The following is a 119,908-nucleotide window of genomic DNA, read 5'->3' as shown; positions in this document are numbered from 1 at the left end:
ATTCAATTATGCTGCAATCATGGAAAAATAAAACCTTTCATCGCGTTCGAAATTTTAATCAAAGAGCACCATATTAGTACGTACGTATATATGATTCGACATTTGAATATCCGTAAAGAATATAAAAGAACAAAAGTCTTTCGATAAATTAAAAGCCAAAACAAATTCTAACGAGTTATTCATTCTTACTATTACTAGAGTGACGAAAAAAGTTCAGTCATTCGCTTTAAGCAATAACGCCGAGGAAAGCTAGTTAACTTAGACACGAGATAATAAATAAATTTAAAAAAAAAATCGAGACGGAGAAGAAATTTCTTTTTCTCAATCCGCTTTCCTTTTTTTTTCGTGCTTTTATGTTTTTGCTATTTGCATCATCGTAATTAGAGTTTCCGTTCACTTGCTGAGTGCATCACATTGCTAACAATGACATTGCTAACAGCTCTTAGTTAAAAATCCACAAGATTGTTGATAATACAAGCAAGTAAAACCACATAGTCAAAATTAATAGTTGAAATAACTTTTCAAATATCATCTAATTTAAGCGTTTTGATTATTAAATGTTACTTATCCGGTGCTGATAGCTATTTTTAGGTAAAATTTATGCATGATAGGAATAGCAAATGTATATAACGGCTAACTGAAGAATCAACGTAGCTTTGAAACAATTTTAAATATGTTCGAAAGCCTTAAAAGCTACACTATGATCAAATGCATGTACTTACGCGAAACTTTGAAGAGTAAATCGCAGAAACTTATAAGTTTTAATCCAATTTCGTACTTCATTCAATGGGAAAGTGCATGTGCGTAGTTATTCTTGCGTCCGCCATTGATTGTGGTTGAATGATGTCAGAGCGGAGAGCGCATGCGCCAGCGTTTCACCCATGCATTTAGGAGGTCCGTTTTCACATTTATTAGCGTCATTCACCTTGATCACACTTCCTAGCCTCTACTGCACCCTGAGGCCCGGTGTTTTCACCCCAGGGAGCCAAATAGTTAGTCAAAGGCACCCGTAGTTTTGACAGTGTAAGCAGATCATTACGTCAATAAATAAATAATAAATAAAATAAATATAGATAAATAAATAAATAAATAAATATAATTTATCCTATCACAAAATTACAAAATATTCAATCGTAATAATTTAAAAATTTCGCGATGCCCACTTTATATTTTACACATTACACATGAGAAATGGCTGTATTTGCGTTAAAAAATATCTGCTTGCACGCAAAAATTTCATTCAGATGGTTAAAGACAAAACGCGAATGGGGGGACGGCGAGGGGGGGGGGAGGTCATAATGAAAATGAATATGAAACAATTTTCCGATTTTTATTTAGTCATACTGTTTTCTGAAATATTTAATACGGAAATCCAGCTCTCCTACATTTTTATTGAGACGGAGGTAAACAAGTTCAATTTCTTACTAGTATTTATGTCAGCTTTCTTTTCATTTCTAAAATTAATGTATGCCCCAATAAAAATTATAATGGACTAAAATGCTATTGAAAAAAGTTATTGTAAAGATTATTGTTATGCTGAATTGAAAATATATTGCATTCACATTTTCTGCGACACCTTTTCCTAAATCTATCAATAATATTATGAGAATAAATTTAAATAATAAAAACTCAAATCAAGGAAAAGCAATCTCTCGTAGACTTAAAACTGACACAAGTCAGATAAATGTGACTGAATTGAAATGAAATAAATTATCAAAGCGCAAACGTTTTTACTGTGAAATAATGATTTTTGATACGATATGTTTCTCGTTTCTATTCTAAAGTTTTAATTAATTTATTTTATTTTTGGTAACGGAAAATAGAAGGAAATTCACACTGCTTTATTTTTTAACAGGAAGAAAGAGCTGCAAACAATTTTATTTTTTAAATGGAAATTAATTATTTAAGAAAGCTTTTTATTTACTTATTTTCTTCTTCTTTTTCAACTAGCACTTTGAGGTATGTGCTACGCTCTTGTTAAGTGACTTTACCTCTAATAATCCGGCCTTACTTATTCTTTTATTTTAAAAAGTTTATTCATTTATTTGTTCTTTTTTTTTATTATTTATTTTTTTAAAACGTTTTTGACAACAGAGGAAAAGTAAAATCAGAAGCGCTTCATTTTTACCTAAAAGGTGCTGCAAACATTTTATTTATTTATTTTTTTTTAAATACTTTGATGCGTTTTTTATTTCTAACACTTTCTCTCTCTCTCTCTTTTATTTTTTTTTTAAAAAATTAAAAAGAATTTTTTGGGGGGACAGACATTAACTGCTTTTGCATTGCTTAAAGGTGCTGCTACTTCGCTTGTTCCTTTATAATTTTGTTGCGTATTTTATATCGTTAGGTTTTTTTTTTTTTCAAATTAACTTGATTTGTTTTTAGAAACCAACTTTAAATGTTGAAAATGTATACTTGACATAATATTCAATTTTAGCTAATTAAGAGCATATTGGTTAGATACGAGAAAGCCGATGTTGGTTGATAGGGAACTAGGTTCGTTTAGTTTTGAAGGGAACTTCTTGGTAAGTTTTACGAATCAAGAAGTATTTTTTCGTAAGAAAGAACTAGACTTAAATCAACGTGATATTCGGATTTCGTGTCCCGTCGTTTCTGTCACGAATATCAAGTCGTTACGAATAGAGTATTAGTTCTTAAAGTCATACAGGCTACAGGCCTGCACCCTGAAGGTTTAAATGCCTATGCCTTGGGTTTGAGAAAAGCGATGCGTTTAAATATGAAAGGTGAATATTTTGCTGTTTTTTAATACATATTTAAAGAAATTTATAATACGTTTTAATATATATTTCATACCACCTGAAAAAATTAAGAAATGATGATAGTGAAGTTGCACCATGCTGAAAGCTTCATTTTTATTTGAAATAAACACAAAGCGAAATAGACCTAAAAATTCGCTCAAATGTAAGACTACGTTCTTCATTTTCACGCCATCATCCCTGTTATTTTCACTAATGAGCACTGAAAACATGCTGTTTTAGTTTATTGTTTTAAATATGCATACTGTTACCAGAAATTAGATGTCCCGTTTTGGGGAAGGGAATAAATGGGCTCATTAGTTATGAATAAACAAAAAAAACAAAAAAACAAAAAAAAAAAAAATGGGTGAAAATGCAAGGAGTATTCTATCAAGTCTCCACTTTTCGGAAAATGATTAGTGAATGGAATGTATACACACAGATATTTAAAACCATAAGAATGTAAGTAGATACTGGATATGTATTTACGGTACTACATAATTACCTGAACTTAGACTTTCTGGTGTAGAACTTGAGATTTTTAATCGCTCTGTCTTAGGTTTTGCGAAAAATCTCACTGGCAGCCTTGGTTATAAATGAAATATTATTCCAGATTACTCAGATTCTATTTAAAAAAAGTGCTCAGTAGTAGGCCAGGACTACAACACCTGGTATTTTTCGAAAATAACATTTTATTTACGTTAAAATGCAGAGTTGGTAAGCATAGTGGTTGAAATTAATACGACGTATATTTGAGATTTTAGTAACGCAAATTTAGGTGCTTAGTTGAGATAAGTTTTCAACCCGAAAATTTACTTGAATGTGAAACAAATACAGTTGGTTCTCTATTTAACGACTTTCTCTATTTAACGACGGCTTTCACGGTCCCAGATGGTCCACTATAGTGTTAAAAACATTTTATTTAAGGACGATTTTTTGTGGTCCCTTGAAAGTCGTTAAACAGAGAGCCAACTGTAGATCACGAATTTTTGCTTACTGGATGTTTGTTAGGTTTTGCTTTGTTTTGTTGATTTAGTTCAATCAATGAACAACGACGAAGTTCAGGAATGTAAAATAGCCATAATTAGGCTTTCCAGACGCCCCAGTTTGACCGGGTCCCGGATTTCAGACAAAACTCCGGTGTCCCGGCCGGTTTACTTTATGTCTCGGAAAATAATAAATTTGATAAAATATGACCAAAAAAGTCTAAAAATAAGAAACTGAAGGACTATTTAGGATAGTTAATTTGTCATTTGTAACATTAACATAAAAATTAATATTGGATTAGCTTGTGAAGACTTTTACAGCAAGATTAAAAACGGAAAAAGTTCTGTCCAATTAAATTATATGAAAATAATAATCTACATGAACAAATTTGTATTCCTCATTCAAATATTTTCTACTTAAGTAAGAAATAAAAAAAAAAATTACATTTATTTGTTCGTTGCATAAGTTTTGTTTCACCTCTGGTTTTGATTCATAGTAAGTAATTATTTATTCATACACTGTAAAAAAAATCAGTAAAATTTACGGTTTTTTACCGGCAGCTGGGTTGGTTGTGCAAAACCGTAAAAGTTGCGGAGAAAACCAGTCAACACAACGGTCTTTTACCATGCAAGGACAAATTTACGGTTTTAAACCGTTCATTGCTGAAGCGTAGAACGGGAAAAAAACCGTTTTTCAACGAAACGGGTTTAAACCGTCAAATCTACGGGAAAAACCAGTTGAAATTACGGGTATTTTTTACAGTGTAGCATTGAGAAGAAACTACCCACTAAAATAATAATCTAAAAACCAACCAAGAAAGTGCACTCTTCTAAATACTTGCAGCACGGGGGGGGGGGGGGGGTCCCACTTCTAATGTCCCGGTTGAACATTTCAGAAATCTGGCAAGTCTAGCTATAATATACTATATCAGTATATTAGTGTTAAAAAAAAAGAAAAACATTCTGTACCTGCAATTTAATCTCAGCAAATAAAAGCTTGACCACACAAAAATGTTTTTGGTGAAATACCAATAATAATTTTCAAGAAATAGGAAGTAGTCACTGATGGCAAACTCGTGAATAACACTTCAGGGTACATTTATTATTTGTTTAGTTATCACAGTTCAAAATATAATGCAAAAATGAAATTTTACATGCTTAGAGTCATAGCGTGAATGACTTTGCATAAAATGTTATTATTTATATACTTAGAATGCATAGGCTGTAATGTATATGATCAGTGGTGATGGGGGATGTGTTAACCACCAGAACCTTTAGTTGAACACATATTTCTAATCCTAATGCGGTAGTTCACATATATGTGAGTATTTATTAAGAATGTAAATCCTGGCTGCGCTAGAGTGCATGATATTCATCATGTTTGAATCGAAAAATAAAACATTCGAAAGATTTCATTTGAATGATAAAAAAAAATTTGTTTGTATCAAGTATTTTTAAAAATTTCATTACAACTTGTGTTTGAATTATCAAGCTACATTTTAATTATAAAATATGTTATTTTGAAAACATAAATGTGATGAAACTTAGTTTACTTTGAATAAATGTTCGGTCATGGCAGCTGTATTAGAAGTTTAAATGTAATAATGTATCCTCCTTACTAAGGCAGCCATAATTAACCTTTTTTGGGCAGGCGGGGAGGGGGGTGTTGTAATATATGTAAACTACCAAACTGGGATTGGCAGTACAGTATAACCCAGATTTAATGATTGTTAAGGGACTGGAAAATGTTACCGTCAAATCAAGGATATCGTTAAATCGAGTAGCATAGACATTCAATGCAGTCAAATCTGGACCAGTGAAATGTATCATTAAATTGAGGGAATCGTTAAATCGAGTAGCATAAACATTAAATGCAGTCAAATCTGGACCAGTGAAATGTATCATTAAATTGAGGCAATCGTTAAATTGAAGTTATACTTTATATGTTAAAACCAAATGCTCGGTTAGTGTTGAGTCCAAAATTAATATAATGTTCTGATAGTGATTAATCCTTCCACGCTGAGCGATACATCCTTCCTAAATTTCGGTATTTTGTTGCACGTAATTATTAGACATACTAACTACTTTTACAAAGAAAAAATAAAGACAATGCTCACCACTTACTTTATATTTGAGTTAAAAGCTCCATATTTCAAGCACTAAGCACTGTTTTGTAGTAATTCAGCGGGGGGAGGGGGGAAACCCTTTGCTTTCAAATTAAGCGCCATTCGTCTTCTCGAGCCTCGGGCGCCGGAATTCTTTTCATCTGCTCTCGATCATCCTCTCCGACACCGCCAACCCGTGCCAAACGCGAAGCGATAGCTCGCCAACGGTGTTAACGAGGTTCTTTTTTACCTGTTGGCTACGATCCAATCGGCCGAAGAAAAACCTTGGAGGCATTAGTGACGCACCGGATCGCTCGCAGGTGGTTTTTCAGTCCGGGCCCCATCCGAGACACTCCGCGAAGATGGTTCCGCTAGGCCTAATCTGAATGGAGCAGCGCTGGACTCGACAAGACTAAGCCCCGAGGGGCCCCCACATCGGTTTGTTGTGGTGCTGTTCCTTTTTCCTTTGCCGGCGTGTTTTTGTTTGGTCTGTGGCAGAAGTCATTCCCCCACCGGCGGGAAATTCGATTCTTTTTCTCCATCTTCCACGCGGGGGGACAGCCAGCGGTGCCGATATTCCTCTCATCATTATTATTTTTTATGAGTGATATTTGGTCTTCCCTCGTCGTCTGTTTCCGATGATGGCTCAAATGAGCCCACTGCCGGCTCACGACAGCCCGGCGGGCCCCAAAAGAAAGGGGACCCCCGACGATGATGTGTCCTCGGTGGAAGTAAGCGGACAATTGTCTCCAGCCCATTCGGTGAAAAACGCAGATATTCAATCGGCCTTTGCACTCATCGATACGGGAGAGGTTAGTTGAATGATTTTTACTTCTTTGCTCGACATTTGATGTCCTTGATCTTCTTTCAACAAGTTTGACATCTCTAGAAATAACAACTACTAGTACATAGTAGAACGTCCAAAAATCCGAACTAATTGGATCTATAGAAAGTTCGGATTTTCGAAATAATCAAGAAAATGCCGTTTGGGAAAATAATATACCATTTAATCCAAGTGTTACAAACAATATGTATGTGCAAAGCATACAGCACAGTACAAAATGCGACTATATGCAATTACATTTTTTAACAAAAGTTAATTATCATTGTTTTAATGAACATAAAGGAAAACTTCATGAGCGTGCGCTGAGATTTTTGAGGTTTTGGATTTTTAACCCATCGGATTTTTGACATTCTACTGTACATTAGGGTGGTTCAAAAAACCTTTTTTTTAGTTAGAGTTCAGGACACACCCTACTTTTTTAAACCTTTCTAATAGTATAATGCTGTAAAAGTTTTAGCTTCTTACTCAAATTTTAAGACGGTGCTCAATGACTCCTTAGTTTAACATTATCCGTTTCATAGAAAATGCCACAAATTGGGAAATATTTAATTTCCCCAGCTGTTTTTTTTTTTTAAATAATTATTTTATTGCAATTTATATGCATATTTCTAGTGTATATTATAATATGTAGCATTGTTTTTTCAGTTCGAAGTATTTTTTTAACCCCCCTTCCCATACTGATGAAGTTTGAGGGAGGGAGGTTGACACTCTCTGTCAGTTGAAATAGGAAACTAAAATTCTTCCAGTACATTGCTATCCACAAGCCTAAAAATATTGAGGGGAGTCCCGGTATTTAGGAGAAACTTAAAACTAAGAGAAACTTTTTTACCACAAATAAACAAATTAAATGCTTATTAAAAAAAAGGTTGGATATTTCCCGCTATTTCTCGGCACAAAAGTATTTATTTATGGTATAATGGATTAATAGAGAAATTTTACGGGTGTATAGAGGTAGGAGGGGGATGTAAATTGTAGGGCATACGTGTTTTTTGAATAAATTGTACTATAATTATTATTAATTTATATTTTTTATGTCATCAATTAAGAATCATCAGAAAGTGAATCTTTTAAAATGGTGTTGACTTAGGAAACTCCTTACGCTTAATTTTAACTTATTAATTATAATTGTACATTATTTCAATTTCGAGTTCACTTACTGATTTGAAACTTTGCAAATGCTTTCTTTTAGTTTTCAGGAATAAAAATAAACTCATATGTGTAATTTCCATTTCAAGTTTAATTTTTACTACATTTTAGTTTGTCAATTTACGATTGGAGCTATAATGTATCACTTAAATGAGTACAGTAGAACTTCGTTTATCCAGCCTCTGTTTATCTATATCTCTAGTTTATCCGGATCAAATTTGTTGAACTATCCGGATTGCTTTTGGTTCCAGATAGTCTGGATAACAAGATTGTAGAGTAAATTATTTTTTCAATATTTTACTGTAATGCCTCATGTTGATTTTACCTATGTTTAGAAATCAAAGAGGATCTGAAAATATATATTTTTACTTATATGATGACAGTTTTTGTTACAAACAAAACTAAATTTTTTGCTTTTATCGATCTCGATCATCATCGAGACTTACTCCAGTCAGTGTACTTTCATGTATCAATTTTAAAAAACAATAGTTTTTTTCCTTTGTCTCTCACTGGAAATGAATAATGTTCTTTTCGTAAAATATAGATATTATGCCTTTTAAAATAGTCATCTTTAATACTTTAAGTTTTTTCTACTTAATCTTCGCTTTCTATGCATTTCCCGTATTTTACGTCTTTTCAACCCAGTCCCTAAAGAAACGTAAAATCGAGGCATGGGCGCCCATATACAAAATCGCAAGGGGGAGGGGGCTCAAATATTTTGACATTGGTTTTGCAGAATCTTTTCCCCACGGAAACCGATTTCAGAACAGATTAGAGTCGCTAAAATTTGATATTTTTAATAACTTATTCATTAATGGCTTGAGAAGAAATGTTTTTACATTTTTCAAAAAGTACTAAAAGCAAAGAAGTTCAATTTTCTAAAAAAAAAAGGGGGGGGGGCTCAGGCTCCCACTTGCCCCCCCCCCCCCATATATGGGCGCTCTTGAATCGAGGTTTCACTAATAAAAATTATTTTGTTGGTATCTTGACCCAAACACTTCGTAATACAGACGGTTATGCTTGACTGCTCAAAATTTCCTTAGCAGTTTATTGCAACTCACTGTTGTATTCCATGTGCAGTCTCGCGACATGGCTATCATTTATTTATGTCTTGTTCAAGAAAATATGGGCACGAGTCTTCTCTGAAGATTTTCAGGGGTAGGGGTAGGGGGGGAACCCCCAGATGGAGATCCTCAACTATCAAATAATAGTTTTTCTCGGCCTCTTTTGATCAGCTGATCGATTAAAAAAACTTGTGAAAGAATTTCATGGATTGATGTTTCTTCTTTCTTTTTCTTTAACTTACGAAAAAGTATTAATGCATTTTAAAAAACTGCAAATGTAATATTTTCTCATAATATACTTACAATATTTAAATGTAAAAGCAAGTAATGATATTAATTTTTATTCATAAAATGATAAAAAAAGCTTTGCGAAAATTCAGAGAAAATTATGAAATGTAACAGGAAATAACCAACGTTTTTCAGCACAAACATACAAATTACTTCAGACACGCTTTTCGGCTTTTCAAGAAACCCCTTTTTCGATCAAAATAGTGAGACTTTGGAAGTTAAGACAAACGGATGTATAGAGATCCTGCAGTAATATGTATACAGTATAACTTCGATTTAAAGATACCTGATCTAACAATTTCCTGAATTTAATGATGTAAATTTCACTGGTCCGAATTTGACTGCATTGGTTATCTATGCTCCTCGATCCAACGATAAGTTTTTCCAGTCCCTTGACAATCGTTAAATCGGCGTTATATTGCATTTGTTCAAAAGAACGTTGGTTATTTCTTGTTACTTCTCGGCACAAAGGCACATATATATTTATTTTTTGTGAAATGTAATTAGAAAATTAAAGTAAAAATTGTCGACCAAGATAATATTTTTGAATAACAAAAAAAAAAAAAAAAAAAAAAATAATAATTTGAATTTTGACATCTTGAATTCAAATTATGTTTTTCGCAATCACGAGTGTGTGTATGTAGGCATGTGTGTTTATGTGTGTAGGGGGTATGTGTGTGTGTAGGCATGTGTGTTTGTGTCTGTGTGCATGCATGAATATGTGGATAGTTGCGTGTATGCGTGTGTGTATGTAGGTGTCTGTATGTATGCGTGCGTGTATGTGTTTGTGTGTAGGTGTATGTGCGTATGTATGCGCGTGTGTGTAGGATATAGACGCAACCTGGAGACGGTTTTCGCTAGAGGAGCAGCATCGTGAGGAGCCGGTCGCCGGTGATGCTACAGAGGGTGCTGGCGGGAAAATAAAATGATAGCACAGCAAAACAGTCAAATAAAAGTAATCGTGATTGCTCAAAAAAAAAAAAAGAGAAGAAAACTTTTAACCCGAGCGGGTAAAAATTTCCGCAGACCTATACAATTTTTTCACTGACCAGCTGTTGAAGAATACTTTTTTAACCCTTTTTCTCCTTTTTTACGATAAAAAGTATATTTTTTTCCTTATCTTAAATATATTATTCTTTAAAAAAATGTTTCATTCTTATTATCAATTCAATGCTTAGTTATCAATTAACTTTTTATGCAGAAATATTTCTTTTTATTGAGCTAAAATGCCCATAAAAAGAAAGAAGAAAGAAAGTTTCAACTTATTTTACTAATATAATTAGCCACCTTACGCACAGTACTGACTGTGGTCTAAAATCACTTCGGAAAACCATAATAACATACTTTGACACACCTGGTAGTTAAGTAAATAAAATTAAACAATATTAATGTACGCATGAGTGCGAGTCAGGCAATTTAAATCATTTGCGGATTCATAATTGGTAAATTCAAATGATACAGTCAGCGCAGTTTCTGGAAACTATATCGTCAGCTTTAATGATAAGAAACGAAGTTATTTTTATGAACCTTTAATGAAAGTTTCGGAAAGTGAAAGATTACAGGGTAGTCAACGTCATTATAGTTTGATACTATTTTCTATATGCATAGGTTGCTGAAATCAAAACTCGATTACGTCATAAAAGTCCTTGAATATAATTGGCATAAAATAATTAAACAATTCTACTCTATAAGTACCGGATTGATTGCTTTCAAATAAATAAACACTTAAACTGTATTTTTCTGTGTGAAAGCAGTCAATTCGTGATTAAATTGGAAATAAATGCTTATTTTGGGGCCAGGACTAGGGTTGAAAAATAATGCAACCCAGTAGGCAATAAATATTTTATCGCATTACACACTTTAATGCTTCCTTGAATCACAGTCAGTGACTGAAGACTTAAAGGTAACTGGTAGGTAAAAATTAACAATTGAAACTCATTAAAAACTTTAATCGTTACTTTGAATGCATTTCAAGAAAAAGTAAGTTACAATTGCCAATTAGTTTCTTTGAAAAGTGCGCTTTCAATCATTGAAAGGGTGTGTCGCGATGGATTTATCTAAAGACTAATTAGAATTTTTTAAAAACTTATAATTGCTGTAGTTAAATGTGTTTTGCTTCAATTTCTGTGAAAGTGTCCATTTAATTAGCTGCTTGTGCCTGTGCGGAGAATTCGCACCGTACATATTGTCGGAAACACCGAACGCAATTACGAACTAATTGAGTCATGACTTAAAAATGTATAATCTTCCATAGTTCTGTGTGCTTAATAGGCGTATGATGTTTCAAGTAGTTAATTATGCTCTTTAAAGATTTATTCAATAGTTCGTTTTCGTTAGTTAACTTCCAAGTAAGAAAATTCTAATGCGAAAGGGTTATTAATCGAGTAAAAATTGAGCAAGTAAGATGCGAACACGAAAAGCAAAATATTGACTAGAAGTATTTTTATTTTGAAAATTGAGACTTTCCCGCCGCGAAATTACTTTCACCATTATTTGCCATTATTATGGAGGCACAGATTTTTATTTATTTATTTATTTTTTCTTTTGAGTAAAAGTTTTAGTTATTAATTTTAATATTTTATTAGTTCTGGTTCGATATATTTGGATAACTCATGCGACAACGTTAGAATTGAATAAGCATTGACAATTCAAACTTTTCTGTATTGTTATTCGATTCTTTAACTTTACGAGGCTCTGCTCAAAAATTATGTTTCCAGCTTAAACCGATTTCGGGTTAGTACAGGTTTCTATGTTCGAACCTTAGAGCAGGAATTAAAATAGAGGGAGTTAGTCCAATCATTGGCTTAGCAAAAGCTGACCCAAAGACCCCCAAGTCACATGACTCAATAACGACGAATGGGTGGTATGTTTTGCCTGAAACAAACGAAAGAAACCTGATTTCTTCCAATGCTTTGCTTTAAACTCTATCACGTGACTTGGAATATTGGCTTCACAAATGTAAGTCTTCACTCCTTCCATTTTATCTCTTCTCAATGGTTCGAACTAGTCTTTCCAAAACTTCTTCTTCCCTGTCTCCATGGGATGAATACTTTGTAGCAAAGAGGTGCGGAATAAACACAGGTTCGACTTTCATCAAATGACGCTCCTCTTTTCTCGAGTTATTCCATCTTGTCATTAATGTCTTGGAATAATTTCGAACCGCTGAATCGTAACCTCCGAGAAGAAATCTCAACCCTCTCTGCATGCCTGGCTGTAGATCTTCTGCGACGTTAAAAAAGTCATAATTTCTGGTTGGTTAGTTTAGTGGCTTCGGTTGAATGGAATATGCTTTATGACTCCCTTGGCTAAAAACAGTTCCTGGAATTTTAGAACGGGTCTAATGAGATATTTTATGGGATTTGTATTTTGATGTGGATTACGTCGAAGTCAAAGATTGATGAAGAAATAAAATTCTGTTGTTTGTTTTTGGGGGGAATTCTTTTGAATATGTTCAGTTAATCCGAGTGATAATACTGCGTTATAACACACATACATTCTTTGCATATTTGGAATGCAAAAATAATTTTTTAACCGGGGTCTTAATTTATTAAAGTAGAATTCTGATTATCAGAACTCCGATGATCCGAATCGCTGGTTATCCAGACCACTATCCAGGGCCCGACTAACTAAATGCGAGGCCCAAGGCCCACAATTCTTTGGAGCCCCCCCTCTCTATTCTATCACCTTAAATCAATGCAAAATAATGTTTAACAATATTTTAGAGATATGTTTTCAATTAATAAATCATTAATTTTCATTATTTTCACAAAAATGCATGACTTTTTAATGCTATGCATAAGTTATTAAAAAATCGGGGCCCCTGAGAAAGATGGAGCCCCAGGCCCAGGCCTAGTTGGCCTGTGCGATAATCAGGCCCTGCCACTATCAGAATTTCGGGAAAAAATAAAAAATAAGGGGGGAACAATTCTCAAAATGATTGTCTACGCTGTTTGTTAAACCCTCTACGAAGCTAGTGTAGGCTCTAGTGTAGCCCATTTATCCTCCTGAACCATTAAACTCATCAAAAATCACTAACAAGATCATTTATGCGGCTATGGGTGTAAATGCTTCCCTATTTGATTCCAACATAATTTTTTTTCATGCAATCGTCAAGCTTCAAATAATTGCGAATTCATTTTCGCGTCACGTGACCCATGACGCCCAACGAATTGACCAATTAGAGCCCCCTATTGTTCACATGTGCATGAAATAAACTAATCCAGATTCATCGTTAGTGTAGCTTTAGCTAGAGCTGATAAAATCGCTACTAAAATGCTTTCATTCCCACAAGTTTATTGTCATAGTTTATACTTTTATATATCGCGATAAAAAGATGGCTAGACTTACTAAATGTTTGGGTACATTTTGAAATGTAATTGAATAGCTATGGGGTTTATTATGCAAAATGAGAGCAAAGGTTAAAATTAACTTTCAAAGTGGAGAAAGTGGAGGAGTTTTAGAGCTGTGATGTGCCCTGGGGGGAGGGGGGAACCTCCAAAATGAATTGAACAACTTTTTGTTGTAAAATATTTCAATTTGATTATTTAAAAACTAATGAAATACTACCGCCCGAAATAATTAAATTGGTTTATATTTGAGAGCTTTTCTTTTGAAAAAAAAATGAAATAAATAAAAATGGAGGGGCAGTTATTTTAAAGTAACAGTTTAAAAATGCATTTATTTTGCCAATTTTTGATGCTGCATTTACTGAAGAGTCCAGTTCATAAATAATTTTAGCAATTTTGTGCTCGTTTCAAAAGTTGCAGGGGTTTTGAATTTAGTTCCTGATTACTGATAATGGGGCTCGGGAAGCTTGAGCCCCGTTCCGCGCACGGTTTTTAGAGGGTGCATAAATGATTTAAAAACTTTGCTTAAAAATTTCAATTTATTTATTTATTTATTTTTTATAAGAAAGATACGATACAAGGAAAAAGAAAACAGTTTGAATTTTAAGATCTTGAATTCTAAATATTCCTTTCGCAATCACGAATTGCGATTGGACCCTACTCGTTTGTTTTCTTGTTTCTACTAATGGCTTTTATCGCTACCATAATTTGAGTTCAAGCGGTCAAAATTCAAATGAATGTCGGCGGTTGGATGTTGTGTGCTGGATACTGTTTTCGCGTAAAAAGGATTGTGTTGAGTCAAGAAGGTCGTTTATAAATAATTTGATTCCGAGTCACATGGACGCCTGCATTATAAGCACAGAAAAATAAAAATCATAATAAGTTCAAGTGAAAACAATAAGCCATTCGTAATTGCTCGAAAAATAAAAAATAAAATAGCAATAACAATCTTAAAAAAATTGCTTAATAATTTGCTCTCATTAAAAATTTTGCTCCTGTCCAGTCATATGATTCAGTAGCCTAAAGTAGAATTGCAATGCAACCACACATAAGGTATACGAAATTTCTGTGTCAGTGGGGGAAAGGGGAGAAAAAAAAAAACTTGAATCTGAATCCCACTTTTCTCCGCATCACCCCACCTCTTAGTGTTTCTCCAGTGAATGTAGAATAAAATTAAGAAAAAAAAAATTATATTAATTTGAATTTTTGGCATCTTGATGCTTTTCGCAATCACGAGCGTGTGTGTGTATGAATGCGCGTGTGTTTGTGTAGGCGCATGTATGTGGGTGCGTGTATATGTGTGTATGTATGCGTGTGCGTGTTGTGTATGCATTGCTGTGTGTGTAGGCGTTCGTGTGTGTGTATGTAGGCATATGTGTTTGTGTCTGTGTGTGTTGGGGTGTGTGTGTTTGTCTGTGCGCAGGCATGAGTGTATGTGTGTGTTGGGGTGTGTGTGTGTGTCTGTGCGCAGGTATGAGTGTGTGTATGCGTGTGTGTAGGATATGGACGCAACCTGGAGACTATTTTCGCAAGAGGAGCAGCATCGTGAGGCCGGTCGACGCGACGTTGGTGCTGGCAGAGGGTGCTGGATTGAAAATAAAATCAGCGTAACATCAAAAACAGTCAAGTGAGAACAATAAGCAATCGTGATTGCTCAAAAAATCCAAGGAAAAGAGTGGTGGCCCCAGCCCGAAATGAGACTGAGCCCTTTCAGAGATGGATCGGCCTCTGTTTAAATGTATTTACTCCAGATTGCATTTCATTGCATAAATCTGCGTACACACACACACACAAGCAAAACTTTAAAATTTAATAATCGAACCAAACGATAGGTTTGAAAATTGCTCAAAAGTCAAGGACAAGCTCGAGTTCTGCATTTTGCAGCGCGCGAAGCTCGCAGCCACTTTGCTAACGAGGAATTATGAAGCTATCCAAAGAGACGGCGGCAGTTCAACCTGCCCGGGGCTGTTTTCAAAAAGGCTCTCTCGCAGAACGAAGTGTACTTCCCCAAGGTCTCTATTAATTGCCTTTCTTTTCAACTTTTCTACCTTCTCAACTGTCATGGCGGCTGCCCCGGAGCATTGTGGGATAGCCCTCCATTTGTAAATAGACTTGGGAGTTTCCGTCTTTTTTATTCTTATGCTATTTATTTATTTTATTTTTATTCCGTTTTCTTAGTCTTGCAATGTTTGTAAACATTTTTTTTTAGAATTCCATCCGAGACTAGGCTTGTTTGTTTTGCAGTTTTAAAAATATTGTTTGTTCTTAAAGGTTATGTTCTGATGTATTTTGGAAGAATTACATGAAATAAATATTGATTTGATGAAAGAGTTTTAAAAGTAAAGTGTTTTTGAAAATTATGCTATTTCTATTAAGGGGAAAAAAAAACAATGGACAGTTGCAAAATAAGAGTAATGAAAAGGCATTTGTTTCACACAGTTTTAATAGTTACATCAATACCACTAACCGAGTTATTTTTTTAAACAGTATAGATTGCTACAATGCACCGAAATTAGAAATTTGTTATTATATTTAACATGTTTTTAAAATTTTCTACTAATATTATTTTTATTTCGCTTTGTAGCTTGAAAAAAATAAAATCAACGTCTTAATGAATTATAAGAAATATTACTAAGCATGTAAAAGTTTTAAAAAATAAATAAATACTTTTTATGTCATTCTTTCTTTTTGCTTAATCAAAATTTTTTGAGGGATTTGTTTGCTGTTTTTCCATTCTATGATTTTTTTCTTTAACAATTATGCGTTAAAGGTCGGACGAATAGTATCGGCTGCAAAGGGTGAAACAGGATTTATGGAAAAAGTTCCTGACGCTAAATGTCTGTAAAGTAGTTTTCATGTTAGTGTCGGCTGCGATGGGTGAAATGGTATTTAGGGAAACTGTCCCTTAACTTATTACAATGTGTTGAAGTCTATCAAGTAGTTTTCATGTTAGTGTTGGCTGCAAAGGGAGAAATGGTGTTTAGGAAAAATTACCCTTAACCGTGTATCAGGAGCGAGGTACGATGCACAGGCAATGTGAAACTATTTTAATGTAGTTAATTTATTAAGTTGAGGAATTTCATTTTGGGGTGAGGATGTTGGGATTACAGCTGCACGCATCTAAGGCAATAAAATTGCAACCTATTATAATATTGGCAAAATTAGTTTTTGTTGATTGTCTATCTATTATAATTACTACTATCATTGTTATTTTTGTAATTATTGTTGTTGATGTTATTGATGTTAGTTGTAATAGTAGAAATAAATATTGGTAAACAAAAATGATTTAGGATAGTATTAAAAAAAGGTTTGGATCAAAAATATATTAATGCGAATGATTAGTAAATAAATATTAGCATCAACCGATATATAAATATAAGTATTGACTAATATATGAATATTAGTCAATATAAACGTGAATATTGTAAGCTAAAAGAAAGATAGATGTTCCTTTCTCACACGCTACTGAAAATAGAGCTCATTCAACAATAATATGATTATTATTTAATAATAAATATTATCGAAATATATTTATCATTAGAAATAACCCCAACATAGCTTTATAATCAAATGTACATAGACATTGCTCTGCTTACAGCTATCGTTGTTTAGTAGCTCTCTCTGCTCACTGAAATAGTGCTCTAAATTTTGATTGAATAAATATAAAATAACAGTTGAAATAAAAAAATGTTGTATAGTGTGCATAGTAGCACTAGTGCAGCCAGAAATTCCTTCTGGAGGGTTTTTTTTAATCAAAAATATCTTCTGGAGTTTGTTTTGTGATTAAAAATTACTTCAGAAGGAGATTTTTTGATCAAAAATACCTTTTGGAGGGTTTTTTCAAAATCAAAAATACCTTCTGAAGGGTTTTTTTTTTAAATAAAAACAGTCCTTTCATATGCATAAATTACTGTATTAGAATTTGTATTTATGTTAAAAACCAATGACTCTGGGGGGTGTTTTCTCCCCTCCCCGTCACTGCGCCACTGCTTAGTAGTAGTATGCTATAAATATTCCTCAACCGTATATAAATATTATTGAATGCACACATACATAAATATGTGTGTACGATGCAATAAAATAAAATTGAAATCTTAATCATATGTTGTAATATTAGTAGTAACAAAAATATTACTCACGCTTAGTTATTAACAGAAATATTGCTCCAAAGTGATGCAGTTATTCTTCAGCTACATTGTGCAATAAGGAAGATTAACAATTGTTATGTAATATCATGTCTCGATTAGAAATATTCACCATCAATTTTAATACTTCCCAATTATATTGCAATTTTTACTCAATAAGAAGATAAGCAAAAATGAAAATGTTTTACCATAATAGTAATACAATTTTTTTTTAAATTCATATTTCGCTTTTTGAGAGATTTCTCTTCAGACCGTAACATTGTTCTGAAGACGCAAATGGAAAAAAAAGTAAAAAAAATAAAAAATAAATAAAAATATTGAAGACTTGAAGTGCCTCTAAAGAGAATGGGCCTTTTAAATAAAAAATATGAGTCAATAAAAAAGCAGTTCTCTTTCCAGACCTTTCATATTTACGATCTCGTGCAAAGTCGCGTGAGATATTTCCTTCCTCGGGCCGAAGAAATGTGTACAAAGTCGCAATTTCCCCCTTTTGTTGCTTCCCAGAGTCTCTCCGTTTGATTCGCGCTGCGCTTTTGATGAAATTCACGCTTCAATGCCGGTGTAACTCGCGGAAAACCATTACCATATTCTCACGAGGGAGTGAAGAAGAATAGGAATGGAAAATGGAAAGAGAAAGAAACGTTATAAAGGATTGTGGCCTAAAGAAAACAACGAAACGCCTATATTTTGAATGGATGAAAAGCGGTTTGCTTGCCTTTGTATAGAAGTGTTCTGTGGAATAGTGGTTCATCATGAGATGATGGTCAGTATGGGGATGGAGGGAGAAGGGGTGTTAGATGGAATCTTTTAAAAGTGGAAAGCAGAAAATTGTGTTGAGTGTTGCCACTCCTTAGTTTTATTAGTCGTCGAAGATTGTAAAACAAAAATGATTGTTTATACTCTAAGTACTATCTTACGCTTTCACCATAAGATATATAAGCAATATCTTATCTGTCCGGATGTTTAGGTAGGTTTTTAGCAGTTTTGTTTCTATATATATATGTATATATATATATATATATATATATATATATATATATATATATATATATATATATATATATATATATATATATATATATACATATAAGATTATTTATTTTAATGTTTTTTTTCCTTTGGTAGAGGGAGACGGACTGAAACTGAGCGTTACCATACATTAGTTTTATTAGTCCTCAAAGACTGTTAAACAAAGGTCAAGGTTTATACGCCAAATATAGGGGGTGCCATTTCCGAAAAGTTGTAGGTGATGGGGTAGAGCGGAGTTCATATTTTGATTCTAAAGTTAATTTTATATTAGAACCAGCTGGGATAGTATACCTAAGTATTGCTTACGACCAAAAGATTTTTTAACAATATTGTTCAACTTCATTGCTTACGTAAGTCAACTTACTTTTTCTTTCGAATTTCCTTAATTAAAAGATTATGTCGCGCGTCGCCTCAGAGCAACAGTAAGATAGCTTAGTGTTATTTCTGGGATTAGATATCTTACTGTTGCTCTGAGGCGACGGTATATAGAAAGAAAAAGGTTTTTTTTTTTTTTTTTTTGTAGGACTTATAAAATTTAGGCTGCGTGCAGAATACCTAAATATTTTATAAATTTGAATAAGTCACCTTAAAATCTTGAATTTCCAAAAAAAGGTTGTTTCAATACACGTTATTGTCCGCATTTAATCCTATCGTTTACATAGCTTGACTGGATTTTATGAGATGACACAGGTTGTGCCTTGTGAGTTCAGTGTTGGTGGTGGGCATACAATTTTGTTTCAGTTTTCAAAACTGCTGCTCCAGGAGCGTTCCTATAGGTGGTCCTCGCGGTGTCCTCCAAAATATGTTCTTATTTGGCAAATTTGGAGACAATATTACAGCACATACCCCCCCCCCCCCTTATTTAAGTTTTTAATGATGCTTAATGTTTCTTATAATTAGATGTTTGCAGTGATGTTCTCCTCAATTTTTCTGAGGGTATACTTCCAGTAATCTATTAAGCACAATATGTGTATGTGATCATATACATAGTATGTCATAATATGAAAATTTATTAAGCTTGAGGGTATACGCTATATGTGCAAAAAATGTTTGAGAGTATATGGAGTATATACCCTATGGGAACACCACTGGATGTTTGTTATATGTGTCTGATATCTCTTCATGCTCGTACTTTATCACTCGGTAAAAATGAAATTTCATTCGGAAAATTGAGATTGCTCCCTTTTCTTAAAGTTTTTGTTCGCAGCTCTCCTGATCTGCTCGTTTATCCGTGCTTTTCGATTTTCCGTGAAAATCTGTCATTAACTGCCATGCAGAGCCCGATTAAGCTTGCTGGGGGCCCTAGGCCAAACGATTTTCGGAGCCCTTTTGTAGTTAAACCACACGATTTTTGTCATTATCTGAAACAGTTTTAGGCATCTGGGAGGCCCTAAAAACTGGGGGCCCTAGGCCACGGCCTAGTCGACCTATTCAGTAATCAGGCCCTGCTGACATGGATGTTCGAAAATTCAGTGTAATTTTCTCAATATACTTTTCATTGAAAACGGTGTCCTCAGTCCGTCCTGTTGCCCCCCAAGCACAACCGGACTTTCGCGAGAAGGCGCGGATTGCGAGTTCAAAGTTGCCGGGGTGGACTTGTGCCGCTTTGCCTCTGAATTTTCGCGGGAGCGTGGGCGTCCCGCGGAATCTTTCCTCCAAGTGACCGAAGCCGGAAGAAAATGAATATGTAAAACACTTTTAAGTTTTCACTGGTCGCTGGAGAGCCATGCATAACTAAGCAGACGGGTCCCGAAAAAGAGGTGTGCCCCTCGTCTTTCTCTCTCCAGCGAGATGAAGGTGTCTGACCTTCTGGGCAGAGCCGACACTTTCCCACAGTCTGAGACCGGGCAACCCCCTCTTTCGCATCCATCGTCTGCCAAGAGTGGCTCGAAGGGGGGTCACTTGGTACAGCACGAGTTTTTCGAGAAGTTGTTGTCGAAATTGAAATATTGTGGTTTTGTGTAATCTTTTCGGTTGAGTGTTTGATTGACGAAGTGATACTCCCGCGAAGACTTCGTAAGTTGACCACGAAACTGAGTAATTTGTTTTTCGGGGAATTTTTCTGGACGAGTGCCACAAACTTACGTTACCTTTTCAGATTCGAGGCAAGTAGCAGATTACTTAGACTTTCGACTCAGAGAATTTTTTTAAATAAAAAAGTCAGTTGAAAGACTTCAGAAATTAACTGAGAAAAAAACCAAAAACAATTTGTCAAAACTTATGCACTTCCATGGTTTATCCGGTTGGATAAGAGCCTGAAAACAGCTCTGTTTTATTTTTTAAATCCGGACCAGAAACCGAGCAATCTCTGGTTGGGAATGGGAACTTGGAGGACTCTGTGATCACGACATAGTTTAGCGTGTTCCAGTCACCATTAATGAACACGGAGGATCTTCGACTGGTTGACATCAAACGCGAGTCCTTCCGATTACCATTCCTACGCCTGACCGCTCAAGTCACCGCGGCCTTATCAAAACATACTGCCAACGTTCTAATTGCGAACTGCCCCATATCCGGCAGTTTCATACATCGGTAATACACCGTTGCTATACCTCTAAAAGTTCTTCAGATTTGAAAAAGTTGAAGCAAAAATATACAGGTGTAATAAAATAATCTAATAACAATAGTTTTGTCTCTGTTAGATGTTTTCTGTGTAGTACAGTTTCAATGTCCACCTCCGGGCTTAATAAATGGATTTTTGAGCAGGTCACAAATACAGTAATATTATTTTTAGTTTAAAAAAAAGTAATTCTAGATTTTTTCACGTGACTTAGCAAGTCAAAATAGTGAAGTTTTCATCTACTAAAGAATCATTAATTAAAAATTATGATCGTCCTATGAATTTTATGTATTTTTTTTTTTTTTTTAAATTTTGTACGTAACAGGGAAAAGAAGATCAAGATATGTTCGTGATAGTTTTGAGAAAAATAGTTTTTAATTTAAAGCTCATTAAAATTACAAAATGGTTTATATGATGACTGATCAGATAATGGAAAATATTAAAATCTTTTATACGAAACATTTTTATCTGTACAAGGAAGTAAAAACAGTGCAGGGGAAGTAAAAATTGTAGTGTGTAATACAAATAATCTTCTTGCATTTCATACTATTCACACAAAAAGTTATGTTTTTATGTTTTACGCAGCATAAATCTTTTCTTTTTCTCGTTTTCTATTCGCACACGGTTTATGAAATTTGTTGCGTTTATTGCCTCAAGGCACGAAAACCAATTTTGACATTTTACTAGATTTCAAACAGTATAGCACATTTTTTGCTGAGCTAGAAAACTGTCGAGTAAGAATTAATCGTAAGACATTATGAATCTTTCAATGTAAAAAGAAAGAGCAAAAACACTCTTTCAAAGATGAAAATCTGAATGTCAGTAAAAAATAACAAAAAGTCACATATTTTTGATAAAAGCATGCCATAATTTTGTGTTTTTTTAAAAAAATCTTTCGAAAGCTTATTTCCGCTCTTTGAGATCTACAGACTTTTGTAAATCAAAATTCTTTGGTCAAAAAGATGTTCAACATCAACGGGTCGAGTATTTGCGTAGGTTGATTAAATTCGTGACTGCAATTCTGATGTCATTTTCGGCCTTGATGCTTCATAATTCAAGATTAAGTTCTTTTATTTTTTTATATTTACTTATATTCGTTAGAGTTACAATGAAAGAATGATGGCGCGTAAAAGCTTTTTTATTGTTTAATAAAAGGGTAACCTTGCTTAGAAATTCAGAAATATGATGTAAAAGATGTGGAAGTTGTAAACTGAACACATAAAGGATTAGTTATGATACTGACAAATGAAAATTATCGTTCATGGAATTTTACAGAGAAAAGCGGAATCACTATAGAGTATGTTTTTAAAGTAGATTATCAAATATCCATGAACAAGGGAATTAATTAGTTGATGTGTCAAGTTTAAACTTATGCGAGTAACAAAAATTCATGTATTTGATGTTTTAATGTTGAAAGTTAAGTACTGTCCGACACCAGTATGTCTTAAATTTATCGTAAAAATTTTCTAAGTCTCAAGATAAATTGAGACCTTTTCTAAAACATTCTTACCCCTCAATAAAAGAATAACACGAATAAATGAATGTATTATTTGGTATATTTTACAAGAATTTAAAACTTGTTTTTGAGCGATGAATCCCATTTAAATAAAAAGTTTTCCCTCTTTAAATTGAATTTAAAAAATTTTAAGCTATCGCTATTAAAACGCATTCGGTTGTGTTTTAGAGAAACACATGATAATGTTTTCTTGTCTTTTAAAGAATGAATTTAACTTCACTACTTATCACATTGAAACATTGAGTTTTTCGAAAGTATAGACCTAATAATTTTGTGAACCTTTTATGTCTGTTGAACATATTTAGTTACACTTTTAGTCTATTTATTCTTTTACGGGGAATATTCTAATTATGTACTTACGTACACACACACACACACACACATATATATATATATATATATTTATTTATTATACATATTAGCATACCGGATTGACAATGTGGATTATATATAATCAAGTATTCTAGGCTGTTAACTCTCAAAACTTTGCAGTGCACTTCCTGTATCCTACAATCTGTTGAACTTGGTAAGAACTTGATACTATAAATTGGTAGTTCGGGTAAAAAAATATTGTATCAATAAACTTTCTTATGTTGATACATGAAAGTTCTTGCAAAGCTTTGACAATTAGTTTTTCTCTTGCAGGATCGTCGAGAGCTGGTGGTCAGCCACGGTGGCAACCTTACCTCCATTGCCAGTATTGTTCCTGCTGGCAGCACCTTTACGACGGGTGGCCGCCTTAGCCACACGCCTAACGAATTCCAGCCACCTTATTTCCCTCCACCTTACAGTTTGACTCAGCCACAGTTGGACTTCCAATCCGATCCTTACACACACCTCAGCAATACTCTCAATGCCACCACGCCGCAGCAGTACCACCACCAGTTGCACACGAATCCTCGGAATCTCTTCAAGAGAGAAGAGGAAGCCGCCCTGCACTTGCAGGCCAACATGCTGCCCGTTTCGTACGCCGATACGACCCGCAGGTCGGATGTCACGTCTTACGCTCGGCGGCCGGACATTTTGGTGCACTCACACACTATCACAGATCAAGACCTCATTAACTTGCACAACGCAGGAGCTTTGCCCGTGCTGGATGATGGACAAGTAAGTCATGTTCTTATTATTTTTATTTTGATAGAGTGGAATGATTTGTTGAACCAATGTAATGTGAGGGGATGTAGTGAACTTTTAAAAGTTTTGAGTTAAACGCTTGCAAAGTTCAAACCTTTTTCTTTGGAAAGTTTCTCCAAATGATGCTTTATAGCAGTACCTACCAGGGCTCTCTCCCAAAAAGTATGAGACTTACGTCTACCATTTTGACTAAGTATATCCATTTTTTAAATTTTAGTACTTCTACCTTTTAACTTCTAGGTATTTCACATTTAGACTCATATTTGCTGTTTAATATAATCGAGGCGCACATTGACTGCACTATAATTTCGCATAATTGACAGAAAAACTGCATTTGCAGCCAAAATGTTGCAATTTAAAGGTAACAAAAACTAGCATGGCGCACTCAAATGGAGGATCAGGGGGTCCGGACCCCTCCTATGGCCCTTGAGTTTTTTTAATCGACTATAATCTTATGTATGTAGAGCGTGAAATAATTCCAAGAAAAGGCAGCAATAATTTCAGATTTATTAAATGTGAAAAATATAAATTATTTTTTTCTTTCTTCCCCTACAAAATTGAAGTGTATGTAAACATAAATTGTTAGAATGATGATTTTGAGTCGCCGTTTTTATTTTTAACTATGAGAAAAGAAAATATATTCATTCTTGTGCTTTCTGATATTTTAATTATATGTTACTCATAAATTTATTTTATTAACTGATGCAAAGAATTATTCAATATTTTTTTTAAAAATGATTTTGTTCCCCCGCAATCGATAAAATCAAAAGAATATGTTCGAATGCGTGTTGGCGTGTGATACGAGAATGGTAGACCTTCAATCCTGGACCCCCCCCCCCCTGTGAGAAATTCCTGTGCAAACTAGTGGCTTATAAGTAAATCTCAGATTTGTGCTGACTGCCGATTCTCTTGATTTGACGGAAGAATCATAAAGTTCTGAAAATACGGATTCCATTTATTCTCCTAGAGTGGAACAAGTGCAAAATTAAATTTTATTAGACTTTCTTAATAAATTCTTCTCAATTTTATCTGCTACCAAATGCTTAAATGTGAAAGACACTGAAGGGAAAAAATCACATAAAATATGATTCATCAAAAAATGATTAACATTCCGTCGTAATTTTTACAACTAAACACACTTGCAATGCAAAAAAAAGACTAAGAATGTTTCGTTATTATTTTTAACAATGAGAGAGGGTGGATGGGATTAATTTTTCAGTGCTTCAACGAATTGACTGCCCAAGTCTTCTCTCTCTCTCTTTTTTTTGCCTTACTTTTCAACATAATTGCTGCTAATAATTATACCCATAAATTGCAGGTAAATAATGTCTTTTACAACCGAGCCCATTTTTTTTTCCCTCAGTTCGCCCACCCGCTTTTTAATATGCTGAGTGCATGGGAAAAGAGCAACATTGTATCAGCATTTCCTGAACCAACTTCTGACTTCGCCTCTGGCCCTCCGAGCATTTATTTATTCCAACAGGGCACAAATTTCGTGTGCGATAGAGAGAAAACACGAAGACAGAGAGATGCTTGCGCAATAATGTGCCTCTCGATAACTGAACGGACGGCCCTTTTTGATTGACCTCCATCAATTTTACCCTTCTTTTTCCCCTTCACTTACTTACAAGTTGAGTCGGCTAGTGTTGGAAGATTTCCTTCCTTCCCCCTCCTCGTCCGAATTATCCCTCCCATCCCTGCTCAGTTACTCCTCTGCATCCCAGACGAGTTTTAAGGAGGGATTCTCCGACTGAGAGAGGTTACAATTGGCGAATTATCGCTGCTTCGGTCATCGGTTTCGTGTTATTGATGTGGATTACTGTCAAGTTATATAGAGAGGATCTTGGGATTGAACTGTTATATGTACCGTGGATTAGAGTACTGTTGATTCAGGGAATCGAAATGACTTTCCCTTACATGTGGGTAATCTATCGCTCTTTAATGTAACGCATTCTCAGCTTTAAAGATAGCCTTATTTTGGATTTTATATTAAAACTACTAAAAGGGACTTGTTCTGTAGATTTTTTTTTTATTTGCCCTTTGAGAACCATGAGGCATATGTGTCACCTAACTTTAAAATTTATTATATAAATTATTGAGTGCAAAGAATGTGTAAATCATATTTTTTATGTTATTGACTTTGACAAAAAAAAAAGTTAAAAAAAAAACATATTATAATTTCTTTTGAAAACTCAGAAATGCATCAAATCAAGTACATCTGCATTCATATTGCCAGGCTTCTATTCCCATTCAGAATTACCTTTTAACAAGATTATGGGTAATTATCGAAATATTTTTGAGTTGAATAATAAATTAATCAAATGGGCCATATAGACACGTATATCCCATCCAATTTACACAACATCTACGAAACCTATTTTCACAAAATTTTTGCATATATGTAATTCAGGTTACCATTTGCGAGTTTATAGTTTTATGTATATTTTGTAATAGTTTCATGTCTAAAAAAATTTTACTCTTCCCCAAAGCTTATGGTTTTCAAAGAGTTAAAATAATGCTTCAAATGCCAGCATCAACTTTTAGTAGATTATACAAATGCAACGGCTATCATGTTACAAAAAAAAAAAAATGTCTTCGACTTGAGGGCAGATAAATGATTGCTCCTTGTTGAGCGATTTCAAATGTCATCAAATCCTTATATATAAAAAGGCGAATGATCGAGCAACGCTAATGACGTCACCAACAATGAAACTCGCTCCACGGCATGATAATTTGATAATATTTTTTATTAATGTTTGACATGCAGATAAATTCTTTATTTTGACAGTCTGAACAGGATAACTAAACTCTTTTACTGATTGCTTCAATTGCTTTGCTCAAATGTAGAAGCAATTTTTACCCGTCATGCCTTGACGGGCGATTTTCTAGAGGAGTAATAAGAATCAACGAATGAAAGCAATGGGACGTTAATCTTGTGGTTAAATGCAGAAAAATGTCTCAAAGTAAACGAAGAGTCTGGGAAAACCCCTCTAGCCCTTTTTCGTAGAGCTGAACTAATTATTCTGTTAAATAATTTATGAGAACAAATTTGGACAATTGCATGGCCCCTTATAAGGGGGGGGGGCAGGGTGTGGAACATCAATTGGGAACACAAAAGGGGTCCGGGATGAAAAAGTGAGATTGAACTGATTTTGTTTGTATTCAAAGTTTAGCAAAACGGCAAGGTGGACCTGTAAAAAATGGGGGAGGGGGGGGGCATAGATGATTATTTTGAGCACAACTGCATTTTACTATTTTCTATACAAAAAAATCAGTATGCATTAATCAGTAAAAACGAAAATAATTTCTTTGAAATGATTTCGTGAAATGCGAACTTAAAATTGCTGTTCTCTCCAAATTTTTATTATTATTATTATTTTTTTGAACTCAAGTAATTTCCGTCCTGAATGCGTCAGACACAATCCTAGTGTTTCTAATCCGAAATCTGTTTAAAATGCACTTTTAATGCTATTTCTTTATACCTTACTGATATTCATTAATGTTGGTCAAGCAATGTGAACTAGGATTTCATTTTTACAGCGAGTTGACTGAGAAAGTTGGGATAAAACATAAAATTTTGGAGAAAATTGGGATGAAACTCCAAAAAAATCTTTGTGGTGAAGTCGTGGTTATTAAGTGCTAGGACACGAGGATGCCAAAGTGAAAATTATTGAATATTTTCAGAAATATTTTAAGTTTTAAAATTGTTGGAAATCAAGACTACCGAATAGCTCTGTGTAGAAAGAAGTTACGACTGCTGTCAATTCATTTTGAAGCTTTATAATAAACTTTTTTTTTAAGTGCTTTTTCTTTCACTAGTCACCAATCCACTCTATATTGGTAAAAGTTTGAGCTGGAGAGGAGTTCAGTTACTTCGTAGAAGACTTTCTACCTCTAAGATTTGGCAAGAGGAGGGAACAAGTTTCACGGAATTGATTCATCAGATATGATGCCAGGATTCCATTAACAATAATTATGTAAAACGTGTTTTTAATTATAGAATAAATCATATCCAAATAGCTTGTAATTAATGATAATGAAGAATATTATGTAGTATAAATTTAATCTGTCGTATTCATCCAAATATTTTATTGATCGTGCATTTATCTTCAAGAGAAAATTAGATTTAGTTGAGAGTCTATTCAGTGAAATTACTTTTGTTGATGAGAGGAGGGGCTGAACTGAAGAAATTCTGAACTTGAAGGTTCCACATTTTTCATTTGTATTGATATCTCGAAATTCCTGTTCTGAGTTGCCTATTAATTTCAGAACAATTATCACCGTATTTCTAGTTGATGATTTAATCAACTGCCTATTAAATTAACGAAGATTTATTCAAAAAATCCCAGAGGATACTCGTAGAATGTTTAGTATGTAATTTGAGAGAACTGTTTACATTAAGATAAATAAATACCTTTGTGCTGAACACACAGTAAAGTAAGACAAAACAACGTTAGAAGAAGCACAAATTTGCAAATTACAGCAGACACGTGTTTCGGTGTTACAGGGAACGCCTTTTTCAATGCAAAAAATAATGAGCTTATGGATGAAAAGACATCCGACAATGTCTTTTCATCCAGCGTTCCCTGTAACGCCGTCTGCTGTAATTTGCAAATTTGTGCTTCATCTAACGTTGTTTTGTCTTACTTTAACTGTTTACATTGTTTCTGGATGGCGACTTCCCTCTCAATATACTATTAATGAAACAGAAGGCATTCATTCACGTACAGTGCATATTAAATTTTGGTTTTCAATTGCTGTTTCCCTCAAAAGTTAAACGTTACATGATTTTTATCTTGGTCTCCTCCCAGTTTTCCGCGTATTAATGTTCTGATCACAAAATAACAATAACTGTATATAATAATATTTTTCATAATTTACTTGCCGCACAGTTATTTTTTTGAATGTATATACAATTCATATCAAAATATAAATCAAACTCGATGTTGGACAGTATAAAGCAGAAATAACGGTATGTAACCCATATGAATTAATGAACAAGTGGTGAAAAAAATCTTCTTGATTGCTCGACAAAGTAGCTAAAAGACGTAACCATAGCAACTAAACAAAGCTTTAATTTTAGGTGCGAACGATGTATTGAGCTTTAATGCTTGATTTTATTCTCGAGCTCAATCAATAAGAATCGCATGGCTTAAGGTCAGCCTCGGATTCGAGTTTTCTAAACACAATACTTGCAGCTATCCTAAGACTCATAGAAACTTCGAACAAATTCCACTTTATGCAGAATATTCCAAACTTTTTAATGACTTAAAACGAATAACCTGAACATTTTTCGTTCCCATACAAATTCATGTGAAAATTGAGCTTAAAATTGGAATAAAAACAACAAAATCGAATTTTAGAAAACACGCTTCAAGTGAACACACCCATGCTACAAACACTATTTTTTATTTCTAATGCCAAATTATGAACAGGTACAGCAAAAAAACAAAAAAATGTTAAAAAACACAGCTAGGTTAATGGCATGCTACAAACTATCTCTACCTATTTAGTAATTCACCGCAATAGCGAGAAATTAGGTAGAGATACATGAAATACACCGCCAGCTCAGTCAATTCCAGCCGAGGACTGCAGTTTCGTGCTTATTGGCACTCATCATTCCGGCAGAGGAAAGTGACTGAGCTGGAGGTGGAAAACCTCTGTAATAGCTACCAGTTTGTTTGGCATTCTTGGCTTCATTAAGAGGTTTTAGTTCTTTAGTTTTCATTAAGAGGTTTAAGGCGTTATTGGAAATGCTTAGCTTTTTAATAATTTTCTTTTGATTGATTGGGTTTTTTCACTTCATCCATAAAATAACGAAAGAAAACCTACTGTTTCTAAAATTTAGCACGCTTTATTCTCTACAAATGTTTTTTCATGCATAATTTCTAACTAGTATGTTGTGGCCATCACGAAACTTTCTTCTACATTTTTCTTTTTTTTCTGATCCCTCCCCATGCTTGACAAGGAAGCAATATTCCCAACAAAAACAAAATTACACATGCAAAAACTTGACGACTATCCCAATGTCTGAATTATTGCAAAAGCAAAGCAAAGAGCGAAAACTGAAAGTTATTTTAAAAGCCTTGCTTGAATTAATTACGAATATTTTATTTGTTAACAAACATAAGATGGCAACAGTTAAAATTTTTAATTCATTGAGATAATATTTCCTATCATTTCCATACAATTAAAATCACGAGAAATACGCAGACGACAATCTATTACGATTTATCTTTCTTATTGTTGCATTAATAAAGCTATTTTTGTTCGCAAAAAAAAAAAAAAAAAAAAAAATCAACACCTCTTGGAGCGATTGGCGTCAAAATTGAACCAAAGCCTGTTTACGTATGGTTCACATATATTCCAAATTTCAACCAGAACGTAGCATTACTTCTTGAGATAGCGCACTCAAAATGGAAAAAAAGAACGGGTGATTGCGCTACCCTTTTCTTTTTAGCTGTTGACACAAAAATAAAATCAGTTCTTATACCCACTAAGGGCTACTTGCCGATAAATTTTTCTTTCATTCCGTTCATTATTTCTTGAGATACAGCAGTCACAATTGACGACAAAAAAACGTTCTATAGCTCAACCCCCGTTTGAGTTATTGACACCAAAATTGAATCAGCACCTGTTCCTGTTAATGGCAACATATGGACCAAATTTTGTTTGATTCCGCCAGTTACTTCCTGAGGAATAGCAAGCACGCGTAACTCGAAAAACGTCCCATTGCTCCACCCCCCTTATAGGAATTCGCGCCAAAAACTAATGGGCACAAGTTCACATACGGGCACATATGTGTACCAAATTTCGTTCGATTTCATGCGGTAGTTTTTGCTGTAGAGCGGCCACAAAAAACTGGTCACACACAGACGTGAGACACATACATACACACACACATACATACATACACACACACACACACAGACAGACAGACATTTTCCAAAAATAGTCGAAATGGACTCAGCACACCTCAAAACGTTCGAATCCGTCAAAATTCGAAATTCGAAAATTTGCACGAATCCAATACTTTCTTCTATATATTAGATATAGAAGAAAGTAAAAATCTAGAGATAAAAGCGATGATACTACACTGAAACAAATTTAGAGCTATAACCTAACTTCCAATCAAGTTGAAAATGATAGGTAAAGGCACAATTTGCACCAAGATTGCAAATACAAATTGTAAAAAATTTTAGAAATATAACTCACGTTCAAAAGCCAAGGGAGGCATAAAAATTTGTAAATTTAACTTTCATTTATGCATCACTGATTCAGAGGTATCTCTCAGTTACGCTTGAGTAAAATGTTCACACTGTTCGTTCTTTTCTCCTACTCCTAAAATTTCTGCTTTTCAAAAATAACTTTCCGCAAATTATGACTAAACCTTCTTCAACTCATGCTTTTTGAATGACATTAAAGAAGTTATTTTTGATAGTTTGTTAATAAAACAGTTTTCACTTTTGAAATACTGAATGGTTTTTTCCTTCTAATATTTGTTTACTTTAAACTGCGTTTATCGATTCCAAAGAAAATTAAGCGAATTTCAGTGAAATGTCTGTCTTGTCTATGCGTTTTACCTTAACTCTGTAGGTGTCAATAACCAAAAAAAAAAAAAAAAACTCACTGAAGATGCTATTAAATCAATTTTTAAACTTCTAAATGCACCAGTCTGGTGGAAAGTAAAAATAATCTTTTTTTTTTTTTTTAAATTTAGTGCACTTAAAAAGGCCTATTTCTTTTAATTCTATGACGAATACATTTTACTACTATACTTAAATAGTAAGGCATTTTGACAATTTTTATCCATGTTTTGGGACACTTGATGGTAAATTATTTGGCGTTTTTTCTTTTAAAGGCAAGTGGTCGTTTAACCATAAACCTTCCTTAAATTAAACTTTTGTGATTTTTTTAAGTAATTTTCTAATTTCTTGAAGAGAAGTTTAAAGCCAAAGAGCATATTTTAAACTGTTTTTTTTTTAAATTTTCTTTTTTTAAACCATGCATAGGATTAATAAATAATAAATGCGTATAAAACAAAACCTAGATTCAATAAAAATTGATTCAATTAACAATTAGAAAAACTCCCGATTCAAATGAAGCATGGCTAAGTCACTAAAAAATTAGTTAATTAACACAATCTATAAAATAGTAAAGAGCCTAAATCAAAAATAAGGTCATTCGTTTTTTGGCTACAATGACACAGACAGACACAGATGCACAAAAACTTATAATCCTCCTCTTTTGCGTCGGCGGTTAAAAGGAACATGTTTACAAAGTTAAAGGGGTGGCCCAAAGAGTCATATTCGTTTTCAGCCATATTGCCAACTCTGGTATGAGTGGGGCTGCTCATAAATACTGTTACACCTTTTTTTTCAACAAATGTCCCGCCTTTGTGACAAAGTATCACACTTCACCTTATCCCTTTTTTTACATGTCATGCTATATTTCATAGACATATTGTAATAAAAAAAATCAGCCAAAATGTGTGACATCACACTACTGGTTACCTTCTCCCCCCCCCCTTGGTACAAATTGCCACAATTTCCCCCTCAAATCGTGACATCATTTATGAGCAGCCCCTATATTAATATCTATGCAAGCAACACAGGATATAAAATCTAACAAAAAAAAATTACATAAGCCCTATGTTCCTCAGAACGTATTTTCATATGTACATGGATGAATCCACGGTCACGTTGGGATAACTTATACTAAATTTTTCTACTAATTTCAAATGGATACAAATCATAGTCTATGTAACGAGAATGGGCGTGTGAAGGCCAAATAACTTTCCCACTCTCCATTAAGTTCCCCTTCTGGTTGTCATGGTTACGGGCCCATAAACGTTTTCTCCATTTCGATTCTACAACGCCAATTTTCGTTATATCGACTACATGGATTATAATAAGGTTGGAAATTAAAAGTTTGTTGATCTAGTGAAAGCACTTGAGTCTTGTGATTTGTTAAGCATTTTTTTTTCTTTTTACTTCCTTTTGCTAAAAAGGAAGTATTCGCGAAAAAAAATTTTTTTCACTCAAAAATCGACCTTAATTTCCATTTTGCTCACCCCCGAATGAATGTTGATTTTTTTTCGACTCGACCACACTTGGATAAGTGCCTAAGAACGTATAGACACGTGAAATATCCATTTTGACGATTCCTGAGTTAGTTACAACGAGTTTTCTCGTGACGTCTGTATGTAGGTATGTATGTCGCATAACTCAAGAACGGTATGTCCTAGAAAGTTGAAATTTGGTACATAGACTCCTAGCGGGGTCTAGTTGTACACCTCCCCTTTTGGTTGCATTCAGGTGCTTCTAAGAGAGTCTTTTGCTCCTTTTTGGGGAGAAATCTTTGTTAATTTCGATGTAAACTCAAGTAATGCTACAATTTGGCGGACATTTTGCGATATAACGCTAGTCTTTGGTCACCAAGTTTTTTTCGCCAACTTGGTGACAAATTTGGCGATTTAAAAAAAAATCTTTTTTCAATTTGGCCACTGTTGGTGATATTTAGAGAGTAAACTATTGAATCACATTAAAATTACTAATAATCGGAAAATGACATTAAATGGGAGTAAAAGGAAGTTATGTGAAGCACACATCAGCTCGTTTAATGTTTATTTACTTATTTATTATGAAGTTTAACTGTCGACACTTTTGGACATCAGTGATTTCCACGTCCATGTTAATTAAAAAATAACGTATTCCGCTATTTCATCGTTCAAATGTCAGTAATGCATTTTCTGAAGTATTTACACTGATCGCTCGTCCATTTTGCGAGCCACATACTACTTTCAAATTTAATTAAAAGAGGGTTTCACCAAGTTTGTCGTTCAAAATATTGTGGTGGAACCGTGATAAAACTTGAATTTTGGGTAAATAATGTGAAATAAAACTTTTAATTGAACTTTGATGTAAAGCTTACCACACTAAGCGTTATGCTTCAAGTAATTTGTGGAAATCTGGTACATTTTTTTAAAAATTAAATCTAGTACATATTGTGACCCGACATTCTTCTACAAAGTGTGTGAAAGATGCCTTCCATGACTCATCGAAAATCACTAAATTTGGCGACTTTTTATAAAATTAACTTTAAGACCTTATATTTTGATAGCGGGGACACAAGGGTAAATAATTCATTAGTCTAGGAGCATGATTTAATATACTTTTTTGATAAGCGACGTATTTATTTATTTATTTTTTCATTATTACGTTATTCGAGTAGTTTGTTGCTCAAAAAAAAAAAAAAAAAAAGGCTGCAGTAGTGATGCTTATTATTCTAATATTTTCTAATATTGATGAAGCGGAAGTTCTACAGCCTTCTACTTTACTTTACGCAATGAGTTAGGCCATTGAACAGGAACTCGAACGCCATTCCTTCTTTCAACTAGCAGCGCGTAATTTCTTGCACTTTTCATGCAGAAAGTGAGAAATTTGTTTTTCGAAACAACTTGATGCGCTTTCTATGAAGCTGTCAGCCGAAATTTCCGTTCCGTCACCTTTTTCTTCTTCTTCCTGAATTAACGTTGCTCTAACAATTACGAACGGCTTAAAGTGAATTCATTCAGTTTTCTGGATTTCTTTCGCAGCTTGCGATGAACTTTGCTCTCCGTCTTCTTTTAATGCTGAATTATATATTTTAAGTGAGATTTTAATTTGAGAAATGTTTCTCATTGTTTCGTGCGTGGATGGTTTCTTTCAAGTTTGACCAGTGAACTTCTTTTGGAGGCATTAACAATTTCTGCTAAATTATTTGACCTTTCAAGTTCAATGGTAGTTATGTTCTGCAACAGTCCAGTGCTTTTTTATTTTCGCAGATTTAAACTAATTTAATTAAACAATAATCCAATATTCTACTGCTATGTATAAATATTTGTTTTTCCTAATCCCCAGAAGCAAAATTGAAATTTTTGTACTAGAGTGGGAGGGGGGAGTAATATATAAATAAATGAACAAAAAAACCAAAAATTTGACTTATTTTTTTCCATTAATCTTTTATTTACTGCAATTTCTCATAAGTAAGATTTTTTTTTCCTTTGACTTTTTTTTTGGGGGGGGGGGGGAGAGATTTAAAATTTCAGACGTCTGTTATTTGGTATTTGCTGTATTTTTATACTGAAATGATTTTAGGTTGCTGTATTTAGCTACCTTGCAAATAAGTAAAGATTTGTTTTATTTATTTTTTTTAATTTTTGAGAGTGCGTAAATATAGAGTACATTTCTTTCCCAGACATTTTTTCGGGGAGGGGGGGGATATTGTACCCATTGATCCCTCTGTTTAAGTGGATCCCCATACTTAGTTCTGCTTCGTATTTGTAGTATTGAAAAAAATGTTATTACAACTTTTCGCCAGTCGAAAAATAAAGGGCTAAAATGTTACTAATGAGGAAATTATCGAGACTGTCCTCTGCACTTTAAATTATTTTAAAAGGAATCCTCCGAGACGGAGAGAATACTTTTTGTTCGAAAGTTCATCATAAATAATAGTAAATCTCTATAAGAAATACTTTCGCACAGAGAAGTGAAAGGAAATATTGGAAGGTTAAATCGCACAAATTTTCAGAGGACAACAGAAACGTGTTTCGGGGTTACAGGATTACCGCTTTTTAATACATAAGAAGTGAGCTGATGCATAAAATTTTGGTCCCCCGAAAGATTTGTTTTTTGCAGAAACACATCGCCAGCTCAGTCATTTCCAGCCGAGTACTGCAGTTTCGTGCTTATTAGCACTCATCAACCCGGCATAGGAAAGTTACTGAGCTGGAGATGGAAAACCTCTTAAGGAAGCCAAGAGGGGCCCAACAAACTGGTAGCTAAAATAGAATTAGCACAGACCAGACGAGTGACCGAAGATTGTGGCAAGGAAGAAGTGACCGGTTCAACTCGAAGATTGTTGGCAAGGCATGGTGTATTCAGTAAATTACCGCCCATTAGCCAGGGCTAGAGCTTTTCTGCTCTAGCTCTAGCCCTGGCTAATGGGCGGTAATTCACTGAATTTGCTTTTTATTGTAAAAATTAATGCACATAGAATGTAAATTGGTTTCAAGCCACCTTTTGGTGAATCCTTCTAAACCTTAAAACAAGGACCTCTCGCCCCTTCGCCATTTTTTTTACAAATTACATCACTGCTTGGAACCATAAAATACGTGTCTGCAGTAAACTACAAATTTGTGAGATTTTACGGCGTAACATTTTCTTTAATTCTCTATAGTTCAATTGAGTAGTTTTTTTTTAATTTTTGATCAAACATTAGTTTTTATTATCAATTAAAAACAGTCCCCCCCCCCCCCCCCAAAGCGACCTTTACGCTGATGCTGTATAACTAACGATTGAATTGGCGAAATTGTTTCTGACCACTAGTGCAGCCAGAATCTTCGCCTTTGAACCGGGAGGGGGGGGGGGGGGGTTGGTCACAGCAAGCCCGAGATTTTTTTTCCTGTTGGAGTGGTCTTCCTCATACAGACGTGACATGCAGTATCTAAGCAATGTGGTTCTACAAGGGTTTGAGGGCGGGAGTTAATGCCAAACACTTAGCCCCCTGTCAGCGCACCTGACTTTTTACACATGTTAGCGGGGAAAAAAAATCACTGATGCAAATCAATAACTAATTATAAATAAAAATAATACTGTAATAAAAAAAAAATAATGTAATAAATAAATAAATAATGTAATTAATAAATAAATAACAATGTTGTCAAACATTACTACACGCTACTTTTCAACAGTGTAATAATGTTTATCATTGTCTACTGGCAAAATTTCACTCTAAAATAAGAACAACGTTACGATTTTTTCATGTACGAGAAAGGAAAAAAAAATCCATGCTTTGAATGAACAGTGAAGAAAATTAGAGACAATCTTCCCCAACACATCCGCATGCAAAATAAAATCCATTGATTTAACATGTGAGAAAAACAATATGGAATTCGAACATTCGTAAGCCCAAAAATGAGCAAATCAATTTTTTATACTGTAAAACCATTATGATGTAAAACATCAGTTTTGTGTTATGTTTTCATTTTTCTCACTTCTGATGACTGATAACTTTATCTACTAAAAAATTAATTGAAGTACCTTGCTTTGAAATATCTTAAATAGCAAAAATAAACATGAATAGAAAACTGAAGAATGTCTCGGTGAAATCTCGAGACTGGCGAGTTTTTACGGGAAAGTTGGCTTGTTGAGTTCTGGGCGAACTCCTGACTTAACAAAGTGCAATTTTAGTTTTTCTAATTCTTTCGTAACAAAAGACGCATTAAGTCATTTTTAAAGACTGTTTCACCATATTTGATGAAATTTTTGAAAAATTACTTAGAAAGAAAGAATGAATTATTAATAACTTTTGACCACACCTTATTTACAAAATGGAGAAATAACAAATTATAATTTGTTTAAAAAATAAATTTAATTGTATAATAATAATAATTATTATTACGATTTTAAATTTTTATAAATGTGGTGGAAGTGATTTTCAAGAGTGCCAATATTTCTACTTTTATTATTTTTCTTACTCATTTTCTTTCTTTTTTCTTTTTGCAATCACATCGTCTTCGCCAATCGGATTTTGTTGATTGATTGCCAGCAATAAAAAAAAAAGTACCTCAAAATATTTCTGAGTTTTAAACTCTTTTTTTTATTTCTGTCGCTACCGTCTGGGTATTCCAGCTATTTTCAGCACCGATGGATAATTATCATAATTTTAAAGCCGCAGTCTCACAGAGGGATGCTTGGCGATAAAGCCTTGGCATTGCTGATGCTACTCGGCAACCTTCAAGATTCCAGAGCCGCAAGTTTTCCTTCAGGGTTGTTGACCCTTTCTCCTCAGGTATACCTGCCTGACTTTTTCCAACATTCCACCGCCGGCAACACACCTGACTTTTTAGGAAGACCACTCCGTTCCCCCCACCTTTGCCGATGCCCTTTCGTGATGAATCTCTCTGACTTGTGTGTATGATCATTAGAATGTGTAAAATACATGCGTAATTCAAAATTCACTCACTCAATTCGCAACCCCTTTAGCCCCCTCTTTCAATCACCTCCATTCAATTTGCACCACTATAAAAATTATTTGCCCCACTATAAAATTATTTTAGGAAGACCAGACCGTTTCCTCCATCTTCGCTGATGCCCTTTCGTGATGAATCTTTCTGACTTGTGTTTATGTTCATTATTTGTGTAAAATGCATGCGTAATTCAAAATTCACTCACTCAATTCGCAACCCTTTTAGCCCCCTCCTTCAATGACATCCATTCAATTTGCGCCACTGTAAAAATTATCGAGCTTAAGACAAAACTCGGAAGGCTCTTCTCAGACTTATTATTCGGCACTTTAAAATCCGAGTTTCTCTGGTAAACAGAAATTATATCTGATGGGAGATATAGTTCCTGATTTATGAATGAATCGGAAATAGGATTTGCATTTCGTGATGAATCTCTCTGACTTATGTATGTGTTCGTTAGAATGTGTAAAATATATGCGTAATTCGAAACTCAAAATTGACTCACTCCGCAACCCCTTTAATTCCTTCCTTCAATCACCTCCATTCAATTCGCGCCACCATAAAAATGATCGAAGTCGAGCTTGGGACAAAACTCGGAAGACTATTATCAGACTTATTATTCAGAATTTTGAAATCCGAGTTGGTCGGGAAATCAGAAATTATTCCTGTTGTAGAATTCAATTTCAATTTTATGGCTGAATCTGATCTGGGATCCGCCTTTCGTGATTTACTTCCTTCAATATTCCTCCACCCATTCTTTCTATTACCTCCATTCAATTCGCGCCTCCAAAAAAATTATCGAAGCCGATCTTGAGATAAAACTTATTATATGGCACTCCGAAATCCGAGTTGGTTTGTAAACCAGAAATTTATCTGCTATGGGGGAGGGGGAGGGGGAACGCTTAAAGTAGATGAGTTGAAATCTGTTGTTTAATCGTTGAGTACTTTCTTTCAAAAAGTTGTTGAAGAGAAAACTTATGACGCACGAAACGCGCGCGCGCATCCATATACTAAGATTAAAAGTAGAGAATTGTGTCCGGAAAAACTATGAGCACATGAATTCCTGCAAATAAATTCAAAAGCAAAATTAATTTCAATAAAATGAGTTTTATTTTAGATTTATTAAATTTATTTCAATAAATTATTTTTTCATTAGTTTGTGAGTAAACTACATTCACAAACTCAATTAACTGCGAAAACATTGGCACCTCCAAATTCAAAAGAAAGACTAGATTAAGAATTTTTAAAACAATGTTTCGTATCTAGCTGTACGCTAATAACTTTGCGAGGTAACAATGCAACACAGAGCATTTCACGAGAAATGAATTTAACTTTTAACTTGTTGATTTTTTTCTTTAAGGCGTAGAAAAATACAAGGCGTAGTATATTTAAGTTAGATGTGTTTTCCTCTAAATTTTGTTGAGAATCATTTAATAAATATTTTGTATTTCGGAATCAGTATTATGGTTCGTATTATTTCAGGATAAAAACATATTTTCATAATGGAACTTAATAATGTACTGGTTTTAAATACGAAAATATCTTTCTTGCGAGTTTTTTTTTTGTCAGTAGTACAATACGAATATTTGTTGAGGATTTTACGTATGAAACTGAACTCTAATAAAAAAATTTAAATAACTGTTATTACGTCCCCCCCCCATTGTTACAACTTCGTTACTTACATAGTGACACAGCTTTAACCGTAGAATGGTAAAATGAAATTTTGATTTGGGTTTAAAGGTTCATTATTACAGCTAAAAGGAAAAAAGTATTCCCCCCCCCCCCCCGAAAATAAAGAAGGAAGCACCAAGAGGAAAAAAAAAACATTTTCCCTCCTGACTCTTATTGTTCCTCATAATGTAATACACGAATCCAAAGCTTGTAAATTTTGCAGTAATATTGCTGTGTTATTTAGGATGTAACTCATCAAATGAAACTTGAAATTTTTTTTTTTTCAAATCTGCTGATAGTTTGCCTAAAACTGTGTTTTTAAAACTTTAATTTCGAAAAACCTTCGGGGGATGGCCCCCGAACCCCCTATCCCTTCCTTCGCGTCAATAAAAACGCGTCTTCTTTCTTTCATGTATTTAGTTAAATTTCTTCACTATGGTTCAACACAGATATTGAGATGATAAAGAAGTAACATCCGTAATAAACATCAACATTTTATTATAAAAAACTAGTGGTACCCTCACGGCTTTGCCCGTAATAGAAATTTAAAAGATCTTTTGGTTCGCCTGCATATTTACAAGTAATGTATGGTGAATTTTCTCGCCAATTGACTTGTGCCCATGTTAGGGTTCCACGTTATGATAATTTCGTAATTTACTCGTCCATCTTATAATAATTTTGTTCTTAAAATTGGAATGGAAAAAGAACCACATCAAATTTTCGAAAAATTGCTTCGAGGGGCACACCCCCATGCTACAAACTAACTTTGTGCCAAATTTCATGAAAATCGGCAGAACGGTCTAGGCGCTATGCGCGTCACAGAGATCCTGACAGACAGAGATCGGGACAGAGACTTTCAGCTTTAATATTAGTAAAGAAGATAACGTAGTAAAAAAAATTATATTAAAAGAAACTATAAAAGTAGTATGATGTTTAAAAATACAAAACATTTGTGTTTTTTTTTTCTTCTGCAAAAATTTTATCTAACAATCCTACACGTATATCCATGGTGAAATAAATTTCTTGACTATTCTGACTACTTGAGCTTAATAGACAACTGAAGACCACTTCTCCCCCGAATGGTAACAAGACCTTTTCGGTTTTTCGCGGGAGATGTGGAGTAACTTTCCAACGCCATCCAACTAAGAAACCCCGAACAGCAGCTGACTTGATTGAAATTTTGACAAAACACAGTAACAATATCAAAATCAACATTTTGTGTACATAATTAAGGTTGATTGCAATTTGAAGAAAAATACATAAATGATTTTTTTTAAGTACAATTTTAATGATGTTACTTTCAAAAACATAAATGATAAGGAGAATTCATTACAAAATGATTAAAAGTTATTTAACATCTTAGAAACAACATATTTTCAAAAAGTCTTGATTAAAGATAAGGATGATTAAAATTATACTGGTGCAGTAACAAAGTCGTGATCAGTAGAATGTCACAATTAGTAGGTAATATGATCATAATCAACATTTTGTGAACATAATTAACGTTCTTGAGCTTACTAAAGTAAAACTTTATAAGATACAGGATAACGTTAGTAACGCATAAATATCGGACACGTGTTTTGATGCCCTTTTCAATGAAGGCGGATAAAAAAAAAAGGGCTTATGGTTAAAAAAGACATTTGACAGAAGAATTCGACTTTTTTCGGTAGTCTACATCTGTAAACTCTTGTCTTCTTTTCTTTTTCTTTTTTACATTGAAAATGATTTTCTTGCAACTTTGAAACAAATGCCTGCAATTCTGATCTTTGAATGGTATTCTAACCATGTTATTTGTTTTCGCTTTTTGCGCGAAGGTAAACGTTTTATTTGCACTTATTAAGGTGCAACATGAAAGAATTCCGATATTAGTTCCTGTTTTTGTATAGTAAGCAGTTTGTTACTTCAAAGCAAAATCCCTTTCTAATGAGCCAAAATAAAATGAAAATTCAGTTAATATAAAGATACAGAAATGAAATAATTAACCTGTGAAATATGTAACTCAGAATAAACATTGGCAAATGTGTTCAGGCGCAATGTGTAGATTTTCATTTTTTAAAATGTTTTAGTGCTACTACATTTCTGACATTAATTATTGCAAAAACGCCAGTGTGAGCTTCGTTATTTATACAACAACAGATGTCTTCGACTATGAGCTTATTAAAATTAAAGAAAAAAAAGTTTAATAGCAGGATGTAAAATATAACGATAGGCATGCATTAAATGATGGAACGTTCATGAAAACAATATAAGGTACTTTAAAAAATAGTAATAGTATTTAAGATTATGCTCTCAAGTCATTGAGAAATTTTGTTGAGGTGAAAATTATTATTGTATGCCTTGTTATCACATTATTCTTTCGCCTGCACATTTCGTTTTTATAAGTGTGAATTTCAGAACTTTTGACATTACTCAGTAAATAAAAATCAGCTTTAGAAACAACAGCATTAAATTACACATTAATTTTCAGGGAACTGCAGACATTTTCATTTTCTACTACGGGCAAAGCCGTGCGGTTACCACTAGTTTATAAATAAAATGCTAGCCAGAGCATTAATGTATTTTTGTAGGCTTGTCTTATGCATGTGACTCTTCGCGCAAAGGTACCGCCTCGCCGATGACGTCGAATGGCGTCAAAAGCAGCAAAAAGAAAAACATCAGTTGCCGATATTACAGTGAACTACTGTTACACCGGACGCCAATACAACGAAAAATCCGTTTTAGCGACATATATTTTCAGTCTCGATTTATTTGCCATTATGTTACTTGAATTCCATAACAACAAAAGTCCCGTTACAACGAACAAAATTTGCGCTCCCTTGAAGTTTGTTGTGACGAGAGTTCACTGTTATTTTGAACAGTTTATTTCTCTCTCTTTCATATATCCTTAATTATATAACAACAAAAGTCCGGTTACAACGAACAAAATTTGCGCTCCCTTGAAGTTCGTTGTAACGAGAGTTTACTGTATTTTGAACAGTTTATTTCCCCCTCTTTCACATATCCTTAACAATAAAGTTATATATTTTTCTTTTTCTAAACTCTGAAATACATTTCGAAGTTAGCAAAAAAGAGGGAGATATATAAATGAACGCAACATTTACATTTCTATTTTTCCCCTTTCCTTTTTACGGCTCTCACAGACAACAACTCAAAACTTTCTCTATCATCATCGTATTTATGCCATCAAAAAATTTTTATCTCTGCCGATTCTACAACTCCTTACTTAAAAAAAAAAAAAAAAAAGACTCAGATAGAAAAAGCCAATCAAATCACTTCAAGATACAACACTCCCTACGAAACGATTAAATGGTTTCTCTGAATTGGCTAATTATGAAGTGATAATTGGCTTTACGCATAACGAAAAAAGAAACATTTCTTTGCTCCTCTTCTTCCTATTGTAGCTGTTGCTTTTAAATTATCTACCGAATTACAATAGTGTGTCAGTCATTCAGCGCCGCCTACATTTAAAAGCTTCCTCATCTTTTCTTTCACCGTTCGGTAACATGTTTAATAATCTTTGTTCTTCTTTTTCGAGTATTTTTCTTTTCAATTAAACTTACTTTTGTTCTCTTTAGTTGTGTTTTTGACGTACGTTTGGATCATGGTAATTATTTAAAATAAGTAGATGATTCTGTTTCTTTCTCTCTTTCTTTCGTTTTTCAATTACATCTTTCTTACTTTCACATTTTCTTTTTACAATTTCACGTTAATCTTAGAAAAAAGAGAATGAAGGAGAAAACGTAAAATAAGTAATGTCGGAATTGTGTTTTAAATTATCTTCTTTGTAAAAAGCGAATCTTTTTAAAAATGGTACAGCAAACAATTTGTGAAGATTTTTTTTTTACGATTTAATTACTGATTATTCATAAGACTTAAATATGTAGACTGTATTTTAAGCAATTTTTTATTACCTTTACAAATAGAAAGTGGCGCAGCAAGGGGGGGGGGTTAAATCACTCCCCAGAGGCATGGGGGTTTGAACAAAAATGCGTATTCAATACAGTACTTTAAACTTATGAGATGGACTGGTTTGAGCAAGAGCCCCCCCCTCCCATCCCCCAGATGGTATTTTTGATCAAAAATTCCCTTCCAGAAAATTTTCATAAAAAAAAAACTCCTGAAGGTATTTATGATTTAAAAAAAGAAAAATCCACCCAGACGGTTTTTCTGGCCGAGCTACAGCAAATAGGCATTCACATATTTCTCATAGCCATTCGCTTTCATTGTCAAACATAAAAGAATAGTTTTGATAATGTATTAAAACTTGTGGAATAAAATAAAAAGTATCTCCAATTATCATTTTCGCTTTGAATTTACTTTATTTTTGTTTATTGATTTCACTTTGGGGACAAAGCCTGAATTTCTTAAATTTATTATCTTTCTTACTGGTGGATAGTGGCATGTATTAAGACAGTATTTTTTTTTTTTTTTTTGCTTGTTTCATTTATTTCTACAGACGATAAAGATTTCTGCATTTGATTCTTTTTGTTCATTAATTTTTTAATTCGTGCTTATTAATTAATCAACTAATTTTTTTCCGCAATTTCTTAAGGATTGGACATTTTTAGTACATCAATGTTTCATTATTTATCTAGAAACACTTAGAAATAGTTATTATGAATGGTTATTCGTTGAATCTTAACAAACTTCGGAATTTTTTACGCCAAGAATATTTAAATGAATTCATTTATAATGCGTTTTTTTATTTTCATTCTTTTAAAACAATATACATTTAAAAAATATTACAATATCTGTTATTTATTATTACCACTGTGTCTTATTGCATTCATAACTTATTTTTTTGGTGATTGCACCATGAAAAATGATTATAATTTTTAAAAGTATTATGAGTCAATCGTTTTCTTACGTCATTATTGGTATCAATAAAAAATCAGAAAAAATAGACATCTTAAGCTTAAGGTTATTAATCATTTATGAAGAACAATTTATGCAAAAGTATGACTTTTCGATGCTAATGTTGAAAATCTTTGAACTGTTCAAAATATGTCTGCGTATATTTTAAACTTTCTCGTTGTCTCTAAGGTTCTTTTATTTTATTTAATTATAACAGTCAAAATTTGAACGAAAAGTTGTTCAACTCATGAAGGGCAAATAAGTCTTCCTGGCCGATATCTTTCAAAAAAAAAAAAAAAAAAAAAGGAAAAACGATCGATTCCGATTACAACTTCAAAAGTTAGTCGTGAAAGAAGACAAACCCGCAGTTACCCGAAATTAAAAACTTAAAAATCTCCATTCCCTTTCCCGAGAGTAGGCTGCAATAAATTAGAATTAAAGGCAAAACACTTTTTTTTAGCAATCACAAAGCTTATTGTTCTCATTTGACTGTTTTGAATTCCTATGATTTTATTCACCCCCCCCCCGCCTCCCTCTGCAGCACAACTCTAGCGAAAACAGTCTCCAGGTTGCGTCCATATCCTACACACACACGCATGCATACACAAACGCATACACATATACCCACACACTCATGCCGACACACACACACTTGCACACACACACACACACACATATACCCACACACACTCATGCCTGCGCACAGACACACACACACTTGCACAAACACATACCTGTACACAGACACAAACACACACGCCTACATACACACACTCGTGATTACGAAAAACATAATTTCAATTCAAAATGTCAAAATTCAAATATTTTTTTTTTACTTTTCTTTCTTCTTTAAGAACTGAATAAATGAAAATTTCCCCCTTTTCACTACCCGCCTGTGAATTTAAAAAAGGGAAATAACTCGATTCCCAACGTATATCAAATTTCCCTCTCAGGGTCCTTTTTTTTTCGGTCTGAGCATTTCATCCCAGAAGGTAGTGTTTAGTTCGGAAGATGCTCCGAGCGATCCAGCCTTCACGCCTTATTGAGTGTCAAAGTGCGTGTCTCGGCGCGTGCACGGAGGCCACTTTGTTTAAATGCGGAGCAGACGGGTGCTCAGGCGATGCTCCACTGACTTTTATGCAGCGGTCATTTTGCTTTTAGCCATGGCTGGACGCCTGCTTTTATCTTTTATGTGTGCTTCCATTGTGAGCGGCAGTTGTGGATGAATTATTCAAGACTGATATCGGTGGCTTTTCGTCCTAACAGTTATGCTTTCAATGTCAATAGACTGAAACTAAACTTTTATTAACCGTTCTTGATTTTTTTTTCTAATCAGGAAATCATATGAGGCAGTGAGAAGCAAAGCATGTAAGTGCCAAAATTGAAAATTTGGAGATAACCAGTATAAATGGTCGGCAGGGGCGGATCCAGAACTTCATTTTAGGGGGGGGGGGTCCATGTTCAAAGACGTAGTCTTACATACAAAAGTTTTCTTCCGCGAACAACCCCTCCCCGCTCCCTCCCCTCCAAAAAAAAGAATTTGAAATCTATTTACTGTTTCTTATTATAGTTTCGGTCCGCCTTTTTTTTCTCAAGCAGTCATTTTTACTACTGAAATGCAATGAACCTTAAAACAGATTACAAAGTATTGTCGCAGATTTTGATGGGGGGAGGGGTCATGACCTGCACGATCCCCCCCCCCCCCCCACACATCCATTTTGTGCGGTTTCGATCAAGTTTTTCAATTTTTTCGAGCAAACATTCAAATACTGTTGCGGGTTTGGGGGGGGGGGGGGGTCATGACTCCCATGATCACCTCTCTTGTATCCGTCACTTATGATAGGTGAACCTCTCCTCTGTCTTGGGACAAGACATGGTACTAGTCGACCCGTCTTCTATGCAACATGATTTTAGAAAAACTTTTCAATGAAAGCCTACCTAGGACCGGAACTTATAACGCGTTTTACTCAAAACTTGACAACGTCCTCTTACATTCCTTTGCTGCTCACTGCCACAGTGATAGTATAATTATTAAAAATATCTAAATAAATAGAAATCAATAGAGCACAGTAAAAAAAACAGGACTTATAAATTATTTGCCATTGCGTCCCTGTTATCGAAATATGCGGTCTCGAAATCTACCGAAATTTTTGGAGAAGTAGCCAAGTTTAGCGAGTTTTGGTGAGTAATGGAAGATATCTTTCACACGTTTTTCCGGTGGATGTCTTGTGTCACACGCAGACGGTGAAATCGCGAGGTACCTGCATTTTCTCGCCAAGTCTGTAAGTTTGGCGCTTTTCTAAAATTTTGTCTAGAATTTAAGACTTTTTAACTAGATAATGGGGCACGAGGGCAAATGATATTTGCCCTCACACGAGGGCAAATGATATTCGAGGGCAAATGATATTTGCCCTCGTGTGCTGCCCTCTTACTTGTGTCGAAAAATGTGTCAATATGCTCTTTCGATTGCTGCCTATAGTCTTTTCATTATTACACATTTCCTGTACTATCCTGGTATGCACACGAAATAGCTGATTATCGAGACACCGATAAACCGGACATCCAATTAAATTACTCGGTCAAGGACAATGCTTTTCCTTGCTTTCTATTTTTTTTTTTTTTTTTGCGCTCATCCACAAATGTCAAACTTTGAGGGGGTGTTCGTGAAATAGTGACAGTTTGCGTAGGGGAGGGTGGCTGCAACAAGAAGTATGACATCACGCATGTTTTTAACAGTGTACTTGAGTAATACATCACATGACAGTCCAGCATCCCCTTGAGTAATACAGCATGTCATGTGACAAGGAAAGGGGAGGCGTATCTTAAAGACCTAAGAACATGTAAATTGTATCTTTATTCGATTATTTCATAGATGACTTGTAGTTAAAACAGTTTTGCATTCAATTACAAAATAACTACTGACAGCACCGTACAATATGGAGAATACGTAGGAAACAAGAAATATTGTTATTAACAGTTTTTTCCCCCCAAAAAAACTCTGGCTACGCTAGTGAGTACATCTAACCTTTCTTGTTCATTAGCTTTCAATGCGCATTATAATCTCAAAGGGTTGATAGAATAGAGATTTTCCAAAGTTTACGAAGTCAAAAATTTTTTTTTTTATCTTTCGTTGCTCCACTCGCTTTTTAAAATGTTTTCCTAAAATAAGCTTGTATGCATTGCGTTGATTTAAGTTGATGTACATCTGTTGGATGCTGCATTTTAAAAATATTAATAAAAATGCATTTTCTGATAAGCTGCAGAAGTAGCATAAACTTTATTTTATACTCAATTTTTGCGTTATGAGCTTTGATGCTTTTCACCATTTTTTAACTTGTTAGCAATGAATTATCGTGAACGTTTTGTTTTCCCTTCATTTATCATGAATACGTAAACTTGTTTTAAACCTGCTTATTTTAATCCCCCCCCCCCCTTTATTTTTTCAATTCTCTAAAATAGCCGACATTCTTTAAAGAAAAACAACAACACATAAAAAATCCCAGATGTAAATGCAAACAGATCGTAACGAACTGATGATTTTTTTTTTTAATCATTAGTGCTGAAGTGGACAAACAAATTTTATGAATGAGCGGAGTAAATTCGCCGGAGGGTGATATCGCGCCAAATGATCGCTACCTTGGCGCTCGTAAAAGAGATTGGAAACCGCACACCTGAACGCAGGAACCAGTGTCGAGCGCAAGAATTTGACCTTGCAACTCATGATAAGGAGGGAAGAAGGGGGGACAAGGAATTAAAAAAAACGAAGGAAAAAAAAATCTTCACTCGACCCAACACGTGATCATCACTAACGATAAAAATCGCGGGGTCAAGCCCGTAAAGATCTAGGGCCGCTGATTGGTCAGTCCGATTAACTTGACGGATCTTCTGTTGTTTCGTCGCCAAAGTAGCCAAATGGTATCATTAGTATTCAGGAGGTTGATTTCTCGGAAACACACCTACCTTTATTTTCTAACCCCCCAACCAGTTCCTCTCTCCCTGCCTGGTTGAAACAATTAAATCAAACATACTTGGGAAGTTTTCATCTTCTTTTGATTAGGGTTGTAGGTTTTTATTTTTTGTTTAATAAGCCCCATCGCGTTGAACGCTCTTTTTTCTTTTCCTTTTTTCAACCTGATAATATGCAGTTATTTTTTCAACAATACCGAAGAGTTTTCACTCAACATAAAATTATTTGCATGTTAGTAAAGATTTTTTACGTAAAGTTAAAAATACCTCTGTGTTTATGCTCCGCAAATACGACTAAAAAAAACCGACTTTAAAAGTTTTATTTAAAATATGATTTCAAAGGAAAAAAATTGCGTCAGTACATATAAAAAAATATTTCAAATCTTTAGTATGAAGTACTTATGTTTAAAAGAAATATGTTTTAATTACAAATGCATTACAAAAGTAGAAACTTATCAAATACATTCGCTTTAGCTGTAGACAATGTTGTGCACGCTTGTATATTACGTTTATGCAATGGCAGAAATTTGGATCAATCTTTTGATGTGGTAGTGAAAATATGTTTTACTAAATTGAAGAGATTTAAATAAGAAATAAATGCATTTAAATTTGGAGTTCCGTAAGTGAATATTACTTGTGTTGCTCTATGCTTTTGATCCATGGTCAAATTTGTGTTGAAATACTAAAGCACAAAGTGAAAAACTGGTGAAAATTTAACAAGGTTTCTTTAAAGAAAAGGAAAGCTAAATAATAGCAAGTGAAAAATCATAATTCAATAATATGTGCCTGCTGTATAATAGTACTCAAAAAATACCAACATTTCTTTATCTTTTTTCCATTCAATTTGAGAGTCTTGCTGATGTTTAAAAAATTTTTTTGATATTGTTGAATAAATTGAGAACTGTGAAGTCACAAACGATGTACATTTCAAATTGACAGATTTATCATTGATAAATTTTAAACTTGTTTTTCATATTAACGTTTTCAATGCTAAATAAATAGGAGCCATTGTCCCATTGTGATAAAATAAATTGAGAACTACACTGGAGTTTTTCAAGGTTATGTGTATGTATGATAAATTAAGATTATAAATTTAATTTTAGAGCAACGCATTAAGCAGTAAAAAAATAGAAATTATTGTCATAAAATGAATTGATAACTAAACTAAAACGTTAGAAGCTTACGTATGTTGAATTGACAGATTTATCGATGATAATTTTCAATCTCCTCTTTTAGAATAACACATTTAGTTTAAGTCAATAAAAATCATTGTTATTAAATAAATAGGAAACTGAACTAAAACGATAGAAACTTATGTACGCGGATTTGTCCGATTTATGAAAGACAAGCTTCAAAATTTTGTTTTAGTATAGCACAATGCTTTTAGTTAAGGCCAACAGAAATCTTGGTTATTAAATAAATAGAAAATTCAAGTAAAACGGTAGAAGCTTCATATATGGTATGTGGAACTGTCAGATTTATAGATAGTGAATTTCAAACTTCTTTTTTAGAACAATACATTTATTTTAACCCAACAGAAATCATTGACAGACTATATTGAGAGCTGAAATAAAACTCATCATGTATGTAGAACTGACATATTTATTGATGAAAAATGTAAAGGTTTTTTTTTTTTTTTTTTCAAAAATAACTTTAATAACAAGTGAGCGAAATGGGGGCAATTCCGCGCAAAAACGACCATCTTGTCCCGCACGTGACAGCTATATTTAATCAAAACTAATAATCTTAAAAGGTAACGAATGAAGTTTTACTGCTGAAGAAATCACAAACATATATTTGAGTTGAAAATTTTGATCATTACCGTTTAAAATTATAACTTTTTTGGTGAAATATATTAATTGTAAAGTGCAGAACAAAACGGCGGTTTTTCTTTCTAATAGTCCAAAGCAGCATACAGCGTCTGTTTAGAAAAGAAACTGATTTATAAATGTAAATATTTATTTGTGATCAACAAATCAGATATAAACGTGATGAAAATGGTTTATACAAAGCAAACGAGCTGATGAGTGCCTCACATGACTTCCTTTTACTCCAATTTAATGTCATTTTCCCATTACTGGCAATTTTAATGTGATTCAATAGCTTACTCTCGAAATATCACCAACAGTGGCCAAATTAAAACAAATTAAAAAAAATGATCGCCTAATTTGCCGCCAAGTTGGCGACAAAACTTGGCGACCAAAAAACTGACGATCTATCGCCAAGTGTCCGCCAAATTATAACACCGCTTGAGTTTACATCGAAATTAACAATGATTTCCCCCCAAAAAGGGGTAAAAGACCTTTTTAGAAACACCCGAATGCAACTAAAAGGAGAGGTGCACAACTAGACCCCACTAGAAGTCTACGTACCAAATTTCAACTTTCTAGGACATACCGTTCTTGAGTTATGCGACATACATCCGCACATATATACGTACATCCAGACGTCACGAGAAAATTCGTTGTAGTTAACTCTGGAATCATCATTATGGATATTTCGCGTGTGTATACGTTCTTAGGCACTTATCCACGTGTGGTCGAGTCGGGAAAAAAAATAAATATTAATTTGAATTTTTGGCATATTGAATTCAAATTATGTTTTTCGCAATCACGAGCGTGTGTGTGTATGAATGCGCGTGTGTGTTTGTGTAGGCGCATGTGTGTGGGTGCGTGTGTGTGTGTATGTATGCATGTGTGTGCGTGTAGGCGTTCGTGTGTGTGTGTAGGCATATGTGTTTGTGTCTGTGTGCAGGCATGAGTGTGTGTGTGTAGGAGTGTGCGTTTGTGTCTGTGCGCAGGCATGAGTGTGTGTATGTGTGTATACGTGTGTGTGTAGGATATCTACGCAACCTGGAGACGGTGTTCGCTAGAGGAGCAGCACCGTGAGGCCGGTCAACGCGACGGTGATGCTGGCAGAGGGTGCTGGTGGGAAAATAAAATGATAGGAATTGAAAACAGTCAAATGAGAACAATAAACAATCGTGATTGCTCAAAAACTCAATATTCATTCGGGGGTGAGTCAAAATGGAAATTAATGTCGATTTTTTTCGCGAATACAATACTTCCTTTTTTGTTAAAGGAAGTAAAAAACAGTATAATAAAGCTATCGGTAAAGCCGAATCATGTTCAAGCAAATAATACATAGTTCCGAATAACAAATCTTTAAATGCTGTTAAGTAAACTATTAGGAAAGCGGATAAACTGCCCACATTTATCACCTTTAGCATCGCTGCGAAAAAGTTCTCTCCCAAAACCAAACACCTTCATCTCTCGACTGCCTGTTGCGCAGCGCCTTAGGGGAAGGGGGTTGCCTTGACTTTCGCTTTTTACTCGACTCGAACAGAAACCGAAAGCATGAATGGAGCGAGCGTGGTTCTCGAAAAGGCGCTTCTGCAGGAGACGGCGAATGAATGAATGAATGAATGAACTCTTCACTGGCTCTCTGGGCAATCTCGAGGTTGATAAAGCCAATTTCCAGGATTAATCTGATATTTTCACATCACATTAATAATCATTTTTGAAGGGAGAGAAGGATTGATGTTAATAATATTGTTTTTAAAGGGGTTGTTTCTTTCAGTCAAAAGTACTACTTACAGTCACTGAAATTGAAAGAATAAGTAAAAAAAAATAACATGGACCCAGAGAATACTTTAATTTTCCCAAAAGTTATTTAAGGGAGAGAAGGATTGATGTTAATGATATTGTTTTTAAAGGGGTTGTTTCTTTCAGTCAAAAGTACTACTTACAGTCACTGAAATTGAAAGAATAAGTAAAAAAAAAAAATAACATGGACCTAGAGAATACTTTAATTTTCCCAACAGTTATTTAAGGGAGAGAAGGATTGATGTTAATGATATTGTTTTTAAAGGGGTTGTTTCTTTCAGTCAAAAGTACTACTTACAGTCACTGAAATTGAAAGAATAAGTAAAAAAAAATAACATGGACCCAGAGAATACTTTAATTTTCCCAAAAGTTATTTAAGGGAGAGAAGGATTGATGTTAATGATATTGTTTTTAAAGGGGTTGTTTCTTTCAGTCAAAAGTACTACTTACAGTCACTGAAATTGAAAGAATAAGTAAAAAAAAAAATAACATGGACCTAGAGAATACTTTAATTTTCCCAACAGTTATTTAAGGGAGAGAAGGATTGATGTTAATGATATTGTTTTTAAAGGGGTTGTTTCTTTCAGTCAAAAGTACTACTTACAGTCACTGAAATTGAAAGAATAAGTAAAAAAAAAAATAACATGGACCCAGAGAACACTTTAATTTTCCCAACAGTTATTTAAGGGAGAGAAGGATTGATGTTAATGATATTGTTTTTAAAGGGGTTGTTTCTTTCAGTCAAAAGTACTACTTACAGTCACTGAAATTGAAAGAATAAGTAAAAAAAAAAATAACATGGACCTAGAGAATACTTTAATTTTCCCAATAGTTATTTAAGGGAGAGAAGGATTGATGTTAATGATATTGTTTTTAAAGGGGTTGTTTCTTTCAGTCAAAAGTACTACTTACAGTCACTGAAATTGAAAGAATAAGTAAAAAAAAATAACATGGACCCAGAGAATACTTTAATTTTCCCAACAGTTATTTAAGGGAGAGAAGGATTGATGTTAATGATATTGTTTTTAAAGGGGTTGTTTCTTTCAGTCAAAAGTACTACTTACAGTCACTGAAATTGAAAGAATAAGTAAAAAAAAAATAACATGGACCCAGAGAATACTTTAATTTTCCCAACAGTTATTTAAGGGAGAGAAGGATTGATGTTAATGATATTGTTTTTAAAGGGGTTGTTTCTTTCAGTCAAAAGTACTACTTACAGTCACTGAAATTGAAAGAATAAGTAAAAAAAAAATAACATGGACCCAGAGAATACTTTAATTTTCCCAACAGTTATTTTTTAATTAATTTTTTAAAATGTCAGATTTTTCAAACAAGGCATGGTCTTTATGACGTCACAAATGAAGCATTTTGGCGCATCTTTTTACCACGTTTCCACGTTATGATAATCAATAAGCGAATTGAATATTGCGCTCTACGCTTACTATCAACCCTATCGTTGCCGATACACGTGAGTAAAGATGTGAATTAAATATTTTGCTCTGTGAATGTCAATGTGAATAAATAGCATTTCATCATTTGTGATGTCATCGGCAGAAGCAATGTAAGCGCACCGATTAAAGTAATTTCTCAAAAATATTAAACTTAAACAAATTATTTGAAAAATGGTCAGATCATGTGTTTTTAAGCATTCTCTTTCAGAAAAAAAAAATACTTTTAAAACTTTGGAAACGATCCCATTATCTCGCTTGCGGCAGGAGACGGGCTATTGCAACCTCGATAATGTTTTTCGTGTCTCTGGCAGAGTTCAAGAGAGGCCTAGGACTTGATTGCAAAATTTGCAAAAAAGCTATCTCCAATATCGGCTATTAAAACTTTAAAATTCAAAATTTTCCGTTCAATTCATTCCACACTTTAAGTAGCCAATCACTAGTCGATATATTTATTTATCGCATTCGTATGCTGAAATGGAAATGAACTATTGGGTTTTCCCCCCTTTCAACTAGTGAAAAGGAAATGAGCCATGGGTTTGTTATCGGGAAGTTTAAAATAATTTTGAGCATCTTTATCAGTTGGTGAAATGGAAATGAGTTATGGGTTTTGGTATCTGTTTGTGAAATGGAAATTATCACGTGTGATTTTTTTTTCTTTTTTAATGTCTGGCGGAGTTCAAGTGAGGCCTAGGACTATAAAGCTATCTGCAGTATCGGCAAGTAGAACTTTAAAATTCAAAATTTTTCGTTAAATCCAAATAGCCAATCACTAGTCGACACTTTAATTCTAAAATTTAAGATTTATTTATTTACTAGCAAAAATACCCGGCGTTGCCTGGGTCAGTAATAATTATGAGAAAAAATCGTTACTTGCTTTTGTTTTCTGTTTTAAGTGAAAGAATTTAAAACACATCTTTTTGACGTGATTAAAAATCAAGTTTCTTCCTTACCCATAAAACTAATAGCAATAACTAGGGGGCTATCGCCCCCTGCTCGCTATCGCTCGCCAACCCCCGGAACTGCTTACGCAGTTCCCTGTGGATCGCTTCGCGATCCATGCTCGCTTCGCTCGCTCGCTGTATGCCAATACATTAGCCTAGCTAAAATTTTCCGTAAAAATTAAAGTTGGTAATTGCATTTAGGTCACCATCCATTTAACCAATATGAAAATTACGTTCATAATGTTAATTTGTCTGCTTTAGCCAGATTTTCGACAGTTTAACTTTGCTGTATGTAAGATGACTGCCTTGGCAATGTGCACAACTTTACCATTATAGATACAAAAGTGTCTGTCATTGCTTTGGAGAGATTGCACTTCTACCTGTTGGTCCGCGGAAGGTATTTTATTTCCCTTCTACCACCCATTGGAAAACCAATGAAGGCATTCCCCTATCCGCCACCCGGGGACGCACCCTCTAGGGGTTACAGGCTCCCCCGAGGGATGTATTTACATTATTTACACTCTTATATATTTACATATTTACACTCTTATATATTCTAATCTGAGAAAACTTCCTCATATACACAATTAAAAATGTCCCGTTTGGGAGCCACAACTGACACTGCTTCAAAAGATCTTGTTCTTGATAATGCCACATAGAGCTGGCCATGACTAAAAACAGGCTCAGAGAGCACCAAACATATTTTCTCAAACGTTTGTCCTTCTTGTTGTTATTCTGAATCCTTGCCACGTCACGAACAAAAAATGGTTTAACTAAAAACGCGAAAACTCGCCAAGGCTACTTTGCTTGCACAATACTAAAACTACTATAACCCTAAACAAATTTGGCGAAACCTTTCAGCTGAGAATAAAAGGAATAAAGTAAATTCTTTCTCGGTTATTCATTTTGAACTGAACTGTCGTACTGAAGCAGAGAATAGACGACGCTCAAAGCGCCTACGCGTTCAAAACAACATTGCCGATGAACATGATTGTGGAGCAATGTGTGAAGAATGCGAATTTTGTGGTGCTCTTTATTGGCAGAAAGAGCGTAATACTGCAAATAAATATACTAAATGTTGCCATGACGGAAAGGTGCGGTTACCGGCATTGTGTGACGCACCTGATCTGTTGAAGGAACTGCTGACTGAAAATTCCCCAGCCGCTAAAAATTATCGGCAGCGAATCAGAGAATACAACTCTGGAAATGGCTCGTCTTAAATTGGATTCAAGAACGGTTTCCTGCCTTCTTTGAGCTTTTCTTTGCTGATTAAGGTTGAAATGGGCCACAGCCCGACTCAAACTCATCTCAAAAAAAAAAAAAAAGTTCGTTGAGTATTCTGTGATTCAAGATTTCAAAACAACGTAGAAGTTTGTTTACATGATTTATCGGCGAAGTGTTGCCAACAGAGGTTTAGAAATTCACCCCTTCATTTGCCGGCACGTAAGAGAATTATATATATAGATTATAAAGAACAAAATATACTGATTTAGAAACGAAATCACTATATTTAAGCATATACAAATTTCCAAAACATGAAATTAATCTTCTAATGTTTAAAAAGATTAATCTCTTGATACTTTTTTTTAACATGGAGTTTAAAACCTTCTCTGTATAACTATTGAAGTACGAAGTTTAAAAAAAATATATAGCCGCGCTCGTAATCCCCTTATACTTGCTTTATTTTGAGAAATTTCAATCATTGTGGGCTCTTGGTGCGATTTTACCGAACTTGCTTGAATCGTTTTGGAATACCTTTAATGATGCTCCCCCCTTCTTTCCTTACTTTGTAAAACGATATGATATTAATTTTCATTGAGATTATTATCGCCAGGTGCTGAGATACTTTTGGTCATCATAAAATGGCGCTAAAGAGTATCATCCGAAATTTTTCCAAAAATAAGTAGTAAAATTTGGGGATTGTTTGACATTGTGCAAAAAGGAAAATTAATGAAAGTTTTTGTGCTGTTTGTGGATTTGCCTAATTTAGTTGCTGGATTATTTAACACAGTAAAAAAAAAGCTTTTTTTAAAGATTCTTTGATTGGCGATATTTTGTTTACATGGTGAAAGCTGAGAAACATTATGACGTAGTCTTCGGCTTCAAAAACAGCGACGTTGAAAAAAACTGCCAAATGCATCGGAAATCTTTCTGCAAAAATTTTGGCGATCTGCAGATTGATTAGATAATGAGTAAGTGTTCAATCAGCATAAATAATATTAAAAACCATTAATTACATTAAAGTTCCGTTTAAATGGAAAATGATCAGCCAAATCATGTATTATTTGCCAATCTTGTGCAAAAATCTTACTTCAAGATTCGACTTGAGAAAAGCCTTGAACAGTCACGAAAAGCAAAGATAGTCAACAATACAACAATTGCCGCTATCGACAGGGAGTTGAGATGATACACTAAATACTGTATTGAGTTGAGGAAAGCCTTCGAACATGGAACTAAAAAACTCATAACTCGTTTTTTATTCTACTTAGAAATTTCGAATACGTGCCATCTTCAGCAGAAAAATCAGAGCTTTCGATGGACATATAATGTAAATATGTGCAAGTATTCATCCCCATATTAGAGAATTTATACGAAAATTGTATTTTATTGCCTCTCTAAGGTGGTTTTGAAGCCCATAACGGGACGAAAACTACCCTTTGTGTTATTCTGATGCATAAGCTATATTATTGTAAAGTTTCATCAAAATCCGTTCAGTAGTTTTTGCGTGAAAGAGTAACAAACATCCATACATCCATACAGACAAACTTTCGCATATATAATAGTAGTAAGATTGCACCGTTTGTTGAATGGAAATGAACTATTGCAAAATAGTTCGAAAATTATTGGAAATGAGCCATGGGTTTTCTTATCGGGAACATCCTTATCAGTTGGTGAAATGGAAATGAGTTATATGGGTTTTCGCACCTGTTTGTGAAATGGAAAATATGTGTGATTTCTTTCATATCTTTGTTGGAACTCAAGTGAAGTGTTGAACTTGATTGTAAATTTCAAAAAGCTATCTATAATTTCGATAAATAAGTCTTAAAATTCCCAATTTTTAGTTTGTAGTCTATCACCAGCAGACACTTAAATAGCAGCCTGTTTCTGCATCGGTTTCCAAAATAGAAATGAAATATGGGTTCTTTCTCTGTCAGTTGGTGAAATAAAAATGAGTCATGAGTTTTCTTATCAGTTGGTTAAAAAAGGAAATGAATTACGGGTTTCCTTGTCAGTAGGAGAGATGAAAATGAATTATATGTTTTTGTATTGGTGAGAGGAAAAATACCATGCGTGATTTTTTCATGTTTCTCGGAGTTCAGATAAGGTTTCGGCCTTGATTGCAAAAAAGCTATCTACAATATCTTTAAATAGAACTTTAAAACAGACATTTTTCAGTTAATAGTCAATCACCAATTGATACTTTAATAAAAACTTTTTTTTCTGCGTCTTTTGCTGAAATGGAATGAACTATTCGGTTTGTTTTTTCTCTATCAGTTGGTGAAATGGAAACGAGCAATAGGTTTTCTTATCGGAAAAGTTTCTTTAGCAGTTGGTAAAATGAAAATGAATAATAGGTTTTCGAATCGGTTGGTGAAATGGGATTTATGTGTAATTTCTTGCGTTTTTTCAATCAAAAAGTCACATTTCCAAAATTAAAATGACGATATCTCCTTGATTTTTTAATTTGCAAATTTATTATTGTGGGGCATAATCTGTCATGACTTTGTACTCATTTATGTACCTAGAAAATAGGATGAAATGATTTTGCAGTTAGTCTAATTCGTTTTTTATTTTCTTTTTTGCTTTTTTTTCATTTTCTGAATATTTTTGGAAAATAGATATGATACCTTATGATAAATTAGTCCTCATGTGTGATTTTTTTTTCAAGGCTCTATTGTAGTACCGGATTTTCTCACTCCTATTTTAACATATAGAATCGTTTAACCTCAGCCAGTCAGAAGTCAATTTATCAGAGCCAGACTATAATAACTGTAAAGAGATTGTGAAACAGGTGTGCTGATTCTCCCTCCGAACTTATAGTATCTCAATCATAGTTATCCATTTTTACTATCCATATTTTTCCAACAAATCGTATTGCTAAAATCCAAATCTTTTTCCTTTTTTTTTTCGTTCTAGAATGAACGATCATTATCAATAATAATCCCAAATGATCTCGATTTAATTTTGATATTAAGTTACAGCTTAGGCTGCTGCACTTAACTTATCATAATTATTATTTTTCATTATCCATTTTTTTTTCCAAAAACCATATCAATAATGTGAAAACTTTTCATTATTCGTTCAGAATGAATAATGAATACCCCCCCCCCCATTCCGAGAGAACTCGATTTAATTTTGACACTAAGTTACAGCTAAATTTGCTGCACATAATTTGTGTGGTTCAAAGCTTCTTCTGATGAAATTTCCAACAAAATGAATACTTAAGCCAATGAGTAGCATTTTTGAAATGAGCTGTGTAGCTTTCTCCCCTGTGCCTGCGAGTGTTCATCAAAAATAGAAATGAAAAATGCGTGCTCTCGAATACATTTTCTCACGAATAAGAATAGCTAAATTTGCAGTTATTACGTACAAATTAGACGCTTAAAAGTATTAATAATATAATACGTCTTAGTAGGAAAATCATTCTCACATGCTTTCAATAATAGTTCATTGTTATGATAGCTATTAATTTGCGTATAATATTATTAGTTGCCGTTATATTTCTTTCTCTATAGAAATATTTTTTTTCTCGTGAATGATAGATGCTAAACCTCATTCCTCTTCGTTCTTTATCTATCAATTATTTTTGTGCGGAGATTATTGCCATCAATGGGGTGGTTTCCTTCAGTCAAAAGTACTACTTTTAGTCATTGAAATGGATAGAATGAGCAAAAAAAAATAACATGGACCCCGAAAATACTTTCATTTTCCCAACAGTTTTTTTTTTAATTAATTTTTTTTATGTTTGATTTTTCAAACAAGGCTTGGTCTTGAAGACGTCACAACTGATGCTCTTTAGCGCATCTTTCTACTACGTTTCCACGCTATGATAATCAAGAAGCGAATTAAAATTGCGCTCTACGCCTGCTACCAACCATATTGTTGCCAATACAAGTGAGTAAAGATGCGAATTAAATATTTTGCACTGTGAATGGCCGCACTGAATGGCATTTCATCATTTGTGATGTCATCGGCAGAAGCCGTAAACAATGAAAGCGCTCCGATTTAAGTAATTTTTTTAAAATATTAAACGTACTAAACGTAACGTATATTAAACGTAATTATGGTTATTTCTATTATGTATATAGTATACATAATATACATAATAGAAATAACATAATTTTTCAAAAAATTCTAAGCACTTTTCATAATGCACTCAAAAGGACAAAATAACTTTTCTGGGTCAGAAAGGACAATATTTAATTATTCCTGAGTTTTCAATTATTCCAAGAAAATGATCCCATAAACGAGGAAAAGTGCGGCTCAAGTCGGGTAGAGAATTTCTTACAATGGAGTCGTTTCCAAAATTTTAAGAGTATTTTTTTCTGAAAGAGCATGCTTAAAAACATAGGATCTGACCATTTTTTAACTAATTTATTTAAGTTTAATATTTTTAAAAATTACTTAAATCGGTGCGCTTTCATTGTTTACACTTCTGTCGTGTGACATTACAAATTATGAAATGCCATTCAATGTTGCCATTCACAGTGCAAAATATTTAATTCGCATCTTTACTCACGTGTATTGGCAACGATAGGATTGACAGCAAGCATAGAGCACAATTTCAATTCCCTTCTACATTATCATAACGTGGAAACGTAGTAGAAAGATGCGCCAAAACGCATCATTTGTGATGTCATCAAGACCACGCTTTGTTTGGAAAAATCGTAAATTAAAAAAAATTAATTTAAAAAAAAAGCTGTTGGGAAAATGAAAGTATTTTCTGGGTCCAGGTTATTTTTTTTTTGCTCATTCTATCCATTTCAATGACTAAAAATAGTACTTTTGACTGAAAGAAACCACCTCATGATCTAACTTTCTGTCATGAATTTGAGTGTTCAAACATGCATATTTTTCTGGGAAAGTTTGGTTTGAAATGACTTGAGCCGCACTATTTCTCGTTTGTGGATCATTTTCTTGGAATAATTGAAAACTACAGAAGTACTTAAATATTGACCTTTCTGACCCAGAAAAGTTATTTTGTCCTTTTGAGGGCATTAAGAAAAGTACTTAGCAATTTTTTTTAAACATTCTGCTATTTTATTCTTTTTAGTGTAAACGTATTTCAGAAACATAATAATGCTACTATCACTAAATTTTCACCTCTTTTTTTCATATAAACGCTTCATACTAAAAGGGGGGGGGGACTGTATACGTGTCTGAAACTTTAAGCATTTCTCACTAAAAATTAATCCTTGTTCCCCTCTAGGATTTGTTTGTGTGTTAATTTAATTAGAACCATTTAAATATTAAAGGATTGCGAAACTAATTCATATTTCACATTATACAAGTTACTCGTGATAAATATATTAATGTGGCTTTACTTAGCTCCGTTTTCGATTATTGGCATAGATGAGAATAAAAGTCCTAAGAAAGCAATGATAATGGATAAATTTCTCCAGAGAAGCCTTGATTCAAAATTTTCATTATGATTATTATTAATAATACTGTTCTAAGGCAACGAATAGTTGTAAAAATAGGTTTTATATTTGAACATTTAATGGGGAAATTACATCAAATTTGCTGTTTTCCATCCATAATAATTTTATTTTATAATTGAATTTTTAAGCTTTAGGCTGTACCTTAAAATTAAGTAAATCCACTATAATATTAAAATCTGTTCGCGTCTGTCTGTCTGTCTGTCTGAAGATCTATCTTCTCGAGAACTGCTGCAAATCGGGAGTCAAACGAGATACCGATCAATTCGAAATTTCCCAAGGAAAACAATAGGACCAATCTCGTAATTGTGCGACTTTAATTAGCGGAGATATTAATTAAAACGTTAATTAACATAACGTTATTCGGGAATTTTATTTCTTTCCTGTTGCCATTTTGAATTTGCGTGAGCAAGTAAAATTCTAATAATTGTTTTAAAAGAGATTTTTTTGGCTGCTGTCCAAATTCGCAACTCCAACGAACTATAGGGGGCACTGAAGTCACTGTCTAATGGCGGACTTAAAAAACTAAAACAAACGCACATCGTAACGAAGAAAATGCTAAAAGTGTTGTGATTTTTGTTCGTACGTATGATTTTTTCGCTTTATTCTTTATAAATTAATTTTCAAAGTCTTGTGGATATTCTGGCCCACGTAGAAAGAAATGAGAATTCAAGAAGCATTACTAAACGTCAAAGATTAATGCAAACTACGTAGTTCGTAGTTCTAAGCAGCTATTTCCACGATGTTGAATTCGATATTTATCAATTCTTGATAAAACTAAACAATAATTGTGGCCTGACAAGAATAACAATTAATGCTAGAAAATTCAATATGACATTACAAATTGTTATCGAAAGAAGATGATACTTTTTTGCCTTGCTTGGCTAGCGCTTATTGTTTTCCATTTGTAGCTGAGTTATTTCTCTCGAATTCCCGAATCGGTTAATTTAAAAATTTTCTGTTTCGATTTTTCTAATTTCTGAGTTACGATTTAATTGTGTCATGTTATGCAAATCATCAACAAAATTCTCACGGATATATGGTGGTAGTTTTCTTTTCAGTTGATTGACCATTATTTCTTTTCACTTATCGAATTCTGTAATCTTACTACCATTTTATTCCACTCATGATAAAAATTAAAAATGGTTTAACTAAAAACGCGAAATCTCGCCAAGGCTACTTTGCTCGCACTATACTAAAACTATAACCCTAAACAAATTTGGCGAAACCTTTCAGCTGAAAATAAAAGGAATAAAGTAAATTCTTTCTCGGTTATTCATTTTGTTCTACGATAATATATTCAAGAAAATATTTTGCATACTGTCCATTCCAACGAAATGCTGCTGTAAAATATGGTAAGTTTAATTAATTTAAGATTAAAAAAAAACCCATATTCTTACAAATTCATACAAAACAATAAAAAATTTTTACCTTGTATAACGTTATCCAAGTTTGTTAATCCAGAATTTTCGCTTTCACCAATTATTAAGGAAATAATGAAAACTAACATTATTTTGAGAAGCTCGAGAATACTACTAAGGGACGAATTAATTTCTGTAGCTGAAAGCAAACTAAGACACATCGATTGCGTTAATAAATACTCAGAACAAACTGCCTTTTTTTACGTCAACAGACACACGTGGAACGCAACGTGGCAATGTTTTAGTTTCATTTGCAGTTTTGTAAATCACCGCAAGGTAGCGTATTCGAGCGCTGGAGTTCCGAATCTTAAAACAACGTTTCCATCTAGAATTTCATTTTAAATTAGTTTAAAATTGGTTGCTCTATTCGGATATAGCCTTTATTTTATCGTCTGTCCTTCTTTATTTTTTACATTCAACGTTCTTAACTCCTTTCAACATATGAAAGTTGTTTCTTTAGCTATGTTTATTGATTGTAGTGTAAGTTTATCATTCACCGGCGTCATATTTTGGTACATTTAGGATGTGCGACTAATTATGTTTATTTTGTTGGACTTTTTCCCGTCACATCTGTGAGTTTTCGAATTGTAATAACTATCTTTTTCCTTCCTGTTTCTATTTTTGAAATATAGTTTGTATTGTTAAAAGAACATGTTAAATTAAGATTGTTTGGATTTCTTTAAGTGAAACAGAGTTGAACAAAAATATTGTTTTTAAGGATTTTAACTAAAGCTTAATTCGAATCTGATGACTTGGTATTAAATTAATGCTGATTGGTATTTATTAAGTCTTGGTGCTTTAGTTTCACGTAAGCAACCAAAAAGTATGTGTCATTTTATGTAAAAAGCTGATCGTAATTGTACATACAAATGTTTCAGGTATAGTCTATCAGATTTAATTCAGTTTAAAGTGAGCACAGATTATAATTGATAATGCATATATTTTCATCTTTTGTGCTAATTGAAAATACTCATAACTTGCATTATTGATAATTATGATTAACGTTAAAGAGATTTTTGCCAAAAATATGCTCTACTGGTGTTTTGCAAACCTTGCATTACGCGTATTTATTTACTCCTTAGCACTTTAGAAACTGATGTCAGAGTAATACAAAACATCAATTAGACATCTCTTTCATTTTTTAAGTAGCCCGTGCAACGCCGGGCACGCAGCTAGTCATTTAGTGAAATTCCGAAGTCTCTAAGTAGTCTAGTTGCTGAGACATAAGCAAAAGCAAGCCTCAGATTTTCCATGACAATCAATTCAAGTATAATAAAAGTGCTTAAAAAAGAACTCGTTTCTGACAAATTAAGTATTTGAATCAATGAATACGCCTAGGGAATTCTTTCTATAAGTTATACTTTTGCATAATTTTTAGTATTACTTTTTTATTTGTGCTAATTATCATACAAAAAAAAAAAAAAAAAAACGCTAATAAATCACAATACTTTACAAGTTGGCACAGTTATGCTAACATGGTCTTGCCAAGTATTCCAAAATCTTGAAACATCATCTATTCCAAAAGTTCGCGTAAAATGTGAAAACTCCGCCAAAGAAATCACTTTGAACACATAAAATCAATAATTCCGATACAGCTTAAAATGATCCCCAAAATAATTTTAATAACTATTTTAAAGGTTCCATTAAAGTGCGAAATAATTCGCCAGCTACATCATTTAACATCAATATCGTCAGAAGACCACGTCGAACTTACCTTAATTCATAATTATCGTATCTACGCGTTTAAAGTTAAATTGTGAAAAATCTAAATTAATATTTTTGGAGGGTTTTTATTGTGAAAAAATATTGCATTAACTTAAAAAGGATTATATCATTCGTATCTACCAATCAAAAGACAATCGATTTGAGATAAAGGTTGGGCAAATTCAGACCCTCGGACAGAGGACATCTTAACATCTTGGTTGCTCTAAAAAAAAAAAAAAAAAGACAGCAATCAATGAGAATGATGAAATTGTCTATGGTTTCCACATCAAAAAGCCTGTTTTTTCGACTAGATGTTTACGAATGCCGAAAAAGCAATTTTATCCTGGTATGAACATGGAAAAGGCAATATATTTTGGGCTTTTTTTTGTTCTCACTAGGTACCCAATACCCTAAAGACCATCAAAAAAAAAAAACTTTTCATAGTTATGTTTCCCCTTTTAAATTTATTCAATAGTTCAAAGCTCAGTGTACTGCATATGCCCACAAAAGTATTCGCTTCCTCCGTGAAATAACATGAGTGAAATATTACTAAAAAATTATGCCAAAAGAATGAGTTTTTAGACCAAAATTAATCTTTTCTTTTTGAAAGGCAACTCTTTTAACTTTTTATTCACGTAATTCTGTTCAAATTTGAATGTCAGAAAGCTTTGGATAAATTCCTTTCTTTTTTAAACTATTACAATGTAAACCTTCTTTTTTTCTTTCAAACTGCTACCTCTATCTAATTTTAATACTCGAGCAAAAATATTTCAGTATTTTTAAATTCAATCGGTGGTTGAACCTAATGATATCAAACTGCATTTTCAGACTATTAGCATGTGAAAACGAATTTCTTAACGGAGCAGGTTTTAATATACTTCAGTTTCTTGTAAAGAAACTTATGAAATTATAATTTTCGTGGTGAAGGGAGAAAGCAAAAATTCAAATTTACCTGGAATGAGGAAATTAAGGCAACTGACAGAGGCCGAGCTCCTTTTCAAAAACACTTCTGAACTCATAACTACTTAGCTTTTGGACTTGGTGATCTTGAATGACTTTCATTTAAACTTTTCTAGAAGCAGAACGCACAGTTGCTTGAATCTGACCGGAAAGCTTTTCATCATTTTCACTCCAATCTTCATAAAACGAAAATCTTCATTTTTAGAAAGAACTTGAATATTAAATTATGTAGGTGATGAAAAGGTTTCTTTTCTCTTTCTTTCTTTTTTCTTTTTCTTTTTTTTTAAAACTAGAATACTATCTGCTTTTATTTATGATTTTGAGTTTCAGGAAATCGTAACTATTATCTCATTTTAAAAGTTTCTGTGACACGGCACTGAAAAATTAGCAGTTGAATTTTATGGTGGAAGCAGTAGAAATTTGCTTCAATTTCGGCAGATTTGATCTCTGCAAAACTATTCTGATGCATTCAAGTCACTTTGTGTGCGGCGTATTAAAAGTTCGGACCCATTAACTATTCTCTACTACTCTGGTTAAAAGTTAAGCTTTTATTTTTGGGTTTAATAATATATTTATTTCAAAAACAATTTGGTTTGTGTGTCGGTTAAAAAAAGAACAGATGTGAAGACAAAAAATGATACCCAAGATATTTTTTGATCAGTTTGAGATAAACTTTCGTTGAAGACTCTTACTATGAGGAGAATATTTTCGGTAATATGATTGTTATGTCTGTCTTTAGCAACCCCCCCTCCCTTGTGAATTAAATGTAATCAAGGGCGCCCATTTGGGGCAAGTGGGGGCTCAACCCCCCCCCCCCCCCCTTCTAAATTAGAACTTCCTTGCTTTTAGTACTTTTGTCTTTGCAAAAATGTAAAAACATTTTTTCTCCAGCAATTAAAAAATAAGTTATTAAAAATGTCAAAATTTAATCTGTACTGAAATCGGTTAATGTTGTACTTTTGTTGATTTTTGGTAGAGCCACAGCTACCAGCCGTTACGTTTATTTTCGACCCAAATGAATTGTGTTTTTCATATCGCAATCATATTACACACCTTTCAAATTTATGCTGGAAGAAACTTAAGGTGAACGTGGATTACATCTTAAGCATCATTTTATGCTTGTAGAAAACTTAACGTAACTGTGGACAGTGCCGCCGAGATCCGGTCCAGCAAGGCTTAAATTCTCAAGGCCCTAATCCATTTAGACCCAACACTCCTATGATGTTAATGAAACCTTGGGTTTAAGAAAGACAGAACAAGAAGAGTTTTACGGGTAGGGGTTGAGTGGGAGGAGGCCTGTCGGTATTCTGTCCTAGAGCCTGGTTAAACGAACGGCAATAACTGAACTCGGGCCTTTTGCAAGTGAAAAACTCGAGCGTAAATGTCAGGCAATTTCGGTACATTTTTTTTTTTTTTTTTTTTTGCCTGTGGGAAACTTGAAAATAAATTCTCTCTTTTCATTTCAGTATTGTATTTTTCTGTTCAAGATTGAACGTAGAATTCTTGTTACTGTTTTGGGTTTTATTTTCTTGTGAAAACATTTTCAGTACATTTTTTGCCTGTGGGAAACTTGAAAATAAATTCTCTCTTTTCATTTCGGTATTGTATTTTTCTGTTCAATATTGAACGTAGAATCCTTGTTACTGCTTTGGGTTTTATTTTCCTGTGAAAACCTTCAACTCAACGTAATTCTTATTATTTCTTTTGAATCGTGTGGTTCTCGTGTGAGAAGTTTGTACCACAATATCCAGTACTGCTTTACCTTGTGTTTTTCTAGAAAAAATCTTGAAAATAATGGCCATCGAACTTTTTTGTTGAAAAGTTGAGCCTGCTACACTGATTTAGCATACTTTAGCTTTGAAATCCTTGAACATAAGTGCCTCTTACTTTACCAGTATTGCGTTTTTACTGCGGGAAACGAACATAATTGCACATTATTATTTTTCTATCGCTGGTATCTTTCATTTTCACTTTTTTGAAGGAAACATTTCACAGCTTCATAATCTGAAGCGGCGGCAGGGAAAAGATTAAACACAACTGATCGGGATACTTACAACGTGACGCGAATTTCGATGGCCTTTCCGCCTGGGCCAGAGACCCTGTGTCGTGACAGTCTTGCAGTTCAAGTGTGCAGATGTCGAGACGCTTACAAAAAAAAAAAAAAAAAAAAAAAAACTCTTCCAGTATAAAATAATGTAAAACAAAAATCTTGCGAAAGGGTTTCTCTGCAAACCAGTCAGTGTCCATAACTCATGCCCATTATCTGTCCACCAGGTGGCAGTGTGTACGTGGCCCCGGGGTAATGCCTCCCCTGGAATGCCCTGTTCTGGCCCCCGGGTGTCATCGCTTTTTTTTTTTTTTTTTGTCGGTACGAAAGATGAGAGATTCGAAGAAGGCATCGAGGAAGTTCATCCCGGGGAGCAGCCGCACGAGCTAGAGAGGGAAAAAAAGTTCTAAGTTCTCTTTTTCGCTGTGCGTGAGCTTTTCAGACGAGCGGCCCCTTAGGGCCCCCTCCGCGCAATCGTCCACTGTTGGGTCAACGTGCGGTGGTCCTACCCATGATCTCGCTTTCCTTCCTCTGAAAGCGATACTGGTTCAATGAGTTCGATTCTTTCCGAGGGCAGATTTCGTCTGTCTCTGTGTTTTACTTTCTTAAAAAATATCTGCAGTTTACCGGACAGGTTGTTTTGATTTGCCTCAAATGTTGCGCAAGGGGTGCGGAGGGGGGCGGGGATGATTGATAGAAAGGCTTCGTTCACTTGTCAAGTGAGAATGTGACATATTTCTTGGAGAGGACATCTTTATTAATGCTCTCTTGGATATCCTCTGAGTAGTAAGCAGTAATAGGGCTCTGAAGGAATGGTTTAAGCATTTGTGGGGTGCAATGTTTTATAAATTAGTGATTTGAACATGATGGGGAAACTTAAGAGCTTCTAAACAAGTAGTCTTTGTCGTAAGGTATTTAAACCTAACGTTAGCGACAAGCTGCTTAACGCCACAAGATACCCCACTTAGGTGGTTGGTACACTGAAGAACGCTTTTTGGTCTGGATCTGGATCATTTTGATCTACACCAGGAGTTGAAGGAACTTGGAGGCCTTTGAGCAACATTACCATTGAATGAATAAAGAGCTGACTTCTAACATTTTTCTTCATTTTCATAAAGAAATAATGGTGAATTTCCTAATTAAAAAAACAAAACCAAAACAGTCATAAATTTCCTATACGGTCGGATAAATGAAATGCATTGGAAGCCCAAAGACTGCAATATGAATGTCGCCCGAAAAAAATCTCATACCGAAAAACCTTTAAATATTGCCCCAGTGTCTCTGTAGCAGCTTGTTGAAGACAAGAATAAAAAGACACCACAAATTGTGGAATATAATCAACAGAAAATTGAAGATGCCTACAAAAAACCACGCGCAATCAATTTTCTGTGCCTTAAACACGTGCCAATTGACGGTTTGACCCAAAATACTTGACGAACGATTTTAAGGGTCCGGTTTTATATGCATAAAAATCACAATCTTTAACACACCTGATGATTGTACACCATGCATTCATTTTTCGCGCTTGTCCCTGCAACAGATGTTAGCGAGACTTGATTTTAGTGCACATTCACGGACGAGTGCTTTTCACTCGTGAAGGCATTTTCAATAAGCACCAACGTGAGGATACAGCGATCTCCATCACCCCACGTGTTTCTTTCACCTCAGATTTTGCGTTATGTTGATTGAGAAGAAAGATTTTCATGATCACGTGAAAATTGGGGCTGCAGATAACCCCGTGCAAGTAAGTCAAAAGCCTGAAATATAAGTAGTGAATACATCTTTTTTTTTTGGTACTATTTCATTTAAAATTGAAAGCACCACCAGAAGTTTTGAGGGGACTTCGGGAGGAAGCTTGAACTCATTTTTTTTTAAGCAGAGAAGCAGGGTTCGTACGCCCTTGAAAAACCTTGAAAAGTGCTTGAAAAATAAAAGTTCATTTTCAAGTGCTTGAAAACCTTGAAAAAGTTTTAAAACCTTGGAAAAGTTTCTTAGTGCTTTAATTCTCTCAAATATCACGGGATTGTGCTTAAAAGTTTTAAAAAAGTATTTCACGAATGCAATTTTCGGAACATGTCCTCAATATGCCACATCGCGAAAAATTGCTTCCGTGTTTGGGATTTCAATCCTATTGCATCTTGTAAATATTTTGATGTTTTTTACAACCGAAAGATATTTTGACATATGGTGCCTTAGATTAGTTTATTTTTTGTATACTTTCATTAATTAACTAAGGAATTAATTTGGAAACCATGACAACATGGAACTTACTTGGATTTCGCAGAAAATCGCTCTTGTGTTTAAAATTTCAATCTTTTTGCATCCTGCAAATATTTAAATATTTTGACTAATCAAATGTTATTTTCGCATATGCTACCTTAGATTGGCATATTTTTTGTTCAATTTTAATAAAAAACTAATAAATTTATTTTATTGGAAACATGCCAACGTTGAACGAACTCAGACTTTGAAAAATTGCTTCTAGTGTTTGAAATGTGAATCTTTTTGCATCTTGCGAATATTTAAATATATTGACTAATCGAATGTTATTTTCATACATGCTACCTTAGATTAGCATATTTTATGTTTAATTGTAGTAAAATATAAATTTTTTTTACGGGAACATGACAACATTGAACTTAATGCGCAAAAATTTGCTTCCCTTGTTTGAGATTTCAATTCTTGTGCATCTTGTAAATATTTTCATATTTTCGGCAATTTAGAAGTTATTTTGACACATGCTACATCAGATTAGCTTATTTTATTTTTTATTTTAATAACTAAAGAATTAATTACTTTGGTCTTGTTTAATTATATGCTTATTTATTTTTGCAATTTTGAATTTTATTAGCTTTCGTTAATTTTCGGTCATAACAGATTTTTTGAAAAAAAAAAAAGCAAATGAGCAAGCACCTAACAAATTAAACTTAAAGTTTGTATTTTAGATATAAAGTTGAATTATATAATTTTATAAATTTGAATTTATAAGTACATCATTTTCTTTATGGCTGCTAAAATAATTAAGGTGTGTAACATGGGTAATTATGTTATGATTATTCTCTGGAAATCCAGTAGTGTTCGTTATGCTTTTACCTCCTTATATCTCTGATTTTCCTCTTTACCTCAAATGTTCAAAATTACTACTTTAGTGAGGTACTTGGAACAGCTTACGGAAAGAGGCTGTAATCAGCCAGAGGGTTGATACTCGTTCCTTAAGGTGGGTCATAGATCTTCATTTGGATCCAATAAACTGACTAGGACCAGCCTAGCTAGGCCCAGTGCCTGTTGCTGGCTATACAAATACAAAAGTGACGACCAGCAACAGGCTCTGGGCCCAGCTAGACTGGTCCTAGTCAATTTACAATCCCTAGTGAAGATCAATGGCCCTCTTAAAACTGTCTACTCCTTTGCTCATTACCACCTCTTCCGGTAAGCTGTTCCAAGGTTCCACTACCCTGCTAAAATAATAATTTTTCCTAATATCCGTGTTAGCCTGAGATTTAAATAGCTTAAAACAATGACCCCTTGTCCTGTTTTCAGTGCTAAACTTTAGCCCCGTAACATCTTTCGTTTTAATAAATTTAAACAGCTGAATCATGTCCCCTCGGTCTCTTCTTTGCTCAAGACTGTACATTTTTAGCCTTCTAAGCCTGGAATCATAATCTAAGTGGGAAAGTTCACTTATTAGCCTTGTAGCCCGCCTTTGAACCCTTTCCAATACATTAATGTCTTTCTTAAGATAAGGAGACCAAAACTGAACAGCATACTCCAAATGGGGTCTTACCAAACTTCTATATAAGGGCAGAAGAACTTCTTTAGATTTATTTGAAATAGATCTATTGATAAACCCAAGCATCTTATTGGCTTTGTTGCTAGCAATGCTGCACTGTTGGCTAAACTTTAAATCCTGACTTATTAGGACCCCCAGATCAGTAACTTTATCTGCCTGACTAATGACTGAACCTTGCAAATAATAACTTGTACACTTATTTTCATGCCCTAAATGTAGCACTTGACATTTCCCAACATTAACAGCCATACCCCATTTATCAGCCCACTCCGTAATATGATCTAGATCCTCTTGCAGCTGATTTGCTTGTTCTTCATTTTCTACAGTCCCCATAACTTTGACATCATCAGCAAAACAATTCATGTTCCCAGAAATATTTTCGTGAATATCGTTCATAAAGACAATGAACAAAACAGGCCCTAACACTGATCCTTGAGGAACCCCGCTTAAGACCTCACTCCAATTAGAATAATTTCCCCTTACAACTACTCTTTGTTTCCTTCCAGTCAGCCAATTTTTTACCCAAATGAAAGTTTTCCCTCCTATTCCTATATCAGCTAATTTGCTAAGTAGAGCAACATGCGGTACCTTATCGAAAGCTTTTTGAAAATCAATGTAAACAACATCTACAGGCTTCTTATTGTCCAAAGCCATGGTAACTTTGTCATAGAAATGTAATAAATTAGTTGCACAAAATTTACCTTTCCTAAAACCGTACTGAAAACTAGTCAATAGATTATTAGTCTCTAGAAAATTTACTATCCTAATTTTCATCAATGTTTCAAAAATTTTGCAAACCACCGAAGTTAGACTCACAGGTCTATAATTTCCCGCACTCCCTTTAGACCCTTTCTTGAAGAGCGGTGTAATGTTAGCCAGCTTCCAGTCCTCTGGCACTGTCCCCGAATCATAAGAAGCATTGAAAATGTTTGCGATTACATCTGCTAATTCCTCTGCACATTCAACTAAAATTTTCGGATAAATATTATCTGGCCCTGGAGCCTTAGTCACTTTAATTTTTTTCAAATGAAGTAAAACGTCATCCCTGGAAAATACAAAGTCCTCAAGCTGTACTATAGCTTGTGTCTTGTTGGTGTCAACTGTTGAGATACAGTTATCATTAAAAACACTCGAAAAAAAATTATTAAGAACATTAGCAATATCACTGTCGTCCTGAATTAAAATTCCGTGCTCATCAACCAGTGGCCCAATATGACTATTTCGAATTTTCCCCGAATTAGCGTATGCAAAAAACCTCTTGGGATTCCTGTTTATGTTATGTGCCAGTCTTTGCTCCAACTCTCTTATCTGAATCCGTACCAAATACTTAAATTTACGCCTTGCCTTACAATATTGGAGCCTATCTGCACTGTGACCCGTTTCTCTAAACCTATGAAAAGCAGCTTGCTTGTAATTTAGAGAGTCTTTAGTTTCCCTGGAGAACCACATTGGCCAAATTTTGGCTAATGTGGTTTTTGGTTTTATCAACAGGCACTGAGCTTGGTATTTCTATGCAGAATATTTTGACTTAATAAACTATTTTAACATAAGAATTAAATTGTATGCATATCAAATTTATTGTTGCACATATGTATATTCAAGTAATAGGAGTCTTGGTTTTAAAAATTACTCTCCCTCCCCCCTCGCCCCGATTTGCTCTTTGAAACTTTCAGGTAATTTTTTATGAATTCACAAACCATAATCACTCCTGAATATTATTCTCCTTCTAAATTTAAATTCTAATTTTAACATTAACCCATTTGTTCCCAAAATAAAACTACTTGTGTCATAATATATGTCAACTTCTTGTGAACCTTTTCAATTTCGAAATATGGCTTTATGAATCTGAACTTGCACATTTATTGATTATTACAAGTTATTCGGTGAAAGCTGAATAGACTCAAGTTTACATTCAGAGTATTTATCACTTCTTAAGCAGCTTTTGTATATTTTAAGGTGTGGAGACTGGACTGTGGACTTTCATAAACTTTTCTTTTTTACTAACTTTTAAATTTACTCGATGACAGCTGAAATGCCTTATTGGCTGAACAACTAATACATACATACGAATAATTGATTTGCATACTTTTAAATGATTTGCGAACCTCTAATATTTTAGAACTTAAAAGTGCAACCTGAAATTACTTTCTGGGTGGTGTTTTTGTCCTAACCGCCCTTATATTGTAATAAACCACCGTATTAATATTGGAAATAAATGTTTAAACCAGATGGGAGGGGATTTCAAAAACTTCTCTCTGGCAATGCCATTGAACTTGGGTATTTTGATTTCTTCCCATTTTTTTTTTTTTTTTTTTTTTTAATATTAATTTTCTGATTCTAGAAAATGCACTTCTTTGAATGTGGAGAAAAATTAAACCTCTTAGGATCTGCTTCTTTTTATGACCGAACTTTTAAGACATTTTCAGAAAAACTTTCGATACAGTAGATCTTTCATCAAAGTGTCTCTTGTTGTAGAAAAAGCAATTTTGTTTTCCTATACTTTTTTGTATTATTGCCTTATTTCTATGTTTGCAGCATATGAAATCTGCATACAACATTTTTAGTATGAATTGAAATTTTTTTTTTTTGCCTTGAAAAATACTTGAAAAGTGCTTGAATTTTTTTCTCCCTGAAGGGTATGAACCCTGAGAAGGAATGAAGATGTTAAATTATTTTAAATTGAAAGCACCACGAGAATTTTTGAGGGGGACAGGGGAATCTTGAACCTCAGTGGTTTGAAACAAAGAAGAAACGAAGCTGTTAAAAATATATTTTAAAATTGAAAGCACCCCACAAGAAGTTTTCAAGGAACTTTAGGAGGAAGCTTGAACTCATTTTTTAAGCAAAGAAGAAACTAAGACGTTAAAAATACATTTTAAATTGTACAGGGACCAGTACAAGACTTCGGGAGGAAGCTTGAACTCATTTTTTTAAGCAGAGAAGGAACGAAGATGTTAAAAATACATTTTAAATTGAAAGCACCACCAGGACTTTTTAGGGGACAGGGGAATCTTGAACCTCAATGGTTTGAAACAAAAAAGAAACGAAGCTGTTAAAAATATATTTTAAATTGAAAGCACCACAAGAGGTTTTCAGGGGACAGGGAAATCTTGAACTTCAACGGTTTGAAACAAAGAAGAAACGAAGCTGTTAAAAATGCAATGTATTGTCACTTGATTCCATTTTTAAAGAATTTTCATCTGCTTCTTCCTCAAAAGCCTCTTGGAAATTTAGTGACATTTTGTAATCGCAGGTTGCAACATCCTGAAAGCTCGAAATTCCTATTTGTACAGAGCAAGACTCTTTTTCTTATTTCTGTTTCTTTCCTCTTGTTATATTTTCTTTTCTTTCGGCAGTCATTCTATTTGATCGATAGCACGGAGCTGAAAATTCAATCTCTTTGCGACAAAACTCTTTATATCTATCCCCCTCCCCCCACTTTACCTCCGTCTGTAATGCTTTTGCTTATAATAGCTGTTGCGCTCTTGAACATCAATTGAGGCTGGGGAAAAATGAAAAATTACGAAACTAGTTCGTACTCGCTCAAGTGAACGGCCTTTAATTGTGCAGACAGAAAATAATAGTAATAATCAGGAAGAAAAAAAAGGGGGGAGGGGAGGGGGGTGGTCAGGGCATGTCAACGTTCATTATGCACTGAGCGAAAAAACCGCTTGCGTAACATAATTTGATGGATGTGCTCTAAGTGGGTGGTTATGTTTCAATTTGGTTCATTAATTACGGTTAATCTAACTATGTAAAATTGGCATTTCTTAATTAAGTCCAAGAAAAGAATTTAATTTTCACCGGTATCATTTGCATATCTTTCCATACAAGCCTGTTCTAAGTTAATGGTGTTTTTGTGGAAGAAAATTAAGATAGAAGTCTAATTCAGAAGCTGAAATTACACCGTCCTTAAAGAGTAAAATTTCTTCATCATACTTTTAAGTCAGTGGTGCCCAGCTTACGGTCCTTGGGTCACATCCGACCGTGAAGTTGATCCATGTGGCCCGTTATTTTGTTTGTTACAAATCAAAAAGCATGATTAATGACAATGTTACAAATTTGGAACCAAGTATTCAGAAATTTGTTTCTGAAAAACAGATGCGTTTTAAAGAAGCATGTAATAACGATAACAGCAATTATCGGTTTTTAATTTTCTTTTCTTTTCTATAATTTCTCATGTTACTTAGAAAAAATAAATGTTTTAATATTTTTGATCTGTTCTGGCCCGCGAGTATCATCTTAATATGAGATGCAGCGCAGCCCTCGTGTAGAAAAAGTTGGCCACCACTGTTTTAAGTGAAAAATTGCAATATTATTTTACTTGAATGGTTTAAGTGAAATAATTACAAGAATTTATGAAAAATTTTAACTTTCTGGCTTACAAAAACTTCTTGAAAAACTACCTTTCATACTGCTCTAAGTTATTTTTATGAGCTCTGAATTTTAAGTCTTTATAATTCTAAGCAAAACAGTTTAGAAATTTTAGTGACATTTAAAGTTACCTATCATAATCTGATATGCAAAATTAAAAGTAAAAAAATAATCTGCACTCAACTTCCAAACGACAATAGCCGTCCAAAATCCATCTACAAGTCAAGCCAGTCGATTTCCAAGTGGCTCTGTAAACTGCGAAATTTTATTGGGCATTTTTTTTTTTTCTGTGTAGATTGAAGGTTGCCGGATTGTGATTGTCGTTCATCCCATGTACAGAAATCAAACTGCAGTGCTTTAGACTGTGGTCAACCATATCATAAATTTTAACACATAATAATGAATCACAATAAAAATGGCATTTGTCATTGCGCAGTGTTACTAACATTACTTGACTGCAAAAGAAATTGCCAATGAAGATATTTCGGATCCCTTAATCTCCAGTCACTTCCAGAGTTTTGGACAATGATAAGTCTCTTTTTCAAATGAAATGTTTTAACTCAAAATTATTTCTTTCTCTGTATTATTTGCCAAAGTTTACTCATTGTAAATTACCGAAGTAGTTCCCGTTCTATATCCGTAAACACTTATTCTCCGACATTCAGGTCAGAAAAAAATTCAAGAATGAAGATAACATTTTAGAAAAGTATATTTGCTTTTGGGTTTTTGGAAACTCAACTTGAAGCCATAAAATATGATTCTTCTTTTGAATTCGTGAACTGGTTAGTGCTGCGTCTAAAGCAGGACTGTCCAACTACAAAGAACCCACTGGCCAGAATTCCGGTCACTGATCACCTGGCGGGCCGCAGTTTGTAAAAGTTGGCGACTAAAAGTCGGATTATTAATAATAAAACAATGAAACAGAAGGATTATAAAACAGTTTGCTTACATTTTAATGCAAGCAACTAAGCTATGGTGATAAGGAGTTCGATTTGAACCAGAAGAGAAGAAGCTGATTCTTTGTTAAAGATTACGTGAACAATTGATTCGATATTACTTTTTTTTATCTTTTAAACCATTCCGTGTAATTTTGCTACAAAATGGTTTTTGTCGTAATGAACAGTGCTTAGCTGAGGATTGGCTTTGCTGTGGATTGGCTAACAACTGAGGATGCTTAGATGTAAACCAGGATTATCCGTATTTTCGACTATCTGGATTGCCTTTGTTTAGCCCGGAAAAACGAAATTTTACTGTACATTTCTTTTCTGGTATTTCAATGGAGTCTGATTTAGGACTGGGAAGTCACGGATTATTTTTGGAGTGAAGGATTCGAAGTTGGTTATTTTCTCTCCGAGTCCGCAACTCCGCTGCACAGTCGGAGAGTCTGAGTCGAAGGCTTTAAAATTCTAGGAATCGGAGCTGGAGTTGGTCATTTTCTGCCCTACTCCGAAGCTCTGATTTTTACCATAGATAATGCCAATTCCGCATTTTAACGATACATGTAAAAACTAACCTCGCCGGCAACAGGAATTAATTTCATGCAGAATTAGATACACAACTGACTGATACCTTTTCGCATGCCTAAAAAGCTGCATTCCATTTATTCGACATGAAAATGCTCTGGTTAAAAAAGAAAACTTATTTTTACCTCTGATATGCCAATAAAATTTACAAATCAGAGGAAGTAGAAATAAAAGTGTATTTTATATGAATCTGGATCCATCACCGACAATGACAAGCAGTTGAATTTTTACGAGCCTACTATTCAAATTAGTCTGGATCGTAAAACTTTTAGGCAGTGGAAGACTTGGATATTGCTTTTATAGCAACTAGATCGCAGAGTATAAGTATGGCTATCTCCCGAGTCCAAACTTTTTGCAAGGCTTTCACATTTAATTGTCGTGCACTGGACGAGCATGTAATACTAATTAAAGTTCAAGGAACCTGTGTTTTTATCTGCCTTTCATCTGCCGCATCATCCATCGTATAAGTTCTTTTTTAATCATTCGCTGAAAAGCATTTATTTGAAGCCTCAAAATGAACTTGATAATTATAATGCTTCGTTTGATGAACTCGGTGGAATTTGAGAACTGACTCGTTTTGTCGCGGATTAGATTCCTTACTAACAAAATACATCATATAATTTTTAAAAAATAAATGGCGATATAATATTTAAATTACACGTAATCACAAGAATTGTGAAGTATTTTCCACTTTTCATTTCAAGTTATGACACTTCAGATTTGTGAAGTATTTTCCTGAAATCGTTTCACATTTAAGGTTTGTGAAGTATTTTCCTGAAATCGATTCACATTTAAGGTTTGTGAAGTATTTTCCTGAAATCGATTCACATTTAAGGTTTGTGAAGTGTTTTCCACTTTTCATTTCAAGTTATGGCACTTCATATTTGTGAAATATTTTCCTGAATTCGATTCACAATTAAGGTTTGTGAAGTATTTTCCAGTTTTCGATTCACATTTAAGGTTTGTGAAGTATTTTCCAGTTTTCGATTCACATTTAAGGTTTGTGAAGTATTTTCCAGTTTTCGATTCACATTTAAGGTTTGTGAAGTATTTTCCAGTTTTCGATTCACATTTAAGGTTTGTGAAGTATTTTCCAGTTTTCGATTCCCATTTAAGGTTTGTGAAGTATTTTCCAGTTTTCGATTCACATTTAAGGTTTGTGAAGTGTTTTCCAGTTTTCGATTCACATTTAAGGTTTGTGAAGTGTTTTCCAGTTTTCGATTCACATTTCAGGTTTGTGAAGTGTTTTCCAGTTTTCGATTCACATTTAAGGTTTGTGAAGTGTTTTCCAGTTTTCGATTCACATTTAAGGTTTGTGAAGTATTTTCCCGTTTTCGATTCACATTTAAGGTTTGTGAAGTATTTCCCAGTTTTCGATTCACGTTTTTATAACAGGTTTATAGCTTTGACTAGAAGAGTCCCTGGACTCTCGTTTTGACAAGTTTAAAGCGAACAGTTGACTTCTCTTCACTGGCCTGCGCTCGACTCTGCTAACTGTTGGACCTGTTTATTGAGCAATCAAGATTGCTTATTGTTCCCTACACCGTAGCTGAATTCCGTTCCTTTTATTCGAACTGTTATTGGTACATGGAGGATCACGTGAACCATTGCTTAATAATTATCTTCAGAAGACTGTGCAGGAGGTTCTGTGGACAATTTTTATCACTCGTAACGAGTAAAATTAATGAAAGCTCGGGGGGGGGGGGAATCAAGTCGTTGGACATTAAATATTATCGTCTGCTTTTTTCGCATATGAAAATAGAGCATATATTTGTTTCTTTCTTTTTTTTTAGAAATTTCTTTCGAATATTGATTAACTTACGACTTTTAACTATCTTTTATTTAATATTTCAGTTACGTACATTTCTTACTGTGTTGGTAATTTGTTTTTCAGTGATTGCTTCATGCACAGCTTTTAATATATTTCAATTTATAAGTGTTATTTTTCTGTGATATTTAGCATGAATAAAAAAACAAAAAATAGACTGCTTTTTATGCAAAACTGCAATTGTTAGAAACCGGAAGACTAATAAACTACTGTTGAGGATGGAATTCAAAAAAAAAAAAAAAAAAAAGTTTCCAAAATTTATATAAAAAATCAAAAATTTAATTTTCATTTTCATTTTATTATTTTTTCTTATTTTCTCTACTTTGTTATCCAGTCTTCAGCAAGTTAGCAGAAATTTATTTCTTTCGAAGAGGTGATTTTTGATTTTATCCACACATGTCATCTTAAATTTGCTATTCTCACCTCTACGTCTCTTTAATCACACTCTGACACGCTACTTAATCGTGATCCTAATCAGGAGGGAAAAAAATTTAAGAAACGCCGGCCATTTTTAGACTATATAAAGCCCATTCTTCGGCAATTTCATGACTGTTATGTTATTTGACAATAAATACTGCACCTGCACAGTATTTTTACAATAATTCAAAAAAATTTACTACTGCCATATCTACCTCTATTTAACCAGATGTTTAGAATGCTCCTTTATTTTGATTCTAATCAGGATTCTTGATTTTTTTTTTCCTTTGAGCTACATCAATTATCTTTAGAACATATAAAACATGTCCTTAAGAAATTCCACTGCCAGCGACAATGAATCACTGCTGCAACTGCAAAGTATATTTCAGAACTTAGTTTGAGAAAATATTCATGTGTTAATTTTTTGACCACTCTAGATGAACTCCAGGTCAGGAATAAGTGTTTCAATTATTTTTGTATCGGCAAACGCCGTACCTCAAATTATTATATTAATGTTTCTATGGGAAAATGCTTGATTTTTGGTCAGAAGCAAACGTAACAAAAACATCATCGCTAAAGATTTGCGCTTGCGCACAGTGTGCGAAGTTGCAGCAATGTGCAAACAGTATAATATGAGAAACACATTTTTTATTGTTATTTAAACTGTCCACTTGTGTCTTGTGTTTCTTATTGGCTTTTGGCAATAGTAATTAAAATCAATTTTCTAGTTCAAACTTGTTTTATTTTGAGGATCTGCAAAGCTAATTGATCTTTACTTTATGTTCATTTGAGTAAAATAGTCCCCCCCCCCACCTCGAACTGCAATTGATTACCTTTTAGATAGTTGCATAAATTTTAAAACCCAGCATAATAAAGCATACATTTCCAACAAAAAATTTCCTGCACATTTTTGGAGTTTCACAGGGTTTTTCTTTAGTGCAAGGTAGCAGTTATGGGGTAAGAACAGGCAGCAAAATATATTTTTACTTCTATCAAGTTCATAAACTGTCATAGACTAAACAGCGCTTTTTTTTTTTTTTTTTTAAGGATGCAAAAGTGTGGGTAATTTTTGTGTCGAGGGTACAAATATCGTGGCTATGAGGGAGACATCGAAAAAAGTTATTAATTTATTATTACCAACAATGAATTTATTTACCACATGATGAATGTTATAATTAGCATAAATCACTTAATTTAAATAAATTCAGAAATATTTTATTATATTAATGATGTGTTTTTTTTTTTCTTCTTGCAGACTTCTGGTGTTGATGATTCTGGTCTTTTCTCCTCAGAACACAACAGTGTCATACGAAAAGGTAAATTTATTCTAGTCAAGTAACAATCTAGTCTAGTAACAATCGAATTCAGCTCCAAACTAGAGAAGTGGCTCATATTTTTTACGGAAATATAAAAAAGAATAATGAGTCTTGAAATAAAAAGTTCGGTGTAACAGAAGATCATATTCCTTTCGCATAAAAGTAGTATATATGAAAAATATATGATCTAGGACGAGCTGTAGCCACATTTTTTATCCAGATTACTAATATATAAATATTTTCTAATAACCTTCACAAGCATTCATTGAACCAGCTCGTTGCTGAAATTCAGAATATCTCTAAAAACTTATATTTATACATATAATTAGTAAAAAAGAAAAAAGTTTTTATGTACCAAAAATGAAAGGGTTAACAAATTGTAGTTATAATAAAATCTGTATGGCATTAATGAAAAAACAATACAAGGAATTAATGAGAAATTATTCCAACTCTATTCAGTCCTACCGAGGCATAAATTAACTACACTCTCTCGTTCCGTGTAGTTAACCTTTTCCCCAGTGATATCTTTTTGGCAAGCTAACTATAAATTAAAAAAAATAATAAAATAATTGTTGGGTAAAATTGTATGAATGGAACGCTATTACCATCACTGATTAATACTTTAATGTAACTTTCAAAAAAAAAAAAAAAAAACTGATTTTTCTTACGAAAATTTATATTTTCGACTTTGTAATTTGGTTTATATATTTAATTTCTGCTGTTAGTTCACTTTCCTTATATAAAATATATGTTGTTCAAATTTTGCTGCTCAATTTGCATATCGATCGGCTTCTTTTGAAATTTGGTATGAAACCTCAGCCCCCGATGACAATGCAGCTAAGCAAATTAATCGATTAACCTTTAATTATTAGTTTATTCCAACTTTAATTAATATTTTTGCATTAATCCTTTAATATGAAGACGAAAAAAATTCTCACACAAGTTAGAATTAAATATCCGTAGAAATCCCTATTTTTTTCTGCATCAGATAAAATGTATTCCAATGTTCCAGGGTAATAATAACATGAATTATAATTATTTTAAACCAATTTCATACTAAATCTAAACTTGCCTTCAGTTAAAAGTTTATTATTAAAATGTATTTCAAATTTTTAAAGCAATATATTGTTAGGGTGGGTCACCGTCCTGTGGTGAAATTACGAGTTACTGATTTTTATCGGGTACAGCATTCAAAAGGTGTCAAATGATGCATGATTACATGATTTTTTCAAAATTGATGTTTAGTAGGAAATGCCTTTAAAAAAAACTTGTTTACTTATTTTTTATTTTGTAAATATATCACAATTGTTAAGAATCGTATCCTTCTCCTGCAGGTATCAAGCAGCGAACCAATAACGAAAACAACCACAAGGACCTAATGCTATCTGGAATAGCTTCATCTCAGGACGTTTTCTGTTCTGTGCCTGGTCGCCTGTCTTTGCTCAGTTCCACATCCAAGTACAAAGTTACCGTTGGGGAGGTCCAGAGGAGGCTATCCCCGCCCGAATGCCTAAACGCTTCCTTACTAGGCGGAGTTCTTAGGAGGTAAAACATATCAAAATATTTATGCCATCAATAACTTACATAAGCGAAGTGAAGTTTTAGTTAAAGTGTTTACTTTTGTTTGTGGGGGGAGGGGATCATTAAAACATCATTGGAAATGTACGAGGGCAAATCAAAAAGTCTTTGCGCCTTTTTTTAAGCCAAAATATGGCTGAGAATACAAAACGAATATGGATATTCCCAGCAGTGACAGTTCCTTTAACCGTACCAGCCGTATCTGCTTTTTGCTCGGAAGAGCGGAGCTGCTATCAGTCATTTAAGATGACGGTCCGTCTTCAGACGTCCACAGCTTATGAGCAGCGAAGTGTTATTCGTTTTCTATGGAGCAAAAGAGACAAACGCCCCTTGTGTCTCTTCAAGAGAGACTTTTCCCCGTGCGTGGGGAGCATTTCCCTACGAACTCCATAGAAAACGAAAAACACTTCGCTGCTCATAAGCTGTGGACATCTGAAGATGGACCGTCATCTTAAATGACTGATAGCAGCTCCGCTCTTCCGAGCAAAAAGCAGATACGGCTGGTACGGTTAAAGGAAATGTCACTGCTGGGAATGTACATATTCGTTTTGCATTCCCGGACATATTTTGGCTTTAAAAAAATAGGCGCAAAGACTTTTTGATTTGTCCTCGTACGAATAGTAATAAAACTGCAGGCATTGCTTTTGTCGGATATCGTTTCTTCACACAATTCATTTCTTTACATTGCAAATGGAATTCCTTGTAAGTTCAAAAAACAAGGTGCGCTTAAAATATTAGAGGGCGATTGGCCAAACATTTTTTCGAGACCCGCCCCCCCCCCCCCCATAGCTAAACCTCATAAACACAAACATTCACAAAGAACGAGGAATTTTGATTTTAGAGATACTGCGAGGTCCAAATACTCATTTAGAGCATTCCACACTTGAGCGAGCAGAAGAAATTTGAAAAGGGGGGGGGGGGTGAAGGGGCCCTGTCTCCTTTCAAAATAATTTCAAAGCCTTTCATTATTAATGATGATTTCAAAACAATTTTCTTAAATTTGGAAAATTTTCATAATATTAGCTTTGTGTCCCTCGCAAAATTTCTGTATATGCTCCTGTTCCGACATGTGCACAATCTTTAAGAAAAAAAAAACAAAAAAAAAAAAAAAAAAAAAACTTCATGAGTTGGAAATCGTACGAATAAACACGTTAAAAACACTTTTCTTGCGTATAAATAGAAACATTTTACGTGATTGGATCAAGCATTAACATGAATTAAATTCAATAAATAATGCTTGCCAAAATGGAAGTAATTTAGATTAATTTTATTCCGTTTTATTTTTACTAGTTATAAAAGTAAATTGAACAAGGAATCTCAATCAGGGGGTACACACATATTTACGTCACTATTTTGCAAAATTTTGTTCAAAAAAAAAAAAAAAAAAAATATCGAAAGAGGGAAAAAAAGAAGGAAACTCGAAAAATCGTGCAGGTTAACTAACCTGAAACATACGTAATATGTTCCGATAAAAGTCGAGAATTTGCTCATTTGGCATATCTTTAGCACATTCCAGATGCCTACACAAAATTAGATTAATTATTATTGCTTCCAAATCGTGGTTAGAATTCAAATTGTATTGAAAAGAACCATAAGAGGAAATTGATGATTTAACACGGAAAAAGAACGATTCATATATGTGTCCAAGTTAGCTCACATATTCCAAACACGATTAATTAAAAGATCCCTTTTCCTTGGGCAAGAAGGAAGAACAGACCGAAAAAGAACAAAGCTTCATTTGAACAACAATACCTCATTGCTTCAACGTACATTTATCGGCAATTTTCAAAGTCATGGGTTGCAGATCTGCTTGTTATTTACTTCTGCAGAATGACGTTAATTATCTTATCAGCCTGCTTATTAGGTCACTTAGCCAACGATGGCAAAAACCGAACTAGTAATCTAATAGCTGCCCTCGTTTGCGGTTCAGTGTCCGATGCAACATCCTTTTCCATCGGCCTTCGCTGATTTGATTTCTTTTTTTGCCTCCCCACCCATTTTCATCGGCGAACGTTTTCTAAACGGATCTTTAAAAATTCAATGGCCATTTTGACTTTTTGGCATTTTAATGACGGTTTTTTCTCAGAAATTTCGCTAGGTCTTTCTTTGAAATTTCATCTTGTTCTGCAGACGGCTTCTTTCCAAGAAGTTTTGTCTGGTCTTTCGTTGAAATTTCATCTTGTTCTGTCCTGATGCTCTTTATTTCTCGGAACCCATATACGTTATAAATAAGAGACATTGGAATGACCTCAAATCCATGTGAAAACAGATACAGTAAAACTTGTGAAGTTGACCACCCTTGTAAGTTGACCACCTGTCTAAGTTGACCACTTTTTTCAGGCACGGAATTAGCCCTTATTATATAAATCAACTTCTGTAAGTTGATCACCGGTTTACTTTTTTATTTATTATACACCTTGCAATACAGAAACACATATTTTGCAAAGAAAAACGTTTAAACCATTTTAATGTATCTGAGACAGTTTCAGTTCTTAAAACTTTTTCACGGGTCCCTCCTTTACTAATGTATTTTCTTTCCGAAAGTATTACATGGTTCACCAGTTACTCCTGCAGGGCTTCCAATATGAAGTAGATAGGCGGAAAAGACGGAGCCTTTAAAATTTAACCTTGAATAAATGTGGTCATAGAATGGCATTTAATAGTTTAATCTGTACGTTTAATGTTTTTAATGTATAGTTGAATTTGTAATTTTACTGTATTTAATATTTAGCTTAATCACTTGCACGTATGATTTTCTCCATCAAGTTTTTCATGAAAAAATAATTTTAGTAAGCGTAGGATCAAATTTGAGGAACCTTTTTAGATACTGATTTTTTTTTTTTTTTTTTTTTTTTTTTTTTTTTTTTTTCGTCTGTCAAAAATGATGGCTAGTAAAAATACCGATTAAAAAGTTGCCCAATGTAAAAACGAAAGTATTAAGGAGACAACAATTTTTTTCATTTGTTTTAGTTTTTTCCGTTTCAACAGAAATTCCATTTCAAAGATTCTGTTTAAGGGATAATGGTTCTCCAAGATCTGTGGACACTGGGTTAAATATTACTGTGCATATTGCGTTGCATACTAATGGGTAACGTTCATGAGTAGTAGTGGTACACAGGGGGCCACGAGGGAGGATTATGGCGCCAACCTCTACTTTGAAATTTTTAGGGAGATTATATTGGAGATTTGGAGGGATGGCAGTGGCGCAGGCAGCGAAGGGTGGGGTTTGGGGGTGAAAATATCACGCAGAGCCATTGGTTTTAACATACTAAATGCAAATTCTAATACAGTAGCTTATGCATATGAAAGGGTTGTTTTGATCCCCAAAAAATCCCTTTAGAAGGTATTTTTGATCAAAAATTCCCCCTCAGAAGGTGATTTTTGATCAAAAAATCCTCCTTCAAAAGGTTAAAAAAAAAACCCTCCGGCAAATATTTTTAATGAAAAAACTAACTCCAGAAGATATTCTTGGCAGCGTAAGTCGGGGGGGGGGGGGGGGCAATCTTATTCACGGGGTGCCTCATTTCATTTGAAGGGGCACCATCGCTTTTGAAGGGATAGGCTCAGCATGCGCGACGACTTCCTAATTCATGCCATGCATTAGAACAGGGGCGCCCATATTGGGGGCAAGTGGGGCTCAACCCCCCCCCCTTTAGAATTAGAACTTCCTTGCTTTTAGTTCTTTTTTCTTGACAAAAATTAAAAAACATTTCTTCTTCAGCCTATAGTGAATTAGTTATTAAAAATATCAAATTTTAACAACTCTAATCTGTACTGAATTCGGTTTCTATGGTGAAAATTTCCTGCTAAACTATAAGAGAAATGTCTGAGTCCCCCCCCCCCTTAAAATTTTGCATATGGGCTCCCATGCATAAGAATAGATATTCGGGCACAATCAACAGCACATGACAATGATGTCTGTTTCGAAAAAAAGAGGTTTTTCTAAAAAACCTAAGCGGAGAACGTAAACAGTAATTGAAGTTTTACTTAGCAGGGCATCCTCCTGTCAGTGGGCGTGCGGCCCATTGAAGTACGCATGAGTGCCGATTTCGAATCTTCCTTTTCCTCCTCATTGCTCTGGCGTGATTCAGAGAGAGAGCCACCGCCGACCCCCAAAGGCAAGGCCACAGCTCGGGGCCTTTGTCTGGCAACTGTGAAATGGCCGCAGGCGACTTCCAGGCTCGTAATTAGGACTCTGCCAGTTGCGGAGCTTATAATAAAATGACGCAAGCTTTTTTCCTTTTGTGGCATCTGGTGGGTTGAAGACTGAGCTTTGTTTACGAACGGGTCCCTTTTTGATGTCTAACGTACTCACGGATGTCAATCGCTTGAAGGAAGGCATGACGGTGGAGAGAAAATCCCCATTTCTGTTTCCAGAAATTTAATTCAGATCTTATTCAAGGATTTTTTACTTTTTATGGCTTTTTCATAAAAATTCTTGTCGGTAAAAAAGTTGAGCCTAATAATGCAACACATAAGAACGTTTAAATTATACAGTCGTCCCTCGCTACTTCGCGCTTCAACTTTCGCGGCTTCACTACATAGCGTTTTTTTTTTTTTAATCAATTATAGTAGTTAGCCTTTTTTATGCCCTCGTGTAAACTTTTTTCCACAAAAGAATGACAAAGTACATCTTTTAAGTAAGGTAAGCTCTTCTGAAGGGCATTTATTATACTAGTCTAGAGAGTGGAGGTATAAAATCGCCGAAGAATGTGTAAGGAATCGCTAGCTCATTTTAACTATTAAACACTAACTGGGAAGTTTAAATTACTGTATTATTACTAGGGGATAAATACATCTGTAAATGGTGGTCAACAATGTACTAGCTTTTTAAGTTGTATCCGTAGTACCTTTAATGAGGATAAATGTAGAAGAAGAACGGGGGTATATACGATCACTAACTAGCAATTAATTCATCAAACAAGTTGAGCTTTTTTCATATACTAGTAGTAGTAGTGTGTAAGAACTACATGTGTGTGTGTAGTTTATTTCCCAATAATTAACAATGTAATATCTATTACCTCTAATATATCTCATTTATCCTGTTTTTGTGCAACATATGCAGTAATACAAATGTAATAGTGTCTAAGGATGATGTTTCATGTCTAGGCAGCTCTAACTATGTTAAAAACCTATTTAAATTGTAATAGGTAAGTTTATGCACTCTAATTATTAAAATATTTGGTTTATAAACACAGAATCCTACTTCGCGGAAATTCAGTTATCGTGGTAAAGTCTGGCACGAATTAACCGCGATAAACAAGGGTTGACTGTATACTGAAATCTTAGTGGATCCAACATAACTAGGCTTGCCAGACATTCCGGTTTTCAGGCAAAGTCCCAGTGTTCCGGCCGGTTTAACTTCAGGTCCCGGAAAAAGACAAATTTGATTAGATGACCGAAAAAGTCTTAAAATAATTAACTCTGAAGGGGTATTTTAGATAATTACTTTTTTCATATGAAACATAGACTTGTAAAATTAATATCGAATCAGTTTGTGAGGATTTTTACGACAAGATTAAAACAATAAAAAGCTTGTAAAAAAGTCCTAGCTATTGAAAAATACTTGTAAATAATGTTCAAGTTTTTATTCCTCGTTAAAAGTAACTAATTAACGTGTAAGAAATAAAATGTTTAAATTTATCTGCTTGTATTACCCTTAGTTTAGGCTCATAATTAGTATTTATTCGTAGCATTGAGGATGAACTACCCTCTAAAACACTCTAAAAACCAGCCAGGGGTGTGTTCCCATCAGGGGTGTTTGTGATCCGAAATTTCGAAATATTTTGGTTGACAACACTTTCTAAAGCTAAAAAATTGTCGTTAAAAAAAAAAAAAAACCTTTAAAAATGTGTTTTTTTTTTTTCAATAATTTTTGTTTGCATATATCTAATTTATTTACGGGGGGGGGGGGGTGAGTTTCTCACAGTTTCTGAAAGTTTCATTGTTTTCAAAAATTGACTTGAATAAAGTATCATCCCTAGTTCCCTTTTGAATAATCGTGACGGGGGGGGGGGGGGGTCGGTTGAATGTTTCAGAAATCTGGCAAGCCTAAATATAATAAGACGCTTATTAAACAAGGGCTTTCGATTCGGGCACTAATGATCTTTTAGGCTTCTCAAAAAGTTAGTACTGTCTGTGCTATCAAACTGTCTGCGCTTCTTTCCCTCCCGTCTGGATCGGGTCTAAGCAGTCTGGCTCCTTAAATTCCGCCTGATTCGGTTATAAACATACTATAGCTCCTTAAATCCTGCATACCCAATTAGGTCTGATCCCTGCAGCACAATTATGACTGTCCGAATTAGCTCTAAACGATTTGTCTGAAGCCAGAATCAGTTATCTCTCTATGATGTTTGCACAATATATGGCTCCTTAAGTATCCTGCATTAGTTCTAAACATTCTGTTTCTCTTCTAGTACTAAGAGGCGACCAATTTATAAGTAAATTTTTTGAGCTTATGAATATTTATATCTGTTAATTGCCACGGATGGAAAGTTTTAACGAATTTCAAATGTTATTCATATGTTTATATTGTAAATGCGGGATGAAGTATTATATTTAAAAAATTCCTTCATTGCGATACGATTAATTTGCCAAAAACATTCAAAGTTTTACTCTTGAAACTGCTTTTGAAATATTGCAGCAAAATTTAATATTTTAAGTGAATGGAGATCCATTTTAAACCTAAAACTTTATTTAAGAGAAGATAAATATTTTTGCCGTACAATTCTAAAAGTATAACAATCTTTATTTCGAATTTTTTTAAAGCTTTTTTTTTACATTGACTACACAAACATTTTTTCATTGTTTCACCCTGTAAATAAATGTTAAGTTTGCGTATTTTGGAAGAAGAGTTTAAAATGTCGTTCAAACTTTATTTTACACACTACAAACAAGTTTTCTCAAGTTACACATTACATAGTACACATTTCCTTGAGTATCAATTACTTTTCTATGAGCTTTTCACTTGGTTAAGCATTGATGTCAAACGTCGTTGGCTCATAAATTATTCTGCACATTTAAAACAGAAATGATTGTCGAGACTGAGCTATTGTATGTAACAATAATAAAATCGATGTAATTAACAACTACAAAGCAAAGAGGGAGAAATAAGGATCGGAACTATTTAGCGACGAGATTATCTTAAAGACAGCGTTCGCCAATTCTTGTTATGAATTTTCTTCAATAGTACTTTGGATTTTTTAATGATTTACAATAGGTTTTGAATTATGTATTATTTATTTTGAAAATGATTTATTATTTTTTAAAAATAAATTAACGGTATTAGAGCAGTTATTACTATAATGCTGCAAATATGCAAATTGTTAGTACGTAAGTGGTTATAAATTAAAAGAATTTATAACAATTAAATCCTTTAAAATAAAGAGGGAGGCATAATATTTGAACAGTTTAACACCTGATTATCTTAACGATAGCGTTTACAAATTCCTGTTATGAATTTTTACTAATTCCGTGAAATCCGGTTTCAACGAATATTAATACAACGAAATATTCGTTTCAGCGTTGTAAATTTTCTGTCCCCCATTCACTTGCTATCACATCGCTCGAATTCCGCTGAAACTAAATACCTGTTAAAACGAATAAAATTTGCTGCCACTTGAAATTCGTTGTAACGGGTTTTTCGATTTCTCTGTAATACGTTGAATTCTTTAATGATGATCTGACTCGGCAATTAGTTTTGAGTAATGTATTTATCATAAAAATGATGTGTGTACAGGCACAAAAATGATGTTTGTTTAAAACGTCCTTATGAACAACTTAAATTTGGGGAGGAAGTATATAATTGCAGGGAAATTTTTCCAGCCACTTCTTTCTCTGTAACCAAACATAAATTCTGTGAGTTTTTTTTTTTTCTAAAGTTTTAGGAGAAATTAGTAAAAATATTTTAGTCAGCCGACAATTAAAAATGTCGGCGTATATTGTACGTCTGAGGTTTATAAAACAATCATTCCCCCTTCAAGCAAGGGCACCCATATGGGGGGAGGGGGCAAGTGATCACTCAAGCCCCTCCTCTTTGAATTTGAGCTTCCTTTCTTTTAGTACTTTTTCTTTGCAAAAATGTAAAAATGTTTTTTCTCCACCAATTAATGAATACGTTATTAAAAATTTCAAATTTTAATAACTCTAATCTATACTGAAATCGGTTTGTATCGGGAATATATCTTGCCAAACCATGGGGAAAGTATCTGAGGCCCCCCCCCCTTAAAATTTTGCATATGGGTGCCCTTGCCTTCAAGTATCAATACCCAGGGTTAAATAATATGTTTAATACGTTAAATACACCGCCAGCTCAGTCATTTCCAGCCGAGGACTGCAGTTTCGTGCTTATTAGCACTCATCAGCCCGGCATAGGAAAGTGACTGAGCTGGAGATGGAAAACCACTTATGGAAGCCAAGAGTGCGAAACAAACTGGTAGCTAATATAGAATTAGCAGACCATATAATATGTTTAATGTTAAATCCGGTTTCAAGGAAGTGCGTTTGATAAAACAAAATATGATGATTAAATTTAAAAAATAATGTCATTTGTGTATGACTAAAATGGTATGTCTATTAAAATTTATTCAAAAAGCCACCAAACTGTGCATAATAAAAAGCGAAATTCTAAAATGAAAACTATAACTCCTAAGGAAAAAAACTTAAAATAAACAGACTAAAAGATGTTACCCTCTGCAGTATTCACCTGTTTATCTTCTTGGGGCACGAGAGTAGGGGGAGGAAGCCTTTTAGGCACCTGCTGCTCTAACTTTTTTTTTTTTTAATCCTAGGAGATTCCGTAGTTTTTTTTTTTTTTTTTTCGTAGTTCCTGTATACCGTTTTCCTTCCCCACCACTTTTGGCGCTTTATCGACCAGTTGTTTCCTTCAATACAATTTTTTTACACTGGAAGTAAAACAGAATGTCTTATTTTGTACTAAGTGCTTACTATTTAAATTTCAGTTTTATTCAATTCCGGTCCTACATCCGAGCTATATGAACACCAACATTTAATATAGGGGATAGTTTTAAGCAATAAAATGTAATACTAGCAAATTTATTTTACAAGTTTCTCTATACTAGTTAGTAAACGTTATAGTGCTTATAACTATGGAGCCTGTAAGGAATATCTAGAGTCTTTTTAAACAATTTACATTCTATATCATTAATAAATCAGTACATGAGGCATAGCAAGATACGATTTAATGGTTAGACCCCCAGAACCTCTTGATTGATACTGTGTTGACCACCACCGTCGCATCTACCGGCCTCATGATGCTGCTCCTTTTGCGAAAACCGTCTCCAGGTTGCGTCCATATCCTACACACACACACATACACACACGCCTACACACACATACATACACTCATGCCTGCGCACAAACATAAACACGCACTCCTAAACACACACTCATGCCTGCACACAGACACAAACACATATGCCTACAGAGACACACACCCACGAACGCCTGCACACACACACACGCAAGTACACACACAGCACTGGCATACACAACACACACATGCATACATACACACGCACCCATCCACATGCGCCTACACAAACACACACGCACATTCATACACACACACGCTCGTGATTGCGAAAAACATAATTTGAATTCAAGATGCCAAAAATTCAAATTAATATAATTTTATCTTTTTTTTTTTATGAATTCTGCAGAACTTCTTTTGCTTGTATAAAAATGTTACCTGGAGCCTAACATCTTCAAAATAAAAATGAAACAAAATCATTTTTGATCCAGAACTACATTCAAGATTCTTAAAGTAACCAAAAAAAAAAAAGAGGAAAAATGCACACTAAAGGGACACTCTCATTAACCTAATTGTTAAAGAGGAAGACCATAGCCACTTCCTAAAAATTGCGCCAAATTATCACCTGCACCAAGGTTGACTTGTCTTGGAAAGCAGCCCTAATATAGGATGTAAGATTCCCCCCCCCTTCTCCCCTGTTTACTGAGCATCGAGTTACACTAATTCGCGATTTGTTTTTACGATGCTTATGAGAGCTTCTTTTGTTTTTCTCCAACAATCTTGACACACATTAGTGGGAAATAATTACGCAAGGTTGTCTTGGTGAACTAACTGTACGCGCGACCTTGATTTGACTTTCCACCTAGATCATCAGTGATAGATGTGGATCACGTATGGAATTGTTGGTGAGCATTTCAAGCCGCTGGTTGCTTTCCGTTGATCCATTATTTGTGGTTCACTGGACTTGAGGCTGGAACGTAGAACAATAGAACGAAAGAAAGTGGGATGCTTTGTTGTGTATTGTAAGCGTTTAGAGTGTTCGAAAGTCTTCCTGCATTTAAAAGAGCGAAGAATAAAAATGCTTTGCCGCATTAATAATACGGCAGCTACGACAATAGCGTGCTATCATTATGACTGTGTAACTATTAACTGCCATAAGAAAAAGTGTTTGTTTTTTTAAATTTACAATTTACTTTTGCACCAAAATACCATTACATTATTTCAGAATTGAAATGACTGTCTTTAACTTTTCTGTGATTACGAAATTTTAATCAAATGAATATGTCACCTAGAAAATGAGGTTTACATTTCATTCACAAATAAATTCTTTTTCGTTTTGAGCTATCATTTATTTTTGAGCTATCATCTGAATAGGAAGAGGGGGTGTGTATTACGGAGACTGGAACTCTAAATTTTTAACAACTTTTGCCATAATTTTGGGCCATTTCGTGAGCAAATTTTTCATACCCGATCGATAAAGATAAGTTAGCTTTCGATCAAAAAAACTGGAGATGACATTTTGGACATCAGCCAAATTTTCGGGGTTTTTTTTTTGTCACACAGTGACCGGAATAAAGTGAAATCAGATTGGGCAATGTCGGATGAATTTATTCCAATGATTGCCAACAGAAAAGCAGGGCTCTGAAATATTTTGCAAGACCACATTGCTCAAAACAAAAATTGGAGAAAAAATGTGCCTCACCCACCATACTTACCGAAATTTGACATTTGACACCCTCACAGAGCTCGCACCAAGCAGTTGCTTGGTTTATCGGCTTTACAATTGTGGCTCGTTAAGAACAGAAACAATTTAACATTAATATTTGTTATAATTTCCACAACACAACATACAGCAACACGTCAGTAATACAAATAAAGCCTTTTTTTTAAACAATAAAGGTTTTATCAATTAAAAGATAATAAAATAAAAAATAGAAAATTGAACTATTAGTAAATAGAAACGAAAGTAACTCATTTTAAAGAAATGTAACATTATTATTTAACGCCTTGAAACATGAAATTTTTTTAGACAGCAAAAGGAAAATTGAGTTGAGCCTAATTCCAACACGAGGTTGGTGTTGTGAAAGGGCAGTTAATGTTTTGAGTAAATAAAAAGTTTATGATTACGTCTAATATGTAAATGTAATATTTTGGGGCATAAGAAAATGTAATGTTAAGGAGAACTTAACTCTCCGCAGGGAACAATTAGCATAATCAGAAAGGGAAAATCTATAAAGATATTGTGATTGCACCGTTTGATCTCCTTTATTACCTACGCTATGTGTCAAAAGAAAAAAAAAAAAAATAATAATAATTTGAATTTTGACATCTTGAATTCAAATTATGTTTTTCGCAATCACGAGTGTGTGTATATAGGCGTGCGTGTTTGTGTGTACGGGTTATGTGTATGTGTGTGTATGAATGTGTGGGGGGGTATGTGTTCGTGTGTGTAGGCATATGTGTTTGTGTCTGTGTGCATGCATGAATGTGTGTGTGTGTGTATGTGTGGGTGTCTGTATGTATGCGTGTGTATAAGTGTTTGTATGTGTGTATGTGTGTAGGTGTATGCGTGTGTATGTGTTTGTGTGGGTGTCTGTATGTATGCGTGTGTATAAGTGTTTGTATGTGTATATGTGTTTGTGTATGTGTGTGTATGTGTTTGTGTGTGTGTGCGTGTATGTGTTTATGTGTGTGTGTGTGTAGGTGTTTATGTGTGTGTGTGTGTGTAGGTGTAGTTGTGTATGTATGCGCGTGTGTGTAGGACATGGATGCAACCTGGAGACGACTTTCGCTAGAAGTGCAGCATCGTGAGGAGCCCGTCGACGGTGATGGTGCGGAGGGTGGGAAAAATCAAAGGAACGCCAAAAACAATCAAGTGAGAACAATAAGCAATCGTGATTGCTCAAAAAAAATCGTCGAAATGGCTGATATCCAAAATGCCATCTCCAGGCACTTGTTCCAACCCCCCCCCCCCTTCTTTTTAAAAAAAAACGAAATTGAAAATTTTCATATTGAATGGGAAAAAGTTACCAATGACTAAAGTATTTGCACCACTGATTTTAAAATGAAATCTCTCTCTCTCTCTCTCTCTTTTTTTGCATTAAACGACATTATCGTCCGATCCCCCGGTTCCCCAAACACAAACAAATATTCCCTTTAATTGCCTTCTGCTTTACTTTTTTCAAACATCATTTTCTTTCTGATACCCCCCTCCGCACACACATAACACATAAACTATTTCCTCTTAACTCACACTGCTTTTCTGTTTCTAATAATAAAGCACAAATGACTTTTCTCCTTTTAATATCCGATGAAACTACTATAACCCTAATGGTTTGAAGAAAATAGGCTATTTTCATAATATGCAAAGCTATTATGTTAGTCCTTTATTACTCGGGGAAGAAACTATTTATATTATTTACATCAAACTCCATTTAGATAGCTACACATATAAAACTCTGGCTGACCTTCAAACTAACCTTCATTTTTCTGCACTTGGGACGTGACCACAACTTGGCCTTAAATTGTGGTTTATTCTTCTGGTGCGCGTAGAGGTATTTGACTATAATTATGTGGTTCTTGAAAATCTCCGATGTATGCATCCCTAAATAATTGAAAGTACCGTGAGAAGCAAGTATTATACTTCATTGCGTGCTCAAAGCTTATTGAATGAGAAAGACATGCCGCCGTTTCAAGTTACTATTAAAGTTGTTTGTAATGCATTTGGGGAAAATTCTGCAATGATTAAATAATTCCATATTTCTTTTGCGGAAAGAGATCCAACTTCCATCTTGATTTTGTTTCATTTTTTGGCTCAAGTGGAATAAGTTCTTGGTGTTTAACCCTTAACTGGTCTGTCTTTCGACTCGAGAGAATAAGGTCGTTTCAAAAATTTTAAAAGTATTTTTTTCTGAAAGAGCATGCTTAAAAACATAGGATCTGACCATTTTTTAAATAATTTGTTTAAGTTTAATATTTTTGAAAAATTACTTAAATCGGTGCGCTTTTATGGTTTACGCTTCTGCCGATGACATCACAAATGATAAAATGCCATTAAGTGTTGCCAATCACTGAGCAAAATATTTAATTCGCAACTTTACTCACGGGTATTGGCAACGATATCGTTGATAGCAAGATTATTAGAATGCAATTTTAATTCGCTTCTTGATTATCATAACGTGGAAACGCAGTAAAAAGATGAGCCAAAGAGCATCATTTGTGACGTCATCAAGACCACGCCTTGTTTGAAAGATCGGACATTTCATAAAATTAATTAAAAAATAACTGTTGGAAAAATGAAAGTATTTCTGGGTCCATGTAATTTTTTTTTTGCTTATTCTATCAATTTTAGTGACAAAAAGTATTACTTTTGACTGAAGGAAACAACCCCATTGAATTTTTGCATTTCAGGCTTTTGTAATGTTTACCAGTGGCGGATTTACCATGTTGCTAAAGCTTGACCACGGAGAGATGGCGTATGACCTTGAAGCGGAAGCATCATTTGTATTATTTGTATTAGGTTGAATAAGCCAGAAAGCGCCGAGTAGTCAGAGGCAAGTTCTCACTGATCCTGTCTGTTACAAAATAACAAACAACCTATTAAAAATGATACAAATGATGCTTCCGCTTCAAGGTCATCCGCCATCTCTCCGTGGTCAAACGTCAGTGTTGGGGCCCCACGATATTGGGACCTTGGAGGGATCATAACACCTTTTACGAAATTCTTATTTTAAAAGTGATGGACTAAGGGGCTTTCAAGAGCAAAATGTGACGGCCCCCCCCCCTCACAAATCTGTAAATTCGCCACTAATGTTTACATATATATCTATACTATTTGTGTATATATGCCACTTACAGTACTGTTTCAGTTCTACTTGCATAATTAGTGCCAAAATCATTGAAAAATTTCCTACTTTAATTTGTTAGTTTTTGTTGAATATATAAGAAATGTAATGTTGGTGTTGTTTGTATCCAAACACATCGCTTGCATTGCAAAAAAACATTACCTCACATTGTTCAGGGTTAAATGAAGTGACAAATTCTCTGTTTCTAAACTGAGATAACTTTTGCTTGCTGCTATGTTCGAGAAAACGATACTGTATATTTCAATGATATTAAGTTGATGCCTTCTGGTAAATCTTCCGTGATTTCTTGTTAATTCTTAAAATATCTTCAAAATGATCAATCGGAAAATGTGCATAAATATCTACGCAGTACAGGAGGTGAAACATTGATATCAGCAAGAAATCCAACAAATTCCTTCAAAAATGCTACTACAGGTTAAAAAAACCGAATGTTTGCCAAAAAAAGTGCGTACAAAGGGATGGTGAACATTTTAGACACGTTTTGTTTTGGAAAAGAAGAGTTTGGAGATCGTGGTTGTCTTTACCACGCACTAGAACACATAACAAAGATGTTATATCGTCGCCTCAGAATAACATTAATAAGATATCTAATCCTAAAAATAACTAAAATATCTTACTGTTGCTCTGAGGTGACGATATGTACTGAAATGTGGGGGTGGTATATGTAGGTATACATGGCACAATACTTCTATTATATTCTGTACTGGTACGCACGGCATTTTGCAAACTCAAAACTTTCTGTCACGTGGAAGTCCACTCGTGCTCAAAGTATGTCGCAACAATGTCCATTACATATTTTTCGTAATGGACTCGCAATGGGTTAGTGCCATTAAAGAATAAATGATTGATAACTCTGAAATTTAGCAACGTTCGAACATTTGAAAAAATTTCTTTACAAATTTCCCGTTTAATTATCCCGGGTTTCAGTGTCCTGATTCAGCATTTTTCAAACTGCTGAAAAGAAACTTGCATCTGTGATGAATTATTCTCCTCTGCCATAAGACAATGATACCAAACACGAGAGAATCCATCACGAAAAGCCATCCTGTTGCCAACAATTTTCGCAAAACAAATGTATTTTGTTAAACATTTTAAAATTGAGCCTGATTATGCCATTATCAAACACGCTCTGGAGCTAATAGAGCCATTGTTTCCAGTTTATGATCGATGCCATCAGGAGTACGGTTTCACCCACAGCAGAATATCTTAAATAATAAGAATCATACTAAAACAATATGCAGAATAATTTTCCAACTTAGAACTGAAGAGATAAAGACCTCACGTCACGCAAATGGCGAATTTGAATGCATCGTGTTACATCCATTACCAAGAATCGAAGAATAATGAGTTAAATGATATCGCAGCGAAAACCAGTGTAAGGGGCAAATGAAATTGCCCGAGAAATATTCGGCAGTGACTTTTCGTGTTTCTACATTGTAATACAGATAAGGAGCCCTTCCTTTTTTTTTTTGATATGAATTAGAATGTGATAAGTGTCTCATGAACTGATGGTTGCTCCGATTTCATATTTCAAAACAATAGTCTTCACACTGAACCTGGACTCGTCTGTCAGTTAGGAAGTCGTGTCCGCTTAGGAAGCGGAAGAAGTATAAACCTCGGAATTTGCTACCTGATTTAGGAAATGCTGCAATCGGCCATCTAGTGACCCCTCATTTGATGTTATGATAGTATTTCTGCGTATTGTATAACTATCTGTCAATTTATTTGTTCTGGATTTTTTTTTCATTATTATCATTTGCTGTTTTCCGTTTTGTTGAAATTTTGACTCAATATTAAACAAGATCTAGCGGATTTTGCATCAAGTTATCAATTGAAGTTTTTTTCAATTTTATTGAAGCTGAACTGACGGTTTTGTACGCTTTTTAAAACTACCACGCAACAGAATTTAATTTCTAAGTAGGCAAAGTAAGCTTTACTTTTTGCATTTTTACTGTCTTCTAAAACAAATTATTAATATTTATCATCTAGATAAATTGCTCAATTTATTGCTATAAAGTTATACATAAATAAATAACATAACATGAAAGTTACCGTTTTTGCTCAAGTTTGATAAACGCTCCTTTAAGAATCTTTAATTTGGGTCGAACAGCGAAGTAGCCTTTGATGACATGCAACAAATTTCGAAACCGAGAGACATTTCTAAATCCTACGTTGAACTTCTGTTGTACTAGCTAGTTTTCTGCGAGAATATGCAAAAATGATTTGCTATTTATATTTTTTCTGTGATTGCTCTTTTTTGTCATCAGTATGAAAATAAAATTTATTTGCTTTTTCCTGCTTAAATACTATTACGTACGTTTATCTCAAAGTAAAAACAGTACATATTTATATCAGTATCTCGAACTTGAACTGTCTTCAATATTTTTCTCTATTCGACACCTTGGAAATATTGATAGTCAGTTCCATATTTATTCATTTAAATTTGAATCTTCCCCGAATTGTGGGTGAATACAACTTTGTATTACGGAAATAACCCAGTTTTATTACTTATACTCGGTTCTGAGTGTTGACTTAGTCCCAACTTACTACACGTCATTAAAAAATTGGGAAAATTTAGAAATGTTAGCTTTATTCACGAAGTTTTCTCATTCGAGTGGGAAATTTTAGAGACTAATGTCCAAATTTTAATGGAGGTTTTTAATGTCAGTCTTCCTTATTCTGACGGGAAATTTTGCATTATGTTGTTTTCCCCTCTCTTTTATTTAAGCCTGATTGTTGAACACATATCCAGTAGTGTTCCCATATGGTATACTCCATATACGCCGTATACTCTCAAACATTTTTTAGACATATAGCGTATATCCTCAAGCTTCAAAAATTTTCATATTATGACATATTATGTATATGATCGCATACACATATTGTGCATAACTGATTACTGGGAGTATACCCTCAGAAAAATTGATGGGAACATCACTGCACATGTCACTTGACACAAATTTTCGAGGTATACCGTGCAAAGCCGGGCGACGTAGCTAGTAACAGGGTTCGTACACCTCCTGAAAACCCTGAAAAACTCCTGAAATTTAATATTTTCTTCTAAGGGCCCTTAAAACTCCCGAATTTTTGTTTTAACCTCCTGATTTTCCCCTCTCCTCCTGTAGATAATTTTCAACAATAATCGCTAGTTTTAATTGAATGTCATCTCCGTTTAGGCAGCCATATTGAATCGCTGGCAGCCAATCAAAATTCTCGTATTATACAGAGCACCCAGTGCTTTTCGCAAAGACATGGGGGTGTGTTCGAACATGCCCATTACGGTTACTGATTGTAACTGCCACTAGAGAACGAACCAAGAACATGTGCTAGTTTTTGTGTTAACAGCAACAGCTATTAGGCATATATTTTCTATATAGCTAATTAGTAGTGCTATTGCTATTTTGTAGTATATTTACTACTGATAATATGCCGATATATCTAATATTTTGTGTATTCCTGTTATTTTCAAATATTTTGAACCCAATTTTTATCATTATTTTTATTATTATTTTTTTGATTGAATAGTGTGTGAAAAAAATTACTAATCGATTAAAAATTTGACAGCAAAGTAGATTAAATGTTATGTTACTGAAACTAATTTTCTTGTAAAAACCGCTTGTGTTATGACTCCTGAAAATTTTGCTTTTGACTCCTGAAAACTCCTGAAATTCATTTTGTCTGGAAGAGTATGAACCTTGTAGTAATTATATTGATTTACTTTTTATGATGTGCTCTTTTTTTTCATTCACACTTTTCTCCCTCCTCCGTTTCGATCTCCGATCCGTTTCATTCATGGTTCAATGGCTCTTGTTAAAAACGAGACAACTTTGATAGAGTGAAACCCTTTTTTTTTTTTTGGGCACGGGGGGTGGAAAGAACAGCTCCGTTTGTATGAAGTCGTTCGGAAAGTAGTCGAGAAACAAAAGAAAAAATTGTCGGAAGAGAAGAGAAATGTGGGAAAACACCGTTAGAAGTCGTTGTCTTTAACGCCTCTACTTTCCTTCAAGAAAAAAAGAAAGCTTGCCTGTGCTCTAAGTATACATTTTTTTCCAACCTCATTTCCTGTTGCATTTAAGGCACGATTATCTGCCTGGCAGTTTTTCTCAGGTTGAGATCGAGCGCGTAAAATTGCTCCATTGTCACAGAATGCTACAGATGGGTTGTGGGTGGGGCTGGATTGAAGGTGAAAAAAAAGTAGATTGTTGCTGGTTTAAGACTACTGTTGTAACCACGGCAGATGTTTTGGAAGTGATGCTTTCGTTTTCGCTCCTCCCCCCTTCGATGATGATTTTTTAAAAACATATTTAACGAACCTTTCAAAACATGTTTTTTTTTTCCTTCCTTCATTTAACCTTTTATAAGACCATTTGTATCTATTAGTGTGACATCAAAATTATTTTGCGGATTGAAAAAGAAATGACATTTATTTTCTTCTTGAATTTAAAGTGACGTGTTATTTTGCCTTCGGCATTGGAAAAGTATTATTTAATCAAAGATAGTCAAATGCTTTACTTATGGAAGCGAAGATGAACATTTGCAGGACGTCGTGGGATGTTCTTTCTGGGTTGTGTGTCTTGTAAATAGTTAAGGGCTTACAGTACCTCAAAAATGATGAAACGATCAAAAAAATTTTTATTGCTTATTTCAAAACAAAAAACCATTCTGAATACAGGGGAAAGTTTCATTGCTTTATTTCAAATATTTAAAAAGTTATAAGTGGTTTTAGGCCATGCTCGCTGTGTGTTCTTATGCGAAAGAAAAACTTTAAATTGCTTTTTCTCGATGATGGTTTTTTTGTGTTTTCATGTCAATCCCTAAGGATTTTTTTCTATTAAAGATACAGCTCTAAAGTAATACTTTTTGCAATTGGGATAATATATTTGACAAAACTGTGCATTGGATAAGCATTTTATAAATTACTCCAAATGTTTAGAGCATGTTAAACCTTTAAAAACCAATTTTTTAAAAAAAAAAAACTTTGATTTTTTTGCATAATTAATCGCAGAAAAATTTCTAATAAACTCATAAGCAAATGAATGCACGGATTTTTAGAGATGATTATAGTGATCGTTTAGCAAAAAAACTTTTTTTTAAATTAGTGCAAAAATAAAAAAGCCTTAGGAACTTAAAAAAATTGAAATTTTCCTCAATTTTTTGAATTTTTAAAAAAGTAGGCAATATTTTTAAATTTTGAAAGTAAATTATTGATTACGAAATGAGTATGCATGTTATGGTTTCAAAAAATATATAAAATTTACTTAAATTAAAAAAAAATGTTTGAAAGTTACTGTGACAAACTTAAACTTCGTTATTGATTCTAGCAAAAAAATACTTGCATGCTTTGATTTCAAAAAAAAAAAAAATTAACCGCTCTTCATGCGCTAATTTATAGTCTTCGTTATTTATCCATTTCATTATAATCGTTTCTATTTTTATTTTATTTATTTATTTATTTATTTTTGAGAAAATAGTTGGAAGTTTATGATTGTTTACTTACTTCTTTCCATTTCGATAGTGATTATCAGTAAATAAAAAAATTAAAACCATTTGCTCTGTATATTTTGATACATGTTGTTGTCGTTGTCTTATGGCCAGCTAAGCTGGCAATTTGGGTTGCGTTGCTTCACTTTTGCAACTGTACCGTAATTTGCTGTGAAGAACGACTTCCACAGTACACACATGCCATAAGGACCCGTTTATAGGGTAGGCAAACATTCACAGTACTACAACACATTCACACAACGAAAAGATAAGAGCAGACAGGGGGGCGCAACCAGAAATTTTTGTTTTTGGGTGGGTCAAGTTTCAATGACCATCAACCTCAACATAAAAAAGTATCACTTAAGCAGGGGTGCCAATCCCCCCAAGGGGGATGGCATACCACCTCATAAGCTACGGAGCTCCACCCCCTCCCCTTAATTTTTCAATGGTGCTGCTTGCGCCATGTATTATATTCTCTCAAATATTCATCAAAAGTCATATTTCTTAGGCAAGCACGCTGGATACGTACATTGTTCCTTTGTAAATGAACAAAAATCTCCAAAATAGCAATAGCCCAGTAAAGAAACCCAGTCAATCTTTTGAGTTATGACGTGCTGAGAAGAAATACCTTACAGAACAAAGCAAAAAAAAGGGGGGGGGGGGGAGGTTAACATTGACTCCATGTGCTATTTTTCCTAATATAAAAAAGTTGAAGTTTAGTAACTATCATAATAAATTTCATGCCACGGGGGGGGGGGGGGGGGGTTTAGCTGACCCTTTGACCCTCACCTGAATCCGCCCTTGACGTCAGAATTGGGATTCGAACTCAGGATCCCCCCCCCCCCTCCCTCCCTTCCCATCACGGTCAGACTTCCATGTCCACTAAAGCAAATAAAAACTCTTTTGAATACATTGTAAATATGAAATGAAGCCATAAAGTCTTACTGAAACTTTACTTGTTTACAGGGCGAAATCAAAAAATGGCGGTCGTTCTTTACGTGAAAAATTAGACAAGATTGGCCTCAACTTGCCCGCTGGTCGACGGAAAGCAGCCAATGTCACCTTGCTTACATCCCTTGTCGAAGGTAATTTTTTTTTTTTTTTAACTATTCAATTTCTAAAACTTTCAGTTGACGTACTGTTTTATTGATAAAAATGCTTTTAAAAATGTTCAAAACCTTCTTAATTTTATTTACAAGCACAAATCTTTATTTTCCCCCCTCACTGAAATAAAGAATAATAAATATTTAGGGTCTGGAAATTTTAAATTTTTGTGAACAGGTATTGTTATTTTTGTTTCCCTCCTAAACTCTTACTTCGAAATTCAAAAAAAAAAAAAAAAAAAAACTGAGTTATGTTTTTCACCAATTTACTAAAGCCAACAATTTACTGATTATGACCATATCACCTACCAATTGTGACATTCTATTGATCATGATAAATAAATAAAAGATTGCTGCGCTCCATTCCCATTTCCCATTGCAGCGTGTTTACATCAAAGAAGCAAAAGAAAAATACTACTTTGTGTTTTGTGCAATTGAGGAACAAACACGTTGAAAAGGCTATTTTCACAATTTCGATTTATGAGTTAATTGGACTAATCATTTCTTTTGCTTTTCAAAACTGGTTCGTTCTTTGTCTCTACACTCCTTAGAAACAGTGACATGTGAATTAGCATAATCTATGACAAAAAAGGAGAAAGTTTAAACTTAAAATGCGTTTTTCTCGAAATGATTTTTTATGTCAAATGTACTTATTTCAAAAATGTTAACTCATTCGATTTTTATGAAACTTTACAGAATTTGTGTTTATACTGCTTGCATGGGAATACACCAAAATGTTAATCGTAATCGCAATATTTTATTAGTTTTGGTTTATTTGTAAAATTACAATATGGTATTAAAATTCTCCAAAAAGACTTACAGAAAAGTACTCCAACATTTTTATTTTCCGCTTATTTTGAAAGTTTTGGTATATGCTCTAGGTAAGAGTCATACATTATTTTTGTGAAAATTTTATTCAAATAAGTTTTATACATATAAAAAAACTACTTTACAGCATTTTTTTAATTTTTAAAAATTTTCTTTCAAATTCAACAAAAAATTGTATAGAAATGCATGATACTAGAAAGCATTAAAACGCTAGTTTATTTTATTCATTTTGACTAAAACATCAGATAATATAATTACAATGTTTTCAAACGCAGTTTTTCAGTTTAAAAAAAAAGGATTATAAACGTGTTCGGATACCTTAATAGCCATGCAGCATTAAAAAAAAAAAAAAAAATTCCTACTTTAATGCGCTTTTTTAAAAGAATGTTTTGCAAAATTTCTATGCAAAACACATTTTGAGGTCTTTAACAAAGTTGTTTTGCTGCAGAAATTCAAAAATAAAATAATTTTGCCTTCGGGGAAATTCAAGGCAAATATAAATCCTGTGAACTAAGAGGCGAATTAAGTTTGAAATTTTTACCTGGACGGTGCTGATGCACTTGAAAAAACTTTAAACATTTCTTTTTTGGAGCTTGAATCTAAATAGATATTAATGTATCGTAAGTAAATAACATGATGTTATTCTAAAACTTGCATAACAAGTTTTTTCAACGTCAAACAAAGAAGTGGGGAGGAATTCAATGCTTAAATTGGTATTTAATGAAACAGCCCGTAGGGATCCCTGAGCATCAGTTTACAGTTGAAGAAATGATTAAGACAAGTTATGAAAACAATTGCAGGAGAATTGGTCAGTTCAGGAACTAATGTTTTTCAAGCATTAAAATGTTTTGTTTCAGAAGCATTTAGAACGAAAAACTATTTTTATTTAACTTAATTTTAATGCTATTATAAACAAGAATAAATTTTAAAAACAGTTTTTTTCCGTTTTTAGGTTCCTCTTTTTTTCAGCATTCGAGTTCTTCGTTTGAAAAAAAAATATTACATCGTATTTTCATGCTTTCACTTAGGGTTTTCTGCTAAGAAATTTTAACTTTTTTTTTTTTAGTAAAAGAATTTTTTGAGCTAATGTGGCTGTTGCAACACTTTAGCTTACAATAGAAAAAGGTCTGGTACGATAGGCTCGTAGACATAGTTGCAATCTCTGTTGATGCTTTCTAACTAAATTAAATCAGTTCAAAACTTCATCTGTTTTTTTATTTTATTAAAATTTGCCTCAAAATTTTAATGTAGGAAAAGAGTGGTTTTGAACATCCATTGAAATTGTTTAAAAAACCGCTTCTTTTCTTTTTTTTTTTTTTTTTTCTTTTTTTGGCAAAAATGTAAAAACATTTCTTCTCCAGCCATTAATGAATAAGTTATTAAAGATGTCAAATTTTAATAACTCTAATATGCACTAGAATCAGTTTTCCATGGGGAAAATATCCTGTTAAACCATAGGGGAAAATATCTGAGCCCCCCCCCCTCTCCCCTTGAAATTTTGCATATGGGCGCCAATGCTATTATACCATACCTTCTCAGGTATAGCAAGTGACCGGTATTTCTGCCTCTTATACTACTTATCTCCAAATTTTTAATCTTGCCTCTTGCACCGCATTACTTCTAAATGCTTCGTATGATGCTAAGCATTTAACTCTTTTGCGTTTTCGATTAATTTAATTGATTAGTTTTTGTGACTTGTTTTAAGCATATCGAAGATGCACAACGAAAGGTATGAAATGAAATGACCTGTTTAGTCATTTAAGGGATATTTGAGGCAGTGAGAAGCAAAGGGATTCAAGTGGAGATTTTTCAAGTTTTGAGTAAAACGCGTTTAAAGATCAGATCCTAGGTAGGCTTTCATTGCATTTTTTACTTCCTTTTACGAAGTAAAAGAAGTATTGTTTTCGCGAAAACAATTTCACCCAAAAATAGGCCTTAATTTCCATTTTGCTCACCCCCGAATGAATAATGAGTTTATTTTTCAACCCGAAAACACGTTGATATATGCCTAAGAACGTATAGACACCCGAAATATCCATTTTGACGATCCCCCGAATCAATTACAACGAATTTTCTAGTGACGTCTGTATATACGTACTATGTATGTGTGTATATATCTCGCATAACCCCCAAAACTGTATGTCCTAGAAAGTTGAAATTTGGTACGGAGACTCCTAGTGGGGTCTAGTTGTGCACCTCCCTTTTTGGATGCACTCGGATGTTTCTAAGGGGGTCTTTTAGACCTTTTTGGGGGGGGGGAATCATTGTTAATATCGATGCAAACTCAAGTGGTGTTATAATTTGGCAAACACTTGGCGATATATCGCCAAGCTTTTTAGTCGCCAAGTTGAAATTTGAATTTTTTTTTTTTTTTTTTTTGAAATTTAGTTTTATTTTGACCACTTTCAGCGATATTTAGAGAGTAAACCGTTGGATCACATTAATTTGTCCAATATTGGGAAAATTAATCTATAAAACGGTTTTTTTGCATCAGTTCGCACAAACTTGGGGTAAAAATATTTAAAGTGTTTCTTTACTTACGTCAAGGCACTACTATTATCATTAAATTGGCGTAAAAGGAAGTCATGTGATGCACACATCAGTTTGTTTTCTAAACCATGCTGTACAGCAGCAACTACCAGGGCTACTAGTACCATCCCTTGCCCGAAGACAGAGGAGAGGTTCACGTACTATGCGTACTGGTTTCTCCAAATTTTTAATTTTGCCACTTACATCCCTTCGCTTCTCACTGCCTCATTTGTACAATTTTAGAAGAAGAAAAAAATCTTTGTGTGGAATGCCATTATTTTGACTTCGACTCCTTTTTGCAGATATATACCCTTTGCAGTGAGCGAGACCCTCAGAGGCATAAAAATAGGATTTATAGGATTAACAGGGTTCAGGGTTCGGAACGTGCAAAAATTGTGCACGCATACAAATCTTTGAATTAACCGAGCAAAAATGTTCTCAGAGTAATAAACAGGAAATGCATAAAGCCGAGAGCTTGAATTTTTTCTCGGCATTTCTTTAGAGCGCGGGGTTTAAGTTCAAGCCTTGTGTGGCTCTCTTTGTTAAAGGGTTACTTCATTCTTTACTTTTATGGCTCAATTAAACGCGGAAGCGATTGAAGTTTTATGTCCAGAAATCAAATTTATTCACAATTTGGTAGGGGAAGAAGAAAACCACGCTCTTATCTAGATTAATTTCAATATGTCTTTTTTACCAAAGAGCATTGAAAATGTTTTTGAAAAATATTTTATTCGATTTACGATTATTTCTAATATGCCATATAAAAGGAGATTTGCCAGGAAAATCATTATTAATGATTAAAATGCTGTAACCTAAATATTTCATAAACGTATTCAATTTAAATTACTTTTTTTTTGGCAGTTGCGGAGCGAAAAAAAGTGGTTTCGGAACAAATAATTTTCCTATAGAGAAATTAATTTCTATAGAAATTCATGCTAATCCTTGATCGGAAAATGTCTTAAGCTAGCTCAGGTTCATTATATTTAAAGCTTTATTGGAGGATTCATTACGATATTTCATGTTTTATTTAGTAGACAGTCCAATAATATCAATAATTTACTAATTTCTAAAAATAGAACAGCGATTAATTTTGGTCTTCAGTAGAGTAAACTTTCTAATCTCAGAGATGACGGAATTTGTTTAAAGAGAGTATAGTTATTTCAGAGAAGTATCGAAGTTCAATTCCTCGAGATGACATGCAGCCTCAATCTTAACCTTATTCGTCAAAAGCTTCACTATCTAATTTTTCACTGTATATGGCAGTATTATTAAATTAACGTGCTGTTGACGTGAAAGCGACATTTGTAAAAACCTGAGTAATGAAAAAAAAAAGTATGCACCACTGATAATAAAATATTGCTGGTATTGATTTTGGCAAAAGATAGATAAGTCTTCTCAGCCCCCCCCCCCCCCCCTAGCCTGCTTCCTCGTAAAAGTAAAAGGAAGAAAAAAGAATGAAAGAGGGCTTGATGCATCTTAAAAATATCGCTACAAACAAAAACAAAAAAAGAAAAGTTAAAAAAATCTAAATGATTGAATCCATTTCAAAAAATTAAAAATTGGAGAGAAGGGTTCTGAAATGGGGAAAAATGTCTGTCGGTCTGTGTGACCCCCCCCCCCCCCCCCTCCTTCCCATTGAATGATGAATTGATGTGAAGAGTCCCATTCGAACAAACTCTTTTTTTTGTTCGTAAGATCTCGGCAAAGACACCTCATTTCCACATTTCATTTTTATTTGAATAATTTTTTATTCAGTTTTGAACAGATGGAAAAAAAAAAGAAAAAAGAACTTCATAGAAGCTTAAGGCAAATACAATTCCGAACTGAAAGGCAAATTTGCTTCAAACAGACTTTGGAAGAACAAAAGCCAAAGGAATTCCAGCTATTGAGGAAGAACAAAATTAGAAAAGATCTTTTTAATTTGAACAAGTTTTTGTTCAATTTCGTCCAAAAAATACAATAAAAAAATAAAATAAATAATAATAATTAATTTGAGTTTTGACATCTTGAATTCAAATTATGTTTTTCGCAATCACGTGTGCGTGTGTATGTAGGCGTGTGTGTTTGTGTCTGTGTGCAGGCATGAGTACATACACACGCACACGTGATTGCGAAAAATATAATTCATAGTTTGAATTCAAGATGTCAAAATTCAAATTAATTATTACTATTTATTTTCTTTCTTTCTTTCTTTATTTATTTATTTATTTATTTATTTTTTTTTGGACAAAATTGAACAAAAACTTGTTCAAATTAAAAAGATCTTTTCTAATTTTGTGGGTGTGTGTTTGTGTAGGTGTGTATGTATGCGTGTGCGTGTGTGTAGGGATATGGACGTAACCTGGAGACGGTTTTCGCTAGAGGAGCAGCATCGGGAGTCCGGTCGACGGGGGTGCAGCAGAGGGAGGCGGGAGGGGGGGGGGAATAAAATCAAAGAACACCAAAACAGTCAAATTAGAACAATAAGCACTGTAATTGCTCAAAAAAAAAAAAAAAAGCGCCTACGGAGAAATTTAAGGCAAATTTGTTTCAAACAGGCTTCGGTGGGAAAAGCTCTTGATGAAGAACATAATTAGAAGAGATCTTTTTGATTTCAGCAACTTTCCGTTCAATTTTGAACAATTCCGACTAGCTACATCAACTCAATGATCTTCCCCTCAAATTTTCGTATTCATAGCAGGAAACAATTCCGATAGAATTTCCGGAGTTCACCATAGGTCGAACTTCGCATCCCTTCACGTTCCGAAAAGGGTCACAAATCGGCGTTTATCGATCGTCACGAATTAAGCATTGACGCATGATTGAAAATCACGCGTCAAATTCCGCAGAAGACACTTCCTCCTCCGAGAATAAGCAGTTATAGTATCAGAAATGAATGGTAATAGTATGGAAAGACGGGAAAAATAAGTATGCAGATGTTCGGAAAAAGAAGATTTTAATGATATTTGGCTTTTCCAATAAGTGCCGGAGAATTCATAAAAATTTAACTTGCTAAGCAGCTCTGCACATTCGAAATACGTAGGAAGTGTTACGTACGTATCTTCTATTTATTTCTTTCAATCAATAATGTTATGCAAATGTGAAGCAAAATAGTTGTAGCGTGAAAATGAATTAATCATGTTTTTCACTAATGATTGAAAAGAAACGTTCCAAATTACAAAACATCTCAGTTTTCAATTAAACGTCTGACTTGACGGTAGTACCTACGAAGACTTTTCGAGTTGGTTGCAAATACAAGACATTGCATACAGAACTGGTCGCAAATACTTGTCACATTTTTGAAAAACTTCTCAAGATGGCTTTGCCACTTTTGCCGCTTTCGGCATTTTGACTTCTACACTGTAAAAAAAAACTGTAAATTTTGAAGAAGTTATCCGTATTTTTTACAGAAAAAAACTGTTCGTAATAAAATACAGGATTTCAATGTTTTTTTGAATCTGTAACCGGTTATACTTTGGTTTTCTTCGAATCTTCGAAATTTCGCCCGCGTGTTTGGATTTTGGTTCTCGTGCTCGAGTTTTTGATCTTATATTTATTTAAAGCGAGTAAATCTTAAATCGTTTGTAACTTCCATTTCATTGCATCCTAATCAATATTTTATTATGTTTTTTTGTCATCTGTTACAGAGGTATATTCGGAAATTTACCTTTGTATACATGTATTTCGTAGTTGTATAGTAAATATTGAAATGGATTAATGAAAGTATAATTTCATTTTTTTAATCTTCATAAAATAATAAATCAGCATGAATAAATAATAAAAATACGGAAGATTTCTGTAAAATAAACGGAAGAAAACTGGCGTCCTGGCTGACAGTTTTTTTCTGTAAATTTTACGGATTTTTTTTACAGTGTAACACGTTTTAGAAATTTTATTTTTTTCATTTTCATGATAGAAGTCAGTTGTGTCACGTAGGCATAACGTATACCAACAAGAACCTACGCATTAAGCAGTGAGTTACCACCCTAAGCCAGGGCTGAGGCAGAACTACATGCAATATACCGACAGCCCGGTTACCACATCCGGGAAAAAATTTGCACCAGTTCACAGATATGCGCGGGCATGGTAGAATCCCATTGGTCAAATCTACAAAGTGGATCGGTCTTGGTTTTACCTCTTCCAGCCGCCATTTGCCAGAGACTGCACCGCCACCTATAGTTTACTTGAATTGCGAATTAAAATATAGCAGCAAGTTTTAGAATTTAGTGACAAAAATAAAAAATGTTTAAATTTGGGGGTTGTTTTTGTGTGTCTTGGACGCTTTAACTGGTTCTGCTTGCAGCTTTGCTATGCCAATTTGTCTAGAAAACAAAAAGATGTCTCTCCAAGCACTATTTTTGCAGTCTGTCCAGGTAGCACTATTTTTGGAGCATATCATTGAAAAAGAGAGAGGGGGAGAAAGAGGAAAATCTAAATTTGGGGATTGTTACCCTGACTTGGATATAGCTTTTCTGCAAGTTTCACCTGTTCCTACGCCCTGGCATGCTACTTTGTTTCAGAAACAAATAGATTTATCTTCTTAAAGTGCCGTTTCTATTGTCTGTCCAAGTCAGTGGCGCAGCGAAAGGGGGAGGGGTGAAAACACGCCCCAGAGCTATTGGTTTTAACATAACTGCTAATTCTAATACTGTAGTTTATACATATTAAAAGGCTTTTTGATTAAAAAAAAAACTCCTTTCCGAAGGTATTTTTTAAAAAATTCCCCTTTTAGAAGGTATTTTTGATCAAAAAATCCCTTTCAGAAGGTATTTTTGATCAAAAAATCCCTTTCAGAAGGTATTTTTGATCAAAAAAATCCCCTTCAGAAGGTATTTTTCATCACAAAACCCCCTCCAGAAGGTATTTCTGGCTGTGCTAGTGCTCCAAGTACAATAAAATCAGTACAGTTGACCACCTGTCTAGGTTGATCGCTTTTGTCAGGTACTGAATTAGTTCAAATATACATCAACCTCTATAAGTTAACCATCTGTCCAGGTTGACCACTCAAGTACAACACCGCAAGTTGTCAACTTACACAGGGTTTACTATAGCATCAAAAAAGAAAAGAGAAAGGGGAAAATAACACCACTCAATTTGGGGACTGTTTCCATGTCTTGGATGATGGAGATTTTCTACTAGTTTTACCTGGTTCTACGCAGGAGTGCTCACCTGGGGGGGGGGGGGGGGGCTGTGGCACAGACTGCGCCATGGGGTTCTTTTGAGGGGTATTTTCTCCTTTATAGGGGGGAAACAAGTAGCCTTCGCAATATTTAGGGGGTGGGGTGCGCCATTGCTCTTAGACCCCTGATTCTACGTGTAGTTGTTTTGCCGTGCAACTTTGTTTAAAAAAAAAATAGTCTTCCAAACAGTTAGCTGCTTAACGATATTTTGCTGTGAGAAAAGACCCAAGCTTTCATAAAGACTTCTTTCAAGTTTGGTACTGCTCGCTTTTGAGTTTTTCTTTGTTCCGCAAAAATGCTTCTTACAATTCCTGGAACACTTTTGTTTTCTCAAGTAGTGATAATGCCTTAATTTTTAACTCTGTATTTCAGTCGTGTGCACCTAGATGTAAGTTATTACACTACCCGAGCCTAAAGTAAAAACCTTCAGGAACAAAATATCAAATCAGACTTCAAAAAAAGGTGAAAAATACCATTTGAAAGAGATCGTAAAGAAGAGCAAGGCATTCCTCCCTCATTCGAATTCCAAATGCGCGGGCAATCTTGGAATTCCAAGTGCAACCCCCTTCCATTACTTACATAAGAAAGATAGCTAAAACCGGATTAAGATTACAATTTCAGACGTGACTGCTGCATGAAGAGCAGTTTCTAAGAAAAACACCAAATGGTGAAAGCTTTGACCAAAAAAAAAAAAAAAAAAGAAAGAGAAAAACATTTGCCAGCGACAAGTCTTGGAAATTTTAGTCTGTCTCTCGGCTTGTTGATGTCTTTCTAAGACTTCACGTCAGAAAGATTCCAAAAATGATTTGCTGAATAATCGCCAGCCTTTTCATTTTTCAAACTGAGAATAATATCATGTCTAAGGTCAAGTTTAGAAAGTCATTTGCCTTTATATTTGACTCTAAAAGAAATTTTTCTTTAAAAGAACCCATCTTCATTCCCTTTGTAACTGTTAACCGCGTAAATTAGATGGCCTTGCATCCTCGTCTTTTTGAAAGAGTTGTATTACATAACGTGTTTATTCGTAAACTCGATTTTAACCATTAATGCTAATGCTAGGTTATTCTCTTTTTCGTTAGAGCGCTTTACCTGGTCTTTTGATCTTGCATTCCGAGCTTTATACCTAACATTTCTAGCTTGTGCACGAAATATTCAAAATGAAATGAATACGTCGGGCTGATTTTTGTATGAAAACAATCCAAAAAGCTCGCAAATACATGTCAGCAAGGTAGTTTTAAATAAAAGCAATTTCTTTTACTCAGACGTGTTTTTGCGATAAGTTTAAGTTTTGAAAAGGAAGATTAATATCCACTTCAAAATGGTGTTACCCAAGTAGTAGGATTTTTTTTCGGGGAAGGAAGCTCATAACAATAGTTTCTTCATCGGAGCAACTGGGGGCTCACGCTCGTTATTCAGAAATGTTCAAATTTTAAACTTTTTTTTTGCTTTTTCACAATTATGAGTTCATGATGTCTCAACATGACTCGAGGTCAAAGGTTCATAAAGAGGGTTTAGCTTAGAATTTCCTTTCTGATTTTGCGACTGTTTATATTATTAAATGTTCAGTTGATATTCTCAGATTTTTCTCCTTAAATATGCAATCGTAATTGACACTACTTCTCTCTCAACCAATCTCTACTTTTGTGAAGGGTCCGTTTTAGTGATCTTAAATTTCGAAGAGTATATTCCCCAAACGTAGAACTCTGTAGACAAAAAAAAAAAGAAAGAAAAGAAAAGAGAGAGAGAAAGCAAGGGCCGAAACAGACCCTTATTGGGACGTATCGATGGATGTTCTTGGAAGTCACCCTTCAGAACCCTTGGTTTTAACACCAACACTAAACCTAAGGGCAATTATGTACAGGTAAGGACTTTTGTGGCCCCCAACCAGAAGGTAAATTCTGGCAGCACGAGTGGACCCTCAGAGCAGGAATAAGTAAATGGTGGGAGCACGTCCAACCATTGGCTTAGCAAAAGCTGAGACAATGACCCCAAGTCACCTGACTCAACAACGACGAACGTTTGACACGTTTTGCGTGAAACTAGCGAAAGAAATATGATTTCTTCCAATGCTTTGCTTTAAAATCTATCATGTGACTTGGGGTCTTTGCTTCACGAATAAAAGTCTTCCACTCCCTCCATGCTATCTCTTCTCAATGAGGGGATCCTTCCAAGCAAAAGTCAAGCACATCCTCAGTCATATTCATTTTTGATTCAATAATTAATTGAACTGTATTTATTGGTTAATTCTGTATGTTGCTAACCATTCCATTTTTTTTCTTTTCTAGGAGAAGCCATACATTTAGCGAGAGATTTCGGTTACGTGTGTGACACAGAATTCCCATCCAGGCAGGTAGCGGAATACTTGTCAAGGAACTACACAGATCCTGCTATAGTATATAAAAGGAAACAAGAATTAATAGACACTAGGTAAATATTTTATATTTACCGTTCTTTCCTGGGTATGGTCCGCGGATTATTTGTTAAAAAAGTGTAAAATTAATGAGGTGCAGATTATACGCTGCTGCAGATTATCTACGCTTTTATTCCTTTCAACGCCATCACATTGAACCTCAATTTTCAGTAGGATTCACCAATAAAGATCGTTTCCGCTACCTGTACGGTTGTTTATTGAACACAGCTTGAATTTTTTTTTCTTACGAGATTCAGGCTGTGTAAAATAAACAATCATACAGTCATAGTAGGAACAGCCTCCATGTGCAGTAGACTAGACCGTTTGCTCCATTGTCTTGACTCTCTGTCTTTAAGTAATTTGCGTACTGTAATCACGACTTCAAGAAGAAATTATTTTTTAGTTTATTTTTGATTATGCCTTAAACATTACTTCTTCACACATTTAATTTAGTTACTAAAATTGTATGTTAAATCAAAACAACTTCGATTTTTGACATCATCTTATCTGTAAATCATACGCCGCCCCGGATTATGGCTTTTTCTTCAGGCAGATTTTAAGCCCAGCGTATTATCAACGAAAATGCAATACTATATTTATTTGCCAGTGTATTCGTTACTATTTTGAGTTAACGCGTTTGCATCGAGGATCAGAAAGTCAAGGGTTCGAACCTGGTAGTTGAGAAACGAAGAGATCAGATTTTTTTTCAACTACCAATAGGAATACCTGAAGTACACCACCAGCTCAGTCATTCCAACCGAGGACTGCGGTTTCGTGCTTATTAGCACTCATCAGCCCGGCATAGGAAACGACTGAGCGGGAGGTGGAAACCTCTTAAGAAAGCAAAGAGTGCCAAATAAGCTGGTAGCTAATACAAAATTAGCACTGACCAGACGAGTGACCGAAGCAATGGTTTTGGTTCAACTCGAAGATTGCAGGCAAAGGCATGGTATATTCAGTAAGTTACTGGTAACTTATTGAATATGCCAATAGGAATCTTATATTGTCTTTGGTTGCCTCTGACCAAAAACGTGTCTGCAATAATCTGCAATTAAACGTTGTTATTTCTTATTTCTCACTTGTAATGATTTTTGGAGGATGACTATGCAAAAGATTTGCAGCGCATACGTTCTGAGAGCATCTCTGTCTTGCTCCGTGATTGGAACAATTCTGAAAGCTTCTCAGAGATTTGAATTAATTCTGATAACAAATTTTAGATGCCAGGCATATTTACTCCACCTCCAGGACAATTGCTATTTCTCCAAACTGAAACATGACATTTCCCGGCTCAGACGTTTTAATTCTTCGAAGTCACCAGGCCATTTCGGAATACATGAACTTTGTGGACATTCCCTGTCCTAATTGTAACCTCACCCTTCCCCTATCTCATTGGCCGGCATTTAATTCAAGTCGCGTTTCGATGCCGCGAAATTCCCGGATCTGTAAGAACCTGTAATGACAGGGTGGAGTCGGGGCCCAGCCCTCTTATTCGCCTACCCCCAGTGACGTCACCATAAATCATCTGTTCTCCACGAACATTCTTCGCGTATCATCACCTCACTACTGGATTCGAAGGTTGATGAGAAGCTGTTCCATGTTCCGTTTCAGAGAAGTCAGCAGGACTGATTTATTTCGAGATAGTGCCAGTGACGTGTAAAGGAAGACTGCTGAGAACTTGGAACAGCTTCTTTCAAAACGGATTCCAGAGTTTTTCACTTTTCTGCTTGCAAAAGTGGAGAGAAAAATGTAGGGATTAGTCAATATATTTCCTCTCGTCCCCCCCCCCCCGTAATGAGGAAATTTTTAGGTTTGTCAAAGTGCACCAGTGATGCGCAAAATCGAGTACTCATAATCAAATCACTCGATTATTCAAGATCATTCGAGAACTTGCTTATCCCCAGTTCTCGATTATCAGATCTCGAGTTCTCGATTATCACAACTCGAGTTCTCGATTTCAAAAGATCTCGATTATCAATCGCTCGAGTTCTCGGTTTGAAAAGATCTGGATTATCAGATGAGCTCGATTCCCGAGACTTCGATTTCAAAAGATCTCGATTATCAATCGCTCGAGTTCTCGGTTTGGAAAGATCTGGATTATCAGATGAGCTCGATTCCCGAGACCTCGATTATCAAAAGTTCTCGATTATGCCCTTCAATAATATGCACTATAATGTTCGGAATCGACATCAGGTTAGTCATTATGCATTTTACGGACAGATTCATGATAATTATTATTAACGAGATGTACACGAGGACTGCGATGAAAAAGATGCCATCTCACTCAAAAACGGAACCAAAGAATATCATATGTCTGCTTACATAAGTAGAGAATAGTTGCCATATTTCTTTTTTTTTTTTTCCGTAATAAATAATTGACTTTCTGATAACTTCTGGATTTCTTATAAATGCTAATAAGTGCACGATTTCGTTTCAAAGCAACTTCAGGATAAACTTTACGTATTCTATGTACATAATTTTTAAAAGTTAATCCGATGTATGGGAAGATTGCTCAGTAATGGGTAAAATTAGCAGTCGCCACAGGCCACTAAATGAAAACTAGTATGTTGTGGCCATCACGAAACTTTCTTCTATATTTTTCTTTTTTTTTCTGATCCCTCCCCATGCTTGACGAGGAAGCAATATTCCCAACAAAAACAAAATGACACATGCAAAAACTTGACGACCATCCCAATGTCTGAATTATTGCAAAAGCAAAGCAAAGAGCGAAAATTGAAAGTTATTTTAAAAGCCTGGCTTGAATTAATTACAAATATTTTATTTGTTAACAAACATAAGATGGCAACAGTTAAAAATTTTAAATCATTGAGATAATATTTCCGATCATTTCCATACAATTAAAATCACGAGGAAATACGCAGACGACAATCTATTACGATTTATCTTTCTTATTGTTGCATTAATAAAGCTATTTTTATTCAAAAAAAAAAAAAAAAAACACCTCTTGGAGCGATTGGCGTCAAAATTGAACCAAAGCCTGTTTACGTATGGATTCACATATATTCCAAATTTCAACCAGAACGTAGCATTACTTCTTGAGATAGGGTACTCACAATGGAAAAAAAGAACGGGCGATTGCGCTACCCCCTTTTTAGCTGTTGACACCAAAATAAAATCAGCTCTTATACCCACTAAGGGCTACTTGCCGATAAATTTTTCTTTCATTCCGTTCATTATTTCTTGAGATACAGCAGTCACAATTGACGACAAAAAAAAAACGTTCTATAGCTCAACCCCCGTTTGAGTTATTGACACCAAAATTGAATCAGCGCCTGTTCCTGTTAATGGCAACATATGGACCAAATTTTGTTTGATTCCGCCAGTTACTTCCTGAGGAATAGCAAGCACGCGTAACTCAAAAAACGTCCCATTGCTCCACCCCCCCTTGGAGGAATTCGCGCCAAAAACCAATGGGCACAAGTTCACATACGGGCACATATGTGTACCAAATTTCGTTCGATTTCATGCGGTAGTTTTTGCTGTAGAGCGGCCACAAAAAACTGGTCACACACAGACGTGACACACATACATACACACACACACACACACATACATACATACACACACACACACAGACAGACAGACATTTTCCAAAAATAGTCGAAATGAACTCAGCACACCTCAAAACGTTCGAATCCGTCAAAATTCGAAATTCGAAAATTTGCACGAATCCAATACTTTCTTCTATATATTAGATATAGAAGAAAGTAAAAAGGGCGACTGAATTGAAAAAAAATGGCGATTAAAAATTATAGCTCAATCGGCGTTCTCAAAGAACACAAAAGGCATTAAGTATTTATTAAAAAGTTTTCCACTGAAATCAAGAAGCTGCCTTTTGTGAAATTTAGTAAAAATGCATTTCTGACATAGATTAATGTAATTTGAGCTTTTAATTATTCAACAATCGAAGAATAAAAAGAAGTTAGCTCTTTGAATAAAAAAAAATGGTTACTAATGAAATTGTTACGTCTGGTGACTAAAGAATTTATCCCATTTTGCGTTTAATTGCAGAGAAAATTGAACAGTTTCTGTCAAAAACGAAACTATAGTTGAGGCAAACCTAACCTGGCAGCATTGTAAAGGCTACACAAATCCTAATCACAGTATTACGACGCTGCCAGGGTTAGGTTTGCCTCAACTGCTGGCAAAATGTGGAGCTTACTTGCTAGTTTTTTTCCCTCTCTTTTTCGTTTTTTTTTTTTAAATCGTAATATACTCGGTACGCCCGTGTTCTTTGATCTGACGTTAATATAAATAAATAAATAGAACAAGCAAGAAAACTGGGATTTAGAAAGAGTTGGATATAGCAAGCCTTCACGTTTTATGCTCACGTTGTATCCAATAAAATTCTTCATATTTTTGTTCAATGGTTTCTGAAAGACTCACGAATAGAAAAAATCCGATCTTCGATAGTTTCTGATCATTGGTATATTTGACCCTGAAAGCAACGTAAGTAGATTTAAAAAAGTAAACGTCATTGGAACGTCACGTGGCTCTCGAGGTTCCGGGTCACGGTCAATGACGTTGCTGATGCTGCCATCTATTGACGACTCTAGTAAGAATAGTTACATGATGAAATGAATGTTATTTTGTGATTTCCATAGTAGATGAGGACAATTGGACAATATTTATATATTTTTAATTCATATTTTCATTTTTTACTTGGAGCTATAGGATCTAATAGGTTATTGGGCTCTAAGTTATTGAAGCTAAGATTATTCAGAAAGAATTTTTACACAGTGTTAATTTTTTTAATGATATTTTGCCTATTTATTTATGGTTATTAATATTCAGTGGTGGCGATTCGGGGGAGAGGGGGGCAACCGCTCCTCCACTTTCTATGCTTTATTTATTTATTTTCTAATTTAGAAACTAAAACCAGAAATCATAGAAAAAAAAAAGCAGAAAACGATTCTATGCATGTATTGTGGTCCTATAAGGGTCATTCCATATTAAATCAACAAATGGGCCGTGCCGCACCATTTTTGATTTTGATGAAATTTGGTTGGTAATATGTACCAACATCATGTACTCCAAAACAGTTTGTTTTATTTCTTGAAAAAATTTTTTCTCTGAGATATAGCCCTTTGTTTGCTCCACGGATGCGCAAAATTTGCCTTTTTTGACCTTTCTTCTGGGATCTGTAGTGGATTTATTTATATTAGTTGAAAGATCAAATACGGCTCATTGTAAAGCTAAAAGAATGAACTTTTGTTTGTGCATAATAAAAAACTATTTAAGTTAAACTTAACTAGAAAAAATTCAAGGTCAAAACAAGGTCAAAAAACTGCTTTTTTGGTTATTTTGAGCATGAAAATAACAAAGAAGGACTTTCAGTAACAGGCTAATTTTTTTTTCTGTTGCACTTAGGTATACATACTAAAAGCAGAAGAAAAATTAAGCTACTATTGATAGTCCTTCATTATGAAAAAAATGCTTAAACTTGAGAAAAAATAAAAAGTGTACTTTTTCACCCTTCAAAAAAGCCCGGTAGGTAAGGGGTTAAAAATCTAAAAGTGCTATGGTAAAAAGCCGTCACATTGCCCTTTAAAACAAAATAAAAACTGTCTTGTTATTCCAAGACGTAGAGGAGATATAAGGGTTTCAAAACTGAAACATTTAGGATTTTTTTTTTGCACATGTTGGAATATTATGAACATTAAATGAATCTCTTTGTGAAATTTGTTTATTTAAAAAAAAAAAAATTCCCTCAGCTAGTAGACGACATTTTCCAATAAACCGCTACAGTAGAAATCGATAGAATTAAGACACAAAACATAATTAAAATAAATCAAATAACTACTTGATAAAATTTTACATCGCTAAGTTTTTACACTGTCGTTTAAAACAAAACAGAAACTATCCTTTTATTTCATAATGAAAAGCAGATATAAGCGTTTGAAATAATACAAAACGACCCTCTGCATGTTATTTGATACAATGTTTAAAAAAATTAAAAAACATACTAGTTACCGAATGAAAAACATTTGAGGCAAATTTAACTGAAATATAGTGAAATAAAATTCTGTACAATAAATAACGTTCGGGTCTAAGTAAATATTCTTACACAATATAATTTTACACAAAAATGACTTCTAGTTTTTACAGTTCGTGTTTACAGTTTTGTGTCTAGCCTTTTACTGGAATTTTTTTGTTGACAGTAACAGCCTGGAATTCTTCTGACAAAGATGTCAAACGGACATGAAGAATCC

General features: G+C 34.2%; 1 protein-coding gene across 1 annotated transcript; it reads left to right on the top strand.

Moving 5' to 3' along the window:
• The first annotated feature begins 6,488 nt into the window (after window positions 1-6,488).
• LOC129226864 (transcription factor AP-2-beta-like) lies at window positions 6,489-113,699 on the top strand. Its single transcript, XM_054861496.1, has 6 exons — window positions 6,489-6,659; window positions 23,431-23,892; window positions 80,394-80,454; window positions 81,789-81,999; window positions 102,616-102,734; window positions 113,554-113,699. The coding sequence occupies exons 1-6, from the start codon at window positions 6,489-6,491 to the stop codon at window positions 113,697-113,699; spliced, it is 1,170 nt and encodes a 389-aa protein (XP_054717471.1).
• The last annotated feature ends 6,209 nt before the right edge of the window (window positions 113,700-119,908 follow it).

Source organism: Uloborus diversus, chromosome 1 (assembly GCF_026930045.1).
Source record: "Uloborus diversus isolate 005 chromosome 1, Udiv.v.3.1, whole genome shotgun sequence".
In the NCBI taxonomy this organism is placed as follows: domain Eukaryota; kingdom Metazoa; phylum Arthropoda; class Arachnida; order Araneae; family Uloboridae; genus Uloborus; species Uloborus diversus.
Note: the sequence above shows the minus strand (reverse complement) of the source record. Positions and strands in the feature narration are given on the sequence as shown.

Coding starts and splice junctions, on each gene's coding strand:
- LOC129226864 (XM_054861496.1), top strand. CDS start 6,489: ATGGCTCAAATGAGCCCACTGCCGGCTCACGACAGCCCGGCGGGCCCC. Junction 6,660..23,430: donor CACTCATCGATACGGGAGAG/GTTAGTTGAATG, acceptor TTTCTCTTGCAG/GATCGTCGAGAGCTGGTGGT. Junction 102,735..113,553: donor GCTTACATCCCTTGTCGAAG/GTAATTTTTTTT, acceptor TTTCTTTTCTAG/GAGAAGCCATACATTTAGCG.